The sequence below is a fragment of the Daucus carota genome, chromosome 5 (assembly GCF_001625215.2).
Source record: "Daucus carota subsp. sativus chromosome 5, DH1 v3.0, whole genome shotgun sequence".
Taxonomy (NCBI): Eukaryota; Viridiplantae; Streptophyta; class Magnoliopsida; order Apiales; family Apiaceae; genus Daucus; species Daucus carota.
In genome coordinates, this window is record NC_030385.2 from 30,905,642 (window position 1) to 31,018,458 (window position 112,817).

Sequence of the window (112,817 nt, forward strand, 5' to 3'; positions counted from 1 at the left end):
GAACCTGGATAAAGTGAAAATGGCATATATTTTTGATTCCTTATCCTATTTGCATTTCTGGAATCATTGAAAGAAAAAACCAACTTGGAGCTTATTACTCTATTTTCCCCGTTATTATTAGTATAAGAACACAAGTTATCATCCATTATTAGCGTTGATTATTCCTTTTTTATATAAAAAAAAAAATCCTGGTTTGACATGCAATAAGCACACGCTGACATTTGAAATAAAGTTGAACAACTTTTAAATTTTAAACTACAGATAACAATATACTTCAACTTCAGCTGGCACCAAAATATACAGAGATAATGAGATCAAAACAGAGCTTCTTGCTGATATAGTATCTTCAATCAGCACTCTATGGAAAAATTGTTCTGTTCCTATTTAAATTAAAAAATAAACATACGTGTGCTATTATTTTTGAATATCTCCTCCCTAATCCTTCTTCTGTGTTCTGAGGACTAATCCCATGAGTTCTTCGTCCAACGCAAGCTCAGGTTGGCACCTTTGTAATAAACACAACATATACATCGAAAGCTATTGCACAAGTAGCCAACATAGCCCTTGTCCTTGTGAAGTATAGACACATCTGAAAAAACTAGCTAAATTTTTGATTTGATAGACACCCCTCTCATGTGGGAAAATGACTGTGATTAGGCTTAGAATAGATATGGCGACAATTAGAACGGATTGTAAGTCGTAAATATATGGGAATAATTTCATTGAGGTGAATAAAAGAACAAGCTCCTGCTACTATCAAGTATACCAGGGTTCACCTTGACAATCTAAGCTGTAAAAATTGGCAGTCAAAGGTGAACCGAGAGACTTAGAATAGTTGAAGTGCCATCTTTAGCTTGTTCTGTTTCCATTTTGGTAATTTGTAGAAGGCGCTCTTCGACATCTTAAATTTGTCATTGAACTCTTCGGGCGAAAGATAAGACTACATGCAACAAGATTTAACAGTCAGTGACTGAATATATGTGAAAGTAAAGTCATTGAAGCATTGATGTCAATTGGAAACAATACCTCTCGTTTGGTCACATCAATTTCTGTAACAGGATTCATAGAGAGTATTGTAAGCTGTTCATAAGGGTATGTCGGGAGCCCTTCATCATCATCAGCTTCACCCTCTTTTACATCCTCCTGTATTGTAAGTGCTTCTATTCTGCTGCTAAATGAATTATCATTGGAGGTTGCCTTTAAGTCGTTCCCTTCACCCATAAGAGTTGCTTCTTCAAATTTCCAGTTGTCATTACTACCAAATTATCCGGTGTTAAAAAAGTCAAACAATACATACCTTTTAGAATACGGGGAATTAGACTTGTTTTGGCTGGTTTCTCAAATTGTGACTTTAATTGTGCTATGGCCATGGATTTAGAAATTAATTTTGGAGAATCAGACGTTCCAGGTTTTGGATATAGCTTCTTTACAGCCGGGGGAGGAGTTGACAGGTTCCTAACACTTGGTTTTTCAAAATTTGCAGCTAATGCATTAAATGCTGGAGATCTGCCTCGTTGACGGGGTCGATCACGGGAGGATGCCACAGTTACACTCCTGGAACGCTGTGGTTTTTCTGGTGAAGCTGTAGACCTTCCTCCTAATACAGGTCTCCTTTTGGGTTTCTGAGCATTCGACATATTAAATGAGAAGACAAACATAGCACAACCGTACAACCATAGAGATAGCATGGCAATTGAAATAAATTACCAAATTTCAACTGGTAAAATGGTTCTGTCGTATAACCCTATAGCAATAAAATACCAAGGCTTATCACCTGATAACTCAAGTTCTCATACATGGTTATCAAATATTGAAAAACAGCAGTAAGTTAAAGGGTAAAGTACTATTGTATAAGTTAAAGGGTAAAGCACTATTTATAAGCATATATAGTATAAGCTGTATGTTTTTTATAGTAAACTTTAAGACATACTGCACTGGCTTCCACCAGATCATACACCTTATTTTGGTTATTTTGTTATTTCTCTGTTGAAAGATTTTACTACAAGTGGATTATTAAAAAAAAAAACTTATGTACAAGCGGAACAACTTCATTTTGTAGGAAAAGATGAAAATAAGAATTGAAACTTCGGAACGTAATGCACTATGATAATAATAAGTTGGCCAAGTGGAAACAAAAGTTAACCAAGGAAGATGACTTACATCCAAACTACGACTTCCCCTAACTATGGCGAGTTTTCTCTGGAATGAGTTTCCATGCATCTGAAACCATACAGCAACAAATATCAAGCTCATCACAAACATAATTAATTTCTACAATCACTTCCTTCATTTACAATTTATTCTCACTGCTTACAGCAAATTTTGTGGAGTCCCATTTTGAGAAGAAGCGCGTAAAAAGCGTTGGTTCACTTCCTTCCATTACAATATATATAGGAGTATGAGGTGATAATTTCTCAAGAAGAAAATCGCGTTCAATAAATTTCTGTAAATGAAAAATAAACGAAGAAAAATTGAGCATGTGTTAGAATTTTAAACTAAATGTTATTTTAGACTCTAAGTCTATTAGGCCCTTTAAAGGCCAAAGGCGAGGGCAGCTGCAACCTAGAAAGTGACTAGTTCGATTAGTCACCTTTTAAAACAACTTTATTAACACATTCAATACATGAAACAAGATAATATTATCAGTTCAAGCAAAAATGATTAGATTGGTGCTGGAGTTTTTAAATTTCTTCTCATCATAATTGATCATTTTCTTTGTTCTATTATCACTGTATCGAAGTAAATACTTCTAGAAAAAAACTCTGGCCAAAATTTACCTCCGCAATTAATAATGCATCCTTTCTTTTTGTTGAGCTGATCTGTTGCCCCACCCATACAAAAATATCTGAATGACAATCCAGGATGAATATATCTTCAGTCATTAGATCATCTTGGTCAAAGTTGTATATCTCTGTCACCTAGAAACAAGAAATCTAATTCAAATTCATGTAGCAACTCTACCGTGGCTATGGACTGCCAACCAATCATGCAACATATGTACTTATATATAAGCACATACATTCATAAATTATATGCATATGCATATACATACACAGCACATTAATACATATATATACTACGATGAAAAAGAAAAATATAAACTCAAGACAGACCTTTAAATCTGAAGACGCGCAAGCATTGCACCAGTCACCAATGGAAAGAAACAGAAATGATCAAATAGAACAAAGAGAATAATATCCAGAGAGCTACTGTAAATATAGGTAATTCCTCTAACCTGCTGAAAGTGAGCACGAGAACAAATGAGGATCACTTTCAGAAACTCTTCTGACCTTCTGGCTGGGGTATTCTGTTTTTCTACCTAATAAGTCCCAAAATTGCTCCGACTCTGAGCCTTCCTTCTGTACTCTGGTCCCCTGCATATCTGGCTGTAGGTACAGAAAGTGATACTTTAATATACAAACAAAAAAAAAAAGAAGAAGAAGAAGAAGAACGTCTTCAAGCTAGCTGAATTGTGTCAGAACTATATTGCAAACAATAATTTTTTCTCTTAGTAGACTGAAACCATATAACATCAAAGTGCACTATATAATGTCATTTCCTGCTTTAGATGAAAAGTTCAGATGGTGCAGACAACTACTGCTTTTTTTATTATGTAAAAAGGTCAAGATACTCCATCTGCATTACGTCTAAAAAGTCACATTTGCACCATCGAAGCATAAAACAGACAGACATACAAGGAAAAAATGATGAAAAACCCAGAATCATACCTTTATCCAATCCAGCAGCCGGTCAAGAAGATCTTGATCACCAGAGGATGTAAAGTTTCCAAACCAAGTGAAGACTAAGGAGCCATCATGTAATATGAAACAGTGAGACGAGTTTAAAGATGTTGCCACCTGATGCAAAAAAAAACAGGAAATCAAATTCTCTCAGAGATGCAGATTATATCAGCAAGAATTTGCGAAAGAGTGGAACAGAAAGATATTTTCACCCTATAAACACACATAATTCATTAAGGCAGTAGATTGCTGGCATTGGATTTTATGGGGGACACTTTTGGTGTGGGTTGTTACCATCATAACTAATCTACATAAATGAAACTTTGTGATGTTCTTAGCAATATTTAAAAGCAAAGCCAACACACACACGAGCGTGCCACTACCTGTTGAGACTCAATTGGATCCAAGTGTTTGGATTCACTTGTGGGTTCAGGCATGGCCAAAAAGCATTCAATCAAATTCTCCCGATAGGACTGGGTCAGCTTAGGTTTGGGACGAGAAAATTATTTCTTACTTTATCTAATTTAAAACAACTAATACATAATCTACAATTTAAATCCTAAAGATAACCTATGAACTTGTGCAGTTTGAAAGAAAAGGATGAGGGTAAGGGAGGCCAAGTGACATAGTTGCACTTCATGGCACAAACTAATACTACCGAAACATGTGCAGTTAAAAGTGGATAAAAAGCAAAGCATTAGACCTTAAGTTAAGGGGATTTAATTTCATAATAGTAAACATTTAATGACCACTGAATGGAGAACTAAGCAAAAATTTCAATTTTCAGAAGAAGTGAGTCATGATAGGAAGCTTATATAGGGCTTACTCTATCAACTTGAATTGCTTGCATGTTTTCTGGTCCAGTGCCCTGTACCCGAAACAGAGCTTTCCCTTCCGCTGTATGAGTATCATCAGGAAGTTCGTTCTCTGCTATATATTTCTTGTATCCAACACTAAGACCTCCCTGACAGATTTTCAGAATTGGTGATTGTAAAGAGGGGGGAAACACACATGCATGTGAAAACAAACATATTTAACTTTTTAGTTGAGGGTTTTCACAAACCTTAAAGACCATCAAGGTCTGGAATATTGAAAAGAACTCGACAGGTTCATTTCCATCATAATAGCAAGCCTAGAATTCCATAATGACAAATCCATTACAAAAATTGTTAAAGAATAAGTTTATTAACTTTACATTATTAAAACTGTTTGTGAACATATGGTAAACCTGTGTGGGCAAGTACTTCATTGTCTCAATCATCTTACTTGCTTGTGAAATCGCTGAACTTCTATCCACCTATCAATTGTCATTAGTTCAAGGTAAATAATCAAGACACACTCCTAAAGTGGGTGAAAACTATCTTCCTTTTCTGTATCACTACTCAATTATATCAATAAAAATTTCAAAGGATTTGCAATGACTGCTGTCGGAAAATTATTTGAGTGGTGGTACTAGTAATAATGACTATTTAAGCAATGCACTTGATCTGCAATTTTGTACAAATAGTGTCAAGTACATGGAAGTTACTGTCAGACAGATACCAGAATTTCAATATGAAATTTATGATCTATTCTATCAAGGAACAAGCAGGACTAGCAATTTCCATCATCATGGTACAAAGTTACATGAAATTAGAGCTGTTAAAACTAGAGATGACTTCAGCTTTCAGACTTATTTTTTTGGTTCTGATAAAAGTTTATAAGAATTAAATACGACATCATAATAGTTTCATACTTGATGGTAACTATTTACCATAACTCCAAAAACATGATAACTCACTCGGTTAAACCTTTGAATGTCAAATATGTTTTGTTTCTATCTCTCTTCTTCTATAAAACTCCCTTTGGTTTGTGTGTTCCCACTGTCCCTACAGATAGTAGTTAATCACTAGCACTGTGGATGGATACCCCTCTACTCGTTAGTAACAAGGGTTCGCACCTAAGTGGAGGCACGTGTGTGTACGTTCGCATTTAAATTCCTTGAATTGAACTTAAAATAAAATAAAAATGGGGTGGGGGGAGTAGTAGCTTGGGATGGCAAAACGCTCAGTTTATTTTAAAAAGATACAAAGGATTTATTCTTATTACAATTAGGACATAAATACATATGCACATGGTTGACCTGGACAGCTACGAAGTGGCTGTAGTGATAATACAGTTTAGAGAGACAAGATCATTCATGTTTGCCTCTTTAAAAGTTTATTCTCCAAGCAACTTATAAGGTCAAAGTGTATGTATATGTGGAGAGGGTACAAATTCAAGACCACGATGTTCGACAGTCAAGTTTTGGTGCTAGGAATTTGTGCAGATTCTTCTCTTTCTTAGTTTTTGTGAATAAAACATTTTCGCATGTATAGCCACTTGCTGATTCGCGAAGTCATGCTAGAGTTCATGTACTTATGACTATTAAAGTGCATGCATGTCGTATAACAAAACATAACATTGTAGGAGTTACTACAAGTGAAAATCACCTGAACGGATTGCTTTCCAAACCATGTCCCAATCATGTGTTCCTCTCCTCTTTCCGCAGAATATGAATATTGAAAGATATAGCAGTCTCCACTGTAAAGTCTTGATTCATCATCACCTGATAGAAGAGTCTTCCCTTCTCCATCCACACGCCACACCTTCCCAACCATGAATACATACAGTTAACAGAAAAACATGAAAGTGCACTATATATAGAGTGATCAGTCTGTATCATATAAACTGTGTTAAATGTTACATGAGTATATCCTTTTATAATAGCAAAAAGTCTAGTAAAATGAAAAGAGATAAAGACGATACTGTATTCTTTTTATGTGAATGACAAGAGTCATACAAACTTTACTAAAACTTACCATTTATATAGAAAGATTAAAATTATAATATCAATTAATTTTCAGGCAGCAGTCACACATGATAAACTATTTATTGCCTTTTTTATAACGCACTAAGCGGGGGCATTCACAGAAACAACCTCCCTACTCTTTTAGGGTAGGGGGTAGAGGCATGATCAGAGTACAACTTACCCTCCCTCCCTGCTAAGCGGGAAATAGTGGGTACGTTTGGCTTGGTTTGGTTATATATATAGACCAACCAACATTCCACAGAACCTTCTTATTCAGAGTTCCGTAGCATCCCGTTACAAATCATTGATTCTATTATAGTTTTTATTACAGAATACATATAAAATGTGATTGCAATGTATATATAACGATATATATTTTATAAAAAAAATTAACATCTAAAATTTGAACAAAAAATTTGATTTTCAAAACTGGTTCTACAGTTGAATCTTTCTGGATAATTATTTTATTTGTAATTATCTCTTATAAATAATATGATAATATGATAAATATATGTATTATGTATTATTTTTATAATAGTATGTGACGGAACTCTAAATCAATCCTCAGACCCCATATTTAAACTTGAGACATAATTTCTCATAAAGGCTTTCACTGGGCAATCCCACTAAGATGGGGAAATACTATATCCATTCCTAATGTAAATCCACGGGCATCTGCTTTCCCATGGAAAGTCCAAGTACTCATATACATCGAGATCTTCGCGAACAGTACCCGTGTTCTTTCATAAGTATAACTCACATCCTGAATCTGATCTTCATTTATGTTTGAGGGAAACATTAAACCAGTCACAGAATTATAGTCCTGGCAGGCAGCAGCCACAAAAAATATTTACAATATCAGTCTTCTGGTACTGAAGTAGTACTCATTAGTCAGTACCTGCAAGTTCCCGGTGCAATCAATATGTGGCTGTGTCTGAGCTTCTTCCTTTGCAGGGCTTTCTTTCATAAGTCCCTTAACATTTACACCTTGGCGCCTGAGAAGTGCTACAAGAAAACCAGCAAAGAACTGAAAATAAACAACAATCTAACTGGAAGTAGAATGTTTGCAAGAAAAAAATATATAAATACAGATAAGGTGATATTAAGACTATTTTTGTGCAAGAGGATATAATTATGTATATAAGCTCACCAGCAACCTTGCCCCTGCCAACCTCCGGTTCTTTTACTGCAGGTGCTTCAGGCCATAAATCAAATTTAGAGCGGAACATAACGGTCTCAGATCCCTCCACTACTCGAATGACATGAGTTTTTGGTCGATCTACACTTTGCAGTAATTCCTACGTAATAAGTTCACTGCACTAATTAGTTGCTCATAAATATACATCAAGATTAGAAGGCATTAACAATTTTTTTTCATAAAGAGAAAATGAAACAAAAGACACCTCTGCGGCTTGACTTGCACTTTTTCTTTGATCAAGAGAAGTATTTTTCCCCATCCAAGCATAAATTTCCAACCCGCAATCCAGAAGGTAGCATTTATTAGAGTCTAGCAACTCCCTTGTCAGAGTTTCAGCATCCATTGGTTTTGGATGCCCTTCAGACACACTATAGGAGAACATACTTCTGTCAATTCGGGAACTACGAGGCTTATATTAATTTTGCACAAAGATAAAGAAGAGCACTGGATCACCAGCTTGATGCTAAAATATATAATCATTACACAAATCTTCTCCTCTGAAGGCTTGAATGCATTCCACTAATATTAAAGGTTAAATACCTTTCACCTCCTTTTGTCTCTTTGTTATGCATATAAAACTAACAAAGTATGAATAATAAACGATCTTAAAACTTGTACGTAATATGTTAGAAGGCACAGATAAAAAAGTACATGGTAATGCCTATATTTGAATTAATCTATATGTCGCTAATATGACAACGATAACCAATTACTGTAACAGAAACTGTATTAAATTAGAGAATGCATGACAGCTGAATTAAGCAAGAAGATAGTGTACCAGTGAATAAAATTTAGAGACTGAAAGTAAATGTAAGATATAAGCAAATTCCAATAGCAAAAATTTTATTACCCGAAAAGTCTGGTAGGAATAGCATCAATACTTTGAGCATCATCGGTAGCAGTTCTCTTTGGCAGTGGAGCATAACCACCAAATAATCCCCAGAACTCTCCACTTTCAGCATCAGCCATCAATTTACCATCCTCTACCCGGAAACATCACAACAAAGAATAAGAGTGCTGGGGATCAGTATGATAGCATTTCTTAATACGCAACTTAAGTTTAGCTTACCAATGGCAGCTATCTCACATTTTCCATCATGATAAGTATCTTTGATGTACTGGACCACTTCCATAGCTTTAGCTCTCTCTTGAATAGATGATTTAGAACCACTAAACTGGAAAATTTTGGAATCTGTGTCAAGGATAAATACGTCGTCATGATTCAGTGAGGATCGAACAAATTCAACCTGAAACCATTATATAAAGGGACTAGAATTAGCAATGTGTAAAAATCCATCATACCGATGAAGGATCATTCTTTACTTACCTCATTCACATGAACAACATGTTCCCCTTTACAAGCATACAAACGTGTTTTATGTTCTTCGGCTTCAGCATGTTTAAATCCAGATGCAACTCCACCTTTTTGAGGTATGATACATGGTTTAAAATAAGAAAGAAACTTTTCAGTTTCATGTCCTTGCACCTCACGGTACTGAACAGCCTTCCCTTTAAGAACTGCATCTAGTTCAATTGTCTTGATAGCTGCAGTCCCAGCTTCATCCTATGTAAAACAGAGTTTTTAGCCAGACAACTATGTGTGGATACATAAAAGATTAAACTACTGGAAACAAGTACTTACTTGACTAGTGTCTTTACCAAGCCAATAGTGTACATCATGCGAGAGGGCGCGACTTTTTAGAGCAGTTGTCTGCACTCAAAAAACTATGGCAATTTAGAATGTAATCAGACTCAATTATGGAGTTCCCAATCTGCCCACTGATAATCACACAATATTACTTACTGACAACTGACAGGATAATTAGGTTAATTCTTCTAAGCACTCAGAGAATAGCTGATACAATGTTAAATGAGAACTTATATATATAATAATGTTAAATGAGTGTAAAGTGATAAATAAAATGAAAGAATCCTGTCACATCACTTACCTTCAGAATGATATAGGAGTCCCCGGTAAAAAACTTTCCATGAGAAGACGCTGGCACAGGTACTGGATGAAAATTTTCAATGCGCCAAATCTCTAACCCTCTATGTATTGTTAAAGAAACAGGAAATATAAACCTCTTGAATAGGAGTAAAAAAAACAACTTCAAGGGCATAATTATCTAAAAATCAGTTCATGCATTTCAAATTTAGATCACCGCTATTTTTCTTTTCTTGCGTACTGATGTCATTAAGGGCAGACTTCTTCGGAAAGTTTAGATGGTTAACACACAAATGAAATGAAACAGGCATATTTTGAAGTTGACAAGAAGATATTTAACACTATTTTGTAACAAAGGAAAGGATACTCCTTTTGTCCAGCTCCTTGAAAAGCTGGATCCAAATCTTTAGCGGAAATGGACATAGCTGTGTTTTAGTTTTAGAATCTCTCCCAACATTAATAGTCACTTCCTGGAATCCATAAAAAGATCCAGAATAAGGTAATCCAAAAACACATGGAAGATACTACATAAAGCAAAAACAATCCAAACCAGAAGCTGACGTCATGATTGGCAACGCATCCTACTGCCTGCACGGCAGATTGCCCTGCATTTCAGGGTAAATTAAGGGGTGTTTAATAATTAGAAAAAGAAAACAAAAACAGCCAATCAGTGTGAAATAAAATATCATGTGAAGAAAGGGATGATTCTGAATTATGGTGGCTAAAATGGAATGCATAGGGGAAAAATTGGTAAATTATTACAGTTTGATTGATTATGGAAATCCACCATTTGCAAAAGTAAGACATGTTACATTCAAATCTAACATTACAAGTAACATATACAATCTCATTTTTTTTTTCCAGCCACCATTTATATTAGCATTAATTACCAAGTAGATATGAAATACGCTTCACATTTTTAGGTACATACTAATTAGTAAACCTTACACCAATAATTCTATTCCAGTTAAATTGAAAACTAGCATAGAATGTATAAAATGCAACTGCAAGTAATCAAACAGCACAGAATCTTCCAAACAATACATATAAACAAATTAAATACAGAGCAATATTATCTGCAAAAATCATAGACTTTCTACAGAGAACAATAAGGCCACATACCGCATGCTTAACAAAAGACCAACATAATGCAACAATTCCAACGTCAACAAATTTCAAAGGGGTAGAAACTAATCAGGTTTTACTGGGTTTCACCTGAAATTTCTGGAAAAAATAAAACAAAGTTCTTGATTCTGAAAGGCGAAAAAACAAAGGGTCAAAGAGAAAGAAAGGGGAAAAAAATGAAATGGTGATGGAGAAAAAAGTGTAAGGGGGTTTCTCTCCTTGAAAAACTGAAATGTGGTTTGTGATGCTGCTGACTTCCCGCTTTGGGAGGAGATCATTCACTCATATTATATATGTGCATGTATTCATATTCAAAATAGACACAACAAAATAATAAGGGAACAAAACAGGAATATAGAATGTAATGTTATTACTATGCTCTTTTTCTTGCCGACAATCGCAGTGTAAGTGTTGTACTTGCAGTTGCACATTCCTCTTCAACATCTTTGCTTGTAGTTGTTGCTAAGTGTGTTCTGTCGGGGCACTTCAACATCACAACTGGGTAACTTGCTGGAAGAAATAGAAAACGCAATTGGGTCTCATTCCAATATGCAACAGACTGATAGAACTTGATCGAGGTTAGAATTTTATTTTTATGTGAGTAATTAGTATCTTACTGGAAATTATATGTGTGATATCTTTTCGATTATTGGATTTACTAATTTATGTGAGTAATTAGTAACTTGCCAGAAGAAATAGAAAACGCAATTGGTCTCATTATTTGTTAATCAATATTTATATTTGTGTTAAATTCAAACACATACATAAATACACATATATAAGCAATACAAACCATCAAAATATAAACTAAATCAAAACCAATTCGATTAATTAGAATGAAAAGAGTTTTAGGGCCGGGGAATGACCACGAGCTTAGATAGGGTCTAAATAGGGTTGGGGTGAGACCTAGTAGGATCGTAGTGGGCCAGGTATTGACACTTGAAGCTGTCTGGAACCTGTTCAAAGTCTGTACAAAACACCTTGACGGATTTTTGTAGGCCCGGGATGGATTGAATGTGGGGCGAGGATGAACCTTAGGTGAGTGATGACATATAGAGACGGTGGGTGATATCGTTGAGAGCAAGTCCAATGGTGGATGGTGGTGCTAAGCTAGGTGCTATTGCTATAATGTAGCATTCAAGCAAAAAACTCAACTCCAATGAGATGCTAAACTTGAATGTAAAATAGCAAAATGTTATACTTGGTGCTAAATATAGAACCAAGTATAGATGGTGCTATAATTGCCACATAAGCATGCAAGTGACAAATTGCATTTGTAAAGTAATTATGACAAATATAGTTATGTACTTTAAGATTATGTAATGAGAATATAACTTTATTTGGATATGTTTGGTTCTGTTTTACATTTATCATTGGAACATAAATTCTATTTTAGCACCAAAAATCATTTTAATTTCAAATTATAACAATAACTACATCTATTTTAACATCACCATTGGATTTGCTCTGAGGAGTAATTTCTCTTGGTTTGTTTAAGAGTAATTTCTCTGTGAAGACCACAAAATCTTGGAGTATTGGAGTCCAAGATGTTTACCGTCAATTTGATTGTCATCCAATTGTAAGCACATTTTGCAAGTTTTTTTTTTTAACTTTTTACACTTGCATACTATACAATCTTATATACGTATTAATTGTTGACATTTACATTTACATACTACACAATTCACCAGGGACAAACTCATGAATTGTCAAATTGAAAAACAAAGGGCGAGCTAAACAAATAATCATTTTATCTTTAGATCACTTCACACATGAAATATTTATATCCTTTGATTTAAAAAGTATTACAATGATATCTCGAGCAATCCAGCCTACATCAATTATGAAACTAATACCTTTAAATCATTTAAAAAGGGACAAAATGGGTGAGATATATTCAAATTTCATCACCGCTTTTAACTATTAATATCTTATCCACTTTGACTCTGTTTTACATAATGCAAGAGTCTGTAATTAACTATATAACATTTTACTTAATTTTACTTAACAAATATAAGAAAATCATAAGTAGAAATTCAAATGTCTCATTTATCAGAGATATAAAAAAAATGTGTTGATAGCATTGAGAAAAATCAATTGTACGAAAATATCATCAATTATTAAATTATATAAATATAACAATTAAAACATTAGAATTTATTTAAAATTATCATATTTTGCAGGGATTTCAAGCTAGTTATATTCAACAAAGTAGATGCAAAAATTAATTTTGTTTGAGATGATGCACGGTGACTCGGTGAGTCGGTGACCGTAGGTATATCCAACTTTTTTTACCGGACCAAATTTTAAAATTTTCCGGACCCGGAGTTTGAGAACCGAGCCAGCAGAGGTTTTAAACTTTAAACCCAAATAATAAAATCTAGGGTTTTATTTTCATTCTCATCCTCCGCCTCTACAAAAACTCACTCACCTCTGCACACACACAGAGACCCAGAATGGCTAACAACACCCAAATCACATCATCACTCCCCACGCAAACCCTAATCAAACAATTAGCCTCTTGCAACAAATCGACCCGAGACAAAGCTCTCAAGCTCCTCAAACTCTATCTTCAATCTCAGCAACAAGTCTCTCATGAAGAGCTGAAGAAGATTTGGAAAGGTCTGTTCTTTTGTGTTTGGCATGCTGATAAATCCCCGGTACAATCTGATCTCATCAATTCTTTGTCTAGTTTGCTTTATAAGATGCCCTTGTTGTTATCTCTTGAGTATCTATCTGTTTTCTTGATTACGATGCGGCGTGAATGGACCAGGATTGATGGGCATAGGCTAGATAAGTTTTATTTGCTGATTAGGAGGTTTGTGAATGCGTGTTTTGTGGCGTTGAAGAGGAATAATTGGGATTTGGGGGTTGTTAGGAGTTTTGTTGAGGTTTTGGAAAAGCGGGTTTTTTTCGCGGAGGATAAGTGTTTAGGGAATGGGGTGAATTATCATGTTGCGTCGGTGTTTCTTGATGAGTTTAAGGGGTTTGTTCCGGTGGGGAAGGAGGTGAGTTGGGCTTTGTTTGGGGTTTTGTTTGATGTCATGGGGAAGTGTCAAGATAAGGTTTTGATTGGGAAGATAAAGACTAATGTGTTTGAGGTTTTGGTTAACAAGGGGAGGGAGTTGTTGGAAAGGAAGAAGTTGGGGAAGGAGGTGGATGATGAGACGTTAAGGGTTGGGAATTTGGCATTGAGTATGGGTTTTGCTGAGAAGTTTTTTGAGTTGGGGTCAGCGGCGGAGTGTGTTCAGGTGAATAGGAAGGTTTTGTTTGGTTTGCACCAGGAGTTTTTGAAATTGGAGAAGGATTTGGAGGTGTCGGGGGTTGACATTTCAGTACCTGATGTTGGAATTGAAGATGATGAAGAGGTCCCGAATCTGATTCCTATTGATTCTGTTGAGAATGGAGTGAAGATGTCCAGTGAGATGGAGATTGGGGCTTCAGTAAGCAAGGCTTCTAAAAAGAAAAAGAAAGTGAAAAAGGAGATTGATGGAAGAAGCAATAAGAAGAAGAAGAACGGTGTTTCCTCTGAGAATGAGGATGAGGATATGGGTATTGCTAATGGCTTTGAGACAAATATGAACAGATCTGTTGCTTGCGGTGAGAATGAGCTAGACATGTCTAGTACCGAACTGATCCCCACTTCAGTTGAGATGGTAAATGGGACTTCTGCAAGCAAGTCTTCCAAAAAGAAAAAGAAGATTAAAAAGGATTCAAATGGAAGCAGTAAAAAGAAGGGTGTTGTTTCCACTGATGAAGATATGATTATTGCCAATGGCTTTGATTCAGTCATTGAAACAGCTAACAATGAGAACCTTATAGATTTTAATGAATCTGTTGTCTCAAATCTTCGGATGCAGTTTGAGAAGGTTGCTTCTGAAGTTGGCTTGGATAAAGATGGTTTGAGTTCACTTGATTCTCCTGAAGTTGAAATTGCACCCGTCTCAAAGAAGAGGAAAAGAGCAAGAAGCGCGGATGGGAAAAAGAAGAAAAAACCCGACTTGACCAGTGTGGAGCAGATGGATGCAGGTGCAGAGACTAGTGAGAAGAGTGCAAAGAAAGTTAGGTTTTCTGTCAAGAATAACATAGTGTGGAAACCAAACAGCCCGATGCCTCCCCAGGATTTGAGATTACCTCCATCTGCTACCCCTAGAGGCAGTGCCCTTAAGAAGGGTTTATCTCCAGGTCCAATTAGGGAGATGCCTCCTGCTACAAAGAAGCCAATGCTAAAAAAGAGGGGTGCAAAAGGAAAGAGAGTTGTCCGCGTTGCCAGAATGATCCGCAAAATATCTTGAATAACACATTTAAAGGTGGCTTATCCATCTCAAGCATTGATTTCTTTATTTTTCCTTCTAAATTGATGATATTGTGAACCCTACGAGCCTTCTTATAGACTGCTGGTGCTGTGAGCTAGTTTGCACTAATTTTATTTGAAATTTCTTTAAAATTTATATTTGTTCCTCACAGGAGTTTACAGTTATAGTTACATTAAATCATTAATATTAGTTTGATTATAAACGCCACTGTCATGGTTTTTGTAGCTTTCGATTTACACAATTGTTATGCCAATTTGGAAACTATTAGCTACATTGGGTACTGTGCTGATGCTTTCTTATGAATCTTGAAAGAGAATTGTAGAAGGCTTGTGCCTTATTTAGGCTCTACTTATTTGCTATTGAACCAGATTTTGCTGGTGTATGTTGCACTATATGCTATTTGATCCTTACCTATAGTATGGCATTTGAACCAAGTTTTTTGCAGAGGGTAGTAATTCGATAATGGATTTATGCTTGCCAAGAACGATGCTGATGCCAAGTTGGTGGTTATATCACTGTTCGATTTAGGACTCTTTTGATTGTGAGGGCCTAGTGCTGTCATTCGGTATAGTGTAGTAACTAACCGCTTTGCTGACATTTTATAGAGTCCAATTGTTTATGTTCACTACCTAAAATTAGAGCATGAAATATTTGATAGTTCTCTTGTGGAGGTCTTGTGATTCAGGATGTTAACAATTTCTTGTCATTCTTGCCTCTCAAAACCAAGATGAACCTCATTTCAATTTCCCAGTCAGAATCAGTGAGCTAAACACAGTTCTAAATATTAAGATTGAATAATATTATACTGTACAAGCGGTTTAACCATTACCGGGGTCCTCTCCGAGCACCTGTTATTACCAACTTATTAACTGGCTTATGATACATGAATAGATCTGCCATAAAATTCCTTTTAGTGCAAAAGAATATGAACATTGATGATATTGACAAAATTATCAATGAAATAGTTTACAAAATTACAAGACAGCAAATCATGTTTTGAATTTCAAACAGCAAGGCCTCCGGTGCAATGACCCTTAGTTTGCAGGACGAGTGCCGGAAAGTGAATCACTCTGCTGCGGAGACGGAAAAACATCTGATATAGTGTCCCAGTTCTCTTGCTTCCTCCGCCTCCGGCTCAAGAATGTTGGTTTCAACGGCGTTGCAGTCATATCGACTCTGCAAGTCAGCATTGCGACGACTTCTGACATGGGTGGCCGGAGGTCTGCGTGAGGCTGAAGACATAGAAAAGCCACCTGAATTGTTTGCAGCACCTCCCTCTCCAGAAAACCATCTTCTCTCAATCGCGGTTCTACCAGATCCATTACTTTTGACCTCTCAAAGAGTTTCCATGCCTGGCAATGGTAATTTGTTATCAATTTTGCTTATTAGTATGTCACTTAACCGATGGACTATCAATATATTAGAGTCGCTGAGAAGGGGAAAGACATACATATTCAGGAAGGTACTGCATATCGGAGTTTAAAGTAAGATCTGTATTTTTCCGGCCGCTAATGATTTCAAGCACCAGAACTCCAAAACTATATATGTCAGCCTTTTCAGACAGTTCTCCTTTGATGGCATATTCAGGGGCTGTATAACCTCTGCAAGAAATCAGAAGAGAAAGGTATTAATATTATCATATATGACGGCATTGGAGATAGGGGCAAAGGGACAACACTTACAATGTTCCGGCAAATGTAGTGCTCAGATAAGCTTGGTCTTCAGGGAAGAACCTAGCCAGGCCAAAATCACTGATTCTTGGCTGGAATTTAGAATCTAGCAGAATGTTGCTAGCTTTGATATCTCTGTGTACAATTCTGAAGTGTGAATCCTCGTGTAGGTATTGGATTCCTTTAGCAATGCCAAGAATTATTTGGGATCGCGTGCTCCAGTTCAGAAACTGGTCACTCTTTCCTGTGGTTCAGACAGTGATAAGCATATCAATTATCATATTAAGTTCATACATAATTGTAATTTTGGAAATCTTGAGGTTTCGAGAGAACTCAGTGAAGGTTATATCAGAAGCAGAATCATTCTGCTCAATGGCAGTTCTAAGATATAACAGGGACTTGAGTTGTCGAATATGACAGAGTTTATGCAGGTCATACCATAGACTATGAGATCCAAACTCTTGTTCTTCATGTATTCATATACAAGCAGTCTTTGATCTCCGTCTGAACAGCAACCTACAAGGCGAACCAGGTTCTTGTGTTGTATGCTTGTGATCATCTTCACCTCTGCAAGAAACTCCGACTCTCCTTGCTGGGATTTTTCTGTAGCTAATTTCTTCACAGCAACTGTTCTCCCATCTTCTAGCTTCCCCTGTCAAAGCCGAATTGTTAATGATATTATAACAGACACAGCTGGCTCTACCAAGGGAAATCAATTGTAGCCATTAGTTAGTGAAGAAGCATAGAGCACCAAATAGTTCCCAGAGGAACTTCCACTAGTACAAGAAACAAACAGCTTCAAATTTTCTAAAGAAGTTTTTAGAAGAATACCATATAGACGAGCCCGAATCCACCTCTCCCCAGAAAATTATCCTGGTGAAAGTTCTTAGTTGCCTTCCTCAACGTTTGGAAGCCGAAGTAGATTATGGTATGAAACTGCTCACCTAAATCTGCTGCTGCCATTGGAAAGCATAAGCCCATTAGACTAGAAGTATGCTAGATTTCAGTAGCACTATGAGATAAGAACGCGTCATATGTCTCACCTTGTTGCTTTTCACTTCGAAGTACAAACTTTGTCATCCATCCTGATCTGACCATTTTCCGAATGACCAATATCAGAATCAACAATGTTGCCAGCACGACTGATGCTCCAAGGAAAAAGTACAAAGACGCTGTTTTCTTCTCACACGAGGCTCGTAAATTTTGTGAACTAGTTGCCACAGAGATAGCTGCATCACAAACAAATCTTGATACTCATCAACTTCATTCTAGTTTATAGCTCAAAAACATCATATAATTCATTCATTCTAGCAAGCTGAAGAGAGGTACCTTCATGTATGACACGAGGCATGGCTCCAAACGATCACCAAAATGTGTCGATTGCTTGAGTAGAGAGTGCAAGACAGAAGACTAGCTATGATTTCTCATTCGCGGATATTGTTTGTTCTGATTTTTTTTTCTTGTTTCACTAAGTTGTGCTTTGAGGTTTCCACCAGAAGAGGGGGCATGGACGGAGAAAGCGAATGCTAACATAAATAAAGATGGAGATTCGGGGAAATCGAAGAAGCTGACAGGAAGATGAGATGCAAGCAGAGATGAAGAGGACAAGAAAGGTGTTTGCTATGCAGCCGGCAATGGAATTAACATTTTTGTCCCCATGCATCAAATATTCTTACGGCTAACAATGTAAAATTTTTATCAGATTAAGTTTGTTTTGTTAAATAAAGTCTTTGGAGAAATTCTGTTTGGCAGTTGGTTATTGGAACATTACCAACGACCAGGTCGATGAAAAACGTTCTAAGCTGAGCACACAGTATTCTTTTTACCCATGATATTAAGTAAAGGGTCCTGGTAACCATCAATGGGGGAGACGTGTTAGGGGGGCATATAATTTTGAACTCGTTCAATCAATATACCGCAATTAGAATTATAACAAATTTTTAATATATTTGGGTGTATTTTAATCGTTGGACTGGAAAAATGATCACATGTCCATCAAAAACACTTGGAAAAGTCTGAGGAAAGAAAACATCATGGTTTTAGCGAGATTAACTTACGCTTGACTTCCTTGAAAGAACTTACACTCCGACTTCAGAGTTTTCAGTGATTTTTATTTTATTTTTAATTTAACCTGCATTTCACTTCTATGCGGTATCTTTATCAACTCCTGATTTTCACTCAAAAAATGGTATTAAAGAATAGAAGTTTAATAGAATCATTTTACAAAAAACGTGTTCAGTTAATGAATTTTATGATCCCATCTAAAGTCCTTCAACCACCTGCATCAAGGTCCACATTCATAATCAGGTCAATATCCAAACCAATAGAAACGCAGAATTCCAAATTTAAAATCGAAATGATTTACTTATTATTTGTTCATTTTACCGGGCATCAAAATATTGTAACGCGTGCCACAAGGGAATATTTATAATTTCATACCACAGATTACACAACAATAACCTCGTGACAATTTCGTAATTGTATAGTAGGAAGAGATTGCTTGGTCCTAAATCGAATTACAGTACGGAGAGAATAAAATCAACATTTATTTTACTTGATGTCCATAGCATTTTACAACTTGGGTTCAAAGCAGATAAGCGAAACCGTATCATTCCAAGACGAATATTTTTTAACTGACGAAATTCGAAAGTCTCATAATATAACACAAGTAGGCTTATATGTTCAAGAGACAGCAGAAAAACAGATGCTTCATCCTTCAGGTATTCTTGCTTATCATTTCATTTCTGGCAAACCGGTAAGCATCATAAGCATGGGCCTGGACAGGACCTTTCTATAGGGCCACCTCTGATTAATTATTGTATCTCTCTATATATACAGTGACTGTATCTTGTGCTTGCACTGCTTACAAATCCTCTTTAACTCTACTCTAACTTCTTGCTCTAATAATGATGAGCTCTTGGCACACTCTTCTCTTCTGTTTTCTCACAGCTGCTATTTGTCTCCAAAAAATGAATGCTGATGCTGTTGACGATGCTTCTGCTCAGTTTCACCTCCTGGGACGTCGACCCATTAGAGATCTCAGAATATTACACTCGAGGCAACAAGATGCAGATCACAAGATAAAGGTATGAATATTTAACGCCGCCTCTGTTTTTCTGAGTATCGTTTCCCATTTGATCAGCAAGGTCTAATTGTGCATCACGATGCAGGTTCTTCCAAAAGAGACAGCAAAAGTTACAATCCAACCTGACTCCTTGCGAAATGAGTCTGCAAGTGTTGACGATGAGCGAGAGCTTGTTTACCACATTGATTATCATGGGGTAACAACTCACCCAAATCCAACCCCAAAGCATCCAAGACCATAGGCTATTATATACAGGCCATGCTCTAGGTGGTATATTACTATAGTAGTCCACTCTTACTCTGTCCGCTTTTATATGGGCAGGAAACTCTCTATCAAATAGTGGACAAGATAAGAGCAATTACTACATGTGAAATGGCTTTGATATCATTCAAAAACTGTTACATATATGTCAAATTGTCGATATAGAAACTCTATCAATACAACAGCATCATTACAAGTATTATGTTTGATTGTGGATAAGATGTCGATGATAATATTTTAAACCACTCCAGTTTCAGTTCTACTGTTGAACGTGATTGGAGTTGAAATAAAAAGTTGAAACATCAAAATTTCAAGTTACCTGATGCAAAACGTACCTGCCAGGTTTACTGGATGAGTGGTGATCTCTATATGAGCTTACAGGAATTTAACTTGGAAATTTAAGCTATACCTATAATTGCCAACCGTCCTTTTCGGTTTGTGTGGTTATTGCATGTGATCAGCATAATACTATGTCTCCCCTTCCTTGCCTGCAAACAAAGGCACCATACCGACTTGAAAAGTAATTTGATCATGTAAGTCAAAATTATAAATTAAGGTTAGCCTGTATGAACTGTCAATTACAATGCAGCGAAAGCATCCCATCCCTGTACTGGTTTCTTGCACGCTTGTACTTCTCAAGCAGCATCTTATAGCTATGTTCTACATTCTCAAATATTACTTCACTACTGAATTTAGAGCTAGCATGTGTGAATACAGATTCCGCCTTGTCTATATGCTGACCTACTAGGTAGGAATAGGCCCCAGTCTCTATGAAAGGGCTGTTCCATTTTGATCCTTCAACCATTTCCCCTTCGCTGCTGAGATGCTGTAGCCATCTAATGTCGAGTAAGGGATCTTCGTGATTCTGCACAGCCGCTTCAACCCTACTTATTGCATCTGTAAACCTAGACTCTTTATTGACTGTATCGAGCAAATGCCTGAAAGTAGTTTTGTGATTCACATCAAGCCCACCTTCACTGACTGAAGACGACAAATTTGCACCAACTAAACAAGCCTTTCTATAGGTAGCATTTGTGGCAGCAACTGTCTTGATTACGATATGCATTAGATTTACAGCTAGCACACTCAGATCTAAGGATAATGCATCAGCGGATGTATAGCTGCAGAGGTACTGAGTTTGACCCCAATGATAGAGTGCAACATGAATGAATCCTTCCCACCTACATGCAGAAGTTATGATGAACAAACAGGTTCAGAAATGATATCAAGATGAAATTTTGTACAAAATACTGACAGTGTTACAGTGGAACCACTGAAATTCATTTACAACGCAAAAATAATGACAAGAATAAGCTGGTTCAGATTCTGCACTGATGACTGAACAATTAAATCATAATAAATGGTGGAAGCAATGCAGTCCAGTTTCTGGATTCTTTATTTGACAGCATCACTTTTAACAATAACAAGTTCAAGACTTAAGTCGATGAATAGTTAAGAAATCAGTAAACTAAATTTACTTCAACGTCTTTTTACATCCACCATGTGAAACTAAGCTGCAAGTCAATGTCGTCACTTAATTATTCTAAACATGAACATGAGTCACCTTTTCAGTTCTGGACATTATGGGACCAAAACATTACCTGATTATCTGTCTGATTTATCACGTCCATAATAAATAAACAAACCAGATAAAGGACACATGCACTGTTTTTATGGTCCTTTGCAAATGCATTGGAGAGATGTTAGTTTATAAAAAAAACCTTCACTTAATAACAAGAAACTTGAAACACTTTTTCAATTGGAGCTCAAATTATTTTTTGATATTCCTTTAGCACATATGTTTGTGAGCATGTTTGTATGCGTATAATAGTCCGTAGATTGATTTATTGAAGACACGGAATTTTAAAAAAAAATTATACAATACATTAGAAATGTTACTGTTCTAAATTAGGTAGATTAAGGAACTCTAAGGGTGTGTATTTCAGATTTAGGTTTATGTAGTTCTAGAACTAATTAAGACTTACTTAATTGAGGAATACAAGTTTGAACTTTGAGCTTCATAAATAAAATTCCAATAGTCATACACGGATATTGAAGTTGTACATGAAATTTCCAGGGATTGTCTCTGTCAGACATGGTCACGCCTAAGTCTGGTATTAATATGTACTTAGGGTTTATTAAGAATTTGGGAATGGTTCAATTTCACTAGTGGTAATTGGTACACAGTTTTTACGGGACATGTGACTTGACAATATAATCATATTTCATATGCACACTTTACATAAAATGCCATCAATTGTCGTTGCATTTAATAAAAAATTATAATTATAACCTTTTTTTCATCAAAAAAATAAAACAAATTATAACCTTTTGGTTTGAAAGTCCTTCATAAAATCCTATGGAAGATTTTGTGAAAAGGTGAATCTGACTTGATCAGTCTTCAAACCATTATGGTGTTAATTTCCAATTATATATTATGCTCAAACAACGTACATGTTTTGGTACTTTTATGAAATATAAGTGCCAATATCTTGACACTACTAGAAATCCAACACTCCCGATGTGAAACAAGAGAAAAGCTTCAAAAGAAAGTTACAAATTTATGTGATCATCCCCAGCATGAAGCTCAATTAGGATATAGTGATGACCACAACCAAAACACCGCCCTTCAACCTCTAAAAGTCCTCTTCATGCACCATTTCACATGCTAGCTTACCCATTGACAAGCACTCCAAACCATAACTGGCTATTTACTTGGAGTTTAATATATTCGCTTCCAATAACTACTTTGAAAATGATATATGACAAAAATCAAAACAATACAATAAGATAGAAATGGCGGATTAACCACAAAATCTCCATGATATCTTTTGGTAACCAGTCTTACAAGGACCACTATGCCTGGGATCTCCCAACCGCGAAAGAGAAGAATAAGAGGAATTTCATATTTAGTGACCAAAGTCTTTTAATTATATCCTATTTATATTGCTGGGCACAAAACTTGAAGAATATAGGCAAAGGGAAATTTTTTTGATAAGGTTTTATTCATATAATACTTATGTTGGTATTACAGCCTTTATATACATAGCCTATAGACTCTTTCTAGAATTTATCATAAATTAGATGCACGGGTAATTATAGAGACTCTTCGTTTCATACATTAAACATGACTCTTGAACTAATTCACCTGGGAGGCTGGGACAAGAAGATTCGGACACTTAATTTATGATAATTACATATTAAATTTTTAACAATAATTGGCATAAATGGGTTAATGTGGCGTGCTCATTAGTGATCAAGAGGTTGATTCCCGCAAAACTAAAAAGTAGCAATAAAGGGTAAACAAAAGAATGGAAAGTAATAAGAATAATATACAAACATTTTATCTAACACAAAAATCTATTCTAGCAAAAGTAATTCAATAAAAATATTAGAATATTTTATACACATGCATATAATTTCAATAAAAATTACAAGTAACAATTATTATGACAAATAATGTAAGAGTATATTACATACGATATTAAATAAATTTTAAAAAAATAGTTGGAAGAATAAAAAAGAACTTCAAAAAAAAGTTAAAAAAATTATAAATTAGAATCATTTAAATAATATATTAAAACCATAACCGATGATGATGATTATATAACATTAGAGGAACCCATGTATCACGCAAGTTATAAGCTAGTCATAAGAAATTTCTCTTTTATACTATACTTGACCGAACCCTAAAAGTTATCCAACACGTAAAACCAAGATAACGAGGAACAAATCTTTCTGTTACTCTAAAATATTTCCAATAATTTATTTATATAATCTAATTGAATTTAATAAATTGCAATCAACTCTAGTCCTAAATAATATTACATATATAGTTAATGCTCCACTAGAAAACTATGTACCAATTTACTAAATAACTAGGGTACCATTTTTCCCATATGGTCTAAAGGAATTTAATGGAAGAACTAAAACATAAACAAGTCAAATTGCCATACGATTTTTGGTAAAGTGTCCAAACACCCTATACTTCAAACTTATCTACTATTGACATTTGACACTCATAGCATAGGATATGTCTACAAGTACAAGTGCGGTAAAATCTGATCCGATTTGACACAATTTCAACCCGAACAATATGAACTAGGGTCCTGTTAGTCAATTTCAAGTTGTCACGAAATGGAGTTCACTCCATCTATATATTCGCCTAGAAAGTGTCATTTATTTTTCATTGATTGTCTCAAATCAATCTGGGACGAGGCACATATCTAATTTGTCATCTCTCTCTTCTCTCTTTGTTTAATGGTAGTTCAATTTATGTATTAGCAAATTTGTTTAAGTTTACAATCCTTGAATAGACACCAATACTTGGCGGTTGTGTTCCTACAAGTTGTGGCACAATCTCACATGACCCGGAACCCGCATGAAATAAGTAGAAATTTGGATTAGTTTTTAAGTTTCAGATCTGGTTCGGGAAGGACAAAAATCAGCCTGAAAAAAAAATCAATTCCATTGTTGACAGGTTTTTTATGTGAGTTTCAGACTTTCAGCCACGATAAGAAGTTTAATAAGTTAAATGCTTAAGGGATAAGGATGATAAGAAAGCTGGGAAGGAGAGGAAGGGTGCTGACATGAAGACTTAATGTTAAACAAGAAAATTAGTTACTTGGGGATGTAATTTATAACGTGGCACTATTATAGTATTATTTATTCGGGAATTATATTTACATAACTATGTTTACTTATGGTTATATCTACGATTTCTAAAACAACATATGCCAAACGGAAATGTTTATGTTAAAAGGCACTGTATGCTCCATTAACCAATATAATAAAAATAGTCCATTAACTAAACATTGAACAGCATTCATAAGAATTTTCAATATTAAGTTAAACAACTACATTGATGCATGACAACACTTTCCTTAGGTTCTAGTTACTTGATAATTAAACTGGCGGTTTTAGTTGGCATTAAGAGATTTGCAGTAGTTCATTTAGATTGCAGTTTATTTATTCTTCTCCGAAAATTTTAGAATTACATCAAGAAAATTATTATCAGCCAATCCAGATTACATATAAAAGTGTTGAATACATTGTAAGGGATTCATTTTTATTCTATATACAGTTTAGATTTATATCTTTGCTAACTTCTATACTTCTTCATAAATTCAAAATCTGTGACAAGTCGCCATCATATATACACACCCCATCCAAAGGTTATAGATTGATATCAGGAATTGACCTTTGAGTTTTCTGATTTGTAGGCTAGGATTGTAGAGGAACAAGAAGAAACAGTGTTTACTACTAGAGATTAGCAAGATACCAGATAGAATTGAGAGAATTCTAGAGAGAAATAGAGAGAAACTTGTAGATAAAGCTAGGGATTTAAAGTGAGAAAGTAGTTATAGAGATGGAAACAAGAGAGACAAGCGGTTGGTGTATATAGATTCCATTTTCTGTATTCAAATTCAACATAATAGAGTTTACAAGACTCCAAAACTATTTATAGAGACTACCAACAAACACAAGTAAAAGACTAATCAAGGCCAATCTACCCTTACTATAATACTATACTGCTGCACAGTTATAGCTAATAGTGACTACACTAATGCATTCCTGACAATTGATATTAGTGTTACCAAGATAGTACTTATCACCTTCCCAATCCCAAAGTAGAGCTTCATGAATGGGATAATCTTATGAATGTGCAAGCTTTTTTTTAAACATTGTTTGAACACTCAAAAAAACTTTCACCCCTTTGCACATGATCTTATAGCCTAATCACCATTAAATCAAATTTGTATTCAACAATTTTTAATTCATAACTATGCATTCTTCTTTTGAATTAAAAAGTTGTAAATTTAAGTCTATATTGACTATGATTACAATTGTAGATATTTTTGGGAAGAGTCCATATAGGATTACTGAACATCCAACAAGAAAAAAATTAATAGTTGAGCCACAATCCACATGCACTGTAAAATGTGTATAACCAAAATAATTCAATAGAGTGTTTCCTAATTCCAACATACAATAAATACATTACTTGGAGTTGAAATGTCCAGTTTAACGGTGACAAAAACTGAAGTGACACAAGGCAATCCTGAATACGGCTCAAAATAACTTAATCAAAAACTAACGAACTTCTTTAAATTTGTACACTCATTTTGTTTATATCAAATTTCGGTTACTTGTGAAGCAACATTAAAATCATGACCGTTATGAATGTACAAATTTGACCCAACGCCCTGAATGTAAACCCCTATACTTAAATCTAACACACTTTTACCAATAACATTTTCAAAATATTGTTAGCACACGCAAAATGCCAAATGAACACATAGTAAATGCACTTGCATACATATATTCAGAATAAAGAATCTAAAAGAGGTTAAGCTCCAATTAAAGCTTCTTGGAGGAAATGAGTGATGCAGGCATAACAATCTCTCACACAAATGAACACAGTTATAAAACCTAATAAATAAGGAACTTACTCAAATGGAGGCTCAACTTCAATAGCAAGCGTTAGATGCAAGGAAAAACCTGCATTTCCATCAGACTCATCTTCGTTAACTGTACATGCCTCATGAGGGACTCCTCTGGGAATATACAGAACATCACCTTCTTTCAGCAAAACTTGATTGAACCTATCCGTCGTCATCTCTTCATTCTCTAACTTATTAATAGGCTCATACAGGCGAGGTAACTGAAGACTTGGACGATGAAATATCTTCCAGTTTTTTGTTCCAATAAGTTGGCAGACAAACACACAGTGGTCATCATAGTGACAAGCCAGTCCCTGGGAATCAGGTGGTGTAAGATACATATTCACACCCACTGATGGCTGACCAAAAAAAGATGCTAAATCATCTGCAACAGCAGCAATACTCTTAAAACGGAACTCCATGCCACGCATAGCAATTGAATAACCCTCCTTGAATGCTGCCTCACATCTCAAAATATCGTTGAAATACAGAACATGAGGTGCCTGGGGGAAGCAAGAGTCTAAATGCCCCGAGAAAAAATGAGTCTCTCTGCCGCTGTCTGTTTTCAATACCCTGATGTCTTGTTGGTAAATTATGGGACAGCCCAAATAATCTTTGACATTCTCTAAGAAAGTTAGAATGTCTAGTTCATCTGAATAGATAGGAAGAGTTGAAACACATTTTTGAAGCACTGGAGAAAGAAATGTAGGAAATCCATATTCAGGCCTTACAATTTCAATAAAAGAACTGAAAATGTTACTTACTGATTTCAAATGCCCCCTCATATGCAAAGGTGATGCCTCCCAGTTATTCAGCATAAAACATTCAAAACTGGTCTCGCCTAAATCAAAGATCCCTCCTATAACCTTCTCATGGTTGGCAGCTGTGACCCAATGCTGATCATTTACAGAGAGTCTGAAAATACTTTCCGCCAGATTATTTGGAGTAATCTTGCTCAAACAGAACTCTCTCGTCAGCCTGGACTTTAGAATGCTGCCAAGTAACATCTGTTTTTGTATTTCAACCCATAGACTTTTCAAATAAACAACTAAAATTTTAGAAATGTTCTTCGGGATTCTCTCCAGCTGCTCAGCTGTACAAGTATTTAGGAGGGCAACTATAGTATGAAGAAGCAATATCAGATACTTATCTTCCTTAAATCCAATTCTAACACAGCTAGAACTGCCCTTTTCTTCTTTGTATAGGCGCAACTGAACTCCAGAACACTTAGGGACCTGATTGAACTGAGAACTAAAACATTTCAAGTCAGAATCATGCATTCAAAACAAGCGTCCAATAACATAAAAAGATCAACATATCGTAGTTTCAAAACTTCATTCTTAAAACATAAATAGCTTATAAGTGCAAAATATGTATATACATTATCAGATGATAAGGAGGGAAGAGCTCACGTGAAACATTCAAGCGCGGAGAATTGAAGAAGGCGGCGTCTAGCAATAGAAGTAGAGGACAAATCAAGAGTAGCATTACAGCCAGCCAATGCTACAACCTTTTTCCTCTTGGAATTTCCTACCACGTTTATCAAGCCCTTAATTACTTCGTCATCTATAGCGAATTTCTCATTCAGCTCCAGTGAATACAGACATGCTGCACCTATTATCTCCAAGCTACTTATTACTATTTCATCACTCCTGCCATCACATAGCTAGAGAACATTAGCAGATATAGTTGTTCTCACACTAAAACAACAATATATAAAACAAAGTTTATCACGTATTCTCGCGCTAAAATGTTTTCCCTGGGAGGGAGGGAGGGAGGGAGAGAGAGAGAGAGAGAGAGAGAGAGAGAGAGAGAGAGAGAGATGATTACTTGGAACGGAGTAAAAGCGGGCACAGCGAGATAAAAGGATTAGGGGATTCTGAGATTAGAGTGACAGATAGACGATTCAAGCAGTGAGTGAGAATCGGGGTAGACTCAGACGAATCACGTTGATGATTACAAAGAGATGCTAACATTACACCGAACAGATTTTTACCGGCAACGTGAACGGAAAGTGACGACGGCGCCCCCTTCTTTCGCCGTTTCCTTTTCATACTATTTATCTGTTTCTCCATTTTCGCTTTGTTACCAGTAGAGCCGGCCAAACGGGCGGTTTGGCTCGGCACGAACCGGCCCGAACCGTTACGTAACCCGTATTTTAACGTGCAGGGTACGAACCGGCACGAACCGGCACAAACCGTAATTACCTGCGTGCCGGTTACGGTTCTCGTTTGTTAGATTCGAAACCGCCAGGAACCGGCCCGTTAAAACCGTCAGAAACCGTCTGGACCGCTGAAACCGATGAACCGCGTTGAACCGCTGAAACCGTCTGGACCGTTGAACCGCTGAACCCGTCTAAACCCGTTGGAACCGCTTGAACCGAAACCGTCTAAACCCGTTGGAACCGTCTAAGCCCGTGAAGCCCGTTTAACCGGGAAAAAAACGAGCCGTTGCCTGTGTATCCAACGTTCACCTGCAACTCTTTCACCTGCAGGCTGCAACTCTGCAACAAGGCTGCTGTAGTGCTGTGGAGTCCTCTGCTGCCTCTGAGCTTACTGGCACGGGCAAACAAACGGCTACAATGCCGTTGGAGACACCGAAGGAGCCGTTGGAGGCTTCCTTATAAATACCGTCCCAGGCTCCCAGCTCAGTCACCTCACTGTCTCTGTCTTACTCCATCTCATTCTAAATTCCACTCTCTCAAGCTTATAAACACTCTTACTTCAAGTCTGAATTCAAGCAAGCTGCTCAAGTTTTTCCGGCCTCAATTCAAGCTTTTCCGGCGTGGTTTTAATATTTTCAGTTAATATTTTCTGTTGTTAATTATGGAAGGTCGAGGTACAATATCCTCTCAAGATTCCACTCAAAGTCCGACCATGGCGCCGCCCCGACGACCTCCACTCGCACCCGGTCAGGCAACCGGCAATGACGGCGGCGAAGGTATGGATGTAATGATGTATGCTTGATTTTATTTTCAATAAAATTATACTTTAATTATGTTTTTTTTCAAATTAAAATTTTACTTTAATTCGTATTTATTTTATTTATATTACAGTTTTTAAATAAACTGTTAGTTTTTAATTTATAAACTGTTAATTCGTATTTATTTTAAGTATATTACAGTTTTTAATTTATTTTACTTTAATTCGTATTCGTATTTATTTTAAGTATATTACAGTTTCTAATTAATGTTCATTTTTTGTCATTTTAAGTATATTACAGTTTCATATGATCATGTTTTATATGTTACTAATTGTCTCAATTTATTGCATCGTCTTATAGACATGTACCTTCCAAGTACTGAAACCGCTATACCACCAAAGACAAGTTCTTCAAATAGATTTAATAGTAAAATGTTAGGAATAATAACTAAAAAACAAAAGGTTAGAATTTCTACTACGTCTGCTCCTGTAGCTTCGGCTTCTACTACTATGCTTAGAGAATTTTTTTCTTATAACTATGAATTAGACGAAGATTTTGAAATATTAACATGGTGGAGAAGTCATGAGATACAATTTCCAGTTTTAGCTAAAATTGCAAGGGACGTATTAGTAGTCCCTGCCTCTACAATTGCATCGGAGTCGGCTTTTAGTGCAGGTAGAAGAGTTTTGGATGAGAAAAGATCAAGTCTCGCGCCAGATGCGGTAAAGATTTGCGTTTGTAAAAAAGATTGGGACCAAGCTGCTAAAAGACAACAAGGATTTCAAGAAGATGACTCGGACGGTGAAGAAGATCCTTGGATGTTGATGGATACTTCGTCGTCCGAAGGCGGCAATTCGGCAAATGAACAAGAATAAATAAAAAAATTCTTTCTTTATGTATTTTTTTAATTTAGTTTGTACAAGCGGTTTGTTCCGTTAAATTTTTTAGAGAGGAGTCCTCTCACATTATTTGTAATTTTTTTTTCTAATTTATAAAATTTACAAGAGGTACCGCCCTCTTTTTACAATTTATTTATTGTTTTATAATAAATAAATTGTACAAAGTTTATAATAAATTTATTATTCATTAAATTAAACTATTAAATTCCATTGCAAAAGTTTAGTAGATCCGTTGCAGATTGCAGTGTTGCACACTTAAATTTCACAAACCACTTGCACTAAAAAACAAAAAAAAACACAATCATTATGTGTGTACTGCAGACTGCCTCGTGCCTAGTCACAAACCAAACCAGTAACCACTGTCTGCTTCTGTCTGCTTAAACCGTAACCCTGAACCGCGACCGCCTGGAACCGTGTAAACCGCCAAACCCGTAAACCCCGTACAATCCGTATAAGCCGGTTCCGGTTTCCAATTATTCAGCCCGGCCCGGCACGGACCGGACCGCCTACCTAGACGGGCCGGTTACGGTTCCGCCAGTGACGGTTCGGAAACCGTCTGAACCGGCCCGAACCGCCCCGGACCGCCCGAATGGCCGGCTCTAGTTACCAGGTACCGGGAGCCATAAAATCGCACCTCTACAACTTTTATCACGGTTAATATCACTTTTTTATATCTTATTCGTTGAAATATTTATATTTGATTTTTTACATATAACATCCTTCTATTACGTAAAAGTAATGTTAATAGAATTGAATAAAATTATAAAACAAATTCTATATATGAAATTTGTGTGAAAATTACATGAAAAAAATCATTACGTCTAACAAAATTAAAGGGAGCGAGAGATACGTACAAATTTCATAATCTAACTTTGATCAATTATATTCATCTATTCTGACTCTGGTTTATATAATTTAAGAGTCTATTTCATTTTATATTTTTTTATAAAAATTTAATTTATTTTAAAATTTGAAATCAATTTATTATATTTTGCTTAATATATGGGTATTATATGTGAAAAATTAAATATATAAAATCATTATAAATAAAAGTAAAAAACGTAATGATGTTACAGACAAAAATCAATTATACACCGATATAACAAACTATATCTCTAAAAAATTTATACTCAATCTCTGTATTTTCCATCTTTCTAGGAACCAAAAGCAAGCAAATGAGTTTCTCAAAGTGACTTTATCAGAATTTCATCTTAAAATATTTATTTTAGAAAAAGGATGAAAAGTAAAATAAGTAATTAAAAATAATTTAGAAAGTGTTTAAATCATATATAGATAGATACCATCCGGCCGTTAAAAAATGTTGGACGGTTTCCATCCAACGATTAAGATACATTGTATGTATTAAAAAAAATATTTTAATATTAATTATTGAATATTTGTCTAACTGTTTAAAAATAAATAATTAGATAACACATCTCAAACAATCGATCGACCGGAGCTGTACCGATCTTAGACGAACAACGGTGCCAAAATTTAAACTAACAAATACTGTATACACCTTTGAATGCAAGTTAATCTGTAGGACATGTGGTTTTTCTAGGGCAGAGCAGGCGACTAATGTTAGTCGCTCGCCCAACAAAGACCATACTGTATCACAAATCATTAGCCTGTAACAAGGTTGACCAAATTAAGGTAGGGGAGATGGCACGTATGAGTGCTACAAGCCTGCGCTAAATATAAAATTCGATAAATTTATCTTATTTCAATTAACTTAGATTCTTTAATAATAATAATAGATCATTTGCATTTATAACAAATACACCGATCAAAACTATATCATATTCATAGATATTAGCATGTGCTATTCATACGCGCACACTAGACAACCCTGATATAATATCACGTCCTAGTAATTTAGTATATATTTGACTAGCTTGAACTCCAACAATATGCTCTGTTCTCGATATATGTTTAATGTTTTATTATCGAAAATTTTCTTTCATCATTAAAACATAACATAAAGTAGAAACAGTTCATGAGAATTTATTATAAAAGTTAGGATAAGTCAAATAGAGAGGTGTCTAAAAAATAGGATTTGAAGAGGTTATTCTAATAATATAAGAGCATCTCCAGCAGATTACTTATGTCATGTACTAAGCTAAAAATATAAGGAATATGGACCAAAATTCACTCCAGCAGAATCCTTACTCATTCCCTAAACTTTAGCATCCACTTTTCATTTCTCATAAATAGGTAACCCCTAACCCATTCCTCATTTATTTTTTAATGATTAAATATTCAACTCTCACTTTTTGGACACTCTTTCCCATATTTTTCTTATTATTTTTTTGTTAAAAAAATTTGAATTTAATACTATAATAATAATAAGGAACACAAATAGGGATCACTGTTGGAGTTCTCAATCAATATAGGATCCATATTTCTTAGAATTTGAATTGTTTATTATATATTTAGGGAATCTAGTTGGGACTCTGCTGGAGATGCTCTAAGGCATCACTGGAACAGTCTAAGATCAACATTTTCATCAATGCCTTAAATAATAACTGAAGATATTATATGAGGCATCTCTCGAACTTGCTCTTAGTATAGTTAAATTAGCAATTTACCCGAAAGTATGTTCAGGTTTGTTATTCGTCTTGAAAGTCATACCTTTCGCTTGGCTACGGGTTAAGAGCATCTTCAGCAGCTTAGTTATATGGTGTCTTAAACTATTATAATAGGAAATATGACACAAGATACACATCCAACAGAGGTTCTAACAATTTTTTAAAAGTTAGGATGCCAACTTCATTCCTCATTTTTAAGGATTGTGGAACCATTTCTCGTACTATTTTGAAAAATAAAATATTCACCACTCTTTTTCCCGCCCTTTCCTCCTTTCACTCTCCTTATTACAAGTGGAATATAAATGTTATTATAATAGGGAATATAGATAGGAAATGTTGTTGGATTTCCCATTCAATAAAACGTAATATCCCCTTGAAAACTGCATATTTTATTATATATTTAAGAAACCTGTTAGGATTCCGCTGGAGATGCTTTAAGAACATTTTTAAGATTTCAGTTGATTTTTAAATATAATACCTCCTCCGTCCTTGCTTGATTTTTCATGATCAAATTAATCAAACTTGAGCGGTAATTGATGATTATTTTTACATAATTTTAAAAGTTGAAAAATATATATTTAATTAAGGTAGATATAGATTCTATTCATATGTTTCTTTTATATACGTATATTTCAGTTAAAATTTGATCAATTTGACTGGAAAAAGGTAGACAAGACAATAGAATTGGGACGAAGGGAGTATAAAATAGTTGAATTTGATTCGATAGGCTCAAGCTATTTGGATATTTTACCGAGCCGAGCTCGAGTTTCAAATTACTCGGCTCGTAAGGTTCGTGAGCTTTACCGAGCCTCTATTATTTTTAAAATTTTTTATTTTAAATATATTTTTACAAATATATTTAATATGTTATGTATAATTTATATATTTAATCGAATCAAACTCGAGCCAAACCGATCATATTTCAAATTTTTGTCAATATTTGGTGACTCGATTCGAGTTTTCGAGCCGAACTCGAGCCTATCGAACCGTTTACGAACATAGCTGATTTGAGTTTTCGAGCCGAACTCGAGCCTATCGAACCATTTACGAAAAAAGTTTCGAACTTGAAATTAAAAGTTCGGTCGAACTCGAACTCGAGCTAGAGCCCCCAGCTTTTCAATCGAGGCGAGCCTGGCAGTGTTCGATTTGGCTCGGCTCGATTACAACCTACTTATGTACAGAACAGTATTCACATTGCTAGTTTGACTTGGCACGGGGAGTCCGGGACCGTAGATTCGTAGAGTAATGTAGAGTACTACTTTCAGCATTCCATAATCCATGGTCAGAGTTCTACCCTGATATGATCAATACACCGTTATTTTGTTCTAAGTTGGTTTTCCTTTGTCAAAATTAATGACTTCTAGAGATCTTCCTGTGCGAAAATACTTTCATGCAATCCAAATTATTTCACATTCTGATTTCTTTTCCGCGGTAACATTAATTAAGTTTACTGAAAATTACACGCATCATATTATTAGGAAAAAAAACACAACATATTTGAATAATATATAGACCTTTATTACGGCGTTATATTCAGTTTCTTATATTTACAGATATTCACTTTGATTAGAAAAATAATTCGAGATAGAGAAATATATATTTTTTAATTTTAAATATCCTCCACTTTTAAGACATTTTTAGTACTACAATACAAGAATTACAGAATGTTGAGTCTTCATGAATGGAATAGATCAACTTACTCGTGAATCATGATGGTGTGGGTAGAAGATGTTGAAACAAAAGATACGTTTGTGACCATATAGTGAATTCAGTTGGAGTGCTGAGCCATGAAGTATTGGTATCTCAATGGAGACGACTTCAACTAGAATTGAATATTTGATTGTCGCGTAAAAATGTTCCCACCTGCTCTCTCTGCTCGATTGCATCCTTATTCAATTCTTCGCATGCACCCTTATTTTCTAACACACCCCTTTAGATTATTGGATTTACACCCAATTTTCGCTGTGTATACCGAGATACCATATGTTCATATCGGGTCAAGGATCTTCACTTGCACTGTTCTCTCTTTGGACATCTCACCGACCGGTCTGATCCGATTTTTAATTATTTATAAGAAGACTGAAAGGAGTATATTTAATCACAAGATTATAAAATTGAAAAATAATTCAGAATAAATGAATATATATATAAAATATGTAATCATATATTTTATTAATATATATTGGGAAAAATTTAATGTGTTCAAAATGTGAAAATAAATTTCTTGCATTTTACTCTCTGCCTCCTTTTACATTATTTTTGCATATCAAATACGCCCCAGAAAGCAGTGGTTTCTAGTTATATTTTTTTATTTTCATAATGTAAAAAGCTTTTAATGTATATGTCATAAAAAATATAAAATAATAATCGAAAGCACTTTTTATACCCCTTCAATTATGCATAAAAAATCAAAAGGGTTTAATAAAAAAAAGTACGGTTATGTATCCAAAATTTAATTCACCATTTTTTTTTCAAATTACGTGACAAGTAGATATTTAATTTTAATTAGATGATTTATATGCGTGCAGAGAGTCAAATATTAGTCTGAATGAAATCAGTTATACATCTTCAAGTAGATTTGATAAAGAAATTTGATAACATTTTCTGGGATATCTAATATTATTCTTTAAAAATGGAGGAGTAATTAAAAATGCAAACTGAAAGTGAAATTTTATTAAGCAAATTTGTGAAACTTTGAACTTAATTAACGTTCGTATTCTAATTGTTGGAAGATCTCTCTTGATCTTTCCTTATCAGAAGATATTCAATTACTTAACGCGAGAATATTTCTCCTCGAATTGTTTAAACTTGCTTCTAGACGACGACAAAATGCTCGCAAAGTTTTTTTTCCCAAAAAAAGTAAAACAGCATATACCTAACGTATAATCTACTTGAGCAAAGTCAACTAGTATAAACAACAAGTTTGAAATTGTAATATACACGCTTTATTATTCAAAACAACAAATGTACTACTACATAATTATTCTAAAGAGTCATGAGCACCATTATGTAACCAAACCAATTGGACATTTTGAATAATTAAGCAAGAAGCATCCTATCCCGTCTATTCTGGTTTGCAAAAGTCAAACTCTTGCGTGTCTGTTTTGTTTATCTTTCGAGATCCCATGTCTTCGGTTAGTCCGACGTACGCCTGTTATTGTTTAGACTGGTCACAGATTTTGGTTCGTGAACTCGTGTTTTTATATTGACAAATTAGAAGTTGCGTACACATGTCAATAGTAAAGTCGTAGAGCATTTAACTCAATTCATGACTCAACAGCTACGACCACCATTAATTGCTGAATTTATGGATTACTGATATGAAAAATATGTCAGAAACCTAAATTACTTTAGTGTGCATTTAATTTATAAATTTCCTAGGCCAGTGATGGAAATTGGTACTTCCTCTCCGTTTCAAGCAACACTGCAACACGTAAGATACAGGGAAAAATAAGTCGTGTTTGGAAGTTAGATGTCAAAGATAAAATTAGAATTTTGAAATGTTTTAGAGATAATTGAAGTAGAGGTTTGAGTTAAAAATAATAACTTTTAAAAAATTATTTTGAGGAGTTTTTTAGTTTAGAGATTTTGGTGTGTGTCATAAAAAACTAATCAAACAGCTATTACCAAATAATTTTACAAGAAACCTTTAATTTAATCCCATATTCAAAACATTTATTTTAATCAACTAGTCAAACATCTAATTAAATCCGCTAACAACTAAGTGCTAATTCTCAAACAGGTACATAATTAAATGCGATATGCGATTGTATTTTGAATTAGAGTAATACTAAGAGGGCGTTTGGTTGAGGGTAATAAACAAAGGGAAAGAGAATCAATCAATTCCCTTTGCTATTGTTTGTTTTACAAAAACAATCATTCTCTTTCCCCATTTTTGGTTTTGGGTTTACCTCAAAACCCTCTAATCCCATTACCCACCTCCCCCTAGGTATTTGAATTCCCTTTCTTTTTTCTTTTCTTTTTTTTTTTTCAATTTTTCAATTTATATATTTCAAGACATATTTAGTTTTAAATATTTTTGGTGGTAAAAATATTTTTATTAAGGGAATATCTTTATGTAATTTTTTTGAAACATATTTTAAATGATCTGAATTTTGATTTTTTTTCAAAAAAATATTTTTTTTTATTTTGTTGTATCTTTTATAAAAAAGGTATTGACATAATAAATACTTACAATTTATATGAAATAATATATTTTCACAAAATAACTTTTTACTAATAGATATAAAAAAAATACGAATAATTGTTCATTCCGTTTCCTGATCTGAACCAAACAAGGAAAACAATTCAGCCTCATTCCTTTCCTTTCTCCACGTTTCTCTTTCTTCATTCCATTCCGTTTCCTTCTGATGAACCAAACGGCCCCTAATTATCTCAAATTAGATATTTAAATTTTTCAAAAATGATATAGGGAGGGTTACAAGCTAACACATCATGTGGGTGTTTGGCCCCCCTTTTAAGCTGGACTTCTTGACTTATAAGTTAGAAGCACTTATTTTGTACTGTTTGTGTAAGAATTCAAGAAGCATTTTAAAAAAGTTAGGAATACTAGCTTTTGTTTCAGGGCTTTTACTTATTTCCCAAACACTTTAATCACTTATAAGTCTTATCTTGTTTCTAACTTCTACTCCACTTATTTATTTTAAGCAATAAGCACTTATTTTAAGCTCACCCAAACGGTCATATCTGACTTTAACGAAAATTTTTAACAGAAGAGTTACAAACTATACACATTATGAACTTTGAAATGTCAAATGCCATAGTTCAAAATATAAACACTCATTTGTCAATAAATCAAAATTAAAGGTTACAAACGGCAATAATAACATCTGATTAAAAAATAAAGACAAAGTCGCAGCAATAAGAGTCTGCAAGTGGAGCCCACACACCAATCAGCCTTTTGACCTCTTCAGGAGCATCTACTTTATCATCACCTTAATGGAAGTATACTCGATAACGGGGAAAGTTATATTCAATCCTGACCGTCGGATCAAAAGTACTCATGTTTGACTTTACAGTTCCGCATCTCTCCATCTTCTTTATAACATCTCTCTTTCTCCACTCTCACAACCTCTATTTCATTTCATGCATCTACTTTCTTCACGAACTAGCTCTGCTGTAATGGCGATCGATCTCATAAATTACGCGAAAATCGAAGATTTTACAGCGGCTCACGAATCTCGAGGATCGATAAATATCATCGAAGACGAAATTATGCGGATATTACAATCGCACAACCAGCGTAATCAGCAAGTACAGGTTGATGAAGTGAAGGAGGAGACGAAGGCTGTGAGGCGGACCGGTCACGCGCGGTTCCGCCGCGGACCGGCGGAGTCTGAACCGGTCAAACCGGCTGAGGTAAAGTCAAATGTGAAGTCTGTTGAGATGGAGACGGAGATGAATGTGAAGAGTGTAAAAGAATGTAAAGATGTAAATAGTGCGAATTCGTCGGGGAGCTCTTCGATTACGGGAGAGGAAGGCACGGTTTCCAATGGTAAAGCGGTGTTGGGCGCCGGAGCAGCTCCGGCGCCGAGGACGTATTCGTCGGGGAAGCCGCCTCTTCCGACTTCGCATCGGAAGAGGTCTCGAGAAATGGAAATGGAGAAGATGTTGATTAGTAAATCTTCTGGTTCACGCGGCTGCCACTGCTGTAAAAGAAGGTACGCCCTGATTTCGATTAAATTTTGTTAAATTTATTGCGTTTTGTTTATTTTTCAGATCTAGTGTGCTAAGTGTTTTTTTTGAAATTTGTTATAGGAAAACTGTGGTTAAAAAGGAGATTAAGAGAGTAACAAGTGGATCAGCTGGAGATTGTATACCAGCCGATGAATATTCATGGAAGAAATATGATCAGAAGCTAGTTCCAGGCACAGTCTTTCCAAGGTACTACTCAGTTCCATCTGTTTCCGTCAACCGAACTGAGTCGAGACGAGTTTTGTTATCGAATTAATTTTTATATTAAACAAAATCTAATTGAATTGAAATTGCAGGGGCTATTACAAATGCAATACATTCAAGGGCTGTCCCGCACGAAAACGAGTGGAGAGAACTAGCAATGATCCAACGGTTCTAATCTTGACTTACGAAGGAGAACATCGCCATCATCATAATCATCATCGATCTCAGTCTTCTTCGCATCACCATCCAAGGGTGGCTGCTTTGACCCGACTTAATAATAGCACTGATGTTGGTTTGTGTCACTAGAGAAGTCAATGAAATTAGGTTTAATAAATTTCATTCAATGTATGCTTTTGTTCAGAGTTGGTTGAAGATGAGATCACCCAAGTAGATCAAAACAGAACGATGAAGAAGAAAAGATCCATTGTATTTTTTTAATATTTTCGATGTACATGTATGTATATATACATTAGACGACATCAAAGTGGTTGATAGAATCAAATTTTTGGTCGATTAAAAGAGATTAGATTATACGATTCTGTTCTTGTTTCTCATAACTATTCTATTCGGTTTTTAATTAAGATGTGATTTAGTTTTGATAAAGTCAAATAGATTGATTTGCTTTGGATTCGATTGGAGTGTTGAAGAGAAAAAGGGAGTAAAATAATTGTGATGGGCACTGTAGCACACCGGGAGAAGCAGAGTAGGACCAGTCATAGGGCAAGTCGCTGTTGAATAAATTATTCAGGGAGTGCTTTTGTTTGTCTGGTAGTAGCTGGTGGTCAACTATGTTAGTGGGGGTGGGCCTTGGCTTGTTGCCCCATTCTCCTTGCCTTGTACGCCCTTCTACTTGGATTGCTTCAACCTGCTGCCATTATAAATGGTCCACGCATAACCAGGAGCAACTCAGCAAGCTATAGTCTGGAATTAATTCCTGATTCAGAATTTATTGAAAATCTATGAATAAATCACAAATTTTTAAGTAAATTAAAATATAATCAGTAAATCAGTATATTGATGAATTGGTGAATTCTTTTCACAAATTAATCACAAAATTTTAAAACAACGTAACAAGTCGCAATTAAAAATGCTCATGAGCTAAGATAAAATTTGTTCACATACATGTCGCGATAGACAGATTCCTACCAATGACTTGGAATGATATGAGATAAGCGATAACAGAGATTAGTCCTTTATTTCATTACTTCAAGCATTTTTAATGAACTTTTTAAACAAGTTTTTAATTCTAAATTTCAAGAGTGAGTGAAAAATTAGTGTTTCAATGAATTTTAAAAAAATTACAAAATTTAAAAACCTATTTTTTCTCCTATTTCTTAAAAAGTATTTAGTAATTTTTGACTATTTATTTATGAATATGATATTAATTTTCTTAAAATCTTTCAATCTCTTTTAGTCTTGTAAATTTTCACGTCTCACTGAACACCTAGATAAAATCGAAAGTTCCTAACAAAATATGATAATCGAAAGTTAATTCAAATAATTTAGTTTAATTTATTTATCATATTAAATGAACCTTGTATGTATATTAAAATAAATAGTAGTCTTGATCATTTACGTTGATACTTTATCAATTAAATGATATTATAAATTATTAATTGCTACTCCCTCCGTTTTTTAATACGACGTTTGACTTTTTGGCATACACATTTAAGTGTTTTGACCGGGTAGTTAAAAATATTATTTTTGATTTTTTTTTCTGAATAAAAATATGTAATCAAAATTTAATTCACAAAAAAAATCAATTAAAAATAATAATTTTTACTTCGTCAAAAAAAATAAAATAATTTTTACTATCCGATCAACCCACTAAAAGGTACGTGCCCAAGTCAAAAGTGACATATAAAAAAAATATAAGGAGTATCATATTTGATTAGTTTTCCCTTCGCAATTTGAATTTATATCTTGGCATGTTTGAATTTGAAATAAATATAAAATATGAATAAAAAGTTAATTACAAATCGTAGTATTGGAGTTTTCACATTATCCAATCTATTAACTCACTAAAATTATATTTTATATTATTATTTAAAAAATGATTTAAAAGCGTTATCGGAGATGCTCTCGTATGATCACTTGTTTTCACCCTTATTTATCTATAGATGCAAAATAAAGGCAATTTCAAGTTGAAACAATCAAAATGTATAAAAACGTTAATCCTAACACCTATTCGTTGGTTTTTGGGAGAGGTTTAGCGAGGACAATCTTAAACTATACGATGGCCTTTCTCTCCTACGTTTAAAACTCATCTACACATGATTAGAAGCGACAAAGAACACTTATGAGTTAAGGTTTTTGCATATGAGGTTAAAATATGATTTGGGTTGAAAAACATTGGATGCTTTCGATTATCTTAAAAGCAAAGAAAGCAAGTCAAAATCATAATGGGAACAAGTAGTGTGGATTTTAGATTTATAAAGTAACCTAATTCGCTTTATTGAAACAATTATGTACTGATGTTCTTGAGATGTCAGATGAATACGAGTAGCGTGCTTTTAAACTTAAAATGGGGGGTGGTTTGGTGCTTCGATGCTTGATGCTTTCTAGCAAATCTAAATGATTAGAAAAAAAAAAGAAAAAGTTTCAGATAAAAGGCTTGGCTCTGGTAATCAGTACAAAATCAATTTGAATCGAGCAAATATATTTAAAAATACTTTGAAGTTTAATAGGTAAATTAGGAAATTGTTTTTAATAATTAGTGAAATATAGTAAATTTGTTTTCGGAGACACAAAACAAATTTTTTAAAAAACACTTATATATTTTTAAGTTTTTTGAAGATATTTTTCTATAATTTTATAACATAGAGAATGATTAAATTTTTAACAAAAATCTATGAGGGCATGTGTGGCTCAAGGGAAAACGAGTGGATCTGCTCCAATTGGCTTATTCGAAAAAATCCTTGTTATTTGGAAGATCTATCTCACTGAAACCATATTTCACTGAAACATTAGAAGTTCCGATACTCAAATTTGATCACTTTTATATTAATTTGGATTTTATAACTATTCTTATTATAAAAGATTTCTATATTGATTAGAATTTTATTATTAAAAACTTCAATAATAATTATTAATTAGGACAGTGAAACACTTGATTAGAATTTTATTATAAGAGGCTTTAATATTGATCAGGACAATGTCATATAAATTTTTTATTTAATAACAATAGTCATTGTAATAGAATTATGAAAAGATTTTTATATTGATTAGGATTTTATAATTATTATACAATTATGAAAAAACTTCTACAATGATTATGATTTTATTATTAAAAATTCCAATATCAGTTAAGATTTAATAATTATTATTAATTTTAATATTGATTAAGATTTAATAATTATTATTAATTTCAATAATGGTTAATACTTAAGTTTCGGGTCTAAACTGAACTCGACATTGGATTCAAGAAGAAGGGGTAACGAAGAACTAATGAACATCCTTTCACGAATGCGTCTAAGTTTGAGTAAAAAAATTCAAACACATGCTCAATCTGAGTAGGATGGATGTGGCGGTGAAAAGTTACAAAATAGGATAAGTGAATGGATGAAGAGATCTAGAAACGTAATTTTTATAATTTAATGAGCTTATTGCACTTTGTAACCCCACACTTTGGCTGATTAGCAAATCAGATCCCACACTTTGAAACGTGACAGTTTGTAATCCTAAATTTTATTTAGTTTTCGGTTTGTAACCCTGCCCACACATCCGTTAAAAACAGCCGTTAACTTTAACTGTTTGAGAGGTAACAGTGTGTATATTAGTTTTTAACAGCTACTTTACTTCACGTGACCCCTCAAAATTTATGTATCATATTTGGAAATTATTTCTGAACACACACAACAATGTAAAACAATTTAAAATAATTTTTAAAATACGTATTTAGATTTAGACTCTGAAAATTTATTTATTTTTACATAAACGATGTAACTTATTTTAAAATTTTAAAATAAATACATATTTTAAAAATTATTTGTAATTTAATATATATTGTTGTGTGTGTTCAGAAATAATTTTCAAATATAATACATAAATTTTGAGAGGTCACAGGGGGTAAAGTAGCTGTTAGAAGCTAATATACACACTGTTACCTCTCAAATAGTTAAAGTTAACGGTTGTTTTTAACGGATGTGTGGGCCAGAGTTACAAACCGAAAGCTAAATGAAACTTAGGGTTACAGACTGTCACGTTTCAAAGTGTAGGGTCTGATTTGCTAATCAGCCAAAGTGTGGGGTTACAAAGTGCAATAAGCTCTAATTTAATTACTTATATGTTTAAAAAGATATTATATTTGTGATATTTAAGGACGTGATAATTAAAATTTTCTTAATTTCAGCCTAATTAAACATGTCAAATTTAATAAACGCACACACGTACTTTTCAGTTATTTAAATATTCTTATTTTTATTGTGATTTGTGGTAGTTTGCCTATTACTAGTTTTTAGTTGAAAGGCCGAGCGGCGGAAGAAACCAATAATAAGACGACAGGCATGACAATGCGTACTAATTTTCAGCCCACAATGAGTCTGGTCTAGACTAGTCTTCTAACAGCCCACCTATTTACATAAAAATAAACTTTCGTCGACACACCAACACTTTTACCTCGTATTCTTAATACTTAGGCAACAACTTTGTCATCCCTACAATCTTTTCAATATCAGCCCAGCAACACCCTGAATCGTTCTAATGGCATATGTAGACCAAGCTTTCTCTATAACCGACGATGATTTGATGATGGATGACCACTCCTTCTCGTATACCGCCACTAATCGGCCTCCTATCAAAGAAATCGCTTTTGCCGTTTCTCTCCTCGTTTTCGGAATTCTTGTCATCGTATCCGGTTTCTTTATGTCGACTTACCAAGTCGGAGGTGATCATGCTCACGGTCAGTCCTTTTTTCTCCGTCAACTTATTTTCGAGTTTCGGTTTCGGATTTTATAAACGGATCAATTTCGAGTCTGTTCTGTAATTTATTAAAAACATCGAAATATCATGTTTCACTTTTTTTTTTAATTATTCAAATTTGTAAACGGATTAATTTGGAGTCATTTTAAATTTGATCAACACAGTCTTGATCTAATATTGTCATTCACTTTCTGTGCAGGAGTGTTCTTTTCTATACTGGGTTCAATTATGTTCATCCCAGGGTGTTACTATACTTGGGTAGCATACTCTGCTTACAAGGGTTACAAACGTTTCTCATCCTCTGATAATCTCCCGGTTTGATATTTGTACGATCCCTGTACTATTGAAATTAACCATTTTGTCCATGATTTTAGCTGCTTCTTGTAAATACAAATATTGTGTAGACCCTAATTACTCTTTTCTTGTGTTTTCCAACAATATTTTCTTTGATTTTGCTTATGTCCTAGTATATATTTTAAATTCTTTCAATTTCTGTATACATAGCTAAATCCTAAATTAGTATACTTATTTGAAAAATATTCAACTCTAAGATGCACTCTAGATTATATAGCTGAATTTGTTCAATATGTGTATGAGCTGAGAATCAAATATTCATGTATGAGAGATTGTTAAATAAAAGTCCAGTGATTAATACTTAATAGTAACAAAAGAAACAAATTTGAGGAGAAACAAGGAGTTCTCTGACGTAATGACATGGAGCTGGGGCTCTTCACGAACCGAGCTGTTCGCGAACAAGCTCGAGCTGTTCGTAGTATATAGAGTACATGTTATTGAGCGCCGAATTCAACATATAACATATCAAATCGATCAGGAGAATATTAACTATAATATGGTACCATCAAAACACACTAAAAATTTTATTTGGCTTGCTATTTTAAGAGTCAAGTGGCGGTTTGACCTTATTTGTTTCTGGCTCGGCTTGGTTCGACCCGGCTCGTATTTGTTCGTGAACAAGCTCGTGTTCGGCTCGTTAGTTAACGAGCTCGAGCTCGAACACAATTTTTTGTTCGATAGGAAAACTCGGCTCGGCTAAGTTCGATAGGAAAAAAATTAAAGTTCGGCTCGGCTCGGTCAAAATTCGGCTCGGCTCTGTCCGTGAACAGCCCCACATAGAGCATTGGCTCGGAACATCATAATTTGGGTTTGGTTTGATTTTAGAGTTCGGTTCTTAAACTTAAAAAATTTAACCACAATTAAACCAATGGTTTGGTTCCAGGTTTCAAATCCTATATTGCACTTTTACTTGAAGCATTTCCAAGGGATTAACTGCATGATGTCCTAATTATAATTCGCATTAATTGCATAATGTTCTAAGTTATAATTATAAGTTATATGTTATTCAAATTCATTCATATATTATTTAAAATTCATTCTAATAGAGTCTTGACTCCTGAAGTTGCAATATTAAGAAATACTCCCTCCGTTTCATTTTACTTTTCCCGTTTGAAATGTCGGGACTATTCATAACATGAGACAAATTCATGTCTAATCTATATAGTCACGAGTGATTTGTTGAATTCGTATTTATAAGTATTTTAATACAGTGAAGATTTTATATTTAATTCTAATATGAAATTAAAGATATTAACGATTAAAAGTGTATATCGACAAATGTGATAAAGGCAACATGAAAAGTGTTATGGGACGGAGGGAGTATGTTATTAACAGTCTCAGTCATTCCTTAAATCACCTTTCATTTCTCATTGAGATGTATGATTACCTGACCATGTTTACCCGGTCTGTTTTCCTGTCTGACGCTAATCAATATACTTATATAAAGGAGAAGCGAGGGGCGTGTCGGTGGCGCCTCTCATAACGCTCCGTTCTATTTTTATAATTTTCTGGAAGTTTTGGAAGAAAAATATCAAAAATTAGAATTATCTATTTTAGTTTCGGGTATATTTGAAGCAAGTATCAGAATCTGATTTTGTTTCAAATTATTTATGGAATATAGTAGTTTGAACGTTTTAATCTGATTTTGTTTCAAATTATTTAATTATGGGAAAGACAAATTATTTATGGAATATAGTAATTTGAAAGTTTTAATCTGATTTTGTTTCAGATTATTTAATTATGTGAAAGAGTAACCCAATAGTCTCTCTGCACCTATAAATACCCATATAGATTGTAGGGTTTGGATCATCTAAACACAACCTTCTTTCACTCATTACCACAAACCTACCTCTCACTGTAGCAAGCAAAGGTCGTTATAATCTGATTCTCGAAAGTTTTAATATGATTTTGTTTCGAATTATTTAATTATGGGAAAGAGTAGCACACACGTCTCTCTACACCTAAATACCTCTGTAGATTGTAGGGTTTTGGATCATCTAAACACAACCTCTTCTCTCTCAATACCACAAACCTACCTCTCACTTTTGCAAGTAAAGGTAGTTATAGACCGCTATATTGGAGTCGATAAATCCAAACACGGGAAAAAAATATTTTCTTGACATGATATTGATATTGATGGTTGATATCAATAACTTAACTATTAGTGATGTATGTTTGTTGGTTATTATTTTATAATATTTGTTTTGTTCATCGGACATGTTTGTTGTTGTTAATTTTTATATGATTTACTTTGTGTACAAGAAAAAATTATACATGCATTATCTGTTTGCTCCGTTGAAGCAACTTTTAAGTAAGGTTGTTTATACAGTATTAAAAAATAATGGTTGTTACAAGTAAGGGTAGTTATAAACCGATATCTCGCATATTTGAGTTAGATGTTTTTGTGCACAATCAATCCAAAAAAAATTGGAGGAAGGTGACAATGTAAGAACATGATTACTTTTCAAAAAAAAAAAACAAATAAAATTAAGATTCGTCATGCTTTAAATTGTCAATTACATATATAAATTTATTTTCATTTTTTCACTATAAATTATAGTCCAATTTTGCAATTTTATATATTAGTATTAGTATTACATCAAGATTTTTATAATATAAATTTATTTTATCCTGCAAAGATTAATTTTAAAACATTAATATATCTTTTATAGACAACTACAAAATTATTTTATTCTACAAATATTAATATTGAATCATTAATATAATTTTTGTAGGCCGACGCGCGGCTTCTCAACTAGTTCAACTACAATGTTAACTTCTCCAAGGATATACAGAAGCAGCAGCAAGGGTTGCTTCACAATAGGAGTTGCCGAGTAGCCAGTAGGGACTGCACCCTGTAGAACAGATACATCGACCAACTGGCTATCCTCTTTTTCGTGAAACTGATCACATTCGGATAATATTTAACAAAATTCCAACTCTCTTGGAAAATCTGGATTATCTTGGTTTAGAAAATGTGACAAGACCGAAATCCTATTCCAGATAGAGTAACAAAATCATGTGACAGTGCCTGAATTTTTGTTGCGTATAGTTCAAATGAAAAGGGCCCGTTGGTAGCATGTCTATGTAAATTGTAAACCGTGAATTAAAAATCGCACATGACATTTTGAAATTCCTGTCGGTTGATTTCTTAAGAGCATCTCCAACCATGAAGACCCCTTAGCTAAAAGGTGAGTTGTCATGCCAAAAATAAAAAATTTAGCCAACCACTTCAAAAATTCACACTCCAACCACAGTGACCTGTTGTCTATAAATTTAGCCAACCTCTTATGGATGGCTAAATTTGTCGAACCTCTACAGGTCTGTAAGAAATCTGTAGGAAGATTGCACATCATTTATTACCATATTGAACTGATATATTCTATTTTAACAATCTAAAATATTAATAACATGCTATTTTTAAATTATAGCCAACCAATATAGCCAATACCATTGAAGAGAAATGTCTTACAGGTTCAACAAATTTTACATAACATCTTACAGGTCCAATTTAGCCAACGATTATAGCCAACCCCGTTGGAGATGCTCTAAGTCGGGAACCGAATTAGCTGAATTTTTACAGTAACTACTAACTAGTTTAGTACTATATACATCAAAATATCATATAGACGGGGTAACTGGGCAAACACAGCATGTGCAAGCACAGGATGATACAAGAATACAAGAATAAGCGGCCCAGGACTTGGCATTCTAGCAAGTTGGAAATCTTTATTTAGGTGCTGTTTGAGCTAGTTTAAAAGAAATGATTTTTTGCTTCAATAAAAGAAGTGGAGTACCGGTGATAAGCAAATTAAGACTTATAAATTATTAAATTGTTTGGAAAAGAATTAAAAGCCGTGAAAAAAAAGCTAACATTCTCAACTTTTTAAAAGTGATTTTAGTTTTAAGCTCACGCTTCCTCCCGTGAACAAACACACACTTAAGGTACAGCAACAAGTTTGTGCCATAGCCAAACGAGTCATAATTCTGAGAACCAGGATTTAACGATCAAATAAAGATGTGGAACAGCCGAACAAGTCTAGACTATCAAAACCAGCACATTGCGTGAGCCCTGTACCACTGCCAATACCGCTTTCTTGTTCCCTGTCACTGATCAAGGCATCTGGATCCAGTTCTGGGCAGATTAGAGCAACTCCAACGAAACAACGTCCGAAGTTGTTTGTCTCCGCCTCACTCAAAAAGTTACTTATTTTACCTTCTCCAACTCATTTCTAACAACTTTTACGTTAAAATCACTTCAATCCTGAACAATCAGTACAAAGTTGTTATCATTCATACATATTAATTATTATTGAGTCGCGCTCAAGAGAGAATCAGTTCTTAAAATAGAATCATAGAATCACTAAGGTTCTACTGTAGAACCCTAAATTTTAAATAGATTTTTAGGATCTAAATCTAAATACATGTTTTTTGCATCGTTATGTGTGTTCAAAAGTAATTTCAAAATATAATACATAAATAAGACATTTTTTTTCATGTGCAGTTCTGCTGCAGAACTTTGACCAATCTATACTATACTATAATAAGCCAACATGGATATAATTTGTAGTACAAAGTTTTAGTTATATTTTTTGGTTTGGTATTCTCTTTTTGGACTACAAGTCTACAAATGTGGAATCTATTAGTATTATATTCTTAAACAGTTTCAAATACTAAAAACACTCATACCAATATATAATCATATAATATTTCATTAAAAAAATTATAATTATGTTATAAATAAAATTATAAATATACAATTTTGAATATCTTTTTTAACAAAAACTTTCATATAACTTTTTTTTAACTTTAACTTGTTCTATTTCAATATAAACACGAACCATTACATAATCCTTTCTAACTCTAATCTTAAAAGTTACTGTTGTCAACAAAATCAAGATTACAAAATTACGTTGAAATTCGATTGATTAGATTACCGAATCTTTCAAATGTATTACATAATCGGCTATGTTTGGAAAAGATTTGAATTTTCTGATTTTTTTTATTTTTAAATATACGTGTACTAAATTCGGATTAAATGTACTAAAATCCCTATATATATATATATATATATATATATATATATATATATATATATATATATATATATATATATATATATATATATATATATATATATATATATATATATATATATATATATATCAGGGTTTGTTTCCATTTTCAAGTAATCGGGAGAAAATATAGTCAGTTAAAAAATATAATTTAATTAAAATTCAATCCATTAATACTAAAATACTAATAAAATGATGTTAAAATTTAAATTATAAATAATAAATTACGAATAATATACCCGCCCGTGCTTCGCACGGGTTAAAGGCTAGTACTAGAAATAAGGTCTAGGGTTCTCTCCGTTCTCTCTGGAACATGACCCTATTATTATATGATACAACATTTTTATAACTTTAAATTCTATCGTAATGAATATTAATAATTTATTTATTGATAAAAATTAAAAATTTTATTTTTATCACTGCGTCCTAGTTGCTCTTATAGTTATAGTGTATGTTAAGCATACTCTTCTGAAGAGGTGAGTCGTGTCTATGCCTCTATGTGGTTTGTTGTGCTATCGAAATGCATAAATTATGAGATCACATCATCACAATATGAAACTCTAATTCATACCTTTCATCAAGTTTATTCTGAATAGCATAAAATTTACTAGCATGATGAGTGTATCTTTTTCGAGACAGTTGCTGTAATACAAAAACGACAGTCAGAACCTGAATATGTTAAAGATCTAACTAAGTACTGTAGATCCACCCATATCTTATCCTCAGCAAGCTTTATGAATCCGAATCGTGTATCTTCAGAAGCATCGAGTTGTGAAACACGAGTATGTGGCATATATGATACGCATCGACGTTTTAAGATAAAAAATGCATTGTCTTTGTCAATTCATTATCAATTTTCTTATCAAAAATATATAAAAGACAAAGCATCTGATTTTCTTATCCCTCTTCACCCAAACGCTTCACTCCACGTCAAAATTTATATACGGTAGCTTTTGATTCATTTACTTGCTTTGTCCTGTATTTGATTCAAATAGCCAGTGACCTGATGGTACTAGAGTTCACTTAGGGGATTTGAGCTTAATCTGAGTTACCATCAATGGTTACAACTGAATAAAAATTGGCATATAGACATATAGTGATCCACTCCTGAAATTCAGAAAACAAGCCAAAATTTGAATATATATACCTAAATTGCACAAACAAACACCTCAATATCATTTTTCGTGTTTAACCAAATGCGAAGGGGAGTGTCAAAACTCTGGGATTCATTTAAATTTTAGTGGCTGGCTCCAACAAGAATAAGATAAAAATGGAGCGAATCATCAGTTATATGAACATATAACAAAGTAAATGTATATGTTCTTTATCTACGAAGCATGAGTGCGGGTGCGGGTATGGTAGTGCACGGTACTGGGATACAGGAATCCGAGTAATGAAGAATATATCTCTAAGAATCGAGTGCGCGGTGCTGCGGGCGAGTGAAGAATCCCTGCAATCTAGTTCTTATAAACTGACACCTTTGTTTAGCCAAAAACAAACTGACACCGTCACTCTATTATAACGGTACTACCGTGAATCCCAGTAGTGCGAAGCATCAAGTCGAGATATACAAAATGCAATTATTAATCCAGAAATCACCGTGTCTGTTGGTATATATGCATCAGTACTCTCCTCCAATGTCCAAACCCATGTGTTTAGTTTTATCTCATCTCCACTTGCTTTTGACTTGTCTCTTCCATTTGCATAATGCTGTCTGCCAAATCTACAAGCGTCGTGTTACACACATATAATTTGCCTTCAGATCTCAAACACAGTATCTGTTATTTAGTTACTTTCTGATAATTAGTCTCTGTCAATCCTAAAGCGATCCCACTTTGTAATTGCTTTTCACATTCCCACCTTTCTGCAATAATGCACGTGATCAAATAAAACTCAATCTGGACAAGACGACATTTTCACTCGCACTGTAATTTTGTGCACCACAGATTGAAAAATCTAAATTCCAAAGCCTCGGCTTCTTATCTTTTTCTAGCTACAATTCATATCATACATTCACATCTTTATTTAAGCCCGCAGTAGCATTGTGTTTGACATACCCTTCTGGCCTCTTTCTCCGAAGATATTTGACAAATGTCGAATTCTTCATTTACTTCCGCTACTCAGACTATCCACTCGAACACTACTAGTACATTCAATGAAAGAGGGTGGGTGATTCAAATCCGCAAAACGCTTGAGGAGCAGATTGAGGAAGATCATAATGATATCCCCGTGAGTATCTTCAGTGTTCCCACAACCCTCATTTGCACGAGTCCTGACGCGTATATACCTCAACAAGTTGCATTAGGCCCGTACCATCACTGGCGTCAGGAGCTCTATGAAATGGAAAGGTACAAAGTTGCGGCTGCTAGAAGAACCATGAAGCAGCTTGATTGCTTTGATTCCTTTCAAGGAATTGTTGATCAGCTTCAGATGCTGGAGCCGCGGATACGAGCTTCCTACCACAAGTACCTCAACCTCAGTGGCGAAACTCTAGCGTGGATGATGGCCATTGATGTCTCTTTCTTGCTTGAGTTTCTTGAAGTCTACGCGAGAAAGGAGGGGAAGCTGCTTTCCAGGCGGACTTCAAGATTAACTTCGAATCTTGTTGATTCTGCAGGAAGAAAGTCAACGCATATTGCAATCCTTAGGGATATCTTGATGCTTGAGAATCAAATTCCTATGTTCTTACTGAGAAAGATGCTCGAGCTTGAATTGGGATCGTTGGTTGCAGCTGATGACATGCTGCTTTCCATGTTAAGGGGTTTGTCAATTGAGCTATATCCATTCAAAACCCCGGAAGAATTACCAATTCTTCTTATGGAAGATTCTACTCACGTTCTTGATTTCTTTTACCGCCTCCTGATGCCCAAGGCTTTTCGGAGATCCCAAATTACTGAGGGTGAAGAAATTTATGAAGCAAACAAAGAAGAGGAAGAAATCATCATCGACGAGGAATCACAGAGCAGAGTCTTAAAGTTCTTCAATTTTATATGGAGGACACTGTCAAAGCTAAATTTTCATCCGATACGTCTTTTCAAGGCATTACTCAACTCCAAAATACTAAAGGTGTTACTTAAGATGCCATGGACCGTCATCACAAAACTTCCGGTGCTTAACATGTTAAAAGAGCCCATTGAAAACATGTTTATGCGAGAAGATAAAGAAGATCTGAAGCCTGAAAACGACAGCATTGTTCGTCCTCCACGGATCGAGGAACTTACAATCCCTTCTGTCACCGTGTTAGCCAAATCCGGGGTCCGCTTTGTCCCAACCGATGGCGGAATTTGCAGCACTGATTTCAATGTAAAAACACGCACTCTGAGTCTGCCTAGAGTAAACCTAGACGTGAACACTGATATCATCATGAGAAACATGGTAGCATACGAGTCATGCAATGCCTCAGGGCCTCTAATTTTCGCCCGCTACACAGAGTTTATGAACGGTATTGTCGATACACCAGATGATGCGAAATTTCTCAGAGAAAATGGAATTATTTTTAACCGGTTGAAGAGTGATGAGGAGGTGGCGAATTTGTGGAATGGGATGAGCAGGTCAGTGAAATTGACGAAAGTGCCCTTTTTAGATAAGGTGGTGGAGGATGTGAACAAGTACTACAATGGAAGGTGGAAGGTTAAAGCTGAGAAAGCCATCAGGGGGTATATATATGGTTCCTGGAGGATTCTTACAGTGCTGGCCTGTATTATGCTTCTGGGTTTGCTTGGTTTACAAACTGTTTGCTCGGTTTATACTTGTTCCAGTGTGATTCGCAAGTATGCCACTCCTGATGAGGCTGCTGAGCCGTGATCTTATTCATTTGCGTACATGCATGCTTCCTACTTACTTTCTTCTTAAGAGGCTCGCGCTCAAATGAGAACCGTTGTTGTCGAGTATTGATATGTACCAGAAAAATCCATAACATGTATAACCAGGGTGTGTTACTGAGTGCTTTGTCTTTAAGCCTAAAACTGTTCTTAATCATCTATCTCTATGTTGGTTGCATTATTATCTTCTGTTTTGATGTAACTTGTGTTGTGTCTTGAGCATTTCGGTCAAATATTCTACTGTAACAAATTTGTATTTAGATAGCTGTTGAAAGTTTTGCGCCACTCTCCCACGTCCTTGGAAAAGTCATCATTAATTTATTATTTTAACGCTAACATAAAGTGATGTCAATTATAAAAAGACGACGAATGTATAAATTTCAAAGTGAAGTATGTGTGTGTGTGTGGAGGGACCAATATGATCATGTATGTCTGTTATGGGGCTTGGTCAGGGATTTACTGCACTGCTATGCTTGTAATGTATGCATTTCAAACCTCTTTCTCTATTAATTCTTTCAACTATTTTGCCCTAATGTTTGCAGTAAATTTCCACGTCACGAGTCTATACATTTTTTTCAATTATTTATCACATATAATTTTTTTAAAAAAATATAATTTCATAATTTATTTTTTAAATTTTTTACTTTTGAATAAAACTTAAACATTAAATATTTATTAAAAAGAGAAAAAAGAACTTATGAAATCATATTTTATAAGAACTATAAAAGTTCTCAAACATTTTGTAGGAAATTTCTTCCTCAAGAAATAAATTCGATGACTATCTTTATTATTGATAGAGTATCAAATTTAATGACGCCTATCATAAATTTTATCGGTAGGAAACTTGTCTTCAAAATTTGACTGACCCCTTGTTATAAATTTGACCATTCTTCATATTTAACGACAGTCAAATTTATTCGATCATATTTAATTTTGATTTTTTTATTTTGGGCGTTGATCTTAAAGATGATCGAAAACAGTTATGTTTAAAATCGATCATATTTAATCAGTCATTTTTATCCATTTTAGTGAGTTTATATTTTATGCTTTGCCTAAACTTATACTCCGTATCATCTTATCATCAATAATAATGGTTACCGTGGGCTATATATTGCATAAAAAGGACAAGCACATGAAAATGTGATAGACAATGATGTTACCGGAAGTTATCGATGGTTCCACATTTGTGGTCTCACCAGGAAATCAATCAAGAACAACCCTCACTCAGTCAGGCTAGCTACATCAGGGATGATGCATGTGCAGGTATACACATCTTCCTTCTATTCTCTCTTCTACTAATTAGTCTCTAAAACAAACCAGTCCTTTTCATTCCTCATATGTAATGGGACTCTGTAGCCAAAATTATGTAGATGTTTGTGTATTAACTCAGTTGAAGATTTTTCATTCATTAACTTCTCCATGTCGGATACAAAATAAATTTTCCACACTGATAATGAGAGTTGAGCCTGGACTTCAGCCTCCCGGCAATAATGCAGATGGTGAAATGTATTTCTACACAATGTGACAGTTTGCTTATTTTGCTAAGTAGACGACAGTTTCATTTAAGCACTTATTTACACACCACCAATCAAAACCCTAAAAATCAAATGCCTCATCTTCTTATCCTGTTTAGTTTCATACCATGCATACATTCACTTCTTTATATATTTACTTAGTAGCTTAACTATTTTAGTCCCAGCAGCCCTGCTAGTAATTAGCTCTTCTAAAAATATAAAAACCATGTCCAGTTCATCGTTTACTTCGGCTACACAGACTGTCCGCTCTAACAGCAGCAGTAATTTGAATGAACATGGATGGGTAGTTCAGATTCGTAAAACTCTTGACGAACAATTTGAAGAAGATAATAATGAAATCCCTGTTAGTATCTTCAGTGTTCCCACAACCCTCCTTCACACAAATCCTGAGGCTTATACTCCCCAACAAGTGGCATTAGGACCGTACCATCATTGGCGTCAAGAGCTTTACGAGATGGAAAGGTACAAAATAGCAGCCGCGAGAAGGACCATGAAGCACCTCCAATGCTTTAATAATTTTCAAGAAATTGTTGATCAGATTCAGGCGCTTGAGTCAACAATTCGAGCTTCCTACCACAAGTACCTCAACGTTCAGGGTGAAACTTTAGCATGGATGATGGCTATAGATGTGGCTTTCTTGCTTGAGTTCCTTGAAGTTTACGCGAGGAAAGATGGTAAATTACTTACTAGGGCTACGTCAAGATTAACATCAAATCTTGTGGATTCTGCAGGAAGGAAGTCAGCTCATATTGCAATCCTTCGAGATATCTTAATGCTTGAGAATCAGATTCCTCTGTTTTTACTAAGGAAAATGCTGGAATTCGAATTGGGATCCTTAGATGCAGCTGATGACATGTTGCTTTCTATGTTAAGGGGCTTATCAAAAGAGCTTTATCCATTCAAAACACCAGAGCAATTACCAAGAATGCTTATCGAAGATTCTTCTCATATTCTTGATTTCTTTTACCGCCTCCTGATGCCCAAGGCCTTTCGGAAGTCACAAATCACTGACCATGATGAAGAATTTCAAGAGGAAGATGAAATAGACGAAGCAATTGTTATCGATGAGGAATCACAAAGCAGAGTGATGGAGTTCTTTAATGTGATATGGAACGCCCTGTCGAAGCTAAATATACATCCGGTACGTTTTTTCAAGGCAATATTGTACTCTAAGCCATTACAATTATTACTTAAGATGCCATGGAATATCATCACGAAACTTCCAGTGCTCAATATGTTGAAAGAACCTATTGAGCAAATCTTTATGCGAGAAGATAAAGAAGATCTCAAGCCTGAGAATGACAGCATTGTTCGTCCCCCATTAATTGAGGAACTTACAATCCCTTCTGTCACCGTGTTATCTAAATCCGGAGTTCGTTTTGTCCCGACTGATGGTGGAATTTGCAGCACTCATTTCGATATAAAAACACATACCTTGAGCTTCCCTAGAATAAACCTTGATGTCAACACTCATGTTATCGTGAGAAACATGGTGGCATATGAGTCATGCAATGCAGCAGGCCCTCTGGTTTTCACTCGTTTCACGGAGTTTATGAATGGCATCGTAGATACACCGGATGATGCAAGGTTTCTAAGAGAGAAAGGAATCATTTTCAACCGTCTGAAGAGTGATGATGAGGTGGCACATTTTTGTAATGGAATGAGCAAGTCTGTAAAATTGACAAAAGTGCCCTTCTTAGATCAGGTGGTGGAGGATGTGAACAAGTATTACAATGGGAGGTGGAAGGTTAAAGCTGAGAAATGCATCAGGAGTTACATATATGGTTCATGGAAGATTCTTACGGTGCTGGCCTGTATAATGATCCTATGTTTGATGGCTCTACAAACTTTCTGCTCTGTTTATACTTGTCATAGTGTAATCAGTCAGTATGCCAATAGTATTGATGATTCTGCTAATCAGCCCTGATCTTATAGGCGGCGTTTGGTTCATGGTCAATGAGCCCAGTTAACAGGAATCGGAACCTCACACCCATGTGTTGGTATTTGGATTAGCCATTTTGTAGTATGAAATGGGAACCCCATTCCACTTGATGGGTAAATCATTTCTTCCACACCTCTTGAGATACTCATTTTCGTACCCCTCATTCTGATTCATGACTTACATTCTCATTTACCATCCAAACGCCCCAATAGTTTACTGGCACAATTACTATCTAGTTTCTATAATAACTTATTTGTAATAATATAATATGGTTTAGGGTCTTTCTAGTGTGGGCCCATGGGCACACTCTAACAACCACTTTTGTTGAGGTGGAAGGCTTTTATTGGTCGTGTTTTTTGTGCATTTGCAGGGGACCATGATTATTAATGAGGTTTTGGCCAATAAAAGCCTTCCACCTCAACAAAAAGTGGTTAACAAAAAGTGGTTGTTAGTGTGTGCCCATGAGCACACACTAGAAAATCCGTATGTTTTATATTTTCTCCGTCCTACTCAAATTAACTCGTCTAATGTTCTGTTCACTTGGAGAGAATAAAATACGAAAGAAACGGAATAAAAAAGTGGTGAGCAAAATCAGAACAAGTTCCAGACTTTCTCAAGGAATGTTACTGCAAATCATGGTAGTAAATTATGATCTTGAATTTGTCAACAGATTCGGTGCATACTTGAATCAACAACTATATAATACAGACACTAAAGCAATAGAATATGATCTAGTTGAGTTGGACAAGATGTTCAGTCCCTACTCATCCCTCACGTGCATAAACCCTCTTACCATCAGGGACGGGAGCCTGGGAGGATCGTTCCCTCCTCCCCTTGCGCTCCCTGTCGACTACAAACCATTTCTTCGCTTGTTTAGATCTTACTTATAATCACCATTTACTCAACCCCCTCTTTTCTTGTTTTGTAAGTCTGACCAATCATCTACTCATCCTGTTTTCAAATTCGAATCCACCTCTCTTTGGCAACTGAGCAATGATCACCGGAAAAGATATCTATGATGTGCTTGCGGCCATTGTGCCTCTATATGTGGCCATGTTCCTGGCCTATGGCTCGGTCCGTTGGTGGAAAATCTTCACTCCTGACCAGTGCTCTGGCATCAATCGTTTCGTAGCTGTTTTTGCAGTTCCATTGCTTTCTTTTCATTTCATTTCTTCCAATGACCCTTATGCCATGAACTATCATTTCATCGCTGCTGATTGTTTACAAAAAGTTGTCATTCTTGCAGCTCTCTTCGTGTGGCAATTTTTCAGTAAAAATGGCAGCTTAGAATGGATGATCACTCTCTTTTCTCTATCCACTCTCCCCAACACTCTTGTCATGGGAATCCCTCTTCTAAAAGCCATGTACGGAGACTTCTCGGGAAATCTAATGGTCCAAATTGTGGTTCTACAAAGTGTTATTTGGTATACTCTGATGCTCTTCATGTTTGAGTACAGAGGCGCAAGACTCCTTATTTCTGAGCAGTTTCCTGAAACAGCCGGCTCAATCACTTCTTTTCATGTCGAATCAGACGTGGTTTCGTTAAATGGACGCGAGCCTCTGGAAACCAATGCGGAGATTGGAGATGATGGGAAGCTGCATGTGGTGGTCAGAAGGTCTAACTGTTCTTCAAGATCCGTGATTTCTTACAATAAATCACACGCAATGAATGAAATGACTCCGCGAGCTTCGAATCTAACTGGCGTGGAGATTTACTCTGTTCAGTCGTCTCGTGAGCTGACTCCGAGAGCCTCGAGCTTCAACCAAAATGATTTTTATGCCATGTTTGCAAGTAAGGCTGCGAGTCCTAAACACGGTTATACAAATAGTTATGGAGGAGGTGATGTTTATGCTATGCAATCCTCAAAAGGTCCAACTCCAAGACTATCGAATTTCGAAGAGGATATGTTAAAGATGGGGAATAGTATTAGTAACAATAAGAACAAGAGACCGGGAGGCAGGAGTATGAGCGGTGAATTGTTCAATCATGGGAGTTTAGGATCTTCGTATCCACCTCCAAATCCGATGTTTTCGGGTTCCACACAAGCCAAGAGGAAGGACAGCAGTGGAGGGACTAGTAATACACCTAATAAGGAGCTTCATATGTTTGTTTGGAGCTCGAGTGCATCTCCTTCTTCTGAAGGGAATCTAAGAAACGCGGTTAATAGAGCTGCTGCTACTGATTTCGGAGTGGTTGATTCTTCTAAGGCTGTTCTTCAAAAAGAAATAGACGCTTCAAGAGGTTGCTTATTCACTATCTATAGTAAACTAACTGATATAGTCTAATTTTTTTCGATTGTAAATAATGTGTCTGATGGCGATGATACGTTTATGCAGCCAATGCGTTGCATGATCCGATGGAACACGCAAGTTCTTCGGGGAAAAATGGAGAACAGAGGGAGGTTCAGATGGAGGACGGAACAGCATTGAAATTCGGGACTAAGAGCAGTTCACCATACGATACGAGCCAGAAGAAGGCAGGGATTGAAGGACAGAGGAGCCACCAGATGCCACCTGCAAGCGTAATGACGAGACTGATTCTCATCATGGTCTGGAGAAAACTCATCAGAAATCCAAACACGTATTCCAGCCTCTTAGGCCTCATCTGGTCTCTCGTTTCTTTCAGGTACGTCTCTTATCCCCCTCTCGCTGATTTTGATAATGATAACGATACTTTTTTGTCAGCGATTCACTAATATATGCTGCGGAATTTGATTATGGACAGGTGGAATATCAAAATGCCGACCATCATGAGCGGATCGATAGCTATATTATCCGATGCAGGTCTGGGAATGGCTATGTTCAGTCTAGGTTTATTCATGGCGTTGCAACCGAAGATAATAGCCTGCGGAAAATCAGTTGCGACGTTTTCGATGGCAGTGAGGTTCTTAACTGGTCCGGCTGTGATTGCCGCAACTTCCATTGCTATAGGCCTCAGGGGTGTTCTTTTACACGTTGCAATTGTCCAGGTAACAATCTAGTTTGCTATTATAGAAATTTCCCTCGCGAAGTATAAGTAAAAATAAATAAATTTGGATAAAAAATTGTTGGTGACATAATTACAGGCTGCTCTGCCCCAAGGAATCGTGCCGTTCGTGTTTGCGAAAGAGTACAATGTCCATGCTGACATACTTAGCACCGCGTATGTTCCCTCTCTTTCATTATTTCTCATATAAATGAGTATTGTGCTCCGAGACCAATGCAGGTTGTCGTCGTACCCGGTGCACAAGTCTCTCGGTAGCGTAAAAGGTCCCGACACACGCAGTCTTGTATATCTAATTCATTTTGTATGTTGATAACTGCAGAGTTATATTCGGAATGCTGATTGCACTGCCCATAACGATATTATACTACATACTTCTGGGAGTATAACCGCAGAGAAGTCAAGGGAGATGGATGGAATATACGACGAAAGAGTCGAGGTAGACTCATGGATAGGAAAAGGATCGAATGCAATCAGATTGAATATAGGACAATTACATAGATGCAACTAGGACTTAAAAAACGACTTAAGAAACTACAACATGTAAACTAGTCAGCTAGAGTACTCAACGCGTGTGATTGTGGAGGAATATGCTACAAATACGGTCTGTTATTTGCATTATTTTAGTTGTCTACTGTCTGTATGTCGATGATCCCTTTTGAATTCTTTAATTTTGAAACTTGCGAATTCTTAGCGTTTTGTGTTGCTTTGAGTTGAAATGAAATAGCTCGAGTGACAGATCCAGATCTTGGAACTCAGGCTATGCGGCAAATGAATGCAATGAAAAAAAGTTTGGGTCTACTTGGTTACTTCTTACTCAAACTTTGTAGTTTAATACTTGTATAGTTCAAATGCTTAGCAAAAAAAATAAAAAGATATGCAAGTCAACTGATTAACTTGTTTAAACTCACCGTCGAATCTCATGTAGATACGGATATCCGTTGACTCATAAGCGTAGTTATATTCCTCTCGTGGTTTTGACAATTTTTTAAGTACTTTCAGTACTATTTCACGTGTGGAGATTTGTAACTTTTTTTAATACAAAATCAAATTAACAAAACCCCATCTTCCTAACAGATGTGTCACCTGTTTGTATTCCTTGAAGAAAACTCGAATGGTCGGCGATTTTATCTCATTATCAATTTTATTCACTTGCTTCTTAAATGTCATCTTTTACACTGTCAAAAAATATTCTAATAATTGACATCTGATTCGATGTGTCAACTTCTTCCGATAATATTTTTTTCATTATTGAGATCACAATTAAACTGATACTATATTCTAGGATGCTATTGCTTTCAAGCTCAACTTCAATGGCTCTACATTTCTGCTCTATTCTAGAGTTCTCAAATATACTGACATACTCATCTTATATTTGTCGAGGTTGGAACTGTCAATTTTCCCGTAAAATACATCAAAATAAGAGGTCTACACTTGTACTGCCATGCAAGTCACATGCAAGTTTTCAGTACTTAATAATTCTATCTGTCGTACTCTTTCCTGTCGGGACTGACACAACTAGAAACAAACATTTAAATTTGAAATTTCAAAGAGCTAAGCACGAGATTGGGGAAGCAAGAATAACGGTATAAAATGGAGACCTGTTTACACCCAATAGCAGACACTTTGCATCTAATAGCCTGCAGCTCCGCCTTCTGTGGACATTCACACTAACCCTGTGTTTCTATATGTATCTGCAGACCGATTCTCCCTATTTTAATATATGTTTGCATATAGATCTCTTTCACAGACACCAGATCGCTATCAGATCTCCTATTTAAGCTATTAGTTTTAGTAAAAGAATGGTTACTCAATTAACAAGTTTCAACATGTGGAATACTGGTAATGGTATCCGCTGACATTGCAACGGCTACCGAAAAATATTTCAAATTTGAGAGGTAGCCACGTAGTATCGGCAGGTAGTCAAGGGCTAATCAACTAAGTATTTAACTCACACCTCAACGTGAAGTGCAGTGCCGAAATATTTTTGGGCCCCTTCTAGAAGTATTACTAAAATACTCCTTGGATAATAAAAGTTTTGTACACATTTCTTCTAACCATGTAGAAGAGGGAATTAATTGAAAACCCATTTGGGAAACAAAAGAGAGGCATGAATGAAGATAGCTTAAAAGCTACAATTCTAAATTTAAAATTTCTCTTATACAAAGAGACTTCATGTTCATGTGTTACAAACTTTATGAATTATCTTAATCTGTCATAACTGTAAAAATGAAGCTACTCAGATACAGATCCTAGGTTAGTAATAAAACTATCAAAAACTAGTCACTGAGCTAAAAACGGGGAACTGATGATGCATAAATTAAATAAACAATACAGGATTTAGTAATATATTCTTTCCATGCATGTACAGAAATTAGACGCTCTCATCTTGAAGAACAAGTTCGTGTTTTTCACCATTCTCTTTGCTGAGCATAGATTTAGGTAAAGAGAACGATGCTTGCTTAGATGAAGTTTTAATTGATTGTTGCTGCTTACGCAAGTTGAGATGGGTGTAGTAAGACATACCACAAAGAGCTGTGATTGCTCCACAGATGCTGGTTGTTCCAGGATTAGAACCAAAGAGAAGAAAACCCCCAAGAAGAATTACACAAGTTTTGAACTGCCCTAGAATCGCATGGGTCACCGCAGAGGTTTCCCTGTGACAAAATGGAGAGAAAATTAGAAAGGCAAATATCAGCAAATGCAATTTGAAGTACATTTCGCACTCCAAACATATTGCAATCCATAGTAGAGATGAAAGAATGATGCATCATTTAGGCTTCATAAGTTTGCAGAACAACAACTTGATTTTGAGACGAAGAATTCTTCAGAAATAATTTCTAGTAATGTTCTTAATCGTGGTGGTTAGAGTGTATTCACACACATTTGAAAATCCGGGAGATGTTCTCATCACTTATAAATGGGGAGTCACTTTCAGTAAAAATTCAACATTCTCACAATAATTTTCTTTTATTGAAAAGTACCTTATCTTCTCTAAACTAAAAAATAGAGGAAAATCAGTAAACAAATTCTTAAAATGAACAAACACAGGAAAATCAGAGAATCATGAACATAGCTGTCCCCAACTAGATACATACCAGTTCATATAGCATTTTTTCCTGTGAAAAAAAGAAGAGCCATACATAGTGCACTATTAAAGGAAAAGATGCATTGGTTCATCCATATGACTCCAGAAACTTTTGTCTCAAAGCAGAAGCGAGATATAACAAATAAATTATCAATGCCGGCTTCATCAATATTCTATACATTTACAAAACCCTGCAAGAAAATAAGCTTTCTTTGTTCGGCATATTGATTGTTCTTTTTTCTCCCAAGAAAACATTTAAGTATCTAACAACATCTATGTACCAAATTTTGTATTTTCTTCTAGTAAAATAGCTAACTATATAACTGAGGCAGTAGAACTCTATTGAAAGAACATATAGTAGTAACTACTAGGTTAAAAGTCAAACTAATAATACTAACAAATTATAAACTTTTTAAGAGCAAAAGCCTAGCTGATGCAACCAGCCTAAATTGATCAATACTTCTTCTGGCATAAAATTTTCATAAACAGCGCATAAAGAGTCTCTGTATGTCTGCACATCTACCTAAATTATCTTTTACTTGGAGTTCTAAATACTTTAACACAAGCAACAAAAAGAAAAAAAAGAGAGGAGATAATCATACCGAAGTGCTAGAGCACCTGACCACTGAAGTAAAAAGCCAAGGACAGCAGAAGCAAGAATGATGGAGGCGTTACTGAAACTCCAATCGAAGGAGAAGACACCCGGAGGATCAAGATACGGCATCATGATAACTAGAAAAAACAAAGTAATAGGTGTAGTCTTCCACATCAACCTGCAAATATTCTAACAGAATGAGCTGCCAAAGTCTGTAAATATGTTAGATATTGAGAGGCCTATAAACTTTATATGATTTCATAGAAAAGGGAAAAGCATTTTCTTTAGAAGATATTTTAGTTCAGTATTGAGAAATGGACTTGCAGTGAGAAAATTAACATAAAATGTGTATTAAGTCAGTCTTGACACTCATAAAGAAAAGGTAAGAAAAAAATAATTTAAGAAACTAAAGGTAAATTAAAAGCATATGTTTAGGAGGAGCTATGACATACGCTAGAGCATTCCAGTTATCTTGCTGCTGAAGATTGGACCATAATATCTTGTTGACAGCACTCGGTATGATCCATGCCACTGCTATACAAGCACCAAAGAAGTGGAATTGCAAATCTGTTACTGTAGCAACAGCAACACCAATTGATACTACAGTAAGTGCAAGCACCTGGAGAAAACCCATTACAAAGATTAGAGACACTGTCAAGGTGCAGTAAGAGCTCCATATCATCAGAATGGGGCATGTCAAGATTGACGTAGACATTGATATCTGATAAGTATATTTTATACAAATAGAAGTAATGCTTTAGAATGGGAAAATGGGTAATAACGGTTTTTGCCTATCGGATGAGTTATAGGAATTTGAAGAACAAAATTAATATTACACTATTAGAAACTAAACTATATAATGATGACAGAATCTTTTGAACAATAAAAAAATCTGAAACACAAGTCTCTAAGCAAGGTGGTTATTGGTCATCTCTTGCAAGTAGACACTAGGTACCACCAGAAACATCCAGTACTGGGGGATATCACATGACCTAGAAGTTACCAAGCATGTTTAATAGTCTAAGAATCACATAAGGTAAGAAATGAATATGCATACAAATAATGGAGACACTTGGAGCGAGTTAAATAATTGTTGTAATGAATGTGTATAATTCTTTAAAAAAACCAATATAAAAACTAAAGTGAGAAAGTGATTTGATTTTTCCGTTTTTGCCAGTCAAGAAGAAATGACAAAAGGATGGGCCACTTGGTATCATGATACAAAGATATAACAACCTACAAGGGGAGTTAGCATATTTTGCAAACGTAAATATGCTCTACAAATAGTGATATCTTCGAGTAATATATATACTAATTTAGTTACCTTTTGGAATAAAATTCTTTTCCGAAAAACAATGAATTCAGCCAGAACAATCGCTGGTGTTACAGCAATCTTAGCCATCTGATAAAATCCTACACTGTAAAGGAAATACGTTTACCAATAATCAAGAAGTCTCATTAGCTATATTCAAGAAGTGGGAGGATTCCAATGCCTCACCTATTAAACTTTAAGCTAACATTGGCAAGGCCAGTAGAAAGAGACATGACTATAGCAAGAGCCAACAATGATGAGAATTTGGGGGACTTCGCAGGAGGAGCCGGAAGAATGGACAAAGCTTTAAGGATGGCCATCAAGAACCAGCTACAGACATAGTGAATAAATGTGAGAAATATTGGATAATTGAATCCAAGTTTCACAAGCACCTGAAATCAATTAACAGAAGCAAAGGAACCTCGTTAAAATTAGTGAAGTACAAAAAGTTAAGTATCAGGAGAAATCGAGGACAGTCAATTATACAGACCAATTTGTTCATCAATATAATACTGACGGACACCACAAAATTGAATGTAAGGGCAACAGCAGGCCCGACCAAGAACTGCTGTTGACGCCGCAATTTGCTAAATAAGGAAGCTCGTAGTTCTTCCAGTGCTCTACCTATTAAAGAAAAAAAGAAGAGAAGGATCATTGTTTAGTGAATATTAAATGGAACATAATGTCAATACCAACAGCTAGCTGTGACCATCTCTTTGCAAATTTGATCACTTTGTCCCTTTTAAGTTCCTAAGTAGATATAGCACACCCATTCATGACCAACAATTAATAAACAGCTAAATGATTATAGCTCGTGTTTGCAGTGATAGTCATGTTTTTGGGTAAGGCTGCTTACTTGTATATCTACCTTCCCCATTTGTACAGAATTAAAAGATTGGCCATAGGGCAAAAAAAAAAAGAGAAGGGAGGAAAGTTCTGGCTGTATATTAAACTCCTGCAAATTCCAAGTACTTGATCCTATTACACAAAAAAAGGAGTAGTTTACTTACTGAACTGAACCTACTGACCAGTTTCCAGTGACTTCAGAAACTTTAGTAATTACATCATCATGTTTATCCAGATTGAACTGCATATCAAACATCATAAATACCATAACTGGGTACTACACCTACCACTTTAAGAACAAATACAGTAAATGGTAAGGTTTGCATTTATTATTACTGTTTTCCACTGTTTCTCCAACTCCTTTCCAGATAAACATATACACCATAGATGGGAACCAGTAAACTCTGAGAATCCACACAAAAGTTGAAAGCTTTACAAGTACCTTATAATCAAGAAACTATAATTAAGCAAGAACTCAAATCTCCAGTAACAATATCAGGAAAAAGAACTGCCCAAAACCTCATTTCCCAATCAATCAGCAACACCCATTATCATATATACACCAAATGCATTAAAAAAATAAAAAAAAATCCCAAAAAAATAAACCAAACACAGAACAGACATGAAAAAAAACCAAGAAAACATGAAACAGGTGTACCTTGCTCTCCAGGATCACTGTCTTTACGCTTAAGAATTTTTCGAACATCTTTTCTGTCAAAGAAACTAAACATCTTTTTCCACTGTAAAAACAAACAAAACCCCCTTTTTAAATCAACCAGAAGGAGAGCATTTGGTACATTTCGGATGGGCTTATTTATATAGTATTATCCAAACAGATAGATACAAAGTCAGATAATAGATACAAATCCAAGAATCAAAGCAGGGAAGATAGAGACATATAAAATATATGTGGGGGCTTAAAGAGAAAAAAGTGGTGATGGGGTAGAAAAATAGAAGAATTGTTTGTATCAAGTGGGGCGAATTAAAGCAACAAATCACGCTAACAAATAATCACTTGAGCACCGACAGACATTTTAAACTGATAGATACAGACATGATTGTAAGTATATTATGTTTGATGGTTTTAAGTGAAAGTGAAGACAACTCAAGTGGAAAACAGCAACCAGTTTAAGTTAAAGGGGAGATGGGTGTTGTAGCAGTGAGTACGAGGACTGCAACAGAGCCACTGGGATTAGAAAATACTGCCCCAGATTCGTCTGTTTTGTGAGTATTCTTTTACGATAAATTCATTGACTTGTGGTTTGTGAGGTAATTTGTAAATTAGTTTTGAATCAATTTTTTTTTTACCATAACTACAGAATGGATTAAGTATCATAATAATGTTCGAATGGCAGGGTTTAATTCGTTCAAAAAATTTGTATTTAATTTATGAACATGCAAAAATTTCTTGGAATTTAAATAGTAAAATATATATGACTGAGAAGATAATATGTAGAACAATTATATAGGAAAGCATAGCTGGACTATGACAACAACATTCAACATTTTGTTCGTTCAAAAGTATTAAGCATGAACTAGTTTTCCGGCGCTACATCTTTATCCATAAACCAAAGACATCATCCTGTAAATATACACAACTAGGATGGTGCCCGCTGCCGCGAGCTAAATTGTGAAAATAAAGTGTTTTTTTCACTTCAATTTTTGTGTTAATATAGATTTTGGTGCATACCAAAAAAATATATAAGTATACTATAGTCCTGTTACTTTCGAATGTTAAAAGTCGACGATTTTTGTAGATGTACAAAGTATTGTAATATAGTTCATTGAAAGTCCCTTTCTTCTTTTTTCTTGAAGACTGAATTGGCCTGACATGAAATTTTTATAATTGATGTATTATGTATAAACTTTTTCTTTCTAACAATAATATCGAAGAATGTATATTGCTATTGTATTCTTATTAGTTTTTCGGAATTTTCAAAGTTTTTTCTGATGAAGTTAGTTATTACGATGGTGCTTCAAACGTTGTACGAAAATAATATTACTTATGAATCGTTTCTTGTATCTATCCATTGAGATTTCACGTTTTTTAAAAATAATTCATTTCCTTTTGAGTAATTACATATATGCATGATGTCATCCATTACATTTTAATATTGAAAGGAAATATGTTTCCCTATAAACGGTTTTAAAAAATATGCAAATGTTAAATATAAGTATGTAGGGTACCCCGTTCGATTCATTTTACATTTTGTTTGTCTATTATAGGAGGTTTTAAATCGTTGTCATTAAGCAAATTAAAATAGAGTTTTAAATAAGTTTGCGTTCACTTTAAATTTAGTAATGGCATTAATTTTTTTTTAATTTTTAAAAACAGTAATTACTTTGCGTAGTAGCTCAGATTTTCGAGACACGTGAAATCATTTAATGCAACATTCATTTTGTAACGAAGATATAAATTTTTTCCCCCGTCAAACTGTCATGTTGTTTCGAAAGAAACAGCAAAACCGTCACGCTAACATATAATCTCTCTGTCATTTTTGCACGTAGTTTTAAGTCATTTGACCTCGTGCTTAAATCCTTATTTTCAAAATTTTATTTTATTCCCAAAAAACATATGATTAATATTATTATTAAAAAAGATAAAATTTAAAAAATAATTATTTTAAGCATGCGGTAAAAAAAGTTGATAGTAAGTGTAAAATAGTCAAACGACCTATATTTCAGAACGGAGGTAGTAATAATAGAATTCGTGTGTGTTTTTTACTTTTAAAAACAGCATACTATAGTCAACACATTTATTTGCCATAAATGTATTGTAACTGTGAGTAGAATAACGTATTACTCTAGTTTTTCATTACAACACGATGTGTATTTATTCCCCCCTTTGAGCAAACTCTTCTCTTCCACTCTACTATTGTCGAACCAAATCAGGTAATTTCCATCTGCTGAACAATTTTTGTTTTCCGAATATGCATGTGATGAATAAACTTTTAAATTTTAATATAGTTTCATTAAAGTCTGATTTCGGTATGATTATGAAGGTTTTGTGAAGCGGAAGTAGATATAGAACGATGGCTCTGCAGTCTATACTCCCGGTGGAGTTCTTGAAGCCCATCATATATGGTCCGGATTCTGCTATCTCTGACAGCTTGGTATGTTTGTAAAATATATACTGTCCTCGTTTTACAGTTTCCCTAAAATGAATTGATTTGTCGGAATTGTTATTTTAAAAATTGCCGCGTGGTTTTGTTGAGCGATTTGGGGATTCTCTTCCAAGGAATGTACTCGTCAAGACCATGGATGGAGAAGAGTTCAGGATTACATTCTCACAGGTGGATGGGTCTTTTTCTGGCATGCATAGGCTTCTCATGAAGTTATCTGCCAAGCAACTACAATTTATCATTTTTAAGTTCTTTGGTGGTCCGAAATTTGAAGTATATCTGTTAGATACCAATCACATCATGCATGCTACTCCAGGTATTTTTGTTTTTTTTTTTGTGTATTTTCATTTCGATGTAAGTTTAGTGTTAATCCATGTTGAATCTTACAATTGCAGGAATGCATTTGCCTTTTAAATGCAAGTTTATTAAAGTGATGTACAAAGTTTCTAGTTGCTGGACACCTGTGGTTAGACAATTTTTTTGTTGGAGAATCAATTTTTTCTGTAATTTCGTAGGATGTACTAACGTTTTAATAAATTTTTTATTGTAATTGTTAGGAACTATCAGAAGAATTTATTGCATACTATGGTAAAACAGTTCCTCAGACAATTAATTATCAACTGAGCAATGGTTCAGTCTTGGATGGTCGTTATGATAATGAAAAAGGCAGGTTATTTGGTCTGCAGCAATTTTATAAGTTGTATAACATGTCATGGTTTGATACCATTGTGTTGACCTACAATGGCAATAATGTTTTTAATGTTCGTGGATTTGGGAAAGATTGTATGGAGAAGAGGCCCTTTAGTAAGTACTATAAGATTTTGAAATGGTTAAAATTAGTTGAACTATGTTATTTTCAGAAATATATACATTTCTAACAATTTGAATCTGAAATTGATCAGTGAATTCAATTGGTTATTTTGAAATTGAAGTCAAGCCTTCTCATCTTCAGGAATATGATTTTGGGGTGGTAAGAATGTATTTATTGTAGTTGATAATCTTTTCAGATCGGACATTGGTTTGTTTTGTATGACATTTGTCTTCATTTACAGACTATTCCAGTGAAGTTTCATGGTGTCTTAGATGATCTTGGTCAATGTGAGAATCTTGACATACGACATGGAGAAAGTCGGTGGACTGTTTTGTTGAAGAAGAGAATGAAACGTGCTGAACTGCACTCTGGATGGACTCTTCTACGGAAAGAGTTGGAACTTAAAGTTGGTGACATATGTCTATTCCGAAGGACAGGTTCCAAATTGAAATTTTTCCTTGATGTTTATAGGTCTTGCCTATGAATCATACTCTGCAATCTATATTAAGCAAGCTTATTACTAACTTTAGTGAACAATGGCATCATGGCGTGAAACTAATATTTTGGGGTAGTTGGGGTCACTGGTAATGCTGTTGGATGTTTAAGATTGGTTTATTTGGTTTTTATTTAAGATTTGCACTTTATCATATAATCAGAGTAGTTAACATTGGCAGTATTACAGACCACTTCGTTTAAAAAAACAATGAGTAGGGCAGATGTGCAGATGATGATAATAAAGTTCTCATAATTCGTAATGCATGATAGATTAAGAGTAGGTTTTTTTCATACGTATATCAGTATGAGAATTTCTTTGTTAGCTTCTTCTTCCTCTGAGGTCTTTTATCCACTTCTGTGGTTTTGATGTTAGGGTCAGAGAAGTCTTCTAAATGATAGCTTGGCCCCGACTCCTGAATTCATAATTGAGTTTCATTAAAAAATGTTAATGGTTAAAGTAGGAGACATGATTCAATTTTTTCCTATTACCTGAGTTAGTGTGTTTGCAACAGCAGATAAGGGAGTTGTAGTTTCCTCTGTATCATTAGTAATTGCAGATTGGCATACAGACACTCCATTTGCATAGTAGGAATTTAACTTTCCTAAGATGTTTGCTTCCTTGATATGCAGTCTTATGTAGAAATTCTGTTTTTCTAGTGCCTTTAGGATTGTAGGTACCCTCCCCGATTGTAGCACCTTGATAACATACATTACCAGAATTGATAAGACATAGATAACAAAAGATCCTTAACAATTCAAATGAGTAAAACATCTATACCTCGTCGTCAAAGTCTGTCACAGCAAAATTAAAAATACTTCTTATTTCACGATCGAATAAGACAATATGAATTTCGCCAGTTTTGTCTTCTGCGATGACAGTAATTTCCCACCTGTATTTTTTGTTTTGTATGAATTAGTTATTTTTTCAGTGTTACACAGTTTGCCTGCACCTGTTATCATATTACATTTTTAATATATAAAAGCTCAGTTAGGCACATAACCTCAAATCTGGTTCTGGAACATTTCTATCAGCACATCTATAGCATTTGAAATTTCCGTTCTTCATTTCAACCGACTTATAGCAAGAAGTACAATGGTAGCGGTACCATATTCCAGTCTCCAACACTTCTTTGATTTGAACCTTGCAAATAATCTGTTTCTGCATTTATTTTCCACTGTATACGTTAAAGATATGTTAGTATTATAAATAAGTTCATGAAAATAATTTTAACTTTACCTCAGCATCATGCATTTGAAGTTTTTTCACCTCTTTCACTGTGATTTCTTCGTATTTAGGTTTCACATAGTTGACGAAGTTGTATTTTCCAAAAAGTCCTCTTGCATACCTGTATTTTGTTTTGTTACGTTTTATTGTTATTATAACGGTGGACTACTATCATATATGTAATAAGTATCGAAATCTTACATCCTCCTTAGAGCAGCAACACTTTCATCCTGATAGTTAATGTAGAAGGTAGTTGCTGTCACATTGGCTAGCTCGTATTGTTTTGCATTCATCTTTTGTGGTTGCCAGGAAGTCACCTTTGCACTTGATATGATAATTATTGTTGGATGTTCCTCAACGTTTTGAATAGTTTCGTTGAATTTTTCAGCCATATTGTCCCAGAAACAGACATTAACCGAAGACCTAAAATTGAAAAGTGTTATAGTTTATTATATTAACATGTCAATGATAAGATATATTTGATAATAGAGAAAATCTAACCTCCCGTCAACAATGTTGAACTTAACCTGCTTCTGTTTTTTGCCGAATCGATTAACCAAGTCAGCTATCGGCGTGTCGTTTTCTATTATTCCAACGACATCTAATAATGTAAGATATAGGTACTATTATTTTCCAGATTAAGCAAGTTCAATAGATTAAGCAGTATGAGGTTTGATTGATGATTGTAACCTGTAAGGAAGATGTTTTTGTCTGCAATATCATCCAATTGTCCTAAGTCATAGAAATCGAACATATTCTTCTGGATGAAGCCATCATCCTCTTCTACTTTTTCAATATGAGTGTATGTAGTAAGGATGATTTGCTTATCATGATTAACAACTCTGAATTTTTCAGTGTTTTCATAATTTTTTATTGTGAAGTTGGAAATTATGCATAAATTTCCATCACTGAGCTTTGTTTCATTGTTTTCAATGACTTTCCCCGGGACAAATGCATGCATTCTGAAATTCTGAAACGTTGAACTATAATTTATTTTTCCAGTCTTAATTATATAAAAAAGCTAATAACTTATTATTATTACTATGTAGTGAGTAAGTTACCTTATCATCCAGTAGGAGAATGTTGATTCCTTTCCATCCATCACCAGCGCTTGATACTCCTTTCCAATGTCATAGAATTCTAACCTTGATTTTCCAGTTGTATGAGCCTGCGTGTAGTTCTTCCAAACAGTTGTATTTTGAGGAGCTCATTTTTCACAAATGTTTTAGTCGGAGGAAGAGTGTTCCTTATATTCGAACATTTTTTTTAAACGTGAAATTTTTTGGGTTTTACTTGTAGGTTGTTCTGCAGCAAGGTAGCCCCGAGTTTTTATGATGATTTGATGGTGCTAGATACGTTAAGATTTATGTTTTCCATGTATAGTTGTTTACACATTGGATAATAATCACCAAAGTGGACAACAGATGTTAAAAGCAATATCTGTCATCCAGTAGCTTTTAATGTTATATAACCAGAAAAAATAGTAGCGTTGTGTCAGCAAAAGATGTTTAAAGTTACACACAATGTCACCAAAAGTCTAGTAGTACAAAACACTGTCACGATCATGGTGTTAATTACTGGACACTTTCCACTTCAATCTGCCAAAAGATAGTAGGTTCATTGCACGCTTGAATATCTTCACAGCATATCAACCCTGCTACAGATTATCATAATTTTTATTGTGTTCGTTAATCTAAATAAATAATTTCATCTGCTAGATATACATTAAAAATTATTGAGCGTACCTGTTTTTTGTTTTTCAACTGGTAGGTGTTTAAAGTCATTTCCTCATCATCACTTTCACTAATAACATCAATTAGTTTGCGGCCCTTTTTTTTTTCCGATGATCTAGGCTGGCTGTTTGAATTCGATTTCTTCTTCTCTCTTATAACAATCTTTTCCTGTAAAGGAAAAAGTCAAATATATGAATTAAACCCTCCATTTTTAATAAATTTGGAAAACTATTTTTTGTCGACATTACCTTTTTAATTTTTATATTTTTAAGCTTGCGTAGGGGATCGTGCTTTGCCTTAATGCGCTTGGCCTCTTCATCGCTTTTTGGCAAATCTTCAGTTGTAATAAGTTTTTTCTTCTTGGCAGCAGTTCTTGAACTTTGAGTTTTTAATTCAATATCCTAATATTGCATGCACGAAAAATATGAGGTAATAAAGAATTTGAATAGTTATGTAAATATTCAGCAGTGATCATTAAGAAATTATCATGTACCTGGATGGTTAGGTCATCCTCCGCTTCTTCTGATAAATTGTCAAAATTTTCAAGATCTGATAATTTTTCCTCAACATCCATCTGTACATCAGAAATCTGATAAACCTCGGAATTTAATTTCAAGTTTTCTTCCGAGACGTCTATTGTTAGAACATACTCTTTGTTGATGAAGTTATTGAATAAAGGCGGGAATTTTCCATCTTCCTCCTGCTTCAAGTATATGAAATGTGAAGATTAATAATATAATGACACATGCATTTGTTTTCGATAAGATATATCCACCCTACCTCTGTGAGGTCAAGTTCCACATCAAAAACCATTTTCCCTGTAAGTCTTCGAATTTCACGGTCTCCAAAAACCAATGGAAGAACTCCAGTTTTATCAGAGCACAGCACGAAAACTCTGAATCTTTTAACATGCATGTTTTAGTTTCATTGTATACAACTTATATAACAACGTAAGATCAAAATATTTGGTTCTATATACCTTTTCTGTGGCCAAGGGAAGAAACGATTGCATTGGGGACATTTGTATCTTCCATCAACATAATCTAACTCCGAGTTACACTTTGTGCAGATGTAGAAGAACCAGTTCAGATCCTCTCGAATTTTTTTAACAATTACCCTTGCAGTGACTTTCGTCTGGATTACAAATAATGTAAAACATCAGCTTGTTTTCAAATAAATATGCATCATTGAGTCATCATGTAATTACTACTTCATTTTAATACCTCGTAGTCGAGTTTCTTGATATCAGCAATGCACATTTCCTTCATTGGAACACTTTCTAACTGTTTAACCACCACTTCCTCGGGATGAAAGAAAGAAGTTGTAGTCGCCCTGCTTGATTTTTGGTTCACAGCAATTTGGTCTATATTAGAAAAACTGAACTATTAAACTGACATGCTTAACCTGTAAGTAAATTGTTAAACCTTTTTTCCATTTTTTTAACTGCGTGGTGGTCTGCGTTTATGTAAAACCTCGACGCAGGATAGTTTGTTAGGTTAACATCTCCTGTTAAGAAAGTGATTTCATAAATTGATGAGATATTAAATTAACTGTCTTACATGTGAAAAATGTAATCTAGGAAATAGTTTATTGAAAATTTAGAATGTATATCAATGATGATAATACCTTGAAACTTCCCAACTTTGACACTACTGAGTATAATTATTTTAGTTCCGACTCCACTTTTTTGAAGTTCCTCTTCAAACGATTTTGCCATATCATCAAATAGTGTGACACCAATTTCCGAGCTGTTGAATATGTCAAAGTATATTATGTTTATAGTTTAATCTGAAAATAAATAAAAACCACTAAGAGAAATAATGCTTAAAATTTTGGTACCAACCATCCATCTGTTAGTGTAAATTTCTTCTGCTGTTTTGGTTCATCATTATCGTTGATGTAGTCCCTAAATTCTTGAGGATTTTTAAGCACCCCACAAACATCTTCATAATACATGTTATTGTATATTAGTTGCATAAATAACTATGAAAACATTAATATAAATGATATTGTGTATTTAAGTAGATTATGTTTTATGAAACATATACCGCATAGGAAACGTTTATCTTCTTCCATTGGTTGTAGATCTTTTAAAGAGAAAAGATCAACCACAAGCTTTGGTATAGTTAGGCCTGGTGAAGTGCATTTTTCCATTTTGGTGTATTGAGCAAAGAAAATGTGTTTATCGAAACGAACACACCTGTGAAATTCCAAACCGGTATAATCCTGAACAATGAAATTGGATATTTCATAGATATCTCCTTCCACGAGTTCATTTTCGAACAGTGGTGCCAACTTTGCTGCAATAAAACCATGAATGCGACTCCGCTGTAATGAATTTGGATATAGGAAGCATTAATGTCAGTTAGATAATCTTGTACGATTATATTTCAGATTTGTTGTAAAAGTTTAAATGCACTCACCGAATCATCCACCAACAAAATGTTTATTCCTCTGAACTCCTTAGTATCTCTACTGATACCTTTCCAGATAGCCTGTGCTCTTGCACGTACAGTCCATTTTATGGTTGAAGTATTTAAGTCTGTGATGGGAGAGTGTTTGATGAACTGCATTGTGTTCATCATCACAAGTATTTGAATTCTGGATGTAGAGGCTGTGTCTCAAAAGAAATAGTTGTGTTTATGTTAGGGTGAAGCAAAGCTCATGGTAGCTGCATGTATTCCTCTTGTAAGTGTCTTCAATTAATGTTAGTAGGTGTTGTTGGTGGATAATAGGTTATCTGCCAATCTATGATTTACAATGGCTGTACTATTACTGGATGCGTACTTGAAAAGGTTTTAGGCGGTGTTGATGTTACAGGTAATGTGCTGGATTACATTTCCCTTGCATGTAGTTCTGTAGTAAGACATTTGGTTTATGAGTAATAAAATTTTTACACGTGAGAGATTTTTTGTAATCTTATTTTGATGTTTATGTCAACCTTATTCATGGAAGTAGTTTGATAAGATAAAAGTCGTAGGAAATGTTTATCGCCGTAATGGGAAGTTTGAAGTGGATTTTGATTAACATTTTTATTAAAATGTGGCAACTTTTTTTTTAATATTAAATGTATTGTTTTTGGAAACTGTAAAAATATTTAATCAAAGTATTTTATTCTCATGTAATCCGTACATGATTGAATTTAATTGTATGTTGTTTACTTAACGATTAATTTTGTTCATGATTATTATTTTTTCATTTGTCATTATATAAAAAATATTATAGATTAAACTAAAATGGGGAAAAATGGAACATGCATATCCGAAATAATAATATTGGACTAATCTGGCGAATTTGGAAATTACAGTTACAAAACATCACTTGTGGTAATATATATTGGGTTGCAAAAGTAATTAAATAAAGTAAACAGTTCGCCGGTCGTTCGAATGATTTGAAATATATTTGAAGGGTTTTCTGCAGCAAGATATGAAACTGCAAATGCTATTCGAATCCATTAATCTCCCATAACCTACAGAAAATGCATAAGAATAGCATTATCATAATCTGGTATAATCTATAACTATGTAACATTTAATTTTTTTTTTTTTACCTTTTCATGATGCTGTCCTCCTTGCCAGTTTTAAAATTTACAAATAGTCGAGTAGGCTGAACATTTCTTATAGTAAGTTCACCCGTGTACTGGTTCTTAAGAATTTTGCAGCTGGAAATAGTGATGATTCTCGGGTTGCTATTGCCTTCATTATACTTTTTTTCAAAGTGCATAGCGAAACCATCCCAGAATCTGACGCAAACTCGATTACTGTTATCAGAAGCTTCTTCATTATTGTACAAAGTAAGGCATGGTATCATATTATGAAGTACGATGAGTAAAGTTCATGATTAACTTACATTAAGTCACTTAGATAGAATTCTTTGTAGAAGTGTTTTTCATCACGGGGGCCATCTATAGTCTGGTAAGGCCTCAAATTTTCAACAATTCCAACTACATCTACCGGAAAAAGAAGTAGATCTAGGTATAAATATATTGTAATATATTAAAAAAAAATTATTGAAATTGAAGTTTGTTCTGATACCAACTAAACAGCTGTCATCGTCAGCGTAATCTGCCAGCTTACTAAGATTGGTGAATTTGAAAATATCTTGAGGAATTCCTGAAACATTGCTTTGAAGCGGGGTTATTATAGTTTGTTTATGTAAGAGAACGTGAACATCACCTTCAAAACAGCGAAATTTGAGGTTGATAGCCTCGACTGAGAATCTACTGATTATGTAAGCATGTCCTTCTTCCAGTTTATCCGCAATAGCAAATGCTGAGTTTGATTTTATCCAACAATGTGTTCGATTTTCCTGCCAGTAAACAATAGCGAATTAAACCTGAATCAAGTAAAAGGTTAGTAGGATATATGTATTGGATATAACAACAGGTTGTAAAAGAATTTTACGTATTTGTCAACGACGATAAGATATATGCCTTGAACACGACAGTCTCTCGCTGTATCAGACCATTTTCTCGTTACCGTGATTTCGAAATCCCTGCCTTCTTCATCCACTATCTGTAGTTCATGAAGGTAGTGTTTTGTCATGTTTTGTCAATGCTGAGTTGTGTTGATTGTTTGAGTGAAGAGTGTCACTGTCTTATATTTAAGTTGGGAAATTATTGTTGAAGAAGGTGATGCATGTCCTTTCTTCAGTATGAGTAAGCGTGCAGGGACTGTATCAAAGTTGTCTGTTAGATTTTTAAGCTGTTTGGCATAGTAAGCAGTTGTAATATGGTAAAAATCATAATGGTTTAATAAGTCCTCTGCATGTATTTAGCCGATTAGATAATGTGGCATTAGTGTATGTTGAACCATAATTTTTTAGTCCAGATTAAGTGTGGATAATATATTTCGAGAAAATAAAATAATTGTAGTGTGTACGTTATATAAAATCTAAGTTTTGTTATGAAAAGTTATTGTTTTATGTTGCTTGATCCATCTATCAACTTATTATGTAAGTACAGGTTTTAAATGGTTTGGAATATATTTGTTATCTGATGCTGGATTTTATAAAAGTTGTATAAATGCATCAGTACTATTACGCAATCTTAGATTTTATGTTTCCAAATTAGAAGAAGTTAATAATATAAAAGATATGAAACCTGTAATTGATGTATTGAACCATGAACATATTAGTTCAAAGTGAGGATGTGCGTAAATTAGAAACAACAATTTTTTAAAGTAACATAAAAGAAAATATTTAACAAACTCTTAAACGTAGTACAATTACAGCAATTAATTAAAAATAAGTTCAAAAACCATGTGAAGGAAACAATGTTGGCAATTGCTCTTTCGAACCCTGTCAACAGTAGGAGGCCAGCTGTAGGGCGAGTAATGATCGTCTTCACCACTTCTGAATTGTTCGCACATTGGAAAACCTGGTCTCATTATCAGATGCGCATCTCATCCAGCTTGCGATATAATCAAACGACCTTTTAGGCATTCCAGAAAGCAATCAAACTGATCATTAAAAGTTTTGTTGTTTCTAAACCTGAAGAACATTTCCTCGGCGGATTGTTCAAAAACACAGTTGTAGAAGAAAGCTCTAAAAATGTTAAAAGCGAAGAAAGAGAACTGATCATGGCGTGCAAGAACCTGTAGGAGATACATGTTATCATTAACCTGGTTGTTAACAAAGAGGTTGTTGCATGCATTGTAGTTCAGTGCATGTGAAACACGGATGCGACTACATTCTCCAAGGAAAGCATTGAACCGATCCATAGTTACTTGATTCCATGACATGCTGTGAACATGCATATTGGACCAGTCAAGATGATGTAGAAGTTGTAAAATCTCATCGCGAGATTTGTACCCCACCCACACCTGGAAGAAATTAGTAAATGCAAGAAAAGATTCCTGCAAAAGAGACGAACATATTGTTAGGATTACATCTATATTCAGATTTAGTAAAAATTCTCGAGGTCGAGCAATTCTTCTCATTGTTATGAAAGAAATGGTTGAAGCCTTGCTAAGTTAGTTGAGGAAGGGTACTACTGGTTTGGGAGAGAATTAAGAAAAAGGTAATAGCGTAAAGTGGATACATTATGTTTTCAAACAGTGCAAAAAGGGGATCAATAATATAAAAATTTATGTGATTTCCGAGGCTTGGTTGGTAGTAGTGCTAGGAGTTAATGTGTTTGAAGAATGGCGACATATGTGTAACCTAGTCTTGCAAGCAACACAAGTTTTGAGATTAATAATTTACTGAATAAAACCCTTTGGTCCGTCACAATGGATGGATAACGGTAACTAAAATCTTATATATATGTTTTCCGAAATTGCTATTCTGAAAAAACAAATCTAGATTAATCATAAATAAACATACTACTGGGATATAGAAGTAAAACTGTAGTGGGTGGTCAATTTGAATTCCGTATTTAATTATGAATTATCCTTAAAAATAAATTCTATCTGTGTTATTTATTTGATATGAATGTCTCGGTGGTTGCAAATTTTGAAATTGAAGTTTATAATTGGTGTAGGAATTAGATATTTTCAGAAAACATGACAACAGACCTAAATGAAGATTTAAAACAATTGTTCTTGATCTTAAATTTTGTTTCGAAAACATGTCATAAGCTTGTACCACCCAGCGTGACGACAATAAAATATTATTTGAAGAAATTAGTTTATCATGTTGCGGATGTCAATTCTATGGTAAACATCATTTTGTTTAAATTTGAAGATAAAATATTCAACCAATTTGATGAAATGGGTATTTTTTTAATCTGTTTTAAAGATCTAGTTTATTATGTAAAAAGGAAAATTATAAAATTATGTAATATAGCATTTAGTACACATTGTGTTTCGACCAATCATGTAATATTTTTTTTGACCTGTTGGCCAGTATAGTTGAAGGTTAATTTGTGAAAAATATTGCTGTTTCATATATGTTAATTTTGTTAAAAATTATAGGTAATATTTTGAATTGAACAACTGTGTTTGTTAAGTCTGAATAGTTGAAGTTAAAGATTTAAAATTTTCCTTTATGGTATGATAATTGATTATTTCTTTTGCAATAAAATAAAATGATTATTTATGCTTGGATTTGCAATGAACAGGTGATGTAATACTAATTTATGAAATTTAAGTATATTTACTAATAATTTAAGTTTAACTTATAAACCGTTGAATAATTGATACTTCGTCTTTTTCTTTTTTCTTTTTCTGTTTGTGGTGTGAGTAGTGTTTATAACATGAGACAAAGTACTAATTTACATTTAATATATAAAACTAAATATAGTCATGATTGATCTTGTTAGATACGTATTCAGGAGTACTTCAATACAGTGACAAAGGAGCAGTACAAACTGGAAGAGTATTTATACATGGAGGGGGTAGTAATTTAAAATTACATTTACGCACGTTCCGTAAGAGCATATCATGCGGATGGTATCTGAAACAGTATGTGATCCAGTTTAATTTTCCTTTGTTGGGCCAGTGGATAAAGATTGGGCCTCTCTCAATTTTTTACTTTAACAAAATTAAGATGTCTAAGACCCAGTACAGATTGAATGTCGTAACTCATTTGAAACAACCTCAAAAAATCATTTTGCTAAAAAGGACTCTGAAGAGTTTCTTCCCCAAATTTACCGGAATAGTTGCGATCTTGAAGAACATTATGAGGTGAGTTATTATCTACAATCAAATTAATTTTTTTTGCATATGGATTTTTTGGAAGAAGGATGCATTTTTTATACTGAAGATGTGCTTTAATTTTGTCTAGATCTATGGATTGTACCGGACTTGTAGCCGATAAATTTTACATTTTGTTGACATCCAGAGACACGAAGTGTAATAAACTGGTAAATTTTGTATTAATTGATATATGGTTTGTCATTTGATTTTTGCCGTTTCGTCATTTCTCTTTTTGATAAAGAAGACTGAAATTTGGTTCAGAGACTCCCCAAGCAGTTCTGCTTGAAACACATCGATAAACTACAGGATTCAATGGAACTGAAATTGCGTAATGGATATATTCTTCCTGTTCAATTTGATGCTGTGAAATGTGAGTTGAAGGGGGTTATGTGGTTTTTTAAAGAGCTCGAGCTTGAAGGTGGTGAAATTCTTTTGTTCGAGTACTTTGGACGTTTTAAGTTCATGGTTTACATAATAGGTCGATGTGGTTCTGAAATAACCTACCCAGAGAAAGTACATTGTCTACAACGGTGCTCAACAAAAATAGGTTATCATATGCATAAGTCTTCTTTCACACTATGTCACTTTAGTTATTACATAATTTTTATGTATAAAAATTGTTGCAATTGTAGTAACTCTGGGTGATGGTGGATGGAGATTTATTTTTTTCCGCTCTGCTGGTTCAGGAATTTTTGATGATGTGGTACAAATCCTTTTTTGCTTTGCAATTATTGTTGTATACGGATTATGAGAAACATAATTTCTTTATTATTTAGGATGCTCCACCAGCATTCAGTAATTGTTGTGGATTTGCTTTACCAACCCGTATTACATATGTTCTGAGAAATGGGAAGAAGTTTTTTGGCACATACAAATCCAAAAAATGTCGCTTCAGTGGTTTGAATTCAATGTTTGAGATATTAGGATCGGATATTGTTCTTGATTTACGTGGAATTGTATTCACCTACAACGGCACAAGAGAAGTTTCTATAAGTGCTTTTGATTCACATTGTAATGAAATCGTCTATCCAGGAACACCAATCTGCATGGGTAATTTAATTGTCTAAATTGCTCGTCACATTTTAGTTCCCTAGGTAGACTATCCAGGAACAGCACTTTGAATGATTGATTTATCTTTGCAGATTCAAATGGTTCCTTTCCAGTGATTGGAACATATTTTCAAATTATTTTGGAGCTTAAACACGTGTTGGATGACTGCTTTGTGGTTGTAAGTTTTTCCCTGTTCTGTTATTGTAGGTGGTGATTGAGCATATTTAGTAATATAAACTTTTTTAATGTTTTTGCTGAAGTTTGTTCTGATTACATTTGTTTTTGCATCTGTTTGACATCAGGATATATCCAAAGATTTTAAGGAATTGTTTGAGGAGTGGGATAACTTCCAGGTCATCAATGTGTATTCAGAATCTAAATGCTGGAGGCTTGTAATTCGCAAAAGAGATGATTACCACTGCGCTACATTAGAAGATGGCTGGCAACAGTTGCGTGCTGATTTGGGGTTGATAGTTGGGAATACTTGTGTGTTTGAATCTGCAATACAATGTTATGATCAATTCAAAATCCGAGTCTTAGATCCTGAGGAGGTAATTTGATTTTTTTTATGTTTGATGAACATTTGTAGATGTAAGAAACCAATCTTGAATCCTTTGCCTTTTATGTTTTGAACCATGTTTCATCTGAAAAATTTTATGTCATGTTAATTCTAAGGTGATTGTATATTTAACTTTTGTTACTTATATATGAAGAGAAAGCAAGAGCCAAGATTTTTGGTTGGACAATGAAAAATAGTTTCATATCTTGAATTTCATTTTGAGAGAAGTAGTTAGCTATTAGTAGAAGGATTTTTTGCATGGCAGGAAACTTTTTTCTGAAGTTAAACTTGGAGGTTAACTTCAAATTATGTAGATCATTGATGTGTGAAATGCCTAAAACTGCAATTGTATATATTGCATCACGATAATGCATTAGAAGACAACTTGGGAAAAAAATGGAAGGTCAGTTAGGAACCTAGAAGCAAATAGTTTATCTCAGATCCATTAATATCAACCGGTTTGAAGGAAAAAGGTTTAAGTATATATGTATCTGCATAGTACTGTGTTAGAATGCATATTATTTGTATTTCCTGATGTGTGTAGAGAAGCTACCGCTTCTTCTGGTTAAATGTCAGTCGCATCATTCCATACAGAAGGTTAATGTGTATTTCTTGATGTGTGTGATCAGTCCCTATAAAGTATTAGAGTTTTTGGTAAACTGGGGTTTGTACCTGGCATTAACAAACTGCTATTGATGGATACGGATGGACGTTTATATATTTTACTGAATAAGTCTTCAGTGATGCACAGCAGATGAACAGTCGAAGACGAAGAATTTAGATTGAGGTTGTTGTTAGCTAAATCAATAATGATGATTAGCTTCTTAAACGCCTGGCAGCTTATTGCAGCAGTTAAAAGAACCTTGACGTTGTGTTGAAGAATCATTTTGAGTACTTTGCACTGGGAATTTTCAATGTTTTTGTTGTTGGGAAAAATATAGTAACTTCAAATCGTTTTGTTATTAGTGATATTAAAATGGTATTCACGCATGGTCGTACGTGATTAGATTACTCTTCGTTAAGAACCATTATTTCACAAGTATGGATTATCGTGGGCTTCAAATTAGCGTTTCTTCTTTAGACAGCACATGAGGGTTAAATTGTTTGGAAATTATAAACTATCTAATTTTAAGAACATCTCTTCCACCAAAGCTGCAAACCAGGCTGCTGAGAGGTAGATCTTCCATGACCCGAAATTATAATTGACCAAAAGCATGGTTAAATAATAGCATGTATAAAGAATGTTGCTTCCATATTTTTGAGTGATTAATTTGATATTGAGCATTAAAAGTAATAGCATGTATAGAGAACGTGGATGACATGAAATAAACAGACGACTGGTAAACAGACCCAAGGTGTACCTCCATCTACACGAAAATGACTGGAACCCAGGACATGTTCTCATTCATACGAAAACACACAAATAACGCAAATAAAGAAGTTAGTAAATTTAAAGTTTAAATAATTAACATACAAAATCAAAAGTCTGGATACAATATTTATCAAATACATCCATCAGCTTAAAATCCGAAGTTCAGAAAAGACCTTGTTGAAATAGTTACTTAGTTGAACATATCAAATTTACTTAAACTGAAGACATGTGTTAGTTTATCAACTGCATACGTCAGCTTACGTAATTTCTTGTTTAGTTTCTTCAACCTTTTTTCAAGCTTCCCTTTTTTGTTTGGCTTTTTTTCTCTTCCTTCAGGCCTGAACTTTGAGATTCACTTGGGCTTAAACTCTGGGATGAACTTTCGCTGCTCTTCCTGCAAACAAACTTAAGTATTGGAACTTTTGTGTTTTACACCAATAACAACGTTCAAAACATAGTATAGTTGATCGACTTACATAATTTCTTTTCGTTTTTTGTTTCGAGATGATGGAGGCGGTGAAGGGTACTTGGGGCTGCAATTAATCGATACCATAAGATTGATTATAAGTGACAAAATGACAAAATAGGCTGGAGTTAATCGATACCATAAGAATGATTAAAAGCGACTAAATGACAAAATAAAGGTTTTTAGATGATTTTACGTTGCAAGCATTCGCTTTCTGTTAGTTGTAGACGCCGTCTGCCTCTTCTCCCTGCAAGAAAGTGAAATAATGTTGTTATGTGTAGCAATTAGAACAGTGAAGGGAAAAAAATGGCGATCTTACATTGGCATCATCCGCTCCCGGTTCCGATCTCCGCTCTCCATTTGTCTTCTCTCCCTTTCTTCTGAACCCTAATTTGCTACAAATAAACTTTTTGGGTGTATGTAGTTATCTTTTGTTGTTTTTACCGTCTGGGCTTGTGATTCCAAATGTTGGGCTCATTTGTCTTAGTGGGCCTGCTGTTTGTATTTTTTTCCCTGTGAAAAAGTTGTGAACTCATATATTTTCCATTTGCATATTGGAAAAAAAGAAAACCATTTCCTTCGCAGAATTTGGTGAAGTAATTTTTAAATTTTGTAATTCGTTTCAAACAATTTTACGATGAATAAATTTAACGTTTGTTTATTAAAAAATTTAATAAAAGTAGAAATTTAAATTTTTAGATTTCGTTGTGTTACATCTATACTTCTATAATATACTATTAAAGCCGAAACATTAAAAGTTTGGTCGGTCGGTAGTTGGGCCAAAATACGGGCCTATCTATATAACTAATTAATTTTTTTTTTAATTTGGACCAAATTACAGGCTTATCTATGTAACCAATTAATAAATCTTTTAAAATCGTTGGTACCTGGGTAAAAAAACGGGCCTATCTATATAACTAATTATTCTTTTTAATTTGGGTCAAATTACGGGCATATTTATATAACCAATGAATAAATCTTTTAAAATCGAAACAATAAAAGTTTGGTAGGTGAGTACTTGGGCCAAAATACGGGCCTATCTATCTAACCAATTATTCTAGACCTATCCATATAACTTATTATCTTTTTTTATTTGGGCTAAACTACGGGCCTATCGATATAGCCAATTAATCCTTTTAATCATCATATGTTACCTTTTTTATATTTATGACTAAAAAACTTAATCTTCTAAAATAACATTGCGAAACATGGTAATTACTTTGTTTACCTCAGATATATTATCTTTTCATAAATTTTCTAACAAAAAAATCAATCTTTTACAATTAATACGGACATGGGCGACATATTTATACAATAAGATTCCGGCCAAAAGTCTAAACGTCAAATAATAAAAAATAGAGGGAGTATTATTATATTGGTCGGGCGGTCGGTAGTTGCACCGAAGTACGGGCCTATCTATATATAAAACCAATTATTCTTTTTAACTAAAATAAATTATCTTTATATATTTATTAGCTAAAAGAACTCAATCTTCTAAAATAATATCGGGCAACACAGTCATTGTCTTTTTAATCAGAACGCGTTATCATTTTTACATTTTCTAGCAAAAGAATCGAGTTTTTAAATTTAACACGGACGTCATATATATAAAAATATAATATCATTAAATAAAATTATTAATAAATAACATGTGATATTATCAAACCAAAAATACATTAATAACATTATTTCTAAATACTCTAATGATCTCACATTAGAAGAAATATTACAAATCTATCATATACTATATATTATTACAATATTAATAAAGTCGAAATAAAAAGTTCACTTGGTAGTTAGTAGAATTGGTGAATGGGTTGGTATTCGACCCACGAAGCTCTTGAATTTATAAATGTTATAGTATATTTTTTATCATCTATCAAACCAAAACATTAAATTCAAATTAGTATGATGGGTCGATATTTGGTTTCATGCGTCTCTTTAAACTATGATATGTTCTATACCATATTATTAATTATTAATAACGAATTATTAAAAAAGGTTCATTGGTTAGTTTATATATGAGTTTATAGGCCTTCTTAATTTATAACATGTCCTCAAAATATTTTAAAAATCTCATTAAAATATATATGTTCGACCTAATATTTAATTAGCCATTTGACGGACTTAACTAAGAAGAATTTATCCAACTGCTAGATATAATATTTATTTAACCACATTATTCTATCATAATTTAATTTTTACGATAAAATTAGATAAATTTAAGATATATAAAATAAAATAACAAATATGTTAACCGCCCGTGCATTGCACGGGTTATAAGCTACTATTTTATAATAAGAAAAAAAACTATTATTTGGGAATCGTGTAAATTACCTTTTTTCCCTTTTGTTAAAATGTGATGGTTTAAGTTACCCGTACCCGAATCCGTTTGGTTGTTTGGTTGTTGACATTCTTCTTCATTCTCAATTTATGCGCTCTCCGCATAACATCTGTTATTGATTCTTGTGACCTGTAAGTTCTCTCACCCAAAATTTTCCTATTTGAATGTAAGTAGTGTTTTTTCTTCTTGTAAATCAGTCTAACAATAGATTGTGCTGTGGCGAAGCTACGTTTTTTCATGAAAGTGGTAATTTCAAACTGACATGGGGATTATCCTGATGGCCCGATAAATGTTGTATTCTTTATTTTATATTTATTAATGTATTTTCAGTCTGTCATTGTAGAATGGTTCGAATTTGATAGGAGGTTCGCCAACTTGTTTTGTTGAAAAGTGTGGAATTGTGTTGATATAGAGGGTAACTACATAATTAGTTAACGAAAAAATCCGTGTGATGCGATATCCCAAGCAGAGGGCTGTTTGTATGGGGTTGGTATGATGTTGCTCTGTTGTTGTTGTATAGTTTTCCTGTTCAATTGTTTTGTAATTTTATGCAAATTTGTATTTTGTTAGGTTTGAAGGACTTGAAATCAATACTTCTATAGTTAGGAAAACAGCAATGACAATTGAAGCAATAAAACTTGAAGGTCGTGATACAGAAGCTTAGACAGAGTTCTTAAAATGAAAGAAACAATTTTTTAGAATAGGTTCTCTGTCACTAAAAATTATCCTTGAACAACGATGTTCCCGTATTGTTGATTTCATGATATCTGAGAACATGATAACACATTTGTCAATATTTCTGTTCCCATGTAATTGGAAATGAAAGAAATTCAATTTTACCTTTGTCTGAGAATGGTATCTTGTTGAGATTCATAGTTGATGAAATATCTTGTTGATGGCATATCGATCAATACTATGTCATTAGTGTAGCGGTTGAATTGCATCTTGCAGCTTGATATAGAAATTGTAGTTGGTTCCAAGTTGTGGTCATTCAATATATTGAAAGAGTTGTTACAGAGCGAAGCCAATCCATTTCGGAATCTTATACTTATCTTCTTTCTGTAATCTCATATTGATCAGTTTATATGATTACTAACAAATTTTTTTAACTCAGAAATGTTGTAGAGGAAATTCGAGATGTGCTTACATGTTGTCCGTTATTTCGAAATCCAGAAACACTTCCTCTTCATTGTCTTTATTGATAAGGAAATCCATTGTCCCTTTCCTGGAAAGAATTTCAATGACATCTGCATAAATTTATATAAGCTTTTAGGGGTGACGCTGTGTTGTCAGTATCAGATCCTAAAGATAGTGAAATTGATAATTTTTGATTTCTTTTTACCTATACAGTGATTTTTGTGTAGATGTTGAGTACCTAACTGTGACAGATCTTGAAAGTTGAATGTTTCTTTTGTTGTGAAGCAGTCGCCTATTTGCAGAGGCAGAACAATTGTTGAGTTCATGAGTATCATAAACAACTTATCGTCCACTGACCATTTACATCTTGATATGTAAATGCTAATCATGAAGTTATGTATTTCATAGCTTTTGTCTTCTTCAAGATCTTCAGTGTAACGATCCGCAAGATGAGAAGGAATCCAGCAATATATGCGTGAATTCTAACATGAAAAAAGATAAAGTAGTGAGGTGGTTTAATATAGTCAGATGCTGATGAAATAGGCTAATTTTGAATAGAGAGAACTTACTGAACTGTCTGTGAGGAACATGGATATACCACTCACAGATTCTGTTGGGGATGAATTTCCATTCCATCTTCTACAAACCTTCACTTTTATTCTTGCTTTGTACATTCCTGGTTCGATTATATCTTCAATACAATAACATCTGTTCAATGCCATGGATAAATGTGAAAGAGGTTTTCATATGTTGAATGCTTTTGTAGTGTAGTATTTTTCTTTTCTATCAGTTTTATTTTACAGATGTGTAGATTCACCTCTTTACAGAGGTTTTTTTAGCTTATTTTTTGTGTTTGCTTATTTTTTCGAAGGTGGAAGTGCTTCCTGCCATAGAGTATGCTTTAATGATTTTACCCTCCATATGACAACTTTAATGCAAAGAATCGTCCTTTTGAATTGAGGAATAACTTTAACTGTTATAGATAAGAACGAATATTGTCCTCACAACATTGATGTAATAAGATATTTTTTTGCATTAAAGGGAGGAGTACAAACATCTCCTTCATTTTAATAATACGTCCTCCGTGGTAAAAAAAAACTGATAATTTATTTCAACTGATTCTCATTGGTTAATTTACATGTGTATTGTGTTGAGAAAAATCTTATGTAGAGGGATATCGAATCTCTGCTAAAGTTTGATATCTTGTTGTATCTTTTCTAAAAATCTGTTAATATTCTATTCAGCATGGCAATTAGTTGTCCGTATGGTAGGTACTGCATTTGCTGCAGTACGTCAATGACAACTTTTTTATTTTTGGGAATAATATTTCCGGACCAATAAACTTTGTACCAACAATATGCAAAAAATTCCAAAGCAGTTTCCAAATTTAATATGTCATATTTCTTTAGAGGGAAGTCTTGTAGTTATTATAAATTAAAAATAAACTGAAGCAATTATAAGAAAGTTAAGGGGATGCAGTTATTCGATTTTGTTCGTGCTATGTAAAAACTGTTTCTTCACACCTCATTATATAAAGGACAAAATAGTGGAGGATAGTAAAAAAACTGATTTTATCAACATGGCCTCAACCAATGCTGCAACCCAGGCTGCCAAAAGGAAAAGATATCAGGACATGAAGAACAATGTTGTAGATGAAATATATAATTTGTTGATTGCTTCAGATGCTTTTGTCACAGAGGTTGAAACAGCAAGTGCAGAATTTAGTTCCGACTTCGAAAATATGGAGAAGCGTCAGAACCGTTTGATTAATGAAGCAGTTTCAATCAATGAAAAATACGGGTAATTTCTTGGACTATGTTTTGTTCTGTTCGTTTGTATCATTTTTTGAGATTATCTGTTGTTTAATGCGTAATCGCAGAAGGATTGCTGATTTTGTTGACGAAAAGAAAAAGCCTAAAATTGGAGAAACATCGTCTGCGTTTCAAACTCTACCAAAGAGCTATTCTATGAGTACCTCTCGGTTTCTTGATGATTCTGAAAGTTCTCTGCAGAAGCACATTCAAACGATCAATACAGCAGTGGAGAATCTAATTAATAAGTTTAATGAAAGTGTTGAAGCTTGGAAAAAAAAGTTTGAAGAACTCAACGGCCAGGCTAACATTCTTGCAAACAATAGAACACAACATCGAATGAAGGTTGATAAATTCAGGAGTATTCTGTACGGTTATATCCCCGGGGTTGACTCATCCGACTCAGATGTGTCTGGTTAAAGTGTAGTGAATTTGTTTTATATTTTTTTATGTATGCGGAAGACTTGTGTTCTTTGTTAACTTTATCTTTTAAACAATGTTTGCAGCCTTTTTTATATGGAAGATCTGCATGACAGTACAGTGGGTTTGATTATTTGCATTTTGAGATTTTAATTTTTTTGTCTTGTTCGTGTGTTTTTCCTTCAATGTGACATTACCTTGTAATTATCTGTTAAATTTTGTAGACCAACCAAACCACAGTCACTGTTAAAAAAATGAAAGGGTTCGATAAATTGCATTGTTTGGTCTAAATTTCCAAAGTATGAAGGGTATTTTCCTAAAAGCCAAATTAATTTCAATGGTTTGTATTTCGTCATATAAAGCATAGTAAACTTGAGTTTTATATGCGACAAAAACTTTGCATGCATGAAAAGAAAAAAAGCTTAAATGAAGAAACTACTTGATCCATTGAGAACTTAACTGATATATATTGCAGGGATCATAAAAAATTAGATGTGCTTACTTCAGCAACAAAAATACATATTTAATTGATCTAATAACCTCTAAAAATTTTGAAATTATCATTAAAATCATACATTCTGAGCAAGAGGCGGAGATGATTTGTCTAAAGCGGCAACCCAAGCGATGAGGATCCATATTGTGTTCTAACCCTGATACATGTGATGAACATATACCATCTTGGGGGAAAACATCTGGACGACCAAACGTGCGGTTGTATTTTCGGTAACGGCCTTTCAAAGTGATGCAGTTGTTTTTCAGTCCGGACCTAAAATCAGGATCCGTACTCACCTTTTGGTGCAGGAGGTTGGCGTTGGGCCTGAGTGTTGATGGGTCATAAAGAGACTGAAACACGCAGTAGGCCAGAAAAGATAGATTATCATCGCTGGATATGTCTCGCAAGACCTGTAGGTGATGAGTTGGATTCTTGCCACGAATAAGCTTCCTACATGCATAGTAGCAGAGGCCGCCTTTGACACCTATTTTGACACAGTGTTTAACGAAGTTGTTGAAGACCCTGCACTCAAGGTTCTTAAACGGTTCAACAACCTCGTGCACTTTACTCCAATCCAAGTTGTTCAAGACCATGTTAACAGTCTCTGTCGTTTGGAAAGGAAACCAAACTTGAATAAGGAAGAAAAGATCAATGAATCCATCTTCCTGGAGGAGAGAGCATATTTTGAGAAGAAGTTCTATGTCGAGCAAAATCAAGGGGGCATTCGATTTAATGGATTTTCTCATGTTTGGCTGAGTTTACTTGATCTTGGAATGTTGTTTTGTGGTGGAGGGTATGATTTGTTATGAATAGAATTAGACCTATAAGAAGGAAATGAAAAGAGGTGTCTTTCCATGCTTACTGTGTGTAAGAGCAGTATTTAATTATATTGACAAACGAAAAGACTGCTGTTCATCATTGCGAACAGTAATGCGAAAAGTCACTCTTCAGATTTGATACAATGGTAATATCTTCTTCGCTTTTATTTTCACATAATCTGAAAGGGTTTATGTAAAAAATAGTAATGTAAGATATGATTTTTATAACGTGCTCTTAAATATATTCTGATAATGTGTATTTAAATTTTTTTTTTTAAATATATTCAATAGTTTTATATCTCAAAATTATGGGTTTCATTTTATTTTGAGAAATGAGTTTTCTGTTTTGAATAGGTGGGATATGTTCAACGTTTGTTTAAGATATTTAGAATAATAGCAACAGGTACGAACAATATTCTGATTATCTTGAAATTATCCAAAAAATTCTGTTCATTTGAATGAACATTTATATTAGTATTCTACGTATTCTAATCTTTGAAAAAATATAACAACACTTTATGTTGACCATTTTTTCCACATTAATTCTGGAATGTATTACTTATAAGCTATTGTTAATTAAAATTTAATAATCAAAATTAAATTATAAATCTAATAAACGAAAGCTGTAGAAATAAGAAAATCAGAATTTTATAAAAAGGAAAAATAACATACAAAGCTGAAATAGTAAAGTATTCGATGTTCCAGCTTTGTATGACTATTTCGATTACTTCTTGAGAGAATTTGGGAAAATTTGCCCCAAATTAGGAAGTTCGGATCACTGCCGGGTTTTGACTTAACCTCGTACATGGTGAATAACCAAAATTCAATTGAAACTAAGTTAGTGGCGTAAATGTACCTGACTGTTGATTAAATGGAGACGGCCATGAGTATGTTTTTGTGGAAGATAACATAGGGTACAGTGTTTGTTATGTAATTGTTTAGAGGGTAGAGTGTTTTTCAAGCACAATGCACACTGTATCAGTTTGTTGATAAAAAATTGAAACTATGCTCCTAATAGCTAACGTAGGTATCTGAATAGGTTTAGGCTTGTTTATTGTTAAAACTAAATACATTTCGATTCCCAAAGCTTGTTCGCAGCTTGAGTACAGTGCTGACATGCACACATTGAAGAGACCTGCACTTTATGATTTAAAAATGTCTGAATATCCATTGAACTGTAATCCAGCGGTTGAACTAATATTTCTTGAACGAAAACCTTGCAACGTCATATAGATATTCGTAAACACAGTATCCGTTAGTAAAAATATGACTATATTTGAAAACATAGAGAAGATATTGTTGGCGAAACTATATTGAAAGTTGAAAATATATGATCAATTCCAAAATCGTGAGCAAGTGTATGATTATTATGATACACTTGTAGTAACCTCCAACTTCTTGGAAAAATTATGGTGTAATCTACCCCAACTTTATATTACATTGGATTTGCAACTTTTGGAAAATATTTTCCAACTTTTGGAAAATATTATGGTGTAATCTACCCCAACTTTTGGATGACCACTGGGTTTGCCCTCACATTTGGTATTGTTCCATCCCCATCACTCAATTTGGAATTTAGTGTTTATTGTGGGCGACTGGGCACACCTTATAAAAACCAATTGTAGATATGTAGTTACAAAATCTATAACTGTTTGCCGCCTAGAAAATGAAGTTGTAATAAATATGCGTGGTGCCATTAAAAGTGTGAGGCGCCTAGAAAATGCATTTGTAAAAAATATGCATGGTGCAATTTTAGTTCCTGTAAGTATGGTTCTCCAATCATATTGATTGAAATTGATCTAGATTCGTTAATCTTGTAAAAACATGACTCCCTACATTCCAAGATAATACTCGCTTTGAGTTTGTACACGTATTTTTTGCTTAAAAAAATAGACTTGTAAATGTTATTTTGAAAATTTTCTTTTTGTCTATAAAAATAGAGATGTTTAAATTTTATTTGGAAGAAGCAAATTTCATAAAAAATGTCTACATTAATGTGTTCTTTTTACGGATATATAGGTGCATAAAGTCAAAACATCTATTATTTTCGAAAGAAAGGAGTATACAATATAATAGTAATATAAAAAAACAAAAGTGCATAGGAAAAAGGGCAAAACAACTATCAGCGCAAAATGCAAAGAGAAAAACTGGCAGCGGGAAATAAAATAATGAAAAGTTTTAGAGCAAGGTGTAAGGGCAGTTTATAAAGTGGTATGTTCACATCATCTGAAAGGTTGAGTCTTATATTTTCATTCTAATATTTGGGTAGTAGTTTGTCTTTGACCTGTTCTATAAAATCAATGGAGTACCCTACTTTTGTTCCGGATTTCTTCAAGTATATAACTCCAGATGATTGCGCGACCAACGAACTGGTAAACCGATCTTGAATTTGTATGTTAAATTCAACCATAAAAATTGATTTCTGTATGTTAAACGTATTTGATTCTGCAGTTGCTTCCACGGAAATTTTGTGAAATGCAACAACATATTTTAAGGGAAAATTGCATTCTTACTATTAGAAATGGTTATAAGATGCATGTTGCTTACGATCGAAAAACTCGAAAGTTGCGAGAATTGGGTGATTTGTTTAATGATTTTGAACTTGGTGGGGGAGAGGTTCTAATCTTTGAATTGGTAGACGGGAACAACTTCAATGTGTACATAGTGGGTGAAGATGGTAATGAGATCAATTACCCTGCCATACTTCACACTTCTCAGACATCTTCATCAAGTGCTGGTAATTTTGTACCTAATTTTATTGTGATTATATCCTGCATGTTATATTGATACAATCTACATGCATCCATTTGTTTATTTGTAGTCACCAATAACAGCAGCGGCTGGAAGTTTGTCAAATTTATTAGCAATGCTCACCCAACAGATGATGAAATTGTGAGTGTTTACTGGCGTTGCAATTTTTAGTGTAATACTGACTTTATTTTATCATCTACCTTTGAGTAAATATCTAACTTTGGAATTTTTTTGTCTCATAGTTGCTACCAAAAGCATTCATGAGGATGTTTGGTTCGAAATTACCAGAATGGTTTTCTTTTGTCCTAAAAAATCATTTTCGGTTTGGTGGTCATTTAGATTTTTTAGAAGGTAAAATCACTGGTTTGCGAAAAGTATGTGGAGGATTGAAATTGGCCAATTTCCAGAAGCTAGAGTTATTGGTTTTTACTTATGAAATGGGTCGTTTCCTTAACTTGAGTTTGTTTGACGGGCATAATGTTGAAGTAAGCCTAGACGTTCAAGCAATAACATATGGTGAGTGTGAGAAGTTATTTGTATGGTTTGACTGACAATTTGGATACACAATCTAATTGCTGTGTCACGTAAAATGCAGGCTCCTTATTTTTAACATTTAGGTATCCTTGTCACTTTAAAATTGAGGTGATGCCGTCTCACATGTTAAAGTATTGCCCTGGGGTGGTCAGTACCTTATTTGATTATTACTTTTTTCATTGTTTAATGGATTTGTAGGGAGCATCTCTAATTTTTATCTTTTTCCTTTAGACAATTCCGGTCGAGTTCAAGTTTCTTACTGATCAATGGAAAAAGAGGGACAAAATCACGGTTTGTAAAGGGCGTTTACAATGGAAACTTGAGATAAGGAAGGCTCGGAAAGGAAACAGGATTACAATTAACGGAGGATTCATCGCATTGCGTACTGATATGCAACTTGATGTTGGTGATTGTTGTTTCTTTAGGTGGATTAATGAATCATACCATCATTTCCGGCTAGAAATTGTAAAGGGTGGTTTATATGACAATGCATAATAATATTTGGTTTGTAAATGTAGTATCTACTGTGTCTGAAAAATGTTAATGATATATGTTCAATTATGCGGGCAATAGATTTTTTATTTACAAATGCGTCTGGGATATGCTGAAAAAATTTATAGCTCAGTAGTTTATAAAAAATTGCTTTCGAAATTTAGTGGACAACCAGTTGAGGTTCTAAATAAATAGCCCTGTTCAGAGTGCAGGTGCTAAAATTTTGGCATTTAATGACAACCAAAAAAGCTAGGCTTCACCCCAGGGTTTGTCTAAATATGTTTCATATGCAAGATTAAACTTCCGTTTTTTTAATTAAAATATGATACTATTTTTATTATTAGAGTACTTTTACTATTACAAAAATATTGTAGTGTAACGGTTTATGGTTTTCAATACCTCATACATAGTATGAATTTAACGTTCTGGGACTATGTATAAAACAACTAAAGGGCGTATCACTATAGCTAAAACAATGATATAAACATCTTAAATATATTTAATAATATCTTGTCTGAATATCAGCAAAAGGAGTTCATGCACCTCGAACATCTGAGGGGGGGAAAGTAATCTTAACTTGAAATAATACTATGATATGTTGTAGAACACTTCTGGATATACAACATTCTTGGTTCTGCATGTGCATTTGCCAAATTCATCATCGATGAATATCTGTAGACCTTCAGGTGAGGTAACCCGACTGATAGCAACGTATAATTGACCATGACTGAAAACTGGTTTGGGTAGATATAAACCAACGAATGAGAGAGATTGCCCTTGGGATTTGTTGATAGTCATTGCGTAACATATCTGTAGTGGAAGTTGGTTGCGAATAAATTTGAATGGCAGCTTTGTGTCACTGGGACAACACTCGATCCTCGGTATGAAAAAACGAAGACCAACAGATGATCCACATATAACTTCGCACTGCACGGAGTGTTTTAGACATTTTGTAACAATCATTCTGGTACCATTGCAAAGGCCTACTGTCTGATCAAGATTCCTCATCAACATTACCATTGCACCTTCTTTGAGAATCAACTCATGCGCAGGAATACCAGGTATATTAAGTTTGTGCAAGTACTCAGATGGGAAACACATAGGGAATTCATTTTCAGAACCACCAAATTCTTGAGCTTCATCTCGACTAAAGTATGCAATTGCTTCACCAGGTAGTTTATCCACAATGAAAGAGTTAATATGAGAGGCAGTCTTGTTGGTTGGTGTAAGTATCGCTCTTTCGCCAAGATAACGTGGGGAGTGATACTGCTTTTCTATATCAGGAAAAACGGCATCAATCATTTTGTCAATGGAGTTTGAGGTTGACATATTGCAGTAGCGCTGTGGAAGATCTATATCAAACTCACTGAGATTGGATTCTGTTGAATATGCACTTGAAAGCAAACCATTCCCGATAGACAGAACCCAGCTGGCAAACTCTCGCAAAACCTCATTACAGTGTTCATCATCTGATTGCCCTAAACGCATGTTCTGGTTTAAGGTAAAAACTTTGCAAAATTTCCAAATCCGTGATCGAGTGATACTGGCATTAACAACATCAGCACGAGGCGCAAATGGAATAACAGGAAGAACTTGTCGGAAATCACCACCAAACACGATTGTAATTCCTCCAAATGGTTGATGAAATCGTTGAGGATCAACTACTTTCATTAAGTCACGCAATGTTCTGTCCAGACATTCAAACGCATATCGATGCGTCATTGGAGCTTCGTCCCATATAATTAAACTGGTTTCTTTGATTAGAGCAGCAATGTCAGAATCGTGTGAAATGTTGCATATAGAAAAATCATCAAGAAGTATTGGAATCTTAAAGCGAGAATGAGCTGTACGACCACCTGGGAGGAGAGTAGCAGCAATTCCAGATGACGCTACAGGCAACACAATCTTACGCTCAGACCGTAACTTGTGTATCAATGTTTTCCACAAGAATGTTTTACCACAACCACCGCTCCCATAAACAAAAAAAACACCACCCTCTCTGTTCTCTACTGAATGCATTACCTCTTCGAAAACTCTTAGCTGTTCTTGGTTGCAATCCTTGATGAATGCCTCATATTTGGAACGCATGTCTTCAATATTATAGTTTGTCTCATCCAAAATAAGATTATTAGTTCCAGTGCTCAAGTAAATAGCAGGAGGTTGCGGCAGCATTGGGAAATCAGACAAACTCTTCCCCACACCCTTTAGCAATTGATGAACATCTGAAAGAAAATATTGCATTGGTTAATTTTGCACACTAAATTTGAAAGTTAATTTTAAAATTATTTACCTCCAAGTGCATGATTCTGGATCTCTTCATCAGAAAGAATGAGCATTGGATTGCCACAGGTCTTCCTTCGGTGGTATAGTATATCATCAGTCATTGAGTCAATATGTGAAGACCACAATTTGAAGATATCATTGACTTGGCAGTTGACAATGATATGCACAAATAGTTGCCTGATCTGTGATGCAAATCCACATTTTGCACACTCTGAAATAACTTCATTCCATTCATTGTCGTCATTGAGAAAGCCATAATGATTAGCAGCTTCCTGAAAAGATTTGTATATTTTTCCGTTGATAGTTCTCAAAGACTCAAATGATTGAGGTCCTTTAATCCTAGATAGTAACATACGTAAATACCAAACATCGCCACTACTATGATGACAGTAGGTTAGACGCCCTAGTTGGAATCCTTTCTTGCGAGGGGACCACACACACTGCTTGTCGTTCCAAACATAGTGCTTTGGAATCTCATCATATGTATATTGTCTGGCAGTGTGATCAATGGTATTCAGAAGAAAGTATGCCTCAAGCTTGCTTTTGCGTGATTTCTCACGGTTGACGATCTTCTTCAAAGGTTCGTCCGATCGAAAAGTACAGGGCCTTTTGTTGGGTAGGTGGAAAGGTAAACGTTCAACTGATATGGACCTGTGATGAATATCAAAACCAAATGTACGATATGCAGACTCGGCACCACAAATATAGCGTCCATCAAAATATTGTTGAATCTCGTCCACAGGATCTTCTGGCTGAATTTTCTTGACCGGTCGAGACCCTTTGATTTCAACAGTTGCTCTATCAGGGCCTTTCAGACAATATTTGAACAAATATTTTATACTCCGAGCATGACAGCAAATCTCAATATTAATATGACATTGGTATTTAACCAACAAATCTCTATTGTAGGGGACAACCCACTGATTATCAAGCTCTGCATTTCTTACTTTGATAGTAATCCCAGAGTTGGATCTCTTGTACATGGGGAAACCGGATTCATCAAAACTTGTGCTGGTTGAATACCTAAAACAAATTGTGTAACAAACATTAAAGTCAGATATTTACAGTGTGATGACTAAATCGACCAATTGTACAAAGTTAGTGTGTATTTACTTTTTGGGAAAATGCCTTGAACACTTGTGATTAACCATGCATGGCGATTTTGGAAATTCAGGTCCACATGGCCCATGAATCATAAACTGCTTAACTGCCTCGTAAGCCGATGGATCTGTTTCTGGATCAGGGATTTCTGCGGAAACATAATGGTCAACGTTTCGTTTCAAATTAATCTTAGACTCAGCATCAAGCCATATAAGCATGTGGACATGCGGTAGTCCTCGCTTCTGGAATTCCACAACATACATGACTGAGAAATATGAATAAACCGAATTAGTTGATTAAAAAAATTTGTGATGGATATCTGAATTATAAATTTGGATTATTTGTATATTACCTCCAATGCATGTACCAAAGAACTTATCCTGACGAATGTCATTCAGTAGTTGATTCAGTTTAAGCTTAAAAACTCGAGCTATTATATCTGGATTGTCAACAGGTGTGCCAAATGGAATGAGTTTCATCATCTCAATAACCTCTGGCCACATTGGGTTTGACGTCATAGTCAGAAAAATGTCCGGATGCCCTATGTGACGACAAACAGCAAGAGCATCCTGGAAATTTTGTTGCATATAGCGTTTTGAACCTACATAGCCGGCTGGTAAAATGAAACTTTTTCCAAGATTGGATTTATCTGAATCACCAGATCTAATTGAGTCACAGATGTGACTGTATAACTCACTCCTTAAAGTTGTTTGATGAGTTCTGAACCACCACAGGCGCGCCTGCTCGATTGTTGAAAACGCATCTACAATGTACTGCTGAAATAATCGTCCACCAAGTCTGGGAGTCATGCCTACACCATATTTTTTACAATGTTAAAAATAACAAACGCTGAAAACAATTGGGAGATTACAATTTATATAACCAATACCTTCGTTGTGTCGTACTTGTAGCCTGTATGCATAGTAATCCTTCAACGTAATGCTTTCTCTGGTCTTACCTCGCTGTTCTTCGGTTGGTTCATATTTTAATCCTAAATGAAAGCCATCCTCACCACATGGAAAGAGAAGCGGGTACTGCAACGCCATCAGTTTTGGGTGAATATTGGTTATACGTTGCAGTCCAGATTTGATATCATCAACAATAACATCACGACTCTCATCAGTCTCTTCTTGATCTCCAACCAGAATTCCAGCAACTTCATTTGAAGGTCCAACGCGATTCTCCCTTCCATCAGTAGCGCGAGATACTTTCAAGAATATATCCAATTCCACAACCTCATTGTTTTCAAACCTATCTCGAGCACTCCTGAATTTTTTTACCAGTTCATTCTTTTCATCCAACATTACAATTAATCCACTGATAATCTCCTCATCTATCTCATCTGAACGATCAACTTCAATCCACCTAAGCCTATTCTGAACCTCGTTGGCAGTGTCATAGATGTATAGTTGACAGAATTTTGGATCTTTTCCCTCGTCTGGGATCAAAGCCCCAAACAGGTGGTGATTCTGACCATTCAACTTATATACATAAGGTGAGCCCCCTTTGTTTATAGATGAGTCGACATTCCCACCGGTTGACGTAAAGGCAAACATTGAATTGTACACACGTGTGTTACGATGAAAGTGAGGACCTTTGACTGGGTCATTATAAAGTTGCCATAAGTATGATGGGGTTCTTGGAGCTGCTGGGAGCTTTATCTTCCCATTGCCACAGCAGATGTTGTATTTGAACAATCCTTTTTTAACAGTTTTGTTACATCGTTCCTCATTCCACATAATTGACTGACATTTTGCACATTTGCCGGTAGGAGGGCCAAGAAAGCCGTACCCTTTTGGAACTGTAAATAATAACGATTGTCACATGATCAACAAACAATCAATACCAAAAAGATTCACATGAACAGAAAATACAGGTTGCGAGAACTACCAGGTTTGAGGTTTCTCTCATATCGGCGATTGAATTCATCAGAATGTTCATCATAATCTGGAAAACATGTGGAGTAATTATGAAGATAACTAATAGGTTTAATTGGTGAAATTAGATATCTGAAGAGTAACTTAGTTTACCCTCAACTTCTAGAAAATCATCGTACAACTCATCATCAGCTATGAATGAAGATTCTCCTGCATTGTAAAATTTGTATCATTAAAAAACAATTGTATTTGTTTGAAGCAAATAAGGAGACACGTTTGCTGATGTTCTGTAGTGGAAAAAACAAAGGAACTTACCATCGTCAAGATGCGTTGCAATATTGTGACTAATAACTTGGCTTGTAAGTTCATCAAATATGTTGCGACTGATATTCTTCAGATTCTCTGGGTTCTGCATTGTAGACTTCTTCCTTTTCACTTTAGGGCCATGTTTACTTTCACCTTGAGGGCACCCAGACCCAGCTTTCCTCCTTTTATCCTGGAAAACTGCAGAGCAATCCGTTCAATTGTATAGCTAGTGTTTGTCCATAAATAAAGGAAAATAGAATTTAAAAAAACAGAGTAATCTTAAAAAAAACCATCTGGTAGAGAGTTGGCTTGCAATGCAGAAGTTTGAGTATGAGCTGAAAAAAAATACAATATGAGGTACTGTACTAACTGAAAAATCAAAGGTGGAATTAATGTATAATGCAGAAACATTCTTAAGAACTTACGATGTGTGTTTTCGGATGAAAACATTCCAAAGCTTCTTCCATTCATGTCGGCAGAGACATGAGCATTACCTGCAAAATGATACAATTGGGTTGGATATGAGGTATAATAAAAAAACTGAAATGGCTAAGAAGACCTCATTTTAAAAAGCAGCAACATGTTTTAAAGTAATTACGATCTGTGTTTTCAGATGAAAACATTCCAAGGCTTGGACGATGCACGTTCGCCTACCAAAAAGAAACTTCATTTTCAGCCCAGAATAAAATAAACTTAAGAGCATAAATTGAAACACAAAAATAGAAACAAACCTTGATTCCTAAGTCAACAGACAGAGTTGATCCTGCAGCACAATGATTGCATGCAGCAGCTAATCCTTTATTAGTGGCAACAGGTTTGTTGACTGCATTGTGTGCAGCAATATAGAGGGAACATAACATTAATTGAACGAAAACCAAGCAAGATACAAAAGAATGATTTCAGGTGCTGCGAACTGGGGTCATACCTCTGCCATGAAAAGTCCGCGCAACCGTAGATTGCTGGTTAGTAACATCAGCCAAAACCTTCCTTGGTGATTTACCTGATTACAGAACTTTCATTATACTGGGTAATTATAACAAACACATGGCATACGTCGTAATATGAGGACATGAAAAAATATATATTTCAACAATAAATTACCCTTTCCGATTGGGTTTGAGGATCCGGCAACAGAACCCAGAGGACATCCATCATCAAACTGAAAAATCTAATTCAAACACCCATGATTGATGAACAAAAAAGTACTTGAGCGAAGAATCATGTAGAACAAATTAGACAAACAGAAAACTTGGCAAAACAAAAAAACAAAGGACCTAACCTCAGCCATTAAAATCCAGAGCGCGATACTTCAAAGGTAAATGTTTAGGATGAATCGGACTGATTTTTTGATATAAGAGGGGGAAAAAGTCTCTGCATTTGAAATTCAAATTCAAACAATCTATGTAAAAGATTTGAAGATACATATCAGTGAGAAAAGAGTGGTATAAGATTTGTCCTAGAGTATGATCCTTTGTCCAACAGTTTCACCCGCCATTTTGAATATTAAAGTGTATTGTACATTAAGCATGTGCTGTGTGCACGTGCACGACTCTACTACAGCAGTAGCACGTGTGACGCAGACAGAAGTGGTTCAATGGCAGGACCATGTGATTAATAAAGGGATGAGGGGCATTGGAGGTCAAAAGCCATGCAAAATGGTAGGAGTAACTATCTATTTATAGATAAATAGCAGGCGTCAATTTTAGGCGGTTAGGTCCAAACTGACACAAATTTATATGTTAAATTTTAATATCTCAAATATCACGATATGAATAAATGGTACTCAATATCATTCAGAGATGATAAATCGTGTAACATTTTGCATTTTAGCGTAAAACGCTATATCGTGTAGCGTTTTAAGTAAAAAAATGAAAATACTAAAATGCCACATTATATAGTTTGTTCACGTAAAATGCAACTCTGTTTACCATTTTAAAATTAAAACACTATATGATGTAGCGTTTTGCATTTTAGTTTATAAATATTAAATTGGTTTCCAGGCTATAGGATTTCACGGCCCTAAAATTTAGAATTATTTAGGGTCTAAACTCGACAGTTTTAGGAAAATCCTAAACTCTAACCCTCAACTGATTCGATTATAGATATATTTTTTTTATAAAGAAATACTTGAAAGGTAATTTTGTGTAGCGTTTGCCTCTTCATGAAACTAGAAAACAGTACTTCGTGTAGCGTTTTTGTTTTCAATAAAACATAAAATGTTACATAAAACATAAAATTTAATATTCTGGATATTTATAATAATGAGGGTCATTTTTCTCAATTATACCATATAACTTCTAGAATTTTTATTTTTTTTAATAGAAATTTTTGAATTATAAAATATATTAATTTATCGAGCCATTATTTTATCAAATATAAATATATACTATTTATATTATAAAAAATATTAATTTATCCAATTTATTATTTTATGGAGAATAAATATATACTATATATATATATATATATATATATATATATATATATATATATATATATATATATAGGCCTTTGTTCTATGGAGAACCATCTTATATGGAGTCTCGTGGAGAACCCCCTCTATTAATCTGGACCGTTAGATCTAAATCAAATCTAACGGCTGTTCATAAACAATGTTCAATTAGGAAACTGACTCTTTCTCTCTCGCCCTGTCCGTTATTTTCGTTATTTGCCGTTATTTCATCTCTCTCTCTCTCTCTCTATATATCTCGCGCGATTTCTTATCTCGCGCGATTTCGATCGCTGCTCTCCATCTCGCTTTCTTTCTATCTCTTATACTATCTCTCTTCATCCTCGCGCTGAATCGTCGTTTGTTTCTTTAACTTCGTCCTTGTCAGTGGATTGAAGCTATCGGATATGGAGATTTCGTCAAATCAAACTGTGTTTTGCTCGAATCAAGCTCAGTTTTCCTCAAATCAAGCTAATTTTCGCGAAGTTGCTGACATTCAATCATCATCAGGTTTGAATCAATAGATCTACTTTATGCATAAATAATACTGAAATAAGTTTTTGAAGATAAAAATTTGATTTTTATGGTTCTACTATAGAATCGAATAAGATTTTGTTATTAAATTTTGTTGCCGCTGTAGAATCATATAAGCTTTTCCGAATTATCCGTGTGTGTTGTTGCTGATAGATAATGTTGATGAGATTATATGAGATACTGATGATTAGTGTAAGAAACAGCTAGGAACTTTTAAATTTCTACTTTTTGTATTCATTTTTTGATGTTTAATATTGTTGTTGTTTGTAGATACTGATGAGTTGTTACCAGTTCCTGATGATTATTCTCATCAGGAACTGACATAGAATCAAATTATGTTAATGAGATGATTATGTTATAGAATCATATAATACAATCAAAATTTTGTATATGAATGCTTCTATTATAGAATCTATAAATTGAATATATATTTTTATTCTCCAATACTGATGAGTTGTTATCAGGTCCTGATGATTATTCTCATCAGGATTTGACATAGAATGAAATTATATTAATGAGATTATTATATTATAGAATCATATGATATATTCAAAATTCTGTATATGTTAGAATGTTATATGATGACATATTTTTTTTATTATTTTTGCAGGCAATTCTGTTTGTATTGATGTTGTTGATAATGTTTGTGATACTACTCTTCATGATTTTGTTGAGGATTGCTTAGAAGGTTTTGATGAGTCAATTAGTAGAAGCTCTAAAGTGTGGAATCCTAAAGTTTCTGATGACAAACTTAAACCATATCCTGGTCAACTGTTTAAAGACATTGAGTCGGCTTTTAAGTTCTATACTGATTATGGCAGAGATGGTGGATTTGAGGTTCGTAAATCAACACAAAAAGTCAGGAATGGTATTATAGTTACCAAGTACATAATTTGTTCTAAAGGAGGCCATCACGATACATCCATGACAAAGGATGTTGATGTTAATTCAGAATCATCTCATGCATCAACTAGTGTTCAACTGCAAGTCAAGAGGAGGAAGACGGTGACAAAGAGATGTGACTGTCGAGCAAAAATTATTCTCAAGTACAATGGTTTCAATGCGTATGTTATTTCGTCATTTATCGAAGTTCACAACCATCGTCTAGCATCGCCATCAGGAAAAGAATTTCTACTTTGTAATCGATCTATGACTTCATTTCAGCGCCGATTTGTTCTAGATGCTGCGAAATCAAACATAGGCTCGTATAGAGCTCACAATTTGTTCAAGTCGATATCAGGATCCTACTCTGAAGTTGGGGCAACCGCTGTTGATTTTCAAAACTGGATGAGAGATATAAAATTATATATTGGCAAACATGATTCTGATATGCTGATACAGAAGTTTCAAAACAAAAGGGACGTATCAGATGGAGGATTTTTTTTCGAATATCAGACGGATTCAAACGGTCATCTTACCCGTCTTTTTTGGGCTGATATTCAAGGACGTAGGAGTTATGAAGTTTTTGGTGATGTTGTATCTTTTGATGCAACATACCGTACCAATAAGTAAGTTTGATATGCAGTTTAATTTTATTTTGCAAATTATGAGTTTTTTGAATAATTTCATTGTTATCTAATTTTACAATTTTTTTGGTGTGAAAGGTATGGAATGGTATTCGTGCCTTTTATTGGAGTAGATAATCATTGGAAGAGTGTTACGTTTGCTTCTGCATTACTAAATCATGAGGATGCAACAAATTTCATGTGGGCTTGTGAGATGTTTCTTCAAGCATTTGGCCGTCCACCAAAATGTATAATAACTGATCAGTGTCTTGGGATGAAAGTTGCAATTGCTAACACATTCCCACATTCTATTCATCGTTATTGTATGTGGCATATAATGCAAAAGTTCCCTGCCAAGGTATAATCATCCTTGATTCTATTGTAGAATTTATTGATTTCTCTTATTACATATTTGTATGAAAATGTTTTAGGAAAAAATTCCACTTCAGAATCATATATTGTATTATTTTAAGTTAATTTTTTGTTATTTATGATTAATTCTCTGCATGGTCCCTTATCAGTTGTTTTTGATATTGTGAATGTAGGTTGGTCCTGTGTTCTGTGCAGAAACGGGATTTATGGAAAAACTCAATAAGTTTGTTTGGTCATCACATTTGACTGTTCCTGAGTTTGAAAAAGGTTGGGATGATGTGCTTAAGGAATTTGGATTAAGTGAACATGTCTGGTTGAAAGAGATATATGCAATGAGGGAATCATGGATTCCTGCTTTCTTTGCGGACAAGCCAATGGGAGCCTTATTGAGAACAACCTCAAGGTCAGAGAGCAGTAATTTCTACTTTAATCATTTCGTCCAAAAAGGGGATACTCTTTCAGAGTTCTACTTGTGTTATGAGAGTGCTATTGACAAACAAATTCATGACCAAAACAAATTGAACACCACTGACAAGAATTGTATTCCACAATCTATTACTGAGAAGGCTATTGAAAAGCATGCAGCTTGCCTTTATACTCGAAGTATGTTTTATAAGGTTCAAAAACAAATAAAAGCCAGTTGCTTTCATATCAGTCTTGGTGGGCAACCAATTGTTACTGATGGCGTGAATAAATATTTACTTTGTGATAAGAGCTTGAATGGTAAGTTGTTTGAGGTTGAATTTTGTTTGTCAACATATGATATTAGCTGTTCCTGCAAGCTGTTTACCAGAGTAGGCTATCTGTGTCGTCATTGTTTCTATTGTTTGAGTTTGTGGGGTGTTGATAAAATCCCACATCAGTTCATATGTAAGCGTTGGATGAGGAATGCAGAGAGATTTTGCAAATTGAAGTTTACTGATGAAAGCGAATGTGCTACTGATGGGCATATCAGCAGAGAAATTGCAATGAGGATATGGACAGAGTATCAAGCTTGTGTTGATAATGTTTGCAATAACCTGAAAGGTTTAGAGTATTTGTTGGATGAGATGAAGTGCTTGAGGATTAGAGTTGAAGAGAAATTTGATAAACGTCCGGCAACAAAAGATGATATGCTGGAAGAGATTTTTGGTGTGAGGCCTTCAGGTTCAAGTAATGTACTTCCACCACTGCCAAGTAATAACAAAGGATGTCGTAAAAGAATTGTTGGTGGTGCAGAGTTAAGTCGTGATGGGAAGAAAAGACCAACCAGGACATGTAAATTTTGTCATACTCTTGGGTATCATGATTCACGCAACTGTCCGAAGAAACTCCTTGTTAATCAGCAGATTCCAACTATTCCTAATATACAAGTATCTCTTAGTCCTAGCTTCTACTCTCAAAATATGACTAGTTAGTATGTATAGTTAGTAGTTACTCTCAAAATGTAGATATGTTTTGTGTTGTTAGTATTTTGTGATGAAGAAATATTGTTGTTTGGCGATTCAGAATGTGAAGATTTTTAATATTTTTGATATAATCAGTATTTTTTTTATTAGATTAATTTTGTGTATTGATTTTTCAAGTATCATTGTGTTGGAGTTGATTTGTTGATTCTAATGTAGAGTCAGTTGACTTGTCATGTTGTAATACTGATGAAAATACTGATGAGAAATACTGATGTATCTATTCCTGATGCACAAAAAACTATTCTAGAGACAGTGATTTCTAATTGACTCTATAGTTGCATCATAGTATATGAATTATAAAATACTGATGTAGTAATCAAATACTGATGAAACACATGAATAATATAGAATATTATTTTATTTTATTTTTTTGCTTCTAAAGTGGAATCAACTACATTTATTAAAAAAAACTGGCAATATTTGGTTATGTTATAGAATTAGACTTTATATGTCTATTTTTTATGTTTTATTTTTCAAAATATCTTTTATTATGAACATGGTTAAGTATGAACAAGTACAAATATATTATTTTATTTTATTGCTTCTATCAAGGGACCAAGATGCACAAATTAACAATGATAATTACTGATGCAAAAATTAATGATGAAAAATAATACTTACAGATGGAGACAAAGAATGATTTATAGATCTTCTGTTCTTTGTTCATTTACAACTTGAAAAACATTGCTTTCACTTAGAAATCTTGCAAGACGTTTATCCTCCCTTGATTTCAGATATTTGATCAGTTTGTCTTTCAAGATTTTCTGTTCTTCATCATCATCATCTATTTGAAATAGAGCTGCTCTGATGGTTGTGTTTGTACTGAATTGAAACTTGATTTCATCAAAACTGATATACGTAGGCATTGTCCCTCTTGGATTAAGATGCAGATATTTTGAACCTTCTGAATCCGAAACCTTTGCACTCTTCTTTTGCATAGGGACTTCTTTCAGCGAGTAATCAGTATAACATGGAGTGTATTCACCAGTATAAGATCCATCTCCATCCACCATTCTCCTTCTTATAGTATTCAGGATCATCCTAGACCATAGGGCTGTTGTTTCATTTGTCACTCTTAGTATATACTGTACAAACTTTAGCTCCTTATTGGACTTGATTAAGAGATCTTCAATTGGCAGCACCTTGGTTGTATTATCATGTAGAAAATATATCATTTTCTGCTTTATGTCCTTTGTATCCCAGTGATCCTCAACAATGGCTACACTTTCAATTTTCTCAAGATGTTCTGCAGTTAACTTCTCATCAGGACTATCTGTAAGGGGACATGGATCAATGTAGATTGCATTCTCATATTTAATTAAATGAGAACCAAGTCCAGCTTTTGTGGAATGACTAATCAATTTTAAGTCAGAAATTCTAATCTTTGAGGTTGCTCCTTTAATAGAAGGCATTTCAGTCATCATTCCTCCAGAGATGAAGTTTATTATTCTCTGAGCCATGCTGTCATTATTCATTTCTCTGTTTCTACGCCTTCTATCTTTTAGTATCTTTTCTGCTCTGGGGCAGTGACTCATTGGGAGGTCAGATTTCAGCCTAGAAGGATCATCCCAGATCTTGCGATTTGAGTTCAACACTTTACCCAGATAAAAATTTTCATTCGCCCGAACCTTTCTTTGAATTTCTCTTTCTCGTTTGTCAACTTTCTTCACTTCTACATCATCTTCTTCATAATAGCTTTCTAGATATACATAAGCCACTATGGTCTCAATACTTTTCATGTAGTCAGCATCCTTAATAACACCATGAATATTCCCAGAATCTTTAACATTTTGTTGTACCGCGTCAGTAACTTTGTAGTGAGCAACTGAAGTCACATCTTCAATTACTTTGACAGTTTTTGCCTGTATGACAAGTCCAATTACTAAAACAGTTTCAGCATCAGAAATATTTTTGGGAATTAAATCAGTTAACAAATCATTAGCAAATAAGTTGTCATTAAACGTGCCAAGTTTTAATAATTGTATTTTACCTGAATTTCAGGATCATTGCCCAACTCAGTTTCAGCATGAGGAACATTTTCATGGACAATTTCTTCACCAGCATCCAAAATATCTTTAGAAATTGGCTTTTCAGGATCTGAGGTTATTTCAGGATTTTGAAGAGAAGCATTTTGCTGTACGCCAAGTGTAATGAACAACATATTATTAGTATCAGGAATACTGTCAGGATTGGAAATACTGTTGATGTCAATTTCATTCTATAAGAGAATCATGTCTTAAGAGTGAAATACTGTGAGGATTGAGTGAAGTACTGTCAGGATTGGAAATACTGATGATGTCAATTTGATTATATAAGAGAATTATGTATTAAGAGTTAAATACTGTCAGGATTGAGTGAAATAATGTCAGGACTGAAAATACTGATGATGTCAATTTGATTTAATAAGAGAATTATGTCTTAAGAGTTAAATACTGATGATTTCAATCTAGTTCTATAAGAGAATCATGTGTTAAGAGTTAAATGCATATATAAAATACTGCCAAGATCAAAATACTGATGATCTTAATTTGATAGCTGTGAAACACAGTCAGTATCAAAATACTGTCAGGAAAGGAAATACTGATGATGCTAAATATGATTCTAGAAGATATTCATGTATCATTACTTAAAGGAATGGAATGTTTTCCAAATGACTCTAACACAGAATCATAATTTTTTACAAATCAGCATTGATTCATTATAGTCAATAACCATCTGCTATTTGAAAGTAAAATGAATAATTGGATTTACCTGAATTTTAGGATCATTGCCTAATTCAGTTTCAGCATGAGGAACAATTTCAGGGACAATTTCTTCACCAGCATTCAAAATATCTTTAGAAATTGTCTTCTCAGGATCTGAGTTCATATCAGGATTTTGAAGAGAAGCATTTTGCTGTACGCCAAGTGCAATGAATAACATATTATTAGCATCAGGAATATATTCTAGATTGATATGTCCATTAGTAACTGTCAACTAATCAAGAATTTAAATATTATGGTTTACCTGTTTTGAATATTTTGATTTTCTATTTCTAATCAATTTATTCTCTTCTTCTTTATCAATTGCAACTTCTAAGGCATCATTATATTGAACAACTTTTGGAATTGGAATTGATGTTGAAGGAATTGGATTTTCTTGAGTTGCGATCTTTATTGTAGTACTTGTTTCCTCATTTGATTCATTTTCTTCGATCTGTTTCTGACCTCTTCCTCTTCCTTTTCCTCTTCCTCTTCCTCTTCCTCTTCCTCTCCCTTTACCTCTTCCTGAGTCCTCCTGACCTTCTCCAGCTTTCAATTCTTTATACCTTTCTTCTTGAAGTCTCCTATATTCTTCCTCAGTCAAGTCTGCATTAATTTCAGCTATAGCAATAATTGTTGCTCTTTGTTCATTTATATTTAAAGCCTTCTCACTGTTTGCATACAGCAAGACTTCTTCTCCATCATTAGTTTTGAATTTCTGAAAATACTTGGCGGCCTCTTCAGCATTATCAATTATCTTGTAATCATCGTTAGTACCTTGAATTTATACACAAACTACGTTAAGCTCAACATCAATTTTTAATAAAGGCATGATATACATATGCATCTATCGTAGAAGCACAACTACACAAATTTTGATTGCATTACAGAACATTAATTTAAAAAAAAAAAGCATTAATTTCAGACAAAAATTATATCACAAAAGAACATTAATGCTTCTACCCTGGAACCATAATTTTAAAGAATATGATTAACACCCTAAACTTTTAAATAACACACATAAATCAAATTGATTAGATAATTTGTATATAGAATCTATATTATGAAAAAAATTTAAGTCTTAAAAACATATATGCATGTAGAATCATACCAAACCTATAAAACACATACATACGCATATATCTTATACAACTTTTCACAAAAATACAAGTCAAAATTCAAGGAATAATTAGTACCTTTGAGGAGAACCTTCTCATTTTCCCCCTCGTCTTTATCAATTTTTTGATCATCACTTTTTTGATAACTGATTAAATCCAAACAAACTGGTTCCTCATTTGAATCATTTTGTTTGATTTGTTTCTGACCTCTTCCTCTTCCTCTCCCTCTCCCTTTCCCTCTTCCTGAGTCCTCCTGACCTTCTCCAGCTTTCAATCCTTTATACCTTTCTTCTTGAAGTCTCCTATATTCTTCCTCAGTCAAGTCTGCATTATCTTCAGCTATAGCAATAATTGTTGCTCTTTGTTCATTTATATTTAAAGCCTTCTCACTGTTTGCATACAGCAAGACTTCTTCTCCATCATTAGTTTTGAATTTCTGAAAATACTTGGCGGCCTCTTCAGCATTATCAATTATCTTGTCATCATCATTAGTACCTTGAATTTATACACAAACTACGTTAACCTTAATATCAATTTTTAATAAAGGCATGATATACATATGCATCTATTGTAGAAGCACAACTACACAAATTTTAATTGCATTACTGAACATTAATTTTAAAACAAAAAAAAACATTAATTTCATACATAAATTATTTCACAAAAGAACATTAATGCCTCTACCTTGGAACCATAATTTTAAAATATATGATTCACAACCTAAACTTTTAAATAACACACATAAATCAAATTGATTAGATAATTTGTATATAGAATCTAAATTATGAAAATAATTAAATCTTAAAAACATATATGCATGTAGAATCATACCAAACCTATAAAACACATACACACGCATATATCTTCTACAACTTTTCACAAAAATACAAGTCAGAATTAAAGGAATGATTAGTACCTTTCTGGACATTTTCATCATTTTCCATAAGCTTCTCATGTTCCCCCTCGTCTTTATCAATTGCTTGATCAGCATTATGTTGATAAGACCATGGGATTAAATCCCAACAAACTGGTTCAGCAGCATCAGTGTTTATTTCCTTTTCAGTTTGAACTCCTGAATCACGCATTTCAATGCCCTCTGGAGTAACTACCTTCTTGCCTTTGAGCAATTGAAGAATTTCATCAAGTTTCCCTGTAATATCTGTGAACTTTGATTCAAGACTATCTACTCTCATCGACAAAGTGCTCATCTCACTTTTTGTTGCGAAAGTATTTTCTGAAGATTTGATATTTTCTTGAAGCTTATCTGTTACAGTATGCAAATCTTTGAGCTCAGACCTAAGACCTTGGTGTAGTGTTGTTGTTGCTTCCATTTTTTTCTTTAAGTCTGAGCTGTCAAAAGATATTTGCTCTTGCATAAATTTGCTGCTGCTTCCAGAAATACTTTTCCTTGAAATTCTAAGAACTTCAGCCAACTCTGGGTCAGACTCATCTTCAGAGGAATCAGAATTGTCATGGACATCTTCATCTTCGACAATAGGATTTTTTCCCTTGTCATTTTTGTCCGTTTTTGTTGTAGTTGTAGCTTCATCAGGAACTGACATAGAATGAAATTATGTTAATGAGATGATTATGTTATAGAATCATATAATACAATCATAATTCTGTATATGAATGCTTCTATTACAGAATCTATAAATTGTATTTAAATTTTTATTCTCCAATACTGATGAGCTGTTAACAGTTCCTGATGATTACTCTCATCAGGAACTGACAGAGTGAAATTATCTTAATTAGATGATTATATTATAGAGTCATATGATAGAATCAAAATTCTGTATATGAATGCTTCTATTACAGAATCTATAAATTTTTTTTAAATTTGTATTCTACAATACTGATGAGATGTTAACAATTCCTGATGATTAATCTCATCAGGAACTGACATAAAATGGAATTATCTTAATTAGATGATTATATTATAGAATCATATGATAGAAATAAAATTCTGTATATGAATTCTTCTATTACAGAATCTATAATTTGTTTATAGATTTGTATTCTCCAATACTGATGAGCTGTTAACAGTTGCTGATGATTATTCTCATCAGGAGCTGACATAGAATGAAATTATCTTAATTAGGTGATTATATTATATGATCATATGATAGAATCAAAATTCTTTATATGAATGCTTCTATTACAGAATCTATAAATTGTATATAAATTTTTATTCTCCAAAAGTGATGAGCTGTTACCAGTTCCTGATGAATATTCTCATCAGGAACTGACATAGATAGAATGAAATTATCTTAATGAGATGATTATACTATAGAATAATATGAAAAAATCTATAAATACATATAAAATTTGATACTAATAACGGTTTGGCAAAAAGAGTATGCATTGAATCATATAAAATTATCCATTCTATATAATAAAC

At 34.2% G+C, this 112,817-nt stretch overlaps 14 protein-coding genes across 21 annotated transcripts; 9 read left to right on the forward strand and 5 right to left on the reverse strand.

Annotated features, from left to right (window-relative positions):
- Positions 1–250: 250 nt before the first annotated feature.
- LOC108220981 (villin-4) lies at positions 251–11,463 on the reverse strand. The gene is given in 24 exon segments (XM_064092966.1): positions 251–940; positions 1,027–1,211; positions 1,298–1,622; positions 2,161–2,220; positions 2,315–2,443; positions 2,778–2,918; position 2,957; positions 3,211–3,386; positions 3,729–3,857; positions 4,567–4,704; positions 4,804–4,872; positions 4,969–5,037; positions 6,212–6,367; positions 7,469–7,575; positions 7,721–7,868; positions 7,974–8,136; positions 8,619–8,751; positions 8,838–9,015; positions 9,096–9,332; positions 9,411–9,479; positions 9,718–9,817; positions 10,081–10,183; positions 10,264–10,318; positions 11,213–11,463. Coding segments are annotated over 22 exon segments (2,883 nt in total). The 5' UTR covers positions 10,137–10,183; positions 10,264–10,318; positions 11,213–11,463; the 3' UTR covers positions 251–826.
- Positions 11,464–13,197: 1,734 nt separating this feature from the next.
- On the forward strand, positions 13,198–15,302 carry LOC108223727 (uncharacterized). Its single transcript, XM_017398112.2, has one exon. The coding sequence runs from the start codon at positions 13,295–13,297 to the stop codon at positions 15,131–15,133; it is 1,839 nt and encodes a 612-aa protein (XP_017253601.1). The 5' UTR covers positions 13,198–13,294; the 3' UTR covers positions 15,134–15,302.
- Positions 15,303–16,062: 760 nt separating this feature from the next.
- On the reverse strand, positions 16,063–18,497 carry LOC108222360 (putative serine/threonine-protein kinase). Of its 3 annotated transcripts, none has more exons than XM_064093479.1 (7): positions 18,154–18,497; positions 17,868–18,053; positions 17,656–17,774; positions 17,263–17,476; positions 16,837–17,068; positions 16,605–16,755; positions 16,063–16,506 (listed from the first exon to the last, which is right to left on the reverse strand). In XM_064093479.1, the coding sequence occupies exons 1-7, from the start codon at positions 18,173–18,175 to the stop codon at positions 16,189–16,191; spliced, it is 1,242 nt and encodes a 413-aa protein (XP_063949549.1). In that variant the 5' UTR covers positions 18,176–18,497; the 3' UTR covers positions 16,063–16,188. The 3 variants fall into 3 exon arrangements, with proteins under 3 accessions (XP_063949549.1, XP_017251769.1, XP_017251768.1); XM_017396280.2 differs by having other exon boundaries at positions 17,656–17,777; positions 18,154–18,496; XM_017396279.2 differs by having other exon boundaries at positions 17,656–17,780; positions 18,154–18,496.
- Positions 18,498–19,350: 853 nt separating this feature from the next.
- LOC108223947 (uncharacterized) lies at positions 19,351–28,731 on the reverse strand. Of its 4 annotated transcripts, none has more exons than XR_010292138.1 (5): positions 28,444–28,731; positions 28,026–28,265; positions 26,623–27,864; positions 20,580–21,351; positions 19,351–20,238 (listed from the first exon to the last, which is right to left on the reverse strand). XR_010292138.1 is itself a non-coding variant. In XM_017398424.2 (4 exons), exons 1-4 carry the CDS (start codon positions 28,686–28,688, stop codon positions 20,745–20,747), a joined length of 2,334 nt encoding a protein of 777 aa, XP_017253913.1. In that variant the 5' UTR covers positions 28,689–28,731; the 3' UTR covers positions 19,351–20,744. The 4 variants fall into 4 exon arrangements, 1 of the variants encoding a protein (XP_017253913.1); XR_010292137.1 differs by having other exon boundaries at positions 20,506–21,351; XR_010292136.1 differs by having other exon boundaries at positions 20,490–21,351.
- On the forward strand, positions 19,418–20,352 carry LOC108223948 (uncharacterized). The gene is made up of 3 exons (XM_064093562.1): positions 19,418–19,544; positions 19,774–19,910; positions 19,995–20,352. Exons 1-3 carry the CDS (start codon positions 19,529–19,531, stop codon positions 20,148–20,150), a joined length of 309 nt encoding a protein of 102 aa, XP_063949632.1. The 5' UTR covers positions 19,418–19,528; the 3' UTR covers positions 20,151–20,352.
- Positions 28,732–29,489: 758 nt separating the features above from the next.
- LOC135152856 (zinc finger BED domain-containing protein RICESLEEPER 2-like) lies at positions 29,490–30,410 on the forward strand. Its single transcript, XM_064093986.1, has 2 exons — positions 29,490–29,553; positions 29,896–30,410. Exons 1-2 carry the CDS (start codon positions 29,490–29,492, stop codon positions 30,408–30,410), a joined length of 579 nt encoding a protein of 192 aa, XP_063950056.1.
- A 7,688-nt stretch (positions 30,411–38,098) lies between these two features.
- Positions 38,099–39,477, forward strand: LOC108220536 (probable WRKY transcription factor 11). Its single transcript, XM_017394334.2, has 3 exons — positions 38,099–38,703; positions 38,801–38,926; positions 39,034–39,477. Exons 1-3 carry the CDS (start codon positions 38,129–38,131, stop codon positions 39,245–39,247), a joined length of 915 nt encoding a protein of 304 aa, XP_017249823.2. The 5' UTR covers positions 38,099–38,128; the 3' UTR covers positions 39,248–39,477.
- A 4,011-nt stretch (positions 39,478–43,488) lies between these two features.
- LOC108222160 (uncharacterized) lies at positions 43,489–44,350 on the forward strand. Its single transcript, XM_017396066.2, has 2 exons — positions 43,489–43,841; positions 44,061–44,350. Exons 1-2 carry the CDS (start codon positions 43,643–43,645, stop codon positions 44,180–44,182), a joined length of 321 nt encoding a protein of 106 aa, XP_017251555.1. The 5' UTR covers positions 43,489–43,642; the 3' UTR covers positions 44,183–44,350.
- A 6,950-nt stretch (positions 44,351–51,300) lies between these two features.
- Positions 51,301–53,396, forward strand: LOC108220036 (putative UPF0481 protein At3g02645). The gene has a single exon (XM_017393675.2). The coding sequence runs from the start codon at positions 51,382–51,384 to the stop codon at positions 53,092–53,094; it is 1,713 nt and encodes a 570-aa protein (XP_017249164.1). The 5' UTR covers positions 51,301–51,381; the 3' UTR covers positions 53,095–53,396.
- Positions 53,397–54,721: 1,325 nt separating this feature from the next.
- On the forward strand, positions 54,722–56,869 carry LOC108219848 (putative UPF0481 protein At3g02645). The gene has a single exon (XM_017393394.2). It carries the CDS (start codon positions 54,852–54,854, stop codon positions 56,571–56,573), a length of 1,722 nt encoding a protein of 573 aa, XP_017248883.1. The 5' UTR covers positions 54,722–54,851; the 3' UTR covers positions 56,574–56,869.
- Positions 56,870–57,296: 427 nt separating this feature from the next.
- On the forward strand, positions 57,297–60,370 carry LOC108219847 (auxin efflux carrier component 2). The gene is made up of 5 exons (XM_017393392.2): positions 57,297–58,830; positions 58,926–59,214; positions 59,314–59,557; positions 59,654–59,730; positions 59,894–60,370. The coding sequence occupies exons 1-5, from the start codon at positions 57,582–57,584 to the stop codon at positions 59,958–59,960; spliced, it is 1,926 nt and encodes a 641-aa protein (XP_017248881.1). The 5' UTR covers positions 57,297–57,581; the 3' UTR covers positions 59,961–60,370.
- A 1,312-nt stretch (positions 60,371–61,682) lies between these two features.
- On the reverse strand, positions 61,683–66,621 carry LOC108219964 (nucleotide-sugar uncharacterized transporter 1). Of its 3 annotated transcripts, none has more exons than XM_017393572.2 (7): positions 66,071–66,621; positions 65,057–65,190; positions 64,753–64,958; positions 64,579–64,672; positions 63,707–63,873; positions 63,262–63,432; positions 61,683–62,228 (listed from the first exon to the last, which is right to left on the reverse strand). In XM_017393572.2, the coding sequence occupies exons 1-7, from the start codon at positions 66,141–66,143 to the stop codon at positions 61,946–61,948; spliced, it is 1,128 nt and encodes a 375-aa protein (XP_017249061.1). In that variant the 5' UTR covers positions 66,144–66,621; the 3' UTR covers positions 61,683–61,945. The 3 variants fall into 3 exon arrangements, with proteins under 3 accessions (XP_017249061.1, XP_063949699.1, XP_017249062.1); XM_064093629.1 differs by lacking the exon at positions 66,071–66,621 and adding an exon at positions 65,577–66,051; XM_017393573.2 differs by lacking the exon at positions 65,057–65,190 and having other exon boundaries at positions 66,071–66,614.
- A 28,649-nt stretch (positions 66,622–95,270) lies between these two features.
- LOC108221565 (uncharacterized) lies at positions 95,271–101,537 on the reverse strand. Its single transcript, XM_017395433.2, has 15 exons — positions 101,529–101,537; positions 101,351–101,417; positions 101,175–101,249; positions 100,981–101,072; positions 100,848–100,899; positions 100,675–100,743; positions 100,540–100,584; positions 100,259–100,447; positions 100,097–100,153; positions 99,957–100,013; positions 98,956–99,867; positions 98,419–98,877; positions 98,079–98,331; positions 96,973–97,988; positions 95,271–96,904 (listed from the first exon to the last, which is right to left on the reverse strand). Exons 1-15 carry the CDS (start codon positions 101,535–101,537, stop codon positions 95,271–95,273), a joined length of 4,986 nt encoding a protein of 1,661 aa, XP_017250922.2.
- A 1,568-nt stretch (positions 101,538–103,105) lies between these two features.
- Positions 103,106–106,506, forward strand: LOC108221566 (protein FAR1-RELATED SEQUENCE 5-like). The gene is made up of 4 exons (XM_017395434.2): positions 103,106–103,208; positions 103,843–104,740; positions 104,837–105,095; positions 105,283–106,506. Exons 1-4 carry the CDS (start codon positions 103,106–103,108, stop codon positions 106,504–106,506), a joined length of 2,484 nt encoding a protein of 827 aa, XP_017250923.2.
- The last annotated feature ends 6,311 nt before the right edge of the window (positions 106,507–112,817 follow it).

Bases quoted from the DNA above. Each gene is read 5' to 3' on its own strand.
- LOC108223727 (XM_017398112.2), top strand. From the start codon at position 13,295: ATGGCTAACAACACCCAAATCACATCATCACTCCCCACGCAAACCCTA.
- LOC108222360 (XM_017396279.2), bottom strand. From the start codon at position 18,175: ATGCCTCGTGTCATACATGAAG. The intron at 16,756-16,836 runs GTAAGTGTTGTC...GATTTCTTGCAG, and splicing joins ACTACATTTGCCGGAACATT to AGGTTATACAGCCCCTGAAT. The intron at 16,507-16,604 runs GTATGTCTTTCC...TACCATTGCCAG, and splicing joins TGCAGTACCTTCCTGAATAT to GCATGGAAACTCTTTGAGAG.
- LOC108223948 (XM_064093562.1), top strand. The intron at 19,911-19,994 runs GTATGAATATTT...ATCACGATGCAG, and splicing joins ATGCAGATCACAAGATAAAG to GTTCTTCCAAAAGAGACAGC.
- LOC108223947 (XM_017398424.2), bottom strand. From the start codon at position 28,688: ATGGAGAAACAGATAAATAGTATGAAAAGGAAACGGCGAAAGAAGGGG. The intron at 27,865-28,025 runs GTGAGCTCTTCC...GAAATGTTTTAG, and splicing joins TCCGCGCTTGAATGTTTCAC to TTCTCAGTTCAATCAGGTCC. The intron at 21,352-26,622 runs GTAAGTTCCTTA...TTCTGCATGTAG, and splicing joins GAAGTTGAGCCTCCATTTGA to GTGGGAAGGATTCATTCATG.
- LOC135152856 (XM_064093986.1), top strand. From the start codon at position 29,490: ATGGCGCCGCCCCGACGACCTCCACTCGCACCCGGTCAGGCAACCGGC. The intron at 29,554-29,895 runs GTATGGATGTAA...ATCGTCTTATAG, and splicing joins CGGCAATGACGGCGGCGAAG to ACATGTACCTTCCAAGTACT.
- LOC108220536 (XM_017394334.2), top strand. From the start codon at position 38,129: ATGCATCTACTTTCTTCACGAACTAGCTCTGCTGTAATGGCGATCGAT. The intron at 38,704-38,800 runs GTACGCCCTGAT...AATTTGTTATAG, and splicing joins TGCCACTGCTGTAAAAGAAG to GAAAACTGTGGTTAAAAAGG. The intron at 38,927-39,033 runs GTACTACTCAGT...TTGAAATTGCAG, and splicing joins CCAGGCACAGTCTTTCCAAG to GGGCTATTACAAATGCAATA.
- LOC108222160 (XM_017396066.2), top strand. From the start codon at position 43,643: ATGGCATATGTAGACCAAGCTTTCTCTATAACCGACGATGATTTGATG. The intron at 43,842-44,060 runs GTCAGTCCTTTT...CTTTCTGTGCAG, and splicing joins CGGAGGTGATCATGCTCACG to GAGTGTTCTTTTCTATACTG.
- LOC108220036 (XM_017393675.2), top strand. From the start codon at position 51,382: ATGTCGAATTCTTCATTTACTTCCGCTACTCAGACTATCCACTCGAAC.
- LOC108219848 (XM_017393394.2), top strand. From the start codon at position 54,852: ATGTCCAGTTCATCGTTTACTTCGGCTACACAGACTGTCCGCTCTAAC.
- LOC108219847 (XM_017393392.2), top strand. From the start codon at position 57,582: ATGATCACCGGAAAAGATATCTATGATGTGCTTGCGGCCATTGTGCCT. The intron at 58,831-58,925 runs GTTGCTTATTCA...ACGTTTATGCAG, and splicing joins AGAAATAGACGCTTCAAGAG to CCAATGCGTTGCATGATCCG. The intron at 59,215-59,313 runs GTACGTCTCTTA...GATTATGGACAG, and splicing joins TGGTCTCTCGTTTCTTTCAG to GTGGAATATCAAAATGCCGA.
- LOC108219964 (XM_017393572.2), bottom strand. From the start codon at position 66,143: ATGTTTAGTTTCTTTGACAGAAAAGATGTTCGAAAAATTCTTAAGCGT. The intron at 64,673-64,752 runs GTGAGGCATTGG...TTTCCTTTACAG, and splicing joins GTTAGCTTAAAGTTTAATAG to TGTAGGATTTTATCAGATGG. The intron at 62,229-63,261 runs GTATGATTATCT...ATTTTGTCACAG, and splicing joins TCAGGTGCTCTAGCACTTCG to GGAAACCTCTGCGGTGACCC.
- LOC108221565 (XM_017395433.2), bottom strand. The intron at 100,744-100,847 runs GTAATTACTTTA...ATCATTTTGCAG, and splicing joins TTCATCTGAAAACACAGATC to GTAATGCTCATGTCTCTGCC. The intron at 100,154-100,258 runs GTAAGTTCCTTT...TTTACAATGCAG, and splicing joins TGCAACGCATCTTGACGATG to GAGAATCTTCATTCATAGCT.
- LOC108221566 (XM_017395434.2), top strand. From the start codon at position 103,106: ATGGAGATTTCGTCAAATCAAACTGTGTTTTGCTCGAATCAAGCTCAG. The intron at 103,209-103,842 runs GTTTGAATCAAT...TTATTTTTGCAG, and splicing joins TGACATTCAATCATCATCAG to GCAATTCTGTTTGTATTGAT. The intron at 105,096-105,282 runs GTATAATCATCC...TTGTGAATGTAG, and splicing joins TGCAAAAGTTCCCTGCCAAG to GTTGGTCCTGTGTTCTGTGC.